Below are 112,465 nucleotides of genomic sequence, written 5' to 3' on the forward strand. Positions count from 1 at the left end.
ATGTTTTTTTTTAAAGGTGTATGCAAATGAGAGTTGTTGGTTGCCGTTGAGAGAGATGCCAATAACAAAAAATTTCCAATAGCTTGGGCTGTTGTCAAGGTAAAGAACAAGAACACTTTATCCTGGTTCTTAAAAAATTTAATGGCTAACCTTGAGATAACCAATGGAGATGTTGAGGATTTGTGAGCGACCAATAAACGGTAATGCCATTGTTAATTATTTATTTTTTGAATAATTTTGAGTACTTGTATTTGTTGGTTTGAATTATTGTGGGGATTAGTTCTTGCATTAGTTGAGTTGATGCCATATGCTGAATATAGAATGTGTGCGAGGCACATATACGCAAATTTGGCAAGAACTACAAAGGAGTCAAGCTGCAGAAGCAATTTTGGCAGATAGTAAAGAGCGCAAACATGACTGATTTTAAAATAGCCAAATAAAGGTTGTTTAGCTAACAAAGGAAAATTTTGAAGCATTATTCCAAACTGAAGCTAAGCATTGGTGTGGGGCCTTCTTTAGCAAAGAATTCAAATGCGATATCATTGACAACAATATCAGCAAAGCTTTCAATGGCAGAACAATAGAGGGCATGTGCAAATCAATCAAGACATACGATTTATGGTCATGACTAGGCTACACAGATAGAGAGATGAAGCTGCAAAGTGGACTAGAGAATGTAATCCTAGCATTGTGAAGAGATTGGATGAGAACATGGCTGCTAGTAGATTTTGTCATCCATTCTGGAATGGAGATGATAGACATGAGATCATGAATAATGTTAATGAGTATGTTGTCCATCTAGAAAGGAAAAAGTATTCATGTCGAGCTTGACAACCAAGTGGAATTCCTTATGCACATGCTAATTTTGCTATCCAAATGAAGCAACAAAACCCAAAGGATGACCTAGATGATTGGCACAAGAAAAACACATCTTATTTCGTACCAATTCATAATGCAGCCCATCAGAAGCAACAAATTCTAGGAGCCAACAAATCACGAAAGCCCTATACCTTTGCCACTGAAAAAGCAAATAGGAAGGCAAAAAATGAGACAAAGAATGCAAGAGGAAAGTCAGAGGATGAGCATGATTAGTGCAAAGATGAATTGCTCTGATTGATGTAAAGAAGGACATAATAAGAAAGGTTGTGAGTTGAAGAAGCAACATCACTAACAACAGCCAGCTGAAGGGCATGCTAGAGGAGCAGGCAGAAGGGCATGCTGCAAACAGAGATACAGGGCCAAGCACTAAGTCGACCGTTGAACAGACAAAAAGAAAATATCCAGTAAGTTATACAATTTGTGTTTGTGTTATTTTATATGTTAAAATTTAACTTTGGTAGAAAAATACTAACTATGCCGGTTGCTGAAAGTGTAGGCACCACATCGAACAAGAGGGGCTATTGGGAAAATGATAGGGCAATATGATTATAGCCTTTATATAGACAAATGTATTGAAATTACTATTTTGAATGTAAGTTTTGTAGAATTTGTGCATTTAATTTATGGTATTTCGTTTAGTTGACAATATGGTTTATATTATTGTAGCTTGGGAGAAGTTCGGATGTGCTTATCTCTCAAGGTAACTCAATTCAAGAGTCAAGGGCCGCACCGAAGAAGAGTACTCCAAAAAAGAAAATATCGGGTACAGCTCCAAACTAGACACCAACAAAGAACCCAGCACCAATTCCATCAATAATGACCCTACGAAGAGCAGTTCCCATCAAATGACACTTCCTAGCAAAAAAATGGCAACCGCTACTAAGAAGAATGTATATGGGATAGGACTGCCAGTTAAAAAACCTACATGTTCTCTTAGAAAGAGTGCAAGAATTATGAATCAAGTCAAATTTCCATCAAAAGGAAAAATGAGCTAGGGAGATTGTGCATATTAACTCATGGGAGGATGCTGAACACGGTATTTATTTTTGTTGGGATGAGAAGCTTGATTGATGGGAGTTGCTGTACATGTTTTTGTTTAGGTTGGTTTTGACATGTTTGGTGGAGAAAATATTCAGTGGTTCATAACCACCATGTCACCAGCCTGCGTGACGTGACTGAGCCCACATGACTCCACCCAAAATATGACACGTGTCCTCTGACTTGGAACAAGAAAAGCCAACTTCTCTCTCTCCGTAATAAAATTGATTTCCCTTTCATGTTTGAATGGCTTTCCCTTTCACATTTGGCCTCTCTTCCGTAGCAAGCTTCCATAATCCTTCTTCGCTTTCGTCCTCGTCGCCTCCAGAAACCGCCACTAAGTATTGGGAATCTGGTGAAAAGCGAAAGCGAAAAGAGGCCTCCGAGGCCCTTTCTATCCCAAGAGCCCATCGGTTCTAGTGGCTTGGTCCCAAGCCTCCTCCCCCTTCCCCTCCGCCTCCGCCTCCATCACATTGCGTCCGCCTCTAGCATCATACTCATTTATTTTCCTCTTTAGAGAGCTTGTCGTTCTAGCTTTGTTTTTGCTTGACCTTCATCTTCGCTCAACCTTTCATCTTTGCTCAACCGCCGCTTCAAAGACCTCTATCGTGAAGACTGCCGCTTTCACTTTGAAGACAGTCAGGCTATCACTTCAACGACCTCCATTTTTGTGCGGGCGGTGATTTGGAGACCTCCATTTTTGTGCGGGCGGCGCTTTGGAGACCTCCATTTTCCTTTGCAACGGTCCCCATTAGTCCCAAAATTGCCCAAAAAGAAGCAAGCTCACAATGTTGCTCACCATAGAAGAAGAGGAACTGAAGCAAGCAGATCAAGAGACACTACTTGGAGGGTTACAAATGCTCAACTCCTTGAAGACCCAAGCACCGCCCAAAAAGACTCCAAGCACATGTTTATTATTCGTGGAAGTCAAGGTATACAACTAGAAACACCATGCCTTGATTGACACGGACGCGTCAAACTTGTTTATGTCGAGCGAAGGGACTTCAAGTGGAGCCGTCCAAAAATCGTTTCAAGGCGGTTAACTCGGATGATGTACCAACCTTTGGCACTGCTCAAGATGTCAATATAAGCATCTACAATTGAAAAGGCAAACTCCCCATCCAGGTAATCCCTCTTGACAAGTACAATCTTGTTTTGGGCATGGATTTCTTTGATAGGGTGGATGCCATGATCGACTTGAGAACCGAATCGCTCATCATCGCCGACTTGAAATGCCAATCCGTGGTGCCATTGGTTCATCGATTGCCAAACACCAAGACCATCTCCGCGATACGACTCATGGAGGACCATCCAAGAGTCATCCGAGAGTTGAGGAAATTGAGGTCTTTCCGGAAGCAAAAGACTCGCCGAACAACATGGAGTTGGCCAAGCTAAAGGTAGATACACTTGCGGAACGAGTTGAGATTCAAGAGCCGTGCCACCGCAAAGTCAAGAAGAAGAAAACCAATCGGAATAGGAGATGGAAAAATCGCCTATGCCCAAAGAACTAACAATCCAAACAAAAGACCCCGAGTTGGGAGCGCCAAGGGCGTCGCTCGAATGGGGGAAATCAATCCGAAGAGGTAAAGCCAAGGTGCCTCGGAGCCGTTGGATTGGTAGGTTATTCAAACTCTACTATTAGATCAATATCAATTGATTCCCCACACCGTTAGATTGAATAGATCCTCGCCATCATATCCCTTAGACAATGGTTGATATCCCACGCGGTTGGATCAACTCAATCTCATTTATTGGATCAATGTGAAGAGGACCGAGCCTCTGCACCATCAGATGAAGATATAGATCAACGGTTGTAATTAGAGAGTCTAGAGTATAAATAGGGTGCCCCTCATTTGTATCACTCAAACCCTTCGGACACACAAGTCATCAGCTTTTGCGGAGTGAGGGGGAGAGAAAGGGAGGGATTGACCGAGGTGAGTTCAGTGACTCGTGGAAGGTTTCATGCAACCGCACAGCATACAAGCGATGCTCGAAGAGGGGCACAAGCATCTCTCCGTACTCGACGAGGCTGTCATCAAGAACATCGACGCACCGCAACTCTCTCGGCCCCAATCGTAGAGTCTCGATCTTTTTGGCTCTCCCTATTTCATTTTGGATCAGCAATTCAGTCGCGATTCTTGCTTCTCTCGTGAGATTGTGAAGGATATATGCACCTTTGCAGTTTTTTCTCAGATTTTGGTCACCAAGATTGTGCGGACACTACCGCCCGAATAATATCATCTCCAGCCAACCGTTTAGATCGCAAAACGCCATTTCATTCCAGAATCACACTTAAACAAATTACGAACTAATTAAACCAAGTTAGGGTGAGTTTATTTTATGAAATTGTAACATTTTTGGAAAATGATTGAGTTTTTCTTTGTTTGGTGGTATGTGATCGAAAATATTTTCTGGTGTTTAGATTTCATTTGGAAAATAATTTCCATTTCATGACTTTATCTCAGGCAAGAAAAAAATTGACTTTTCAATAATTTTTTATTTTTTTATTTTTTCTTCTTTCTTCACTAGTCGCCAAGCCTTGACGAGGGTTGACTTGGCCGGCCTAAGGCGATGTCGAGCTCACAAGATCTGGCGAGGCTGGCGAGCTTGAGCCTCGCCAGCTTGCCTATGGCTAGTCACTGAGGCTCGGCGACTGGCAAAGGAAGAAGGAAAAGAAGAAAGAAAAAGAAAAAAAAGAAAAGGAAAAAGAATAAAATATTAAAAAATTAAATATGTGCAATACCACAAAGTATTTTGATCTTTTTAGATTAGAGAATTCACTACATGAATATTTTTTTTGACCGGAAAGTATTTTGATTTACTTATTCTTTTCGACGAATCAAACTAATGAAACTTCATATAACTAATTTCGAAAAAACACTGACAAACACACTCTTGATTTGAAATCGCCTTCCGCCAACCAGTGAATCCGGGAAACGATCGAACATCATGGGATGCACGAAATCTGAGAAAAAACTACAAAGGTGCATATATCCTTCACAATCACACGAGAGAAGCAAGAATCGCGACTGAATTGCTGATCCAAAATGAAATAGGGAGAGCCAAAAAGATCGAGACTCTACGATTGGGGTCGAGAGAGTTGCGGGTAGCGGCGGAGAGCTGCTTGCATGCGTCGATGTTCTTGATGACGGCCTCGTCGAGTACGGAGAGATGCTTGTGCCCCTCGTCGAGCATCGCTTGTATGCCGTGCGATTGCATGGAACCTTCCACGAGTCACTGAACTCACCTCGGTCAATCCCTCCCTTTCTCTCCCCCTCACTCCGCAAAAGCTGATGACTTGTGTGTCCGAAAGGTTTGAGTGATACAAATGAGGAGCACCTTATTTATACTCGAGACTCTCTAATTATAACCGTTGATCTATATCTTCATCTAATGGTGCATAGGCTCAGTCCTCTTCACATTGATCCAATAAATGAGATTGAGTTGATCCAACCGCGTGGGATATCAACCATTGTCTAAGGGATCTGACGGCTAAGATCTATTCAATCTAACGGTGTGGGTAATCGATCGATATTGATCTAACAGTAGAATTTGAATAACCTACCAATCCAATGGCTCCGAGGCACCTTGGCTTTACCTCTTCGGATTGATCCGTGACATTATCCCCCATTCGAGCGACGCCCTTGGCGCTCCCAACTCGGGGTCTTTTGTTTGGATTGTTAATTCTTTGGGCGTAGGCGATTCTTCCGTCTCCTATTCCGATTGGTTTTCTTCTTCTTGACTATGCGGTGGCACGGCTCTTGAATCTCAACTCGTTCCGCAAGTGTATCTACCTTCGGCTTGGCCAACTCCATGTTGTTCGGCGAGTCTTTTGCTTCCGGAAAGATCTCCATTTCCTCAACTCTCGGACGACTCTTGGACGGTCCTCCATGAGTCGTATCACGGAGATGGTCTTGGTGTTTGGCAATCGATGAACCAATGGCACCACGGATTGGCATTTCAAGTCGGCGATGATGAGCGATTTAGTTCTCAAGTCGATCATGGCATCCACCCTAACAAATAAATCCATGCCCAAAACAAGATTGTACTTGTCAAGAGGGATTACCTGGATGGGGAGTTTGCCTTTTCAATTGTGGATGCTTATATTGACATCTTGAGCAATGTCAAAGGTTGGTACATCGTTCGAGTTAACCGCCTTGAAATGATTTTTGGACGGCTCCACGTGAAGTCCCTTCGCTCGATATGAACAAGTTTGACGTGTCCGTGTCAATCAAGGCATGGTGTTTTTAGTTGTATACCTTGACTTCTACGAATAGTAAACTTGTGCTTGGAGTCTTTTTGGGCGGTGCTTGGGTCTTCATGGAGTTGAGCATTTGTAATTCTCCAAGTTGTGTCTCTTGATCTGCTTGCTTCGGTTCCTCCTCTTCTATGGTGAGCAACGTCGTGAGCTTGCTTCTTTTTGCGCAATTTTGGGACCAATGGGGACCGTTGCAAAGGAAAATGGAGGTCTCCAAAGCGCCGCCCGCACAAAAATGGAGGTCTCCAAATCGCCGCCCGCACGAAAATGGAGGTATTTGAAGTGATAGCCTGACTGTCTTCAAAGTGAAAGCGGCAGTCTTCACGATAGAGGTCTTTGAAGCGGCGGTTGAGCAAAGATGAAAGGTTGAGCGAAGATGAAGGTCAAGCAAAAACAAAGCTAGAACGACAAGCTCTCTCTAAAGAGGAAAACAAAAGGGTCTGCTGCTAGAGGTGGAGGCGATGTGATGGAGGCGGAGGCGGAGGCGGAAGGGAAGGGGGAGGAGGCTTGGGACCAAGCCGCTACAACCGGTGGGCTCTTGGGAGAGAAAGGGCCTTGGAGGCCTCTTTTCGCTTCCACTTTTCACCAGATTCCCAAAACTTAGCGGCGTTTTCCGGAGGCGACGAAGACGAAAGCGAAGAAGGATTATGGAACCTTGCTACGGAAGAGAGGCCAAACGTGAAAGGGAAAGCCATTCAAACATGAAAGGGAAATCAATTTCGTTATAGAGAGAGAAGTAGGCTTTTCTTATTCCAAGTCAGAGGACATGTGCCACATTTTGGGTGGAGTCACGCGGGCTCAGTCACGTCACGTAGGCTGGTGACATGGTGGTTATGAACCGCTGAACATGTGCTGCAACTCCCATCAATCAAGTTTCTCATCCCAACAAAAATAAATATCATGTTCCGTACCCTCCCATCAGTCAATATGCACAACCTCCCTAGCTCCTTTTTCCTTTTGATGGACTTTTGACTTGATTCATAATTCTTGCACTCTTTCTAAGAGAACATGCAGATTCATTAACTGGCAATCCTATCCCATATACATTCTTCTTAGTAGCAACTGCCATTTTTTTGCTAGGATGTGTCATTTGATGGCAAATGCTCTTCGTAGGGTCATTGTTGATGGAACTGGTGCTGGGTTCTTTATTGGTGTCCAGTTTGGAGCTGTACCCGATATTTTCTTCTTTGGAGCACTCTTCTTCGACGCGGCCCTTGACTCTTGAGTTGAGTTACCTTGAGAGATAAGCACGTCCAAACTTCTCCCAAGCTACAATAATATAAACCATATTGTCAACCAAATGAAATACTATAAATTAAATGCACAAATTTTACAAAACTTACATTCAAAATAGTAATTCCAATGCATTTTTCTGTATAAAGGCCATAATCATATTGCCTTATCATTTTCCCAAAAGTCCCTCTTGTTAGCTGTGGTGCCTACACTTTCAGCAACCGGTGCAGTTAGTATTCTTCTCACCTGAGAAAGACATAACAAAGTTAAATTTTAACCCATAAAATAACACAAACATAAATTGTACAACTTACTGGATATTTTCTTCTCGTCTGTTTAACGGTCGACTTAGTGCTTGGCCCTGTATCTCTGTTTGCAGCAGGCCCTTCTGTTCACCCTTGAGTTGGCCCTGCATCTGCTCCTCTAGCATGCCTTTCAGCTGGCTGTTGTTGTTGATGTTGCTTCTTCAACTCACAACCTTTCTTATTGTGTCCTTCTTTACATCAATCAAAGCAATTCATCTTTGCACTAATCATGTTCATCCTCTAACTTTCCTCTTGCATTCTTTGTCTCATTTTTTGCCTTCCTATTTGCTTCTTCAGTGGCAAAGGTATAGGGCCTTCATGATTGGTTGGCTCCTGGAACTTGTTGTTTCTTATAGGCTGCATTATGAATTGGTATGAAGTAAGATATGTGTTTTTCTTGTACCAATCATCTAGGTCATCCTTTGGGTTTTGTTGCTTCATTTGGATAGCAAAAATAGCATATGCATAAGGAATTCCACTTAGTTGTCAAGCTCGACATGAACACTTTCTCTTCTCTAGATGGACAACATACTTATCAACATTGTTCATGATCTCATATCCATCATCTACATTCCAAATTGGATGACGAAACTTACTAGCAGCCATATTCTCATCCAATTTCTTCGCAATCCTAAGACTACATTCTCTAGTCCACTTTGCAGCTTCATCTCTTTGTCTGTGCAGCTTAGTCATGATCATAAATCGTATGTCTTGATTGATTTGCACATGCCCTATATTATTCTGCCATTGAAAGCTTCGCTAATATTGTTATCAATGATATCGCATTTGAATTCTTTGCTAAAGAAGGGCCCACACCAATACTTAGCTTCAGTTTGGAATAATGCTTCTAAATTTTCTTTTATTAGCTAAACAACCTCTATTTGGCTATTTTAAATTCAACCATATTTGTGCTCTTTACTATTTGCAAAAATTGCTTCTGCAGCTTAACTCATTTGTAGTTCTTGCCAAATTTGCGTATATGTGCCTCGCACACATTCTATATTCAGCATATGGCATCAACTCAACTAATGCAAGAACTAATCCCTGCAATAATTCAAACCAATAAATACAAGTACTCAACATTATTCAAAAAACCAATAATTGACAATGGCATTACCGTTTATCGGTCGCTCACGAATCCTCAACCTCCCCATTGGTTATCTCAAGGTTCGCCATTAAATTTTTTAAGAACCAAGACCAAATGACATTGTTCTCTACCTTGACAACAGCCCAAGCTATTGGAAACATTTTGTTATTAACATCTCTCCCAACGGCAACCAACAACTCTCCCTTGCATAAACCTTTCAAAAAATATCTATCCAATCCTACAACTCTTCTACAAACAGCAAATCCCCGTATGTATGCATTAAAGCAAACATAAAACCTATTAAACTTAGGCTCATAGTCAGGTAGTTGCATCTCCACAACCTCAACATATACTTTACTAGAAGAGTTTTGAAGCCAACATTCGCAAGCATAATCCAAACATGGGCATATTTTTCGTTGTACCGACCCATCAATGTACTCATCACCTTTTGCTTGACTCTTTTGCACCGATTTTTCGACACATTAACTCCTATTTACTCCTTCACTAACTGCCAAAACTAAAGACTCTTGATCTCCGGCATTACCTTGATAGTGTTGAAAAAGTGATTCGACAACCATACACTGGTTACCATTTTATTGTCATATATAATGGAACAAGTATGCTCCTCTCGGAAGGATCCAATCTGGAATAACCCCTTCCTACTCAGCGTGCCATAGATCTTCCATAAACAATTGAATTGTGAACACTTAATTGTCACAAATTTTTTCGTATTTCTAATAAATTCAATGCTCTTCTATTCAACAATAGAGTTCTTGACAATAGCTTATTTAAATTGTTTGGCATCATCAAATTTCATGCGTACAGACAAAACATGACATGCAATAGTCAAATTATAACAATATACTTACTTTTGGGGGAAGAACAGCAGAAGTGCCAAAAGTTGTGTACGGAGCTCACTTTGATGCCAAAAGTTTCAAACGGATCACTTAAGTGCAAAAAATTGTGAAAAACGATCACTTAAATGCCACATCGCCGGAAATCCGATGTGGCATTTTTTTTATTAATTTCTCAAGCTGATGTGGCTCGCCGGAGGCGAATGTGGCATTTCTTTTCTTTCTTTTTTCCTTTCTTTTCTTTTTTTCTTTTCTTTCTTCTACCATGGCCGGAGGCCAGCCACCGGCCATGGCCGGCCTCGCCGGGTGTCGCCTTCCTCCGGGCGAGGGCTGGCGAGGCCGCCGTGGCCTCGGCGACGGCCGGCCTCGCCCAGAGGAAGGCGACGCCTCGGCGAAGCCGCCGTGGCCTTGGCGAGGGTTCGCCTCGCCGGATCCGGCGAGGCCACGGCGGCCCTCGCCCGGGAGGAAGGCAACGCTCGGCGAGGCCGCCGCGGAGGAAGGCGATGCCTCGGTGAGGCCGCCGTGACCTTGGCGAGGGCTCGCCTCGCCGAGATCTGGCGAGGCCGGCCCTCGCCAAGGCCACGGCGGCCTCGCGGGCCTCGCCCGGAGGAAGGCGCGCCTCGGCGAGGCCGCCGTGGCCTTGGCGAGGGCTCGCCTCGGCGAGGCCGGCGTGGCCTTGGCGAGGGCTCGCCTCGCCGGATCCGGCGAGGCCGGCCTCGCCGAGGCCACGATCGCCTCGCCGGCCTCGCCCGTGGAAGGCAACGCCGGCGAGGCCGCCGTGGCCTTGGCGAGGGCTCGCCTCGCCGAACCGGCGAGGCCGGCCCTCGCCGAGGCCACGACTGCCTCGCCGGGCCTCGCCCGGTGGAAGGCAACGCCCGGCGAGGCCGGCCCTGGCCGGTGGCTGGCCTTCGGCCACCGGCCATGGTAGAAGAAGAAGAAGAAGAAAGAAAAGAAAAAGAAAAGAAAGAAAAGAAAAAAGAAAAAAGAAAAGAAAGAAAAAAAATCATAAAAAAATATTTAAAAAATTGAATTATACACGTGGAAATGCCACGTGTCATTAAATTTTAAATATAAAAGCCACTTATTAAATTTGGCCGGAATTTCTCGTCGTTGGCACTTAAGTGATCATTTTTTCTCCGATTTGGCACTTAAGTGATCGCCGGCGTAAACTTTTGGCACTTAAGTGATCCGTTTGAAACTTTTGGCACCAAAGTGAGCTCCGTACACAACTTTTGGCACTTCTGCTGTTCTTCGCCCCTTACTTTTCTTTCTACGCACAAGTACTTCATCATTCTCAAGTTCATTCTCGAAACTAGCACTCTCATCATCATCACCGCTACTTTCTTCATATTCATTTTAATTACTTGCAGCGAGAGCTCCTTCATCCCTATTTACAAGTTTGGATTCATGCGTTTCTCCATATGCTGCAAATTTATTTCTCACAAATTTCCTCTACTTTTGCCTTGATTGTGCAAGTTCATCGTCATTGTCAGTTGGGAAATTTACATTTACTAAAGCTTCATCATCGATTCATTGGATAGATCAACTTCGCAATCTAATTCAACCCATTTTTCATTACCTACGTCTTCATTAGAGACTTCGGGACATCTCCCCGTTTCCTGATCTCTTTCTATATGACTTGCCTCCCTCTCCCCTTTCACTTGCCTCTCGTGTTGTCTTTCGTCTAATGTAGATTCATCTCCAACCTGATTACTCCGTTAAATACCATCTTCTGCTTCTCCTATTTGAGAGCTCTCATCATTTTCATCATCTTCATCATCATTGTAATACTTAACATACACTTTAGCTTCCCGTCGTGAAGATAATGGTAAATAATATCCTTAATACCATTATCATCACTAAAACATGTTAAACCATCCTTCAAATCCTTCCCAAGAACACAATAATGCGATTTTTGTACTTTGCATCATAAATAATGCACTATATCCCTCACGAATTCAATATATAATGGCCTCCTAAGAGCGATGAAGATGGTACCTTCATTTCCACCGGCATATTCCTACTCCCCAATACTAATAACAAATTTCCACTCATACTAAACAATGATGGTCACAAGATTCTCCCTCGTGCCAATGGTGCACCCAAGGAAGAAAAAATTATTAGCTTTTGGGACCATAACACAGAAAGGACAACAATTTCGCATGGAGGTTCCCATAATCGCGACTAATTGATTAAAGAATTGACTTCGCGATTGTCGTTTTGTGCAAAGAAACCAACAAAGCTGAGTTAATCAATTCAGTCACCGATTAAACAAATTGAGGTCCCTACAATCACAACTTCACATGTAGGTGAAAATGGGTAGAAATCTTAGCCCCGCACTGCGTAGAGAATTGGCAAACCTGGATAAAGATGCTGACAGCCGTAAATCGGCGATGAAAGCTCTTAAAACATATGTGAAGGACCTGGACTCAAAGGCGATCCCTTTATTTCTGGAGCAAGTTTCTGAAACCAAGGAAACAGGCTCTTTATCCGGAGAATACACAATTTCGCTTTATGAAGTTCTTGCTCGTGTTCATGGCGTCAACATTGTTCCTCAGATAGATAGCATCCTGGCAACTATTGTGAAAACTTTGGCTTCAAGTGCAGGGTCTTTCCCTCTCCAACAAGCCTGCTCAAGGGTAGTTCCCGCTATTGCGAGATACGGGATAGATCCAACCACTCCAGAGAACAAGAAGAGGCATATCATTCACTCCTTGTGTAAGCCTCTTGCAGAGTCTCTTTTGGGTTCTCAAGAAAGCTTAACCTCAGGGGCTGCGCTTTGCTTAAAGGCTCTGGTGGATGCGGATAATTGGAGGTACGCTTCGGATGATATGGTCAACAAGGTTTGTCAGAATGTTGCTGTGGCTTTGGAGGAGAAGTCCACTCAGTCCAATTCACACATGGCTTTGGTTATGGCTTTAGCCAAGCACAATTCCTTAATAGTTGAAGCTTATGCAAGGCTCTTAGTACGATCAGCAATGAAGATCTTGCAAGCTGGACTATCAGAGGCAAATTCTCAGAAACGTTTATCAGCAATTCAAATGGTGAATTTCCTGATGAAGTGGTTGGATCCTAGGAGTATATTTTCAGAGCTGCAGTTGATAATTGAGGAGATGGAGAAGTGCCAGTCCGATCAGATGGCTTTTGTAAGGGGAGCAGCTTTTGAAACTCTACAAACTGCTAGGAGAATCGCCACAGAGAGAGGGTTAATATTTGAAAAACGTTCGAGTTCAGTGAATGAGTCCATTGGCAGGAGAGATGAAAATCAGGGGAGAAATTTATGGAGTTCAGGAGATGCTTCATCTGCTTCCACCCCAGAATCTCAGACGCTTGATTTTAATTTCGAATATGATTCTCTGCTTGAGTCACCTCTCTCTTCCCAGGTCTCGTCTGATTTGACCTACGATAGGCAGAGTGTCCATCGGAGACTATGGAGATATGAAAATGGAGGGGTGGATATTTCTCTCAAAGACGGCTTGTTCTCAGAGTTGTCTAACGGAAATGGCCTTTCCAGTAGAAGTGTCGAGGGAACTCCCACTAGGCAACAGGAGTACAATGCCAATGAAGGAGATGATGTAAATGATTTCATAGGATTCCAGCCAAGAAGTCCAAGATATGGAGTAGCACAACGAAGCCCTACTCCTAGTCCCCAGGTAAATAGTTCATTTCAAGTGCCATGGATGAGTTGAAAACTCTGTAGCAGTAACGAATCTAGACAGGCTGTGTTTAACTTGAACTTCCAGTAATGTGACGGCGCATATCATTTTATCATAGTAACACTTAAGCAGGGAATATTTGTTTCTTGCCTGTATTTAAGGATGGTGTACTTTTTTTTCTTGGTCGCAAGGATGACAAACACATGTACTGTAGTCCTAACCAAAAAAAACACATGTACTGTAGTATGAAAACAGCAGGAATTAGTTTGAAAGGGGATGCATATGCCGACTTTATGTTACTAGATGTTTCTGCTATTCTTCATGGACAAACATGAATTTCAGTCTCCCTGTTGAAGAAATAGATCTTCCTATCAAGATGAGCTGCCGTTCATTTCCTCATCAGAGCTTCTTCTGATTTTGTTTTCTAACTGCTTACATGTGTTCTTGCTTCTGCACCAGAGGCCAAGATCCCCCAACAATGTTGACAATATTAAAATCTTCACTACCCCGAGGAAGCTCATCCACTCTCTTCAGGATCCAAATGATGTGGAATCTGACATGACACGGAAAAGCCTCGGAAGGTTTAGAAGTCCATGTTCAAGCGTAGATGAGTGTAGTCCTGTGAGGAACTTTGACCAGGGTTGCTTGATAGATGATCCCCATGATGCCAAAGAGAAGGAAACCTCTGAAGATGGTGCTGAGCAGTTTCAGGGTGGATCTGAATCTCTCTCATCAGCGGAAAACATTGCTGCATATCTAGAAAAGTTGGTGCCAAACACGGACGCTGCTAGATGAAAGCAAAACTCCAACCCTCGGCACCAGAAAGGCTGGAAGAAGACCGGCCTTCAAACTGATTTGCAGCATACTCTTTGTTTTACTCGCGATATTCTGTTCTTTACAGTATAATGATCATGAATATCGCCATCTTGTTCCGACTTAGATGTCTTGTTAGATCTAGGATCTTGGGGTACAATTTTCATGTAGGGGAAACGTTGTATTGCTTGCTTTTCTAGTCACAGTATCCTTGGTGAAGCATTTCAATCACGAGTTTTAAGTATCTCGAACTTGGAGCTCAATCTGATTTTGGTTTCTTTATTTCTTCCACTTCTCTAGAAATTTGGAGCTCAATCCCAAAAGGTTTGTGCATCAATTAGTAGTGTCGTTTTGCAAATGTATCGTAACTGGTAGCATATATTCTGGTAACTATCGCACTGACACTTTCTTTTTCACGTATGCATATTATTCTGCCATATGTTAGTTAGGCACCTAAAATGAATTTATGTAGGCCATGCTATTCTATTACTTATATAGAACGTATAGAGCTCATATCTAGCTTGACTAGAACTTCCGTTCGCTACATTGGGGAGTCCCATCTGCTTTCACGACTTTTCTCGTAAGTCTTGAAAACCTTTCCAAGTTAGCAAGAGCACGACAGACCAAATCAAAGTGATAAGCAAGAACATCGAGCACAAATAAAAAAGATAAGCAAGAGCATCAAAATCACTCAATGACAACATAAACGACTCCGTCACAAGCAAGCACAAGGAACTTCCATGATTTGCATAGACAGAGGTCTGCCTACAGATGGCAAATTATCATGAGTTGGAAAGTCTACCATGATATAAGCTTCTTGCACTGTATCATCAACGAATTCTGACTTCCTTAATATGGAAAGGGAAAAAGTTGCTCAAAAGATGTTTTATCCCTTCCAACCAAAATTTAGGGGAAACTCCATCTTGCAACGGAGACTGATACTGTCCACGCACGTTTCTTTTCATCACAATTAGGCCAAGAAAAGCTAACAAGACCCTCCGAGCTCATGAAGAAATTTGTTCAAGATAAAATAAAAGGTAGATAAAAGGACCCCGCAATCAAGACTGATTTTGTGCAAAATTAGTCTTCGTCCATTCCAGCCGGCTGTTATCTCCTTGGGCCACCAGCAGGTTTTGCCGTGGTGATCTGCCAATGCACAAGTCAAATCAATGTCCACAAGCTAAAGGCACCCATCAAACTCAATAGACTGATAAATGATGACTCTTTCCTGCACACAAAATAGAAGGTGATAATGCAGATTTTGAAATTCAAGGAACTAAATTATGAAAGTATAACTTAAAGACACCGCTCCACCATATATAACCCGCTGCACATACAAAAACGTTCCTAGCAGATGAAATAGAACAAAAGTGGACCACTGCACTGTTGCTTCAGAGGACCATCAGCATCAGTCATCATCAGACTTTAAGGAAACCATTAGCTACCAATCCACTATTGCAAAATATAAGCTCCACAAACAAATTGAATTTGCTTTTATGAATCTAAAAACAACATGAAGGAATGGCAACATAACAGTACGTAAATGAGGTACCTGATCAACCCGAAGTACAGTGCAAGCAGCATCAGCAGCATACTTGAGAGCAAAAAACCTGGATAAAAGCCCAACGATGTAATCTAGCATCAGCAGCATACTTGAGAGCAAAAAAACCTGGATAAAAGCCCAACAATGTAATCCCCATATACCATCAACGAAACGACATGCCTACCTTTATCATAGCAATCGAATAAACCATAAGGCTGAACAAAATGCAGGTAGTATTGGGTTCACGCAACTGATTATAACCTTATACAAGGTAAATAAACACCCTACATCCTAACAAGTATAAATAGTAATTAGAAGAAAGGAAGGAGAAGTGTACTTTGTGATATAAAGGTCCCAGACTTTCATAACTGAGGCATCCTTGCTGACACCTTCCTCCAAGTCAATACCCACTTTGGCATTTCCGTTTGCATGTTCAGCATATAGAGAAGATATGATCTCCATAGCATTGAGCCCAGCATTCTCAGCTAGTGTCGTAGGTATCATCTCAAAGCTCTCTGCAAATTTTGCAATAGCATACCAATCCAACCTGCAAAAACCAACACAAATCCAATGAACAAGAATTAACTCCAACTATCATTAAGCATAACCACACCAAAAAAATCAAAGGTTTGGATTCCATTCGATGGCGTGATGAAAAACAGGAAATACGAGAAGTACCCGGTCTCTTTAAAAGAAAATTCCTTCACTCTTCTAGCCAGCTCAATCTCAATCTCCGTAGCAGCAGCACCAGGTACTATGCGACTATCCTTACACATAGCCTTAGTTAAGATAGGTTATTGTTAGAGACAAAACATTGCATTAAGGAATGATGGTGCATCAGTATCTCTACATAGTCAAAGAAGTTCGTAACACAAAATTAAAGCACGACAAACTCAAATTTCAGTGCATGGATCAAGAAATAACACAGTCAAAGGAGTCCCAGTTTCAGACAAAAGCTACCTTGTAAGTATTTAAACCGTAATCAACTGCTCTTTCGAGGTCATCTAATATGCTATCAGTACTTGCCAGCAGAATAACAGTTGAGACAGAGTTTCCACCTTCTTCATTTTGCACTACAGTTAGCTGCATAAAAATAAAGGAGGAATAGCTAAGATGAAGCTCTCAAAGTATGAAGGTAATAGCAGAAGCCTGACCAATTTAACCCCTTAATCATACCCTCACACCACAGATTTCCACAACAGCAACCAAATCTACATATCCCAAGTCATCAGGATTGGGTTGGCTCAGCTTCAGCTGTAACATTTACACATTAAAAAAAAAAAAAGCAAACTCTTTCAGCAATCCTCATGGGTCACAAGTTCAAAAAATAAAGTGACCCAATGCTTACAATAGAGTTGAGGAAATGGAGATCTTTCCGGAAGCAAAAGACTTGCCGAACAACATGGAGTTGGCCAAGCCGAAGGTAGATACACTTGCGGAACGAGTTGAGATTCAAGAGCCGTGCCACCGCATAGTCAAGAAGAAGAAAACCAATCGGAATAGGAGACGGAAGAATCGCCTACGCCCAAAGAACTAACAATCCAAACAAAAGATCCCGAGTTGGGAGCGCCAAGGGCGTCGCTCGAATGGGGGATAATGTCACGGATCAATCCAAAGAGGTAAAGCCAAGGTGCCTCGGAGCCATTGGATTGGTAGGTTATTCAAATTCTTCTGTTTGATCAATATCGATTGATTCCCCACACCGTTAGATTGAATAGATCTTAGCCGTCAGATCCCTTAGACAATGGTTGATATCCCACACGGTTGGATCAACTCAATCTCATTTATTGGATCAATGTGAAGAGGACTGAGCCTCTGCACCATTAGATGAAGATATAGATCAACGGTTGTAATTAGAGAGTCTCGAGTATAAATAAGGTGCCTATCATTTGTATCACTCAAACCCTTCGGACACACAAGTCATCAGCTTTTGCGGAGTGAGGGGGAGAGAAAGGGAGGGATTGACCTGCAACCGCACGGCGCACAAGCGATGCTCGAGGAGGGGCACAAGCATCTCTCCATACTTGACGAGGCCGTCATCAAGAACATCGACGCATGCAAGCAGCTCTCCGCCGCTACCCGCAACTCTCTCGGCCCCAATCGTAGAGTCTCGATCCTTTTTGCTCTCCCTATTTCATTTTGGATCAGCAATTCAGTCGCGATTCTTGCTTCTCTCGTGTGATTGTGAAGGATATATGCACCTTTGCAGTTTTTTCTCAGATTTCATGCATCCCATGATGTTCGATCTTTTCCCGGATTCACTGGTTGGCGGAAGGCGATTTCAAATCAAGAGTGTGTTTGTTAGTGTTTTTTCGAAATTAGTTATATGAAGTTTCATTAGTTTGATTCGTCAAAAAGAATAAGTAAATCAGAATACTTTCCGGTCAAAAAAAATATTCACGTAGTGAATTCTCTAATCTAAAAAGATCAAAATACTTTGTGGTATTGCACATATTTAATTTTTTAATATTTTATTCTTTTTCCTTTTTTTTTCTCTTTCTTCTTTTCCTTCTTCCTTCACCAGTCGCCGAGCCTCGGTGACTAGCCACAGGCAGGCTGGCGAGGCTCAAGCTCGCCAGCCTTGCCAGATCTTGTGAGCTCGACATCACCTTAGGCCGGTCAAGTCGACCCTCGTCAAGGCTTGGCGACTAGCGAAGAAAGAAGAAAAAAGAAAAAAATAAAAAATTATTGAAAAGTCAATTTAAAGTCATGAAATGGAAATTATTTTCCAAATGAAATCTAAACACTAGAAAATATTTTCGATCACATACCACCAAACAAAGAAAAACCCAATCATTTTCTAGAAATGTTACAATTTCATAAAATAAACTCACCCTAACTTGGTTTAATTAGTTCGTAATTTGTTTAAGTGTGATTCTGGAATGAAATGGCGTTTTGCGATCTAAACGGTTGGCTGGAGATGATATTATTCGGGCGGTAGTGTCTGCACAATCTTGGTGACTTATGCTACTTGTCCAGGCTCCTGGAACGTGCGATGCAATCTTTCTAAGTAGCCTCTTCCTGTGATGGCAAATTTTGTCAGGCATGAATAAGATCGTCATCAATAACTTGGACAAGCTCCTTGTGACGAATGATGCCTCCACGATCGTGAACGAGCTTGAGGTCCAACATCCCGCGGCGAAGATATTGGTTTCTGCAGCCAAGGCTCAACAAGAGGAGATCGGTGACGGTGCCAATTTGACGATCTCTTTTGCAGGAGAGCTCCTCCAAAATGCAGAGGAGCTTATTAGAATGGGCTTGCATCCTAGCGACATTATTAGTGGTTATTCTAAGGCCATCAACAAGGTCAATGCAATTTTCCTTAGTACTGTGCACAGGCAGTAAATTAATGGATGAGTCTGACTTTCCCTCTAAGTTTATTGTATTCACAGACATTAGAGATACTGGATGAACTGGTTGAGGCCGGTTCTGAGACCATGGATGTACAAAATAAGAAGCAAGTTGTTTCTCGAATGAGAGCTGCAATTGCTAGCAAGCAATCTGGAAAAGTAGACAGATTATGCTCACTTGTTGCCGATGTATGCACCAATTCTCAAACCTGCCTCTATATTATAGGATTCTTCACCTGTCTATTTCAAATGTGCTCATTATGTGCATTTTGTCTTTGATAAGGCTTGTTATTATGTGTCCCCCGAGAACCCAGCTACCTTCAATGCGGATAATGTCCAAGTTGCGAAGGTATTGGGTGGTGGCGGTCTGCGTGACAGTACAGTACTTCGAGGTATGGTCTTCAAAGGCGATGCTGTTGGGAGTATTAAGAGAATAGAGAATGCAAAGGTTAGCTCGTCTTTAAAAGGTTGTTTATTTACAGGTTGATGTTTATATTTCAATCTAAACCTTTGGTTTACTTATGCTGTGGCCTGAATTTCACAATTCCGACAATGTTGATGTATTTCTCAAAATGTTCGGCTCAACCGGACATTTTATATTAATTTGAGGAAACTGTTGCTTTAGATTAACTGCAGGTTGCTTGTGGTTTTTTGTTAACACATAGGAAAACTCATTTGCTTGATTCATTACCTCATCGTCCTGTTAGCTTTTCAGTTTAAAGGTTCTTTTGTACTATTTTGGTTCATGTGCTTGTGAATCTGGGTAGTTATTGCTTTGTTGTTCCATATGATTTCATGAATGGCTTATGGAGGTGTTATGATTTTGATTCGAGTATTTATACTTCATCTTCACTTAATGAATTTAGGTAGCGGTATTTGCTGGTGGTGTTGATACATCTGCTACCGATACGAAGGGAACTGTCCTTATACATAGTGCCGAGCAGGTAAGTTTATTAAACTTCTTTGGTTAGATCTTGAAGGAATAATTGAGATGGTTGCCTTTGAGTATTGCTTTTTTGAGCAGCTCTTCCAGTTTTTAACTGGATACCCTTTTTAGGCTTTGCATTGTAGAAGTATCTTAATGTATGTCTTCTTTCGTTCTTTCTTTCTTTCTTTCTTTCTTTTTTATACACAACTTTTGTCTTTTTAGTATGGTGATTTTGTGATTCAATCACTCTTTGAGGAGGATGGAGATTTCAACAAAAAATTACTGCTTCACTGCTGGTGATGTTAAAAGCTCAGATTGGGAAATGTTGCTTGACTAGTGAAACTGCTGGAAGAAAATAAATCACCTAAATACCTGAACATTGGAGTGTAATTGGTAAACTTGCTATTGGATATTTTCTGCATACTAATATGAGATCATTGGCTATATCACTATATGCGTGCCTGGCAACTTGATTTTAAGATTTCTGCATTAAAAATGTGGCATTGTCAAGAAGATGATCTGTTTGCAATTTTTTTTCTTAAGAATTTGTGCAGTGTCTATCTTGTCGGCACCGGAGAGTATAGCTTTTGTCTTTTCAATGAGATGAAAACCTCAAAATAACATGAATTTCTTCAAGTTCTATTGCCCTGGGTTCAAATTCCTTATTTTAACAACAAAATGTAAATGCACCAATCTATGGCATACTGTTTCTTGTAGCATGAGAATTATGCAAAATCTGAGGAAGCTAAACTGGAGGAGCTGATAAAATCAGTTGCCGATTCGGGTGCAAAAGTTATTGTTAGTGGTGCTGCAGTTGGAGAGATGGCGTTGCATTTTTGTGAGCGTTTTAAGTAAGTCTCTCTTCCATCTCCATTTTTTATTTTACTATGCTGCTCCTTGATGTTGTCATCTCAAAGTGCGCGAGAGAATCATAATTTGATATGGTGGCTAAAACAAGAGTCCAGTTGATTTCCTGTTATAATGCCATACTCTATGTTGTTTTGCTCGTCATTGGTTTCTTTTTGGGACTGATTCATTCTTTTGATATCACTGTTGTCACTTTCAGCCTTATGGTCTTGAAAATCAATTCGGAGTTTGAACTACAGAGATTTTGCCGCATGACTAATTCTGTGGCTATTGTAAGCATTGGGTCACTTTATTTTTTGAACTTATGACCCATGAGGATTGCTGAAAGAGTTTGCTTTTTTTTTTTTTTAATGTGTAAATGTGACAGCTGAAGCTGAGCCAACCCAATCCTGATGACTTGGGATATGTAGATTTGGTTGCTGTTGTGGAAATCTGTGGTGTGAGGGTATGATTAAGGGGTTAAATTGGTCAGGCTTCTGCTATTACCTTCATACTTTGAGAGCTTCATCTTAGCTATTCCTCCTTTATTTTTATGCAGCTAACTGTAGTGCAAAATGAAGAAGGTGGAAACTCTGTCTCAACTGTTATTCTGCTGGCAAGTACTGATAGCATATTAGATGACCTCGAAAGAGCAGTTGATTACGGTTTAAATACTTACAAGGTAGCTTTTGTCTGAAACTGGGACTCCTTTGACTGTGTTATTTCTTGATCCATGCACTGAAATTTGAGTTTGTCGTGCATTAATTTTGTGTTACGAACTTCTTTGATTATGTAGAGATACTGATGCACCATCATTCCTTAATGCAATGTTTTGTCTCTAACAATAACCTATCTTAACTAAGGCTATGTGTAAGGATAGTCGCATAGTACCTGGTGCTGCTGCTACGGAGATTGAGCTGGCTAGAAGAGTGAAGGAATTTTCTTTTAAAGAGACCGGGTTCTTCTCGTATTTCCTGTTTTTCATCACGCCATCGAATGGAATCCAAACCTTTGATTTTTTTGGTGTGGTTATGCTTAATGATAGTTGGAGTTAATTCTTGTTCATTGGATTTGTGTTGGTTTTTGCAGGTTGGATCGGTATGCTATTGCAAAATTTGCAGAGTGCTTTGAGATGATACCTACGACACTAGCTGAGAATGCTGGGCTCAATGCTATGGAAATCATATCTTCTCTATATGCTGAACATGCAAACGGAAATGCCAAAGTGGGTATTGACTTGGAGGAAGGTGTCAGCAAGGATGCCTCAGTTATGAAAGTCTGGGACCTTTATATCACAAAGTACACTTCTCCTTCCTTTCTTCTAATTACTATTTATACTTGTTAGGATGTAGGGTGTTTATTTACCTTGTATAAGGTTATAATCAGTTGCGTGAACCCAATACTACCTGCATTTTGTTCAGCCTTATGGTTTATTCGATTGCTATGATAAAGGTAGGCATGTCGTTTCGTTGATGGTATATGGGGATTACATTGTTGGGCTTTTATCCAGGTTTTTTTGCTCTCAAGTATGCTGCTGATGCTAGATTACATCGTTGGGCTTTTATCCAGGTTTTTTGCTCTCAAGTATGCTGCTGATGCTGCTTGCACTGTACTTCGGGTTGATCAGGTACCTCATTTACGTACTGTTATGTTGCCATTCCTTCATGTTGTTTTTAGATTCATAAAAGCAAATTCAATTTGTTTGTGGAGCTTATATTTTGCAATAGTGGATTGGTAGCTAATGGTTTCCTTAAAGTCTGATGATGACTGATGCTGATGGTCCTCTGAAGCAACAGTGCAGTGGTCCACTTTTGTTCTATTTCATCTGCTAGGAACGTTTTTGTATGTGCAGCGGGTTATATATGGTGGAGCGGTGTCTTTAAGTTATACTTTCATAATTTAGTTCCTTGAATTTCAAAATCTGCATTATCACCTTCTATTTTGTGTGCAGGAAAGAGTCATCATTTATCAGTCTATTGAGTTTGATGGGTGCCTTTAGCTTGTGGACATTGATTTGACTTGTGCATTGGCAGATCACCACGGCAAAACCTGCTGGTGGCCCAAGGAGATAACAGCCGGCTGGAATGGACGAAGACTAATTTTGCACAAAATCAGTCTTGATTGCGGGGTCCTTTTATCTACCTTTTATTTTATCTTGAACAAATTTCTTCATGAGCTCGGAGGGTCTTGTTAGCTTTTCTTGGCCTAATTGTGATGAAAAGAAACGTGCGTGGACAGTATCAGTCTCCGTTGCAAGATGGATTTTCCCCTAAATTTTGGTTGGAAGGGATAAAACATCTTTTGAGCAACTTTTTCCCTTTCCTTATTAAGGAAGTCAGAATTCGTTGATGATACAGTGCAAGAAGCTTATATCATGGTAGACTTTCCAACTCATGATAATTTGCCATCTGTTGGCAGACCTCTGTCTATGCAAATCATGGAAGTTCCTTGTGCTTGCTTGTGACGGAGTCGTTTATTGTCATTGAGTGATTTTGATGCTCTTGCTTATCTTTTTTATTTGTGCTCGATGTTCTTGCTTATCACTTTGATTTGGTCTGTCGTGCTCTTGCTAACTTGGAAAGGTTTTCAAGACTTACGAGAAAAGTCGTGAAAGCAGATGGGATTCCCCAATGTAGCGAACGGAAGTTCTAGTCAAGCTAGATATGAGCTCTATACGTTCTATATAAGTAATAGAATAGCATGGCCTACATAAATTCATTTTAGGTGCCTAACTAACATATGGCAGAATAATATGCATACGTGAAAAAGAAAGTGTCAGTGCGATAGTTACCAGAATATATGCTACCAGTTACGATACATTTGCAAAACGACACTACTAATTGATGCACAAACCTTTTGGGATTGAGCTCCAAATTTCTAGAGAAGTGGAAGAAATAAAGAAACCAAAATCAGATTGAGCTCCAAGTTCGAGATACTTAAAACTCGTGATTGAAATGCTTCACCAAGGATACTGTGACTAGAAAAGCAAGCAATACAACGTTTCCCCTACATGAAAATTGTACCCCAAGATCCTAGATCTAACAAGACATCTAAGTCGGAACAAGATGGCGATATTCATGATCATTATACTGTAAAGAACAGAATATCGCGAGTAAAACAAAGAGTATGCTGCAAATCAGTTTGAAGGCCGTTCTTCTTCCAGCCTTTCTGGTGCCGAGGGTCGGAGTTTTGGTTTCATCTAGCAGCGTCCCTGTGTTTGGCACCAACTTTTCTAGATATGCAGCAATGTTTTCCGCTGATGAGAGAGATTCAGATCCACCCTGAAACTGCTGCTCAGCACCATCTTCAGAGTTTTCCTTCTCTTTGGCATCATGGGGATCATCTATCAAGCAACCCTGGTCAAAGTTCCTCACAGGACTCCACTCATCTACGCTTGAACATGGACTTCTAAACCTTCCGAGGCTTTTCCGTGTCATGTCAGATTCCACATCACTTGGATCCTGAAGAGAGTGGATGAGCTTCCTCGGGGTAGTGAAGATTTTAATATTGTCAACATTGATGGGGGATCTTGACCTCTGGTGCAGAAGCAAGAACACATGTAAGCAGTTAGAAAACAAAATCAGAAGAAGCTCTGATGAGTAAATGAACGGCAGCTCATCTTGATAGGAAGATCTATTTCTTCAACAGGGAAACTGAAATTCATGTTTGTCCATGAAGAATAGCAGAAACATCTAGTAACATAAAGTCGGCATATGCATCCCCTTTCAAACTAATTCCTGCTGTTTTCATACTACAGTACATGTGTTTGTCATCCTTGCGACCAAGAAAAAAAAGTACACCATCCTTAAATACAGGCAAGAAACAAATATTCCCTGCTTAAGTGTTACTATGATAAAATGATATGCACCGTCACATTACTGGAAGTTCAAGTTAAACACAGCCTGTCTAGATTCGTTACTGCTACAGAGTTTTCAACTCATCCATGGCACTTGAAATGAACTATTTACCTGGGGACTAGGAGTAGGGCTTCGTTGTGCTACTCCATATCTTGGACTTCTTGGCTGGAATCCTATGAAATCATTTACATCATCTCCTTCATTGGCATTGTACTCCTGTTGCCTAGTGGGAGTTCCCTCGACACTTCTACTGGAAAGGCCATTTCCGTTAGACAACTCTGAGAACAAGCCGTCTTTGAGAGAAATATCCACCCCTCCATTTTCATATCTCCATAGTCTCCGATGGACACTCTGCCTATCGTAGGTCAAATCAGACGAGACCTGGGAAGAGAGAGGTGACTCAAGCAGAGAATCATATTCGAAATTAAAATCAAGCGTCTGAGATTCTGGGGTGGAAGCAGATGAAGCATCTCCTGAACTCCATAAATTTCTCCCCTGATTTTCATCTCTCCTGCCAATGGACTCATTCACTGAACTCGAACGTTTTTCAAATATTAACCCTCTCTCTGTGGCGATTCTCCTAGCAGTTTGTAGAGTTTCAAAAGCTGCTCCCCTTACAAAAGCCATCTGATCGGACTGGCACTTCTCCATCTCCTCAATTATCAACTGCAGCTCTGAAAATATACTCCTAGGATCCAACCACTTCATCAGGAAATTCACCATTTGAATTGCTGATAAACGTTTCTGAGAATTTGCCTCTGATAGTCCAGCTTGCAAGATCTTCATTGCTGATCGTACTAAGAGCCTTGCATAAGCTTCAACTATTAAGGAATTGTGCTTGGCTAAAGCCATAACCAAAGCCATGTGTGAATTGGACTGAGTGGACTTCTCCTCCAAAGCCACAGCAACATTCTGACAAACCTTGTTGACCATATCATCCGAAGCGTACCTCCAATTATCCGCATCCACCAGAGCCTTTAAGCAAAGCGCAGCCCCTGAGGTTAAGCTTTCTTGAGAACCCAAAAGAGACTCTGCAAGAGGCTTACACAAGGAGTGAATGATATGCCTCTTCTTGTTCTCTGGAGTGGTTGGATCTATCCCGTATCTCGCAATAGCGGGAACTACCCTTGAGCAGGCTTGTTGGAGAGGGAAAGACCCTGCACTTGAAGCCAAAGTTTTCACAATAGTTGCCAGGATGCTATCTATCTGAGGAACAATGTTGACGCCATGAACACGAGCAAGAACTTCATAAAGCGAAATTGTGTATTCTCCGGATAAAGAGCCTGTTTCCTTGGTTTCAGAAACTTGCTCCAGAAATAAAGGGATCGCCTTTGAGTCCAGGTCCTTCACATATGTTTTAAGCGCTTTCATCGCCGATTTACGGCTGTCAGCATCTTTATCCAGGTTTGCCAATTCTCTACGCAGTGCGGGGCTAAGATTTCTACCCATTTTCACCTATAAGCAATTGCAGTAGTTGCTCACAAATTAGAAGATGATTTATAACAAACTCGATAGAAAAGAAGAGCTTTGACCAACAGCATCTTGAAATTTCAAAATTTCTGTACTTCACAAAAACAACCCTTCTCTCCTTGCTTTGCATTAGCAAATGCACCAAGTTTCGAACTTCTCACAGAATAAGCAACACTAACAGCGATCCCTCCAATAAAACCAAATAGGTATAGATTAAAAAGACAAATCATCAACAACAGAACATATGTTGCGCCTTGCATCTATACCATTTCAATCCTGAAATGTAAATCTAGCACCGAAAGTTCTGTCCTTCATCACAGCCTTTACATTGACACAACTATTTCCGAGAACGGCACGTCATGTGAATGCATGAGCAAGTAAGCAATTCAGGTCAAAATCAAGAAACAGGACACAGGCTACAAGAACAAGAAAAGGTACGATTAGCAGCCAAAACCAGCAAAAAGACAAATCATCAACAACAGAACATATGTTGCGCCTTGCATCTATACCATTTCAATCCTAAAATGTAAATCTAGCACCGAAAGTTCTGTCCTTCAGCACAGCCTTCACATCGACAACTATTTCCGAGAACGGCACTTCATGTGAATGCATGAGCAAGCAAGCAATTCAGGTCGAAATCAAGAAACAGGACACGGTCTACAAGAACCAGAAAAGGCGCGATTACCAGCCAAAACCAGCCAAAAAGGTTCCTCCTTTCGCAGCTTCCTGGGGGCGACAACTCGGCTCCCTTGAGATCTAGGAAGCAATGGCTGCAGCAGCTTCTTTCCCACTCCGAGAGTTCGAAAGAAGACGGAGAAAAATGAAAACTTGAAAGAGAACAGAGCCCGCGACTTGGAAATTCTCTTCAAGAAAAGAGTGGCACAACCAAGATCCGGGAATGTTTGGTGGGCTTGGGGTTCTGCCAAAGAGATATTAAAGCACAAGATTGATAAGAAGCGAGATTTAAGAGACAATCGGATGAGTTTCCTTTTCTGGGTCAGTGAAATGAATGAATATGGGAATGTAGCAGCAGAATTGAGAGAGAGAGAGAGAGAGAGAGAGAGAGAGAGAGAGAGAGAGAGAGAGAGAGAGAGGGAAATGCTACTGTTGAAAAAATTCAAAACTTTCTCTGACCAAAATAAATAAATAAATAAATTCAAAACTTTCATTCAAATTGCACCGCCCTGCCTTTTGGGCTACTTGGTCCCACCTTCAGAGTAGATCCAATTTATGTTAATTTTTTCGGGTTATCCCCGACGAAAAAATAAGGGAAAATGGCACAAATAGCTTGTGAACTTTAACTGAATGTGCAATATGATTTTTGAACTTTTAATTTGTTCAATACGATCCCTGAACTTTAGCCCAATCCGCAATGTCGTCCACGAACTTTTAAATTGTTTAATGGGGTCCATGGACTTTTGGTACGCGTTCAATTTGATCATTGGACTATATGAAAATGTTCGATGTTGTTCCTAAACTTAAACTGATAGAATGACAATATTGAACATTTTCATATAATCCGTATATCAAATTTAACATGTACCAAAAGTTCAGATATCGCATTGAACAAATTAAAAGTTTAAGGACCATATTGCACATTAAGGTAAAGTTTTGGGAGCACATTGCATATTGTTACAAAGTTCGGGAACTATTTGTATCATTAACCCATAAAAGAAAGAGAGAATGATACACATGTTACTATTGAAACTTTTTGTTGTTGTTGTGAGGATCATAATGGCCTCATAAAAATTCTTCTATACACAAATTATACGTGAGGAATACATGCTGTTGGCTTATGGATAAGACTACGGACCAGAAGGGGGAAAAAAAGGGAGTTTTGCAATAAGAATCGAACATAAGGATGCAAGTGCAAAATAGGATTTAGGATCGTGGTCATCTTCGAAAAAAGGTCCAGATAATTGTCTTCGCCCTTAATTGAAGGGCTTTGTCTGAATTATTGAATGAGTTCGGTTTAACTTCAAAATAACTACTGGTTTCTACTTCTTTAGATTTGTGATGCTTGTTCGACTTTTGATGTGACGAGTAACGGAGAAATTATGCAGGTTTCTCCGGTTGGTTAAGGCTGCGAATGATAATTATTTTGTTTCTATTTTTCTGTTTCAAAAACAAGTTTGGAATAGAAATCTGTTTGCTATCGCAATTTCATTTTTCAATTTCTGGAACAAATTTTGATTTCAGAAATAGGTTTAGAATATAAATGAAAAGTAAAATTTTTTTACTTTTCTATTTTTGGAATAAAAATGAGAAATTCTTCTCATCGTTTGCCCTCCCTATTAGCCGATCGCCCACCCACCGCCCATTGCTGCCCACTTGCCTCTCGCCGTTTGTCGTCTCCTGCCTCCAACCGCTCTCCTCCCGCCGCCGCCCACCTCCCATTGTCTGTCTGCCACCGTCTTCCGCCGTCAGCCGGTCGCCTCCCGCCGCCCTCCTCTCGTTGCCGCCCTCCTTCCTCCGCCCTCCTCCCCCCGCCGCCCTCCTCCTGCCGCTGCTTAACGCCGGCCGCCTCCAGGCACCATCCTCCGCACTGGCCGCGTCGTCGTCCATCGTCGCCTCCCCCCACCGTCCACCGCCCGCCGTTCGCTGCCACCGTCCGCCCTCCTCTCGCCGTCACTCCCTTCCCGCCGCTGGCCGTCGCCCGCCTCCAGCCATTGCTTGACGCCGGCCGCCTCCAGCCGCCGTCCTCCGCACAAGCCGCGTCGCCGTCCGCTACCGCCTCCCTCGCCGCCCGCCATTCGCTGCCATCGTCCTTCTCCCGCCATCCGCCGCCGCCATCCGCCCACCTTCCACTCACCGGTCACTGAGAGGGAGAAATTTTGTGCCATTATCAAACAAATTTTTGTTTCGGGAACAGAAGTTTTATGTCATTATCAAACATATTTTTTTCTCAGAAACTCATCCAGGAATAGCTAAAAATTAATTTCTAAAACAGAATAATTGTCATTTGCAGCCTAAATATATCTATCCCATTTGACCAAATAAACAAGTACACCCTCTATGTTTTGAGAGGCGTCACAAATTGTGCCATTAGTCTTGATTCAATAACGCATAACATATGATGTACTTCAGGTAGTCATCTGATCAACAAAGTGCACCTAAATCATTAGGCTCATTATGTCTAACTTTGTGAGAAGTTCGGCATATATGGGGTTATGGGTAGACATTAGAAAGATACACCCAAGTGGATTTCGTTTTGGTAATTGACTGGGCATACCTTCATTGATAAACCGATCGATATTGCTGAGCTATTGATGGAGCTCTACTTTTGCCAATCATATAGATTAATATTGAATACACATGATCATCGTTCAGCCAAAGAAACATGAATAAAGTAACAACGGATAAGAAACAGCGAAGTTTTTCCAGAACTCGTTGTTGTTTCTTCCACTCCATTACACTGCCAAATATAAACTGTTACTTGCTAAATCCCCATCCATGGAAGGAGGAGGAGCAGAACAAGTGTTTTACAAACTCAACGGTTCTTCCGCTCAAGGGTTCTTTCTTCTCTTTACTTTGGGAAGAAAGAGACAGATACATAATCTTAAATAAACTCTAGAATAACCCAATCAAGGCAGAACAAAAAATCGTCCCTCCATGCCTCCTCCATCACATGTACTGAAGTGTATGCATGCCATCTTTGTCACTGAGGAAGTTGCCTGCAGGTTGGACAATACCACTTCCCCTTAAATCTTGTCTCTGGTGTCAGGCCAACACATGAGTAATGGAACCATTCACCTCCTTGGCACTGTCAATCACAGTTGGGACATTAGAGAAGAGTGTCCACCAATCGAAAAGAATAATTGACAAGAGAAATATTGAAAATGCTATAACTGTCACTGCTGAGAAACTAGTAAGGAAACACACAAAGGTGAGGCAGCTACTCAGTCTGTAACAGACAAAATATTTACGCAGTTCATGAATGTTTTATTGTGTAGTATGCAATAGGGCTTCTTTTCCTTTTGGCAATTTTTGCCACTTCACCTTCTCTATTCACTTGCTAACCAAAAAACGTTTTTACAGATGATATTTTTTTTGTTTAAATGTTTTGACAAATGACATTGAATGTGTCATAAGGAGTTCATGCATGTTCTTAGAGAAACATATACATATCGCTGCACCACTTCACCTTTGAACACCACAAGACTTGCCAGGTACAGTAACTCACATTCTACGGTTTATATCAACCGCAAGGATACTTCCCAAATGCACTATGTAAAAGAGATGTGGAAAGGAAAGTAAAACTTCAAGGAAAAAGAACTGTCTCGTAAAAAAGGTCTCACGTTTTCGTTGTCGCAGGCAATCATGTCTCCAAATGACACCTAGCAGTCACAATGATTCAATTGGTTATATACCAAAGCTATAAAAGCCATCACAGCATAGTGCAGTCGCACTTCAAATTAAAGGTAACTTCCACATTTTAGAGAAGGGTGAAAAACTCGAGGACCTGATGACAGACACAATAGGTGGGCTCATCTGGATCAATGGGTTGATCAACATCTGGGGCAGCAAAGTCCCTTCTATGACTTCCTGGAGGAGGCATGAGTTCAAAATCTCTGTCCCGCTCGCGGTCCCAGTCCCCCCTGTAATCAGGCCTCTTGAATGATTGAGGCGTTAAATATAGGGGCTTGCGCTTGTCACTTTTAGGAATTAAAGGCAATGGGGGAAGAACTGCTGGCTCATCTGGAGGTATTTTCCCTTCTGTTTGTGTCATAAAAGGGAAAAACAGAAGAAACAAACAAGCATAAGCAAATTAGCTACAAGAAGATGAAAACTTTATGATACAGAAATTTCAGGCACACACTTTTATCACCCATATCAAGCAGAGAACTGCAGTACCATTGACTAAGATCATACATGCGTTGCTTCTTTTCTTCTTCTTGATGCTATAGCACACAACGGGCACAAGTGCAAGCACATACTTACACATGCATGTCCTTCAAAATCCATGCCCCTCATCAAAATGGACTTTGTTTATGTAATAATGGACCACGAGGTAGTCGAGAATTGACATGACAACTGCCATGTAATGATCCACCACTCCATTAGCTCTCTCTCTCTCTCTCTCTCTCTCTCTCTCTCTCTCTCTCTCACACACACACACACACACACACACACAAACACAAACACAGCACCTGGGCACCTGCACAAAGTCACAAAAGAAAAAACAAAAAAATGTGATAGGGCCCTTCAAACATCATAAAAGCTGGAATTAACTAATTCCAAATGCTTTTAACCAATTTAAGCCAAAGCAAGGATTTTTTTCCTGCTTTTTCCAATCCTCCAAACACAAGATTTTGAGGATTAGTCTGGTCTCATAGATTGAGCTCCATTTGACAGGGTATATAAAAGTATTTATCAGTCCGTAACCAAAGTGCTCACAAATAAGTTGAACAAATCTACCAAATAAATCCACAGACAATAACAAATAAGGAACTAGCAAGCCAAAACTTGTTGGAGACAACACTGCCTAGTCCACATGCCTAACTCAAAGTAACGAGTATCAACCTTGCAGCGCTAGAGGAAATATCCTGTACCTTGCTTGAGATCTTCTGCAAAGTTCTTTAAATCCTCATCGAGTCGTTTAATGTGGCTATCTATCTGATAGAATGCCAAAAGGAAACCACATCAATATCCATCTCCTCAGCCTCGTTCGAGAACGAGACATCCACTGTAACTAATTTAAAGAACCCAAGATCATTCTTAAGCGGTTTTCCAATATTCTCTTACTTGAAGTTTACATCTAATAATTGATCCTAGATCAATGAAAGCTCATGCCATGCAATGAGTTCCTTGAGTTAGTTTACCTTTGCTTTGCAGATGAAGAATAGAGTTCAGCAGATACTCTATCCTCGTGAAAAGATATGTGGAAGCTGTTAAACAAAACATTTTTTTTTCCCAAGAGTTAGAGATGATGTCGATTTTGTCAGTTTTTGCTTCCACTTGCGATTCACTTCTCTATAAAACGATCCTTATCCTCATTTCCTATTAGGAAATTTTTGTCTTAGGTAGCTGTAAATAAGAGATTTTTTTCTCAAAATTTTGGAGCGTGAACTGAAAAATGAGATAAAAGAAAGTTTGCGAAAACAAGCCAGAACTAGAAATCTTAAAGGCACAATCTTATCATTTATATGACAACTCATGCGCAAATATCACGGAAGAAAGACGATTAAAGTCCGATTTGACGAATTGAGGTCAAAGCTTACGAGGTCATATGCTTGCCGCGCCAGCAACACCTTCTCGGTACACAAACTCAACGCGCTGTCCTGATTGGCCTCTATATCTTTACGCATTTTCTCGATTTCGGTCTCTTCATCGTCATTGTTGTAGCTACTGCTGTAAGCATTGTAGTTCCCTTTTCTAGAGCTCTGTTTCGATAACCCCACGCAGTACTTGGTCTGCTGGCCAGTCTGGTTTATCATGGCTTCACACCCAACAATTCAACAACCACGATCAACAAAACAAAAACAAAAAAGAAAAAACCCAACCTTTCCACCCTCAATCACGAATTCCAACATACCATCATACGATTTCGCAAGTATAAATCAAAGAATACCGAGAAAGGACACCTACATTGGGATCGATCATCGAGTTCTCTGATTGTATTGAGGAGCCTCTGGAGCTCGGCTGGCAATGTGCTCGCATCTATTTCAAATTCGAGGCAAAAGAGAAACCCCCACAAATTCAGGTCGAACGAAGACCGATCAAGAAAGGAGAATCGCGAAATTGGCGAAAGACGACGAGCTTACATTCGAAATAGTCGTCGATGTAGACTCCGGTTCTCGCGATTGCCATTGTTTTGTCCCTCGCTGCTTCGCGATCGAGAAATTGGGGATTCTAGGGTTTCTGGGTCGGCTCTCTACCTCTGTAGGATTGACACAGTTCCAAGCGAGGGAGAGGGAACGGGGCGAAACGACGTCGTTTTGATGGTTCCTGCACATCAACGACCGAGGTGGCAGTTATTCCTAAGATTTATTTCACGGAGTTCCATTAAAATGCCCTATTTTTCCTTTCCGACATAAAAATGTCACTATGAATTTTGGATAATTCCAACCTTTAAGATTAGAGCAATACGAGGTTTTACTAAAAAGCCCTATTAAATTTTATCTACTGAGTATTTTACAACTTATTCTATTAAGCACCTAACAAGCTAAAATTATCGAATATATAGGTCCTTTTTTTTACAACGTTCAATAAACTATTGCGGTATTTATCTAAAAGTGCGAGAGTTAAGAGAAGTTCCGGTCCTCTAAGTTTTAGCATTTGTGCCATTTGGTCTTTTAACTTTTATTTTGTTCGATCAAGTCTTTTTTCTTAATTTGCGCGACTTGGCCCTCTACAATTTTTTTTTCTTATTCAAGCTCACTAACATTCTTAATTTATGCAATCAAGTGCTTCGCTTACTGATTGCAACTAACGGTATCAAACCGTTTCGTTTTCCTTTTCATCCTAGCTTGTTTTTTCCCAGTTTGGCGTCACCTTAGCATTGGGTGACATTTCATGCCACAATGACAATACCGAGGTTTAATGAGAGTGAATTAATTGAAAGATTCGATAGTACAAATTGAGAAAGTTAGAGGACTTGACTGTATAAATTAAAACTTAGAGAACCAAAGTGCACAAATCAAGAAAGTTAGAGTGCTTAATTGAACAAAATAATGTTAGAGGGTCATATTGTACAAATGCAGAAACTTAGAGGGTTAAAACTATGCTTAACCCAAAAAGTATACATGTACCGGAGAAACCCATCAATTCTTTCAAGTGATTAGTAGATTTCAATCATGACTAAGGCGTCAAATGGGTAGATCGGATCGGGTTTAGATTAGGTTGAAAAATGATCCCACCCAAATCGACAAATTTATATGCAATGCAATGTAGTGACCTATACTCGTCTAACACTTACCCAACCCGCTTATTAAAATATTTATTTAATCCAATCTATGGAAATTTGTATTAACTTAGTTAACCCACTTTAAGCTCTCTATGTATATATTTTATTTGGACAAAATCGCTAGTTCAACTGTAAGATGCTAAATAATTGGCTTTCAACATTGCATAGAATTTTCAATTCTTATATTGATTCACAATGAAAAATAAGAGATAGTTAATACTTGATAGTGAATTTATAAAATTAAAGCTACAAATAATGTGGAGGAATTGAAATTTTAATTAAACGGAATGTAAGATATCGAAGAAGATGACTTATGCTGAACATGGATTGCAATGACAAGAACTAAAACTAGAATATTACCTAAAAATAACAGTGTCAAATGCAATAAAGGAAAGATATACTCCAATTACTAACAAACAAAACTTACAAGATTAATAATAAAAATAAAAAAAAAATAAAAATGGGAAAAAAGAAGCCGTCTTGATATTTTTAATAAAAGTGAAGTCGAACTCATCTTACGAGCCCACTAAGGGCCGTTTGCAAGTTCTTGCCAAACGGTGAAAATTTCTATTCTTTTGTTCTAGAATTAGTTTGAAGAAATTCGTTTGTTTAATTTTTTGTTCCGAGCACAAGTTTGGAAAAAATTGTTCCTAAAATCAGTTTGGAACAGAATCGAAGCAAAAAAGTAGCTTTTTTATTGGAACGATTTTTCCATTTCTGATTTTTCTTGATTTTTTTCTTCCTTCTTGGTTTGTTGTTCTTCTTCTACAAAATGCTTAAACCTAGGCCACCCACTTTGGCAAATTTAAGCCAAGGCCAAAGAGGATAAAATGATAAAAATGCTAAATTTGAGGCCTTGCCAGAATATCTTGGGCCATTTGAGTAATGGGATTTAGGGAAGAAAAAAAAAAAGAAAGAATAGAAATTTAAAATATTCAAAATATTATTAATAAAAAGAAATTTTGTGTAGTTACCAAACGCATTTCTGTTCTTTTTCTATTCTAAGAATAGAATTTTTGGGTAGTTGCTAAATGCCTTCAAATATTTAGAAATTGTTTTTTAGGACATAGATAAAATAAAAAATAAATAAACATTTCAAATTCACAAAATGGTTAAGAATAATGCCATCCACTTATGCGAACTTTAAGACTTCTTTGAATTTGAAACAGTCTGAGAAATTCATTATTTTTTCAGAGGATGAAGAGAGAGTCGCAAAAACGGGTTGAATTTATGGTAAATAGTAAACCCATTTAACACCCATATTTTTTTGGGCTCGGCCATTCTAAATCCTTTTTATAATCCATTTAATGAACCCATATAATAACTCAGTCCATCAAATATGAGTTATCAAATATGTGTTAAGAAATGGGTCTATAACCCATTTTGACAATTTATTCACCACAAATAGCCTTAACCGTATCATAAAGCTAGTAACCTCATTTTTGTAGTTAGTAGTTTTTCACCTATTGGCTGGCAAGTTTTTCACAGGATTAGTAAGTTTCTAATAGGACAGCACAGGTAATTTTCAACCCTCAACATAATCAATATCAACATACCAACTGATTATATGACATGTAACTTTAAAAGATGACCGTTAGATAGGCAACTTATTTCGTATTGAGAAGTACACGCGATCCTCTGAAAAATATATAATTTTTTTTCCATTACACGAGCAGAGTAGTTTCAACGAGGACAAGTACTTTTTATCATATTTACATGCTAAAGATTCGCAACATGGTTACTTTCAACTAATCAGTAGTTAAACAAAGAGTAAATTTCACCATGCGCGTAGTCACTAGTCACTAATCGTCATAGATAGTAGTTACTCGTAAGCCGGTAGATCAGACATGACATCATCATTTGAAGAACTTGCTTGCCGAAATACAAGTATGCATGATTGACGTAATGACGTGCGCACGATGCTTCTTCTTCTTCTTTGGACAAACAGAGAAGTTATGTACAAACATACAGGACTTTCGAAAGAAGAAGAAGAAGAAGAAGAAGAATTAAATAGTCTCCTTGGATGTCTCGTCCCGCCATCTGATCTGCAACGCTGCACACCGAGCTGGTCTTGTTAATCGGAGCCCATCACCACTCGCTTAATCTCTCTGTTCCCGTCTCTGTGCAATGGCCACAGGAAGCAACGCCGACACGGTCAGTCTGTTGGTTGTTTGTTTGTAAAACAAACAACGAGGTGTCTTGTCCCACGTCGAAAGGATGTGAGTGTGCACATGGACGAGATTTGGTACTAATCAACGATTATTTTTATTTATTTATTAAATTTCGAATTTATTATTATAAAATAACCGTTTTGTCATATTGAAACATGATGTGATTGTTCGCAATAGAGTGGCGGTTATATTTTAATAATTTAATTTCAATTTATTATATTTTGCCTAACGGTTATATGCGCTTTACAGCCTTCGGAAGGTTGTGTCTATTCGGACATAACTTCTTAACCTTTGGAAAGTCCTGTATGTTTGTACATAACTTCTCCACATTAAAAAGGTTGTGTTTGTCCAACGTATAAATTTTTTTCAACGTTTTGTTCATTAAGAACAACAATTTCTCATTTCTTCCTAGAGATGTACAGCCATTTTTATAATTGTTACATTGAGTAGACTCCTTAGAAAAAAACATGAGTAGATTTCACCATGGCGTAGTCACTAGTCACTAATCGTCACAGATAGTACTTACTGTAAGCTGTATCAGACTTGACATCATCATTTGAAGAACTTTTTGCCAATACAAGTATCATGATTGACGTTGTGGGGCACGAATAATTCTTAACAACGCTGCTTCTTCTTCTTCGAACCCTCTAAAAAGTCTCCTTGATGTCTCGTCCCGCATCTGATTCAACGTTGTTTACCGATGCTCGTTGATATTTCCATCACCACTCGTCCCCTTTGCTTCCCTTTCTGGCGGCCGCGGTCACGCCGACACCGTCGTCCTCCAGTGGATCCCGAGGCATCGGCCGCACGATCGCCTCACACCTCTGCTCCCTCGGCGCTCGGGTCGTCATCAACTACGCCTCCAGCTCGGCCCAAGCCGATGCCGTTGCGGCCGAGCTCAACTCGTCTGACTCCGATCCGTCTGTACCTCCACGCGCTACCGCCGTCAAAGCCGACATCTCCGAGCCTGATCAGGTCAAGCACCTCTTCGACGAGGCTGAGCGCGCATTCGGGTCACCGGCCCACATCTTTGTCAACTGTGCCGGTGTCGCGGACCCCAAATACCCCAGCCTCGCCGACACAACGGTGGAGGACTGGGACTCGACCTTCAAGGTCAACGCACGGGGTGCGTTCCTCAGGTGCCGGGAGGCTGCGAACCGGCTGAGGTGCGGCGGAGGGGGGAGGATCGTGATGGTGACAACATCGCTTGTCGGGGGCCTGCTCCCCGGGTACTCAGCCTACACGGCATCGAAGGCGGCGGTGGAGACGATGACGAAAATCGCGGCGAAGGAGCTGAAGGGGACAGGGATCACGGCCAACTGCGTCGCACCGGGACCCGTAGCGACAGAGCTGTTCTTCGCCGGGACGACGGAGGAGATGGTGAAGAGGGTGGTGGATGCGTGTCCGCTGGGGCGGCTCGGGGAGGGGAAGGACGTGGCGGAGGTGGTGGGGTTCTTGGCGAGCGATGCCGGAGAGTGGGTCAACGGTCAGGTGATTAGAGTCAACGGGGGATTCGTCATTTGATTCTGTTAAGGGCTAGGTGACCTTTTTGATGAAATGCGATTTTGCTCTGGCTGCGCAATCCCGCACCTTTCTCTCTTGTAATGTAACTAGGTTCCTTTTTTTGGCCGATTGTAACGTGGTTGTTAGGAAAGTGCAATTGAGTGCATCTAAAACTTTCAAAAATGCGATTAAGTCTAAAACTTGTCACGAAAGTACAATCAAATCTTAAAACTTTCAAAAAAGTGCAATCAAGTCCTAAAACTTATCACGAAGGTGCAATTAAGTCCTAAAACTTTCAAAAAGTGCAATCAATGAAAGGACTTGATTGAACTAATCTCGATAAGTTTTAGGACTTATTTGCACTTTCGTGACAAGTTTTAGGACTTGTTGCACTTTTTGAAAGTTTTAGGACTCAATTGCACTTTCCTACAAGTTTTAGGACTTAATTGCACATTATGAAAGTTTTAGGACTTAATTGCACTTTCGTGACAAGTTTTAGGACTTTGAATGCACTTATCCCTTTAATATTAAGTATATTTGATTGAATCGGAGAAATTACAACCCATTGACGCCACACACCTTGAGCATTAAGGTTGCTCATATTAAGCTTAAATATTAGCTTATCATAGATATATTGATCCATTTTTCTACAATATGATATGAACTCTTTTCGAATATTCTATGTGATGATCTTTGCATTAAGGGTGGTAGGCAATTGAAAATGGAAACCATGTTGTGAACGTCATATTGGAATGCGAATGGTGTGATTGAGAGATTACTCAATCTAGAAAGAGAATTAGAGCGCTAGACGTTGGCAAGCTTGATGTCGAACTAGACATTGATAAGGTTATGTTAAAATGAAAATACGTATGATGAATGCCTCTTGAATAACGAGTCGGTGATTCACACGCAGTAGCTAGAGACATGTTATTTGATTGTAAATCCATCGCAAGAATTAGCAAAATGTTAGGTTATGCATACTTCTACTAAGGAGAATGGTTTCCTTGTGTTGGCAAAATTAGCCTCATCTATGATCATTGTTTACCTTATCTTGTATCCTTGCCTCCAAATTAAGGCATTTTTCGGATTAATCGGGACTCGGGATCTTATTGGCAAGAATCATGTCATTGTGGTCCAATTCCTGTACTAAAGTAACCTCTTGAGACCAACTCAAGTAGGCCGTCGAGGAATATGCTATCATTACGATGTTGGGCCGTTTCTTGATACCTTGAGCTTTTTAAGAACACGGTTTGTCTAATGCGGTCTAAATGCACATCGCATTGCCAGGTTAATTGGTTCTGTCCACCGGCAATCTCGTTAATTGGTTATGTACCAAAACATGTATTGCGTGAGGGGGAGTGTTCAGAAATACGCCATAAACCCTTTATTGGAGAAGACGAACTTAATGAACTCAAAACGTCTCCGTATGCCATTGTCAGGGGTGGTGGGGCGAGTTATGACTCGATCACAAATAAGTTGTATAGCGTAGTTTTGGCAAGGACATGGATGTAACGGTATTTTTTAAGGTGATTGGGGAAAACACTACAAAGCTACATCGGCTCAAGTGTTGCAGTAGTGTCAAGGAAGTTACCTCACTCGGTTTTTTAAGGAAAATTTCAAATAAAATCCCGAAATGGAGCCATTTTCAAAAAAAAAAAAAAAAGGTTTGGAGTGGATATTATGCCGAATAAGGGCGTGAAGTTCCAAATCGTATCAAATAAAGGCCTTTGGCAATAGGTGAGCATATGACTATTAGGTTGTTGGAGAAGGGGTATTTTAGTAAAAAAAAAATTCAAAGTATATATATACTTTGAATTTTTTTGACTTTCCCTCCCTGTCACAAAAAAGAAAATGGAAAAATAAATAAAAATTAAAATAATAAATACCTAGAATTTTTTGACTAAAATACCCCTTCTCCAACGGCCAGAATAGTCACAAGCTCGCCGGCCGACCAAATTATTCGAGACAATTTGATCACTTTAGATCCCTATTTAAGATGATTTGGCTACTTCATATTCTTATTTGATAGAAGATTTACTCATAATCCTTTTTTTGAAAAAATGGCTTCATTTTATGCCCTTATTTGAAAATTTCCCTAGTTTTTATATGTTGCAATTAGAATATGTGCATTATCCATAAGTTACAATAGCTCACAACACAAATACATTGGAGAGACGTAGATTGCCCATCTTCTCATAAGCTAGAGAGCGACCATGTTGAGGCAAAAAAGTCAAAAGTAGATTTGAATTGGAGAAAATATTCAGTGGTTTGCAAGTACCATGTCACCAGCTGAGGTGGCATGTATTTATTTACTCCGAACCAATTAAAAATTGACAAATATATACTGACGTGGACTTAGATTAAAAAAATAATTAAAAATCTCGATCCACTTCTCTCTTCCTCCTCCATCCGCCACTGTAGCCACCTTGAGCCCGGCCGTGCGAAGTAACCGGCGCCTACCTCCGCTATTGCTACCGACGTGGACCTCACGGTCAAGGCTCACTACCATGACGAGCTCCAAATCTAGAATCTGTGAACAAGCAGTGTTGCTCGCAGCTATGGCTCCAAATCTGGGGCTCCTCTAGATCTGAAAGGAGCGCTTCCTCTGTTCGTGCTCGTCACAGATTTGAAGACGCATAGGGAGGGTGGCCATCGCTCCTTCACGTCTTCAGATCTGTGACGAGCCGCTGTCCAGATTTGTAGGCAACGTTGTGGATGAGCCACCGTCGTCAGTAGATGAGCTGCCATCCATGCCGACCGCTGCTGTCCATGCCTACGACCGTTGTCCACAGAAGCCCGGATTAAGGAGGAGTCCGCTGTTGAAGAAGGAAGATAAGAAGAATTCCACGTCATTTTTTAATACACATTAGTAGCCACGTGTCTATTTAGTATTTACAAATGGATGAGAATAAAACATGCTCGCCATGTCGGCTTTTGACGTGGCGCTTTGTAACCGCTTTATATTTTCTTTCTCTCACGCTCTGAAACACCCAAAAATTGTGTGACATTATCAGTTTACCGTTTCTTTTTTCTTTTCATCCTTGCTAGTTTTTCCCTAATTTGGCATCACCTTATCATTGTGCGAGATTTTATGCCACAATGACAATGCCGTGGTTTAGTGAGAGCGAATCGACAGAAAGATTCGATTGCACAAATCAAGACAGTTAGAGGAATTGATTGTATCAATTAAAACTTAGAGAACTAAATTGTATAAATCAAGAAAATTAAATGACTTAATTAAACAAAATATTATTAGAGGATCAATATTGTACGGACGCTGAAACTTAGAGGTTTAAAACTATACTTAACCAGAAAAATAAATATGTACCGGAAAAACCCATCAATTTTTTCAAGTGATCGGTAGGTGTAACCTTCATTGTACTAATAAAGCTAGTAACCTTATTTTGGTAGTTAGTAGTTTTTTCACATAATGGCTAGCAAGTTTTTCATAGGATTAGTAAAGTTTCAAATAGGACAGCACAAGTAATTTTCAATCCTCAACATAATCAATATCAACATAGCAACTGATTACATGACCAAAAAAAAAATATGCAACACATTTCATACTAACAAGTATACGCGAATCTCTGAAAAATGTATAATTTTTTTTTCTATTACATTAGCAGCAAAGTTTCAATGAGGACAAGTACTTTTTATCATATTTATCATACTATAGATTCGTAACATGATTGCTTAGTTTCGACTAATCAGTAATTAAATCGCGTTAACTCTTCACTATGGTTTGTAATTTAGCACCCATTTGGTGGTGTTCCGCATAAACAAAGAGTAAATTGCACCATGCCATCAGACATGACATCATCATCTGAACGATGAACTTAGGTTAATCCTTTTTTAAAGTACGCACTTAATAAAAGTATGAATGATTGACGTAATGACGTGCGCACGCTGCAGTTGTCGAATTCACACTTCGCTTCTTCATCTTCTTCTTCATCTTCTTCTTCTTCGACCCCTTTAAATAGTGTCCTTGGATGTCTCGTCCCGCCATCTGATCTGCAACGCTGCACACCGAGCTGATCTTGTTCATCGGAGCCCATCACCGCTCCCTCAATCTCTCTCTCTCTCTCTCTGTCTCTCCGTGCAATGGCCACAGGAATCAACGCCGACACGGCCAGCCCCCCTCCGCTTCCCCTCGACGGCCGCGTCGCCATCGTCACCGGCGGATCCCGCGGCATCGGCCGCGCGATCGCCTCCCACCTCCGCTCCCTCGGCGCTCTGCTCGTCATCAACTACGCCTCCAGCTCGGCCCAAGCCGACGCTGTCGCCGCCGAGCTCAGCTCGTCCGGCTCCGATCCGTCCGCCCCTCCGCGCGCCATCGCCGTCAAAGCCGACATCTCCGATCCCGATCAGGTCAAGCACCTCTTCGACGAGGCCGAGCGCGCGTTCAGGTGCCCTGCCCACGTCTTTGTCAACTGCGCCGGCGTCATGGACCCCAAGTACCCCAGCCTCGCCGACACGACGGTGGAGGACTGGGACTCGACCTTCAAGGTCAACGCGCGGGGCGCGTTCCTCGGGTGCCGGGAGGCTACGAACCGGCTGAGGCGCGGCGGTGGGGGGAGGATCGTGATGGTGACGACGTCGGTCGTCGGGGGCCTGTTCCCCGGGTACTCAGCCTACGCAGCGTCGAAGGCGGCGGTGGAGACGATGACGAAAATCGCGGCGAAGGAGCTGAAGGGGACAGGGATCACGGCCAACTGCGTCGCGCCGGGGCCCGTAGCGACGGAGCTGTTCTTCTCCGGGAAGACGGAGGAGATGGTGCAGAGGCTGGTGGACGCCTGTCCACTGGGGCGGCTCGGGGAGGGGAAGGACGTGGCGGAGGCGGTGGGGTTCTTGGCGAGTGATGCCGGAGAGTGGGTCAACGGTCAGGTGATGAGAGTCAACGGGGGATTCGTCATTTGATTCTGTAAGGGGCTAGGTTCGGGGTTGACCTGTTCAATGAAATGGGATTTTGCCCTGGCTGGGCAATCACACTCCTCCCTCTCTTGTAATGTAACTAGGTTCCGTTTTTTGGCCTTATGTAATGTACTTGCTTAATATTAAGCTTAAATGTTAGAATGAATTGGAGAAATCACAACCCATTTACTCAATACACACCTTGAGCATTAAGGTTGCTCATATTGAGCTTAAATATTACAATATGATATGAACTATTTGTGAGTAATTTATCTGAAGATATATGCGACAACCCGTAGGAATGTTAGGTGATTGAAAATGAAAAGCATGTTGTATAACTGGATTGGAATGCGAATGGTGCGATTGAGGAATTACTCAACCTAGAAAGTGAACCACAGCTAGATGATAGCAAGCTTGATGTTGAACTAGGCATTGATGTGGTTATGATCAAATGAAAATACGTATGATAGGTGCCTCTTGAATAATGAGTTGTTGATTCATAGTAGTGTCTGGAGACATGTTATTTGATCGTAATTCTATCGCAACATGTTTCCAAAAAGTTGGGTTATGCACACTTATAACAAATTTCGAATATGGTTAAGCTGTGATGGCTCACAACATAAAATACAAAACAACAGAAAGTTACAACTAGACTTTTCATCCAACTGAAAAAGAGAAGAGTACGCTGTAGAGACGTAGACTGCCCATCTTCTCGTGAGCTGTACAGAGCCCAGATGACCACGTTGAGGCCGAAAGGTCCAAAATGGGTTCGAATTGGGCTGGCAATGACTCCTTCCTTGGAGATGTGGAAGATGGGTTGGTCAATCCGACAAGGCAAGGACTCAGGGAGAAGGAGGAGGAAGAGATATTCGGAGGGGGACGAAGGAATCTGCGAACAATTTATGTGGCAACGGTTTCTTCCGTGAAAAAAAGTGTTCTTTTCTCATTTCTTTCTCTCACGCTCCGAAACACCCAGGACAAAAAATCAAGACTGTTGCTTCATAAGCTTCATCAAATGTTCCGTGCAGGCCCATAAGATCTCGCGTGGATAAATAGAGAAACGAATTACTCGCGAGTGCTAAAGAAAGTGTTGAATTGAATAAAGAGGAGAGTGTTGGCAGTTGGAAGTGAGAAGCAGTTGGAGTGGATGGCCCAGTTCACAGCTCAAGGAACCATGAAGCTGCTCTTCAATGGCGAAGGTCGCTCGTTTAGGCAAGGATCGAAGGACCCATGTCGTTTTAGGCTCGGATCAGTCCATGTGCGCAAGCGGAGGCTCGGATTTTTTGATTCCTCGGCCGAGCACGGTCCTTGGCGGCGAAACGCGAGAGCGCACGCGCGAAGTGCTAATAAACACAGCGAGGAAGGTGTGCATGGAGAGGACGACGAGTACGACGACGAGTTGGCGTGCTTCAGAGGTCTGGTCTTGGATCTTTCTTACAGGTTAGTTGGTTGATCTTGTCGTACTCGTCCTTTGCTTCATGTAGTGACCATAATTCTCTCTGTTCAAGCTTAAATAGCTTAGGCATTATCTTTATGAATCTATGCCTCCCCGTTCCAGTTTTCAGTGATTAGCATTTGGATCAAGGGAAAAAGCAACTGTTGCTATTTCCTTTGGTTTGCTGGCTTTCATATGTTAATGAATTCTTCAAGCAAACCTTGTTGGGCCATTGCATGGGTTGTCTACGTCGTAGTTAGTTTGGTTTTCTTGGGTTTCTTTCTACTTCTTTTTCTAGTCCTGGATGTTCTGGTTTTTCGTTTGATTGGTTTTCTGATTGTTGTTATCCTACTTCAGGCCAGTCAATGTCGTTTGCTGGAGGCGTGCGATTTGCTTGGAGTTCATGGAGAAGGTTGTAATAAAAATGACTTCTCTGAGAGTGATGTATAATTGCTAGGTTAAGGCCACAGTGGCTGATCACATACTTTTACTAGTTCATGGTAGTTATCTTCTTTGAACGATTAGGTCATTAGAGCATGCTTGTCTGCATTATTTGGAGATCGAAGTCTAATAGAAGCAGAAAATGGAAAATGGAATATCTCCCTTTGGAGGAAGTTAAAGAAGAGACCACCACTCCGCATTTCTTGAATGACAAGATCATATTTTGGAAAGATGGGCAGATGCAAATTAGCTTGGAATTGTATACAAATGTAGCTGTTGGAACATAAACATTTCCTTTCGAACACGACAACCCTGCTTTGAGTTTTGACATTAAAATATTGCCTTATGTCTTTTGCGGTCTTGACATATTGAAAGATTCAATTTAGTTATCTAATCACTAGATAATTAGGTAGAAATTCGAGAATGGAGACTCCTTTCAATTTTATATCCTTGGTTTCTATTTGTTCCAGGCTGATGTACTAGAATATTATGATCAGACAGTGAACTCTCCTAGTGGATCATTTTACATACCAGCAGTTTTAAGGGTATGCATTAGTGCTCTTAAAAATTTTCCGCTGCTTTCTCCTTTGTATGAATATTTCATGTTCTTCTTGCTCATTCCTGAGCCATTAATCAGGATTTTTATCTTATCAATTCTGTTTCAGTTTCTGCTTAACCGTCTATGCCCATCTGCTTCCCTCCAGGTGCCACATTTACTGCAGGTTGTTAAGAGGAGGAGAGTGAAAAGCAACCTTAGTCGTAAGAACATACTGTACAGAGACAGTTACACTTGCCAGTAAGTAATCAGCTGGTTAACAATTATCATCAAACTCTACTTGTCTAATTCATTAGCAGATATATTTTTTTTCGATGCTTAGTTTTGTTTGCCCTGTTAGACGGTATTTCCTCTAGAAAGCTCTGACGTCGTGTATCGTGTACGTATATACACTCCGTGGTTGAAGGTCTGTCTATTGTCTTTCTTTCTGCCTTTGTACAGGAGCAATGAGCCGTTGAGCCAACTCCTTTGGATATCCCATCCAGTAGATAAATGCTTATGTTTCTCAAATAATACTAGGCTTTGCTGGCTTTAAGAGTTTGGTACTATGCTGGCTTCTCAGCGAGATTTAGAGGCTTGTGAATGACTGTCCGACTTGTCTTCCGAGAACATTAATTTGTTTGTTACTTGAACGAATTGAAATGTTTGTCACCTGTCCTAAAAAACGGTGTGGTGACATTGACATTGAATGAATCACCAATGGAGGAGATTTTTATTACCTGCACAAGTATTTGTGAGCTAAACGGTGATATTTTGCTCATTCGTAGGTACTGCTCTTCAGGTGAGAATTTAACTATTGACCACGTTCTTCCAATTTCAGGAGGTGGAGAATGGACGTGGGAAAACCTGGTAAGATTTCCTCTTTGCATCCCCTAGAGCTGTGCAACTTTCTGTTTAATCTGTTGGTTAATGCGGCTTTCCATTGCCAGGATTTTGGTGGATTTAGGGTATTGCAACGTAAATAAGTCAGTTTCCTATTGCAGATTATTCCTTTTTTTATACCGATAATTTGGCGCTTTAGAGATGCATCTAATAATGATTTCTATGGTCCATTCACTTCAATTGCTTTTCTGCCAACCAGTCATCGCTACTTTTTACTTTTAGCATAGTAGCCTCAAGAGAGAATTTTATTCATATGCATGTCTTTGAAGATTGAGTGCTCCAACTTTGCTTCGTGGAGACCCTCGTACCTGATTGAGATGAATTATGTTCTTATTATTGGTTGTGTAGTTTTTAGCCCAACCTTGGACATGTAAAATATGTCAGCTTTCTGTCTGCAGGATAGTTTTTGTCTTCCATATGTTTTTTGTGAATGGAGGAAGCTAATAGAGAAATTGATTATGAGGAGATTGTGTCATCCTGCACTTGGTGGATGAATTGTGCAAGAATTCCAGGCTTCTGCTAAAATCACTTGCTAAACTTGCTGTGAAGTCAGGTTGCGCTTTTTACAATGTGTTACTGTATTGTTTTGGGGTTCAGCATCTCAAATCTTCCTTGTTCCTACACCAAATTTTTGTCTGGGAATTGTTTAGTAAGAAAGTAATAGCACAGGTGATGGCTCCAAGGAGATCTTACTTTCGTTGAGGTTGCATAGTAGCATTGTGAAGCACAAACACAATACAGATCAACAAACAAGACTCAATAACGGGATAAACTCGCTAGAAACTTAAGTAACGGTACTTCCCGGGAAAGAGCTCCTAGGAATCCCAGGACACTGCTGAAAAATGCTGCTTGTGTGACAGGTAACTGCCTGTTCCAAATGCAATTCCAAGAAAGGTCAAAAAACAATAGAAGAAGCAAATATGAAGCTGCTCAAGACCCCCAAGGTAATAACTACCGTTGAAATGTCTGATTAGCACCAAGAAGTCTCCGTTTCACTTGACCTCTATTAAGTAATAACAATTAGACGATAGCAATAACTGAATCAAGAAAAAAATATTCCATTTTCATTGTACCAGCATCCTTCCTCTCTCCCTCCTCCCTGCTGTTGTCTCATGGCGAAAAGAGAGAAGGAAAAAAAAATGATTTTTTCTGATGTTTCAGGCTCCGAAAGACTTTGACATACTCGCCATACCCTTGACGAGCGCAGCGGTGAAGATGTTGAGAGTAAGGAAAGGCACTCCAGAGGAGTGGCGCCAGTATCTTGGTAGACCATCTTTTGAGCCCTGACACAGTTTGCGGTGGCATTTGTACATTCTTTTGCTTCGTCCATACTAAAAATAAGCGTATATGCATTCCGTTCTTTCGCATAAATGTGGAACACCGTTTATGTATGTCTTACTCGTGGGCGATTGATGCATCATGTACGACAATCAGAAGAAGAAAAGGAAAGAACCAAAAAATCTAACATTACTAGACCATGGCAATGTATGTATATCGGTGGTCTACTATGCATTAACGTTCAATTCCCTTCGTTCCTTACAATGCTTTGAACTCAGACTACATTCTCGGGTTGGTTTAGTTTTTCTTTAACCCTTTGTCCCCGTGAGCTAAATCCATGTCAAGGTTAGATCAATCATGAGCGTGGTCCTAGATTGTTCATGTCTTGTCTTTGTATGGTCTGAGCTACACAATTATTTTGGCCAAAACACTATTTTAAGATATCTCAGACCTTAGAATGAGAAAGCAACATTGCATACTTCCTAAGAAACAGTGGTGAGAGTTCATTTCTTTCTTCTCAACTGGCATTAGAAAATGATTGAAGACATCTCTGACGTCGAGTGAATTTGAAATGGGTGTATATATGCACGCATATGCATGTGGGTGTGTGATTGATGGAGGGGTCTTTTTCCTGGTTCACTGCCAAAGGGTCTTCGTTAGTGATGTAATACTTGTCACGGGTTTACTTACCGCCACAGAACTGTCAATGCTGGTGAATAGTTTCCCTCAAAGAAAAATTGGATCCAACGTTAAAAAAAGAAAAGTACTGTCTCACATTCAATTCAATTCAATTCAATTCAATTCAGTCCTTTGAATTGCATGCATATGCAACAATGCATGCACCCCCTCCTGACCCCAATTCCAATCAAGTCAGACCCTCCATAACCTGGCCTCGCATGTGTTATGTCCCCTCTCTGGATAAGCCGACCGACACCTTCTTTTCCTCAGTCGCCTAATTTCGTCGGCGAAAATCTCTCAATAATCCATCGTGAAAGCTCGGGTTTTTTTTTTTTTTCATTTCGTCCATCCAAATCAATCATTAGAAGCACAAGATTTATTCGGATGCAGCCAATGGTCACTGGGTTTTTTTTTTTTTTGAAAGATGAGTGTGCCTGGACAGCACCGAAAGCTCCTGAGAAATGAAAACAACACAGAGCTTAGCTTGACATGCACATGCAAATTGCAAATATTTTATGTGCATTTTGAACTGAGCGATGTGGTGATTGCGATCATGAAAAAGAGAGCGAGTCTCATACCAAGCCAGTGGAATTTATCATGCGGGCTGATCAGTCCGTACTCGCCCCCTAAACCCTAACTTGTGACACGCCGGGTCAGGCGCGGCATTTACTATGATTGCAGGGTATTTGAAGCTCCTCTGTTTTTTATGAGAACTTCAAGAATCTTACAGGTCATTTCTCATCTCACTGCTCAAACCCTGGTCGGTTTGGCCCTGGTCCTAAAATCCATTCTCTCTTTCAATTAACTTTTATTTTTACAATGAATGGGTTTTCATCTTTTCTAATTTTTTTTTTGGCCCTTTTGCTTTATAGATTAGAGAGAGAGAGAGAGAGAGAGAGAGAGGAGCAGCAATGAAGATGCCCCGTTGCTCTGGGGCATGCTCAAAGCCCTTGTGGCCCCTAGTGATGGACACTGGCACAGCTGCCCCGAAAAAGTCTCTCGTCCATTATAGAAAGACAGAGAGAGAGAGAGAGAGACATTATTTTTGCAATTATTATTATAGTCACAAAAAATCAAAACTGTACATGCATATATCTCACTCACGCAACAAGTGTGTAATCATGTGCATGGGGAATGCAATTTCAGTATATAATAGGATTTTCATGCTCCTTGAATTATAACTGCAGGGAGTGCACCTGGTTGCAAACAAGTGATGTGCCTTGAATTATTGCACCTAGTTTTATGTGATGAGATGGATAAAATAAGATGAGGAGCTGATTAAATTTAAAAAAGGACCAAGAAAAGCAGCCATAGAATCCAACATGCAGATAAAATGAAGGGTATATGGTAGAAAGGTATTTCATAGCCAACATATGAATGTCATGAAGATTATTAACTTTTGAAAAAAATAAGAAGTTTCATCGTTTCTTTAACATTATCTATCTGCCGACAGATATCGAGGTCATAAAAGATTAAAAAGGGTCCCTCTCTCTCTCTCTCTCTCGCTTTGAAGGAGCTCATTAGAGCACTTGACTTGTCTTTCCTACCTGCTCTGTCTCTCTCCCTCTCCCTCTCTCTGCAAGTTCACGTACCTTTGCTCTGTTTTCTCTCGCCCATGGAGTTCTGCCGGAATGTGTCAGTTCCCGGAGACTCGCAGCCGAAGCTCGGTGGCTTCGCAAGCAACAGTCTTGACGAACTCTTCTCCATCCAGAAGCCGGTACACTCATTTTGCTCCGTCTCTCTCTGTTTCGCACCACAGTTTGTCACCTTTCAAGAACCATGGAGAGCTAAAAAAGAACGGCACAATCTTTGCTCTGCTTCAGATTATCTACTGTTTTTTTCTTTTCCGTTTTGGCCGTAATGCATGGACTCGGACCGTGTTGGGCTCACCTAAAACCCACTTACTCTGTTTCATCTTCTCTGTGCTCTCTAACCCTGTTTTTCAAGTAGCGACAGATGCAACACTTAAAAAGACAGCATTTTTAGACTCACCCTGGGTCTTTAGTCTTACTATTTCTGCTAATTTATGCAACGTTCAGGAAGCTGATGTTAGCATGGAGTGGCTGTCAGTTTTGGTGGAGGACTGCCTGTCCAGCAAAGGAAACACCCTCCAAGTCCAGACACTACCGCCTCCTTCCTCAGCATCAGTTCCCTCCAAAACGCCCAACAAGCCTTCCTCGACCAACTTGTCATCACTCCACAAGATTGTGGTCACAGGCAAGGCCAGGAGCAAGAGGAAGCGAATAGCAGCCGCCAAAACCAAGAACAACCCGTTCTTGATGATACCCACTTGGCCCAACCACTCCTCCGACCCGCTCTTGCTCCACCAGTCCCACTGGCTCGCCGACAGCGAGCTCATTCAGCCCAAGAAGCAAGAACTAGAACAGCCCAAGAAGCAGGAACAAGAACAGCCCAAGACAACCACCAACATGGCAAGTAGCCCCACACAATGCGACGCAGAGGAGGAAGCGGTGGAGAGCAAAGAAGACCAGTCGGAGGAGAGTGGCGGCGGCGGAGTGGGGCAGCAGGGGACGGGGAGGAGGTGCACCCACTGTCTGTCGCAGAGGACGCCGCAGTGGAGGGCGGGGCCAATGGGGCCGAAGACGCTGTGCAACGCGTGCGGGGTGAGGTACAAGTCGGGTCGGCTGCTGCCGGAGTACCGGCCGGCCAAGAGCCCCACCTTCGTGAGCTACTTGCACTCCAACTCCCACAAGAAGGTCCTGGAGATGAGGAATTCAAACATGTCCGTCCTCTCTCCTTCCGGCGAGAGAAGAAGGTGAAAACCCAGAGGAAGGTGAGGTTTTACTTTTTTCTTTAGTCAGGTTAGATTAGGTGATGATTAGGTAAACTCTTCTACGTTAAAAATAGGAAATATTTGTTGTCCTCTTTAATGTGGCAAAAGACCCTTCATTTAGTTATTAATTCTTAATGATGATTTGTTGAGGCTTTGGCTTAGGTTTCATTGCATTCCATTGTCAACAGTCTTTGTTTTTTTGGGGGTTTTGGGTGTGTGGCAAAAGAGTACATATGAGGTTGGAATCAATTAAGGTGCGATTGTTGCTGGGCAATTCCTGACCAAATGTCAAATGTGTGCCCCAGCAATTAATAATCTGGACATGCAAACCGAAGGACCTTTAATGCTCTCGCTCTCTCTCTCCCTCCTTCCTCCCACCTGCAACCGCAATTTCCATTCAAAATTTCACGGCCGGTCGCTTTAACGAGGACCTCATCTTCTCCATCAAGCTCCTCTCCAAGAGGGAGAAAACGTTGGGCGATCTTTACTGCAATTATTGCAAGGGCGCTAGACGGTTGATGATGATGATGATGATGTCCGGGTAACAGACACATGATGCTCTCCACACGCCGCAAGGACGAAAAGGAAAGCACTCAGAGAGTCGTAGCTGAGAAGTGGGAAACACAAATGGGGAATTTGAAAGAGACATTGGCCTCTCCTCTCCTCACTCTCTCGTCGTTTTGGGCCTTCCAGCCAGCTCCCTCAAAAAGAGTGAGGAGGGAGAAATACACGCGCGCAGACAGGGAGCGAGTCAGGGCATGCAGCCTTTTGAATTTAGAGAGAAAAGGTCAAGGGGAGGGGGTGACCAGCAAAGGGAAAAAGCAGAGAGGGGCCTCCTCCCCATGAGGGAAAAAGCCTTGATTGATGACGACGACGACCCGTAATTAGCGCAAATTATTCTAAAACTCACGTAACTCCGCTCTAATGATGGATTGATGGGCATCCAAGGGAGAGGACAGAGAGAGAGTAAGAGAGAATCTCTAATCCTTTTAAAATAAGGACGACGGAGGTCGCAGTGCGAACGAAGCATATGCACGTGAGCTTTCTCATCGTCTTCTCCTCCTCTGTTCTGAACCACCACCAATGACTTTTTGGACCTCCCCTGTTTTTGAAGAGATTCCTGTCCCCTGTCCCTCTCTCTCTCTCTCTCTCTCTCTCTATCTCTTTCTCGTACCGTAGGAACACTACCGTCTGATTTCTCCGTCCCTCCCCGAGAGCTCCAGAGGCTGCATCGGAATTTGCACGAGTTCTTGTGGGGTCGACACCGGTCCTCCCTTCTTGTCCCGACTCGATTTCGAATTTCAAAGTTCAGCTCGGAACTCTGTCGTGTTGTACTGTAGAGCGTTCGGAGGGTTTCGCGCACGAAAACCAGTTCGGGGGATCCTGTGTTCGGCATTCGGCTCGTCAAAAACACGTCGTGCATCAACGTTTTATCGACCGTAGTATATGCGTTAACAAGGCGCGATCGTGTGCCATTCGCCTGCGTTCGGTCCAGGTCATCCGTGTCGACATGCGATCCATGTCTATAGAGAGAGTTGTTGGGCGATCCTAGCCTCTCTCATCTCAAAAACTATCTCATAAACTAATTACATGCGGCCGCATGACTATTGGGTCCAAACTTGTCGACAACCGAGCTCTGATATGTGAGGTGTTCTTTAGCTTTTCTTACTCCATAAAAGATGAAACTTTCCCTTACATTTATAAAATGACCACCATCCCCTTCCACAACTGACGTGCGATAACCCCAACAAAAGCAAAAGATAACGAAGAACACAATAAGATGGTGTACTGATCGGTGATCTACAGGCGCATCAATCCCTCTTCACGGCTTTCCAAAACATATTTTCTATTTAACCGGAAACTTTTCATTTTTCTCGACGATAAAATAGGAAATGCATACTTGGACACGTCGCTTGCTTCAACTATATGTGCGCGTAGATTTAGCTCTGTTTTTTCCTGTTCAAATTGGTTGGGAGTTGGGCGCAAGTGGGCATTTTGACATAGTATTCAAACGCCAAACTCATCACATTCAACGGCGTAATTCCGTGCAAGCACGAGGCATGGGACACGGTCGTCCGTAGAAAACGTCAAGATGAGTTACATCGGAGCGTGTAATTTGGAAAAATCTGGTGATTTGACTATAGGAGTATTCACACCCGCCAGAGTGGAAAATCGCGGCTTACACGATTCAGGTTTCATTAGGAATTCGATTATGACCCGCCCCCCACGATTAATGCTTCGGATAACAAGTGCTCCCGTGACACTCGCCACTCATACTCGATGCAACCGGATGCCCCACGCGGTACGCGCGCATGTCGCCGACCGAAGAAAGTTGCATAAACAATACGTTTCATCATAAAAACGGTGATTAAAGAAACATGCAGAACAAACATTGAACATCGATCCCTTTCTTTAGCCGCCAACGTTGGCACATCCCGTTCGAACGTCGCATTTCGTGCAAGAGCGCGTAACGGGGACCAAGTCTCTGGCCGGGGAAGCAATTTTTTTTTCCAAAATTAAAAAAATCAGCATTATTATTTTTTTAATATCGGAAATTCCCACAAAACGATAACGATATACGATGATAATGACAATAACGAAAATAAAAAATAATAAAAATGAAGAATAAGATAAGCTAGGCGACGATGGACCGATTAAATTTGCATAAAGGGATTGGTCACTTCGAGTTGTTGGGGGGCTATTGACTTTAGGGGCAGGGCAGCACATGATAGCTGCCATCATACATATCCAATAATTTTTTTCTGAATTTTATGTGATATATACATATATATATATGTGTATATATAGGTCCCCATCGAGGTCGATTGGAGACAAGAAAAAATCATAACGAGCGGACAACATCGGATATGTCAAATTGTAGAAATAATTGCCCACTAATTCCGCGAACGGCTCGAGATTCCGAAATTTTTAACATAAATTTTTGTCGTTGTATCACCGAATTTCATTTGGCTCCGTTCGTTTCGCGAGAAATCAATAATTTGGATAAAAAAAATTCTAATTTCCGATCATATGTATCTCTTAGGAAGCGAGCCAACGAAAAATACTTTCATTATCGTCTAAATAGTTCGAGCACGGATAGTCGTTAATAATAGAAATGTTCTCGCAGGGCTAAAAATGATTAAAGTTGGGAAAGTCTTTTCCCCAATCGGTGATTTCTTGCGAAACAAACGGAGCCAATTGATTGAGACATTCGAAACCTCTCTCCCACACCATGCGCTCGAAAAGCTTGCCTATTCGGAACGTGATCTCTTCCTTACCGGTAAGTTGCTGGCTCGATTAATCAATTTCTCGAATTGGATGCCTTTTTTCTTTTTCGGAAAATGGGAATAAAGATGTTATTAAAGGAAAATCACATACCATGGTCAGGAAAAAAAAACTCTGAAAAAGAGAGTAGGGTTTTTGCTTTCCCAATTCCCGTAAATTCACACAACCTTTTTCTTCTTCATTCTTTCACAGTCCTTGAGTCCATCTCGTCTCGACTAAAGTTTGGACCGACATGTCCTCTGATTTTGGTGGTGGTGGTTATTTTCAATTAGGCCACTTCCATTGGTCCCCCCTTTCCTACCATTTATATCCCGGGCTAATTCCAAAAAAGAAAAAAAAAATCGGCTTTACCTTGAGTGACAATTGTGATCCGAACTTTTTTTTTATCTCGATAAAGAGCACCAACTTTTTACTCGAGTCCCAAATCTTACCCCCGTAATGTGAAATTTTCAAATTGTTCGGGCTAGATTTGGAATTTTAAGTGAAAGTTTGTGATTTTTAATGAGACGGAGAAAAGTTCGGGCCAGCATTGTCACTCGAGATAAAGTTTGTGCTTTTTTTGGGAATTAGCCATTTATATCCTCGTAAAATTCACCCCTTCAATACCACCCGCCTGGGTGGCGCTGCTGGAAAGGGCACTCTTCCTCTCGCAAAAGGTTGGGTGTTCGAACCCAAAAAAAAAAAAATTCACCCCTTCAAAATTTTCTTCTTCTTCTTTTTCTTATTTTGCTTAAATAAATGTCAAGAATTCAATTTGAAAAGGGTCGCCACAATTTTTGTTCTTTCCCAAACCAAGACACCAATGGGTTCTCATACGAATCGCCATTTCCCTTCATCTTCCTTAAATTCACGTTTGCACATTTTAATACTGGTTTAGTACCATCAACATCTCAAATTAGTACATCCATGTTGCATTTGTCCTGAACTAATTTTCCTGTCACCAAAAATTCTAAATTTGTACATCTTGCTACATTTACCCCAAACTATAAAAATCACAAAACGGTACGCCCGCAATAATTTTATTCTCAATTAGCTTCCGTTTAAAATCCTCCTTAAATTGCTTATATGGAAATTAGCATGTTACGTGGACCCAACGTGGAAATTTAAAATAAATGGGTTTGCTAGATAAGGTCGTTATGGGGAAGCCAGGTTTGAAGAAAAATGAACCGAGATTGGGAAATCTGCTAGTTTTCCCTTAAGAGCTCCCTCGCGTTTTGATAATCTCTTAAAATCCTTAATTTTTGCTCCAATTTTGCCTTAAAAGATTTTGGTAAATTTGCCACGAGAGTATTAATTTGGGTTTTTTTGCGACACAAACATTAGTTCGGGGTATATGCGGCACAGGGTACCGGTTTGTGAATTTTGATGGTATTTTCACCCTTTAATATTTCCTCTCTCAAAAGCGCAAGATACCACTGGGTTTAGACAATTCCAATTTCGGCACAAGTCGCCAGTCAACTATGAGCGAACCGATCTCACATACCAAGTATGGGAAGTCCATATCCGAACGGGGATAGAGCGACATCGAGCGGCCGGCGAGAAAACCGGCGATCTCGATCGGCCTCATTTTCCCCCCGAATCGATGAAAGTTAGATGGTGTGGAGCCAAAGGGGGTGTACCACTGCCTGTCCCTATACCCTATCTGTATCATGTATGTACCACCAAAGGACTGGTCGTGTCTCCATGCTCTGTAGGACATGCTCTTTAGGTAAGTTCCTTATCTCCACCCCCCCACTAAATGCTGTCTCGATGAGTTTTCTCACGAGGCACATGCAATGCTTCATCACACTTATTGTCACGAGTCACGCGAATGCTTCTTCGCACTCACTCAACACCAAGAGTCAAAGACCCCCTCATCAACATGGCTAAAGAAAAAGCGGTGAAAGGGAAAGGCGGAGGACATGCCGACATAAGACTTGGCCGGCCGATGAGCTCGGGCTCTTATTTGAGATTAAGTTGGCCATTTCATGTCCTTATTTGAAAAAATGTTCACTACGACTTCTATCCTTATTCGTTTTTTCTTCTCCTTTTTTGAATGTGCCTTTACAATTGTAAAGTTTGTGGGCGAAAATTGTGCCGTTGATGATGCAGTTGCCTTGTCACCACTCATATTTGGATTTGATCTGGTGATTAGTCAAAGATTATAGTATATATATATATACTATAATCCATATAAAGTGGCTTTGTTTAGATGGGAGTGAAAGGTTTACAGCTCACAACTTGTTCAATGGATGTGGGGAATATACACGACAAGAAAGGAAAAGGGGAAAGCTGGTCATTATTGGGCGTTGCATCCAAAGATGGAAACTTAGAGACGTGTGAAACCTCCATCAATCATTCATAAGTGCTCGAATCTTAGATCTCAAGCATGTAGGGAGTTGTTTTCTTCTTCAATTGAGAAGTCCTCACCACTCCAAATATTCACAATCAAGGCCACAGTTTGTCACACTGTCACTTAATTGCCACATTGAAGAATAAGGCAACCATTAATCTTTAGGCCAAACAAAAAAAAAACCCTTAAGTGGATCGTGTAAATTGCATTCAAAATCGGTGCATGTCCCTGCTCTTAAATCATGTTGATATGAGAGGCCTATCGAATACTTCGATATATCATTCCATGCTTCAGGATGGTGCAAGAATTTGCTCAAATACTCTAGCTATTGCGATCCATTGGATGGCAGTACACCCGGTGCATCCAAAAACTTCAAACCTCGCCCAATTCGTTTCGGTTTAAGGTTCCTAAAGCGAAAATGAATTTGAAAACAAGAGTTTGTATAGGTGTATTCATAACATAAAATTTCAGGCCCAAGGTCATTCTTGGCAAATTTCCTTTCACAAAGCGAAATTCAGAAACTGGAAAATTTTGCTGGCTTGCCGGTGATCTGATGCCTAACCACAGGTGAAACTCGAAACGAATTCGCGCATTGGAAAAGTTCGAGGCTTGCCAATAAGAACATGAAAGGGAAGTTCGATGTTTCTCCCGTTTCGGGTCCTCTTCCAATTCTCTTCTGGAGCATTATAGGCTACATGCAGTCCAAACACGTGTACGCGACCAAGGCTCTCTCACTTATAAATTAATGGGCCCTTGCTTCTGCGAAACGACCTAGTGGACATCGACGATAATGAAATTGGACTCAACTAATTGAGCCAGTCAGTCTAAGATATTACCTCGCTCGTTTTGTAAAATATGATGCATGGAATCAATCACAATGCAAGAAACTTTGTGCAAAAAGAGTAGAGTCCACTCTTCGCGAGTTGTGTTACTACCCTGTAGTTAATAGCCGCTCATCAAGCTATAGTTATTGTCTGTCGGCGGTTCACGACACAGCCGTTATCTAAATCTTCCTGATTTGGTTTCGATTCAACCTGATATTGAAATTGTGGATTGTTAACTTGCTTGTTAGCTGCTTCAGGCGGTACTGAAAGTGGCTCATAGACAAATGTTCTGGTTTTATTAAGTGGCGTGATTGGCTACTTAAGCTCGTGTTTGTCCAAGATATGCCTCTCTTTCGCTCCGAATAATTAAGCAGAAGTTGGCCGGGAAAAGTGTTGAAAAAGTCCTAAACCTTTTGCATTTGTGCCAATTTAGTCATAAATATTTTGTCTTTGTGCCAATTCAGTCCTTCCAGCAAATTTTGGCCAGATGTTGGTGGCATGGCGCCGCCGGCATTGATGTGGACGATTTTTAATAAAAATTAATTTTTTTGATTTTTTAATTATTTTTTTCTGATTTTTTTTCTTTTTTCCTTCTTTTCTTTTCTTTCTTCAACCTTTTTCCGGTGACCGGCCACCCCGGCCGTGGCGGGGTTGGATGGCCTCACCTGGGCGAGGCCGCCGTCGCCTGCCACAGGCGAGGCCCGGCCGACCCTCGCTTGGGCAAGGGCGTCCTGGCGCGGGGAGCCAGACTTGTACGTTCTGATCAGTGTGGGGGGCATTCCTTCAAAATGACAAGATATCCATCTTGTGGATTCTAGGATGATGCCAGGACTGCGGTTAAGCTTTCCGGTGGGTGAAGCTTTCCGAATACGACATTAAAGCCTCGATCCCGGTTTCGAATCCTGGCGATGCCTTCTCTGCTTGGTCTGCTTCCGTTTGTCCGGCAATGCTGTTCCTATTCTCCTGTGCTACGTTCTTTCAATGTGATTGCTTTGGCTTTGAGAGAGCACTGAATGGATGGCGGTCTAGAGAGGAGCCTCTGAGTTTGTAGCTCCGAACCACGGCTTCAGCTATCTAAACCAACTGTTTTCGAGACAAATCCATTTGAATTTTTCGCCTGTTCTCTACCTCGAACTTGGGATACTGCCGAATGAAATCACATATTACATTCGATAATTATCGGGCAGGTTCAACATTCGTATCGTCATGGTAATGAAGTTGACAATTCCCAGCCCTAACAAGCCTTGCTTTTACTCTGTTAGATCCTTAACACAATGGAGCTCAGGCATTTTCGGCTGATTGCGCCTGGTGAATCATGATGCTTCACTTGATTAATGAGCGAATATATACAAAATTTATGACCTACCGAGTTCATGTCAAACATATATGCACTGAAATAACTATACGAATTCAAAGTATGCACAATCCAATCATTGAACTATCGTCACATTGTTAATCTTAACTAAAAATGAACTCTCCGTAACTTTTTTAGGTTCAGCAATGGAAAAAAAAAAGAGGATACAAGAGAGTATCGAAAACCAAAAGATAAGAGATAATACATGGGAGTTATCTACAAGGACAAAAGGTTATAGGAAAAGGAATGCAAATACCATCGATAGCACTAGAGCAACCAAAGAAGGCCCCAATGAAGAGGAAGCAGCGATCTGGATGATAAAGTCGCACGTGCCTTGCGATATATTCTGCGTCGTGACAGTGGCCAAGCCTTCAAAGTTGCAGCTGAGAGGGTTCTGATTCTGAGCCTGGTAGTACATGTTGAACGCATATGACGCATTGCCATTGGCATCTAAGTTGTTGCACGACGATCCATATCCTAGAGCTGTGCAATCTGAAAAGGTGCAAGCGTAGTTTATGTTCGTCCCGAGTTTGCTCAGATCGTTCACATTAGGATTCAGCATGCACCACTGCTGAGGAAGATACTCCACATTCTTAGCGGCAACAAGGAACTTGTCCTGATTCTGGCCAGATAGATCTAATGGGAACTTGGGCTGCCCGTCGTAGCGGAATATTCCCCAATGCCGCTCGAAACTTCCTGGGGCAATGCTCTTCGCATCCTCATCAATAAGGCCGAAAAGGTATACTTCAATGTAACCAGGCCGAAGTGGGGTCCCCTTATTGGCTGCGAGCCTCGGCATAAGCCCGTTGTAGAATCTAACTGCATTAGCTATATTGGCATTCTTGTCACCATCTGTAGGCCATCCCACCTCACCCACCATGAGGGTCAAGTCCCCGAGGCCCACTGCTTTAAGGGCCGATACTAGAGTATCAAAGTTGGCATCGAACACGTTCGTGTATTGTATACCATTGTCCACGACTGGGGTGGCCCCATCGAAGAAGGCGTAGTTGATGGGGAAGTTGTCGTTACCGTAGAGACTGAGGAATGGATAAATGTTGACAGTGAGAGGCGCGCCGTTCTTGGCTAGGAACTCGACAATTTGGGTCATGAGATCGCTGATGTCGCTCCTAAACCTCCCGGCGGATGGTACGGGATTGCTGGCGGGGGAGTTGTACACATCAGCGTTCACCGGTACGGTGGCCTTAACAGTGTCCCCGACCCCTGCCTCATTTAGGGCATTTTGGATGTTCTGAAGTGCTGGGAGGGTGACATTTAGGAATGAGCCGTTGTAGGATGAGAGAAATGGCTCATTTCCAACTGCTACATATCTGTGACAAGAACAAAGTACTTCATCTTCTGTGAAACAGCAAGTTCCGAGTGAGATATTGACTAGACATAAATACATGCATTTGCGAGATTGTGACTCACATTCTCACCCTACTGAGAAATTTTCAGTCAATCTGTTCCATGTAATTTCACCGCAATACAACAATCTACCGCACAAAGCAAGAGCGTTCAGGAAGTTGTGAGAAGAACAGTTACCGCAGGAGACTAAGGAAATCACTTCATTTCTTTTTATAGTGTCAATTTTTCATCATAATCTTCTGCTTCAATCAATTCCGTCCTGTGTGGAGTATATCAAGGCACGAGTATGGGATGAAAAGAAAAGGCCTTTTCGCTCTGCGGTTGTTACAGCTCCCAAAAAGGTATCGCGGTTTAATCTAATCGACGGATGTTTCTAACCTACTAACGACATATCACCCAAGATCGTTGATTGCTACTTTCTACTGCGCACATCTCACCTGCCAAATCATGAAGGGAAGTTTCCTCTGGTCCGACTTACGAACAAATTCCACCTTTTATGAGATGGACATAGTAGTGACTTCTCAAGAGGCGAGTCACGAATCCACAACTTCTAGAGCAATGTGTTGCTTGCTTGTATTGGTTCTTAACTCCCGTTTGACTCCGTAGCTAACCATGGCGAAGAAATTTTGAGTTCCTAAAACTAAGTCACAATGCTATTAGAAGGCTGCAATTACGTGATCAAAGTACCGGTTTACTAGAAGAAAGATGTCACAGGGGGTTTATTTTGAAATGTTTCTATCTTCAGTCTGCCCGCATAGAAGGACTCAGGCAACTAAGAACAAACTGGTAATGTAGGACGGACACCGTCGAAACAGTAAATGCTGAATATTTGCAAATCAGCAAGAAATTACGACTTAAACATAGAGAACTAAACTCCAGAAGAAGATGCCGACGAGTTCCCTTAGAATCAAGTCTTACAGATTCTTCTTTTAATGACATCTTGGGACAACACAAGCATTGATTGAACATCAGATTTAGGCATTAACAAACTTTATACACAAGAAATAAACAACTCTATCTGCCAACTAATTTCAGACAGATTCAGAAAGTCAACAGACGAGCAGATCCCAACAACTACCAACTTTGATCATAAAGAACTGTCGAATAGGCTCTTTTCTTGTAAACTACTGCATTAGCTAAGCTAACAACGTATTCTTCCAATAATGCAAACCTTGCGACAGAGCAATTTTGAACAATTTGGTCTAAATCAAGAGGCACCAAGAAGCTCATTGGATCAATAACCCCTAGTAAAACCACACTCCATCAACCAAATTGACCAAGATTTTTGAAGACTATGCAATGAAAAAACCACACCAGCTCGTACACCAAACTTACTTGATGTTTACTCCTCCATTGAAGTTGTACCGGGTGACGTTGCGCTGCACCCACTGCTTCGCCCGGTCATAGCTGTTCATGGCGGCGAGCTGGTTGTTCGGAATCGCGACCATGACCTCAATGTTGGTTCCCGCGAGGGCGCCCAAGGTGGACTGATCGGCATCGAAAAGCTTCACCTTCTTGATCCCATTGTCCTGCAACATTTGCACTACTGTCTTCGGGGGCAACTCGTGAGTGGCCATCGTGCCCCAGTTCACACCAAGACCCTCCACGAGAACAACAAAAATGGAACAACCCAACAGCCCCAAACATAAAACCCACTTGGAAAAATCCATCCTTTTCCTTATTTTTCCCAAAATTATTTCTTTCTTTTCAATCCCCCTGAGTAAATAAGGGGTTCTCAATGAAAGAGTGAGGAATATGAAAAAGCTACACTCCTGCTGATTATATCTCTCCGTATCTCACTACTCTGAGAGAGAGAGAGAGAGAGAGGGAAGCAACGGTTTTTTGAAGGTGGGACGACTGATGACAGGGATTTCCACCCACAGGGGATTGAGGACGTGAAGATATTCGCTCTTTTAAAAGGTAAAACGCAAGATAATGTAAGAATTAGATCAGAAAGCAATACAAGGATAAAGGAAGAGAAAGAAAAAGAGGAAAAGGAATTCTCTGAATCTGAGGGAAAAAAGGTGGGCATCCGTGTTTATTGGCCAAAAGAAAATCCCACGGATAATCGGTGAATGAATGCAATAGGTGGATTAGCAATATTGGAACTTGATAAAACCTAGAGTGGGAAGATATCACCAGGGGAGACCCAGAAACAAAAAAATGAGAGCTTTGAGCATTATCAAGCGAAGAGAATGGTGATCAGACAGAGACGAAGGATGGGTATTGTAAAATTTAAAGTTCAAGTAGGTATTTCAAGTAGGTAAAGATTCAAACCGAGAAGGAAAAGCATGAACGAGCTGAAAAACAGAGGAGGTCCCAGAAACAGAGCAACGAGCTGGAAGAAAGCAGGGGCTGAGCATGAAGAGAAGCAGAAAGAAGAAGAAGAAGATGGGAGAGAGAGGAGAGAGAGAGAGAGAGAGAGAGGCGGTAATGAAGTTGGGAATGGTGAGAACTCTTACACTGCCGCAGTAGCAGAGAGATTAAGGCATAAAATTTGAGTATCCGTCGAATTAAATTAGCACGAATCCTTATCGTGTGGAGACAGAGAGACAGAGAGAGTGGGGGAGCAACTAACGCTAACAGTAAAAATAACTAAAAAAATTAATCTTTCAAAGTCGACAAGTTGAGGAATAATGTCAGATGGGATTTGTAAAGTTTTCTTTTGAGTAGATTTCCTTTGCGTGGACCCTTTTTCCTATTTCTTTTACAACCTCTCCATGAACAGAGTATCCAACTAACCTCCTCGATAGGGTAAGAGAAGGGCAAAAGGAAATCCGACGAATGATATTTGCACTTGATTTTCGTACACTTCTTTCTTCAAATACCTAGGCAACCTTCATTTTAATAACTTCATCTAATCTTCTTATCTCCAAATGGCTTAACATCTCACGTAATGCCTATACATCTTATGGATTCCGATGACTTAACGAGAATACGATAGTCAAGATACCGTATACGACTTGCTCCTATCAAAACACGATCCAATGGGTAAAGAAATAGATAACCTGAAACGGATGATAGCTCTATTTTAGACCGGTTATTGTTATATTTTCTGTAAGCATCTTTTCACTTTCATACGAAAATAAGAAAAAAACAGACGGTGCAAATCTATACTTTCACCTCTTCCCCCCCCCCCTCTCTCTCTCTCTCTCTCTGTTATGATCCATGATTCTGGAAGGTGTTAGGAACCGCTAAAATGAAGATAATAATGGGGTCATGGCCTTTTCAATGAATCAAATCACCACCAGCATAAACTCCAAGATCAGTATAGATTATATGGTTGACAATGTGATTCGAGGCTGCGAGGTGGTCCACTAATCTCTCCAGCTGCACTTTCCGCACAAGGCGAACCACCACCGCCCCCACCCCATGTTTTTGTCCAAACAAAGTGGGGCTCACTGTCTGTGGGATCGACCTTTTCTTCAGTACATGTGATTCGCATTATACTTTATCCTACTGGAAATGTTGGAGTTTTCGAAAATTCTGCTTGTTGGTCGGTGACCGACGCATTGCATAAGAGAAGAGTTTGCCACACGAGCACGCTTCCGCTGAGAGGTTAGGGCGCAAGAAACTGCTCTTCGTGATTAGGGAAAGGGCAACTGAGTCATCATGCATCACGGTGTTATCCGAGAGATTTTACACCATGTATGCCCTCATAAGAAGTGCGAGGTCTTCAGTTCGATTTTTGCTTCTTTAGGGTTCGGAAGGAATGTGCCACCGGAAAATGATGCCCCGACAAAGTTTAAGTTTCGAGACGGATTGACTTATCCGTTATTTGTATATTTAGATAGAGAAAGAGAGAGAGAACGAATTTGTTACCAAGAGCAAATAAACATAGGTTTGAATTTATCTTTGATTAAAAAAAAATCTTTGAAGAGTCCATTTGGTGGTAACAATATCAATAATGTCGTTATGTCGTGCTGTAATTATGATGTGGGCGAGACTCAAATATGCATGATGATATATGTTTTGAAGCAACAATGCGCTGAAGTATTTGGAAAGCGACTTCCCGCAAGGCGACGGAGAGGTACTTCGGTTATCGAGGTGCTTTCATCTTCTAAATATTTGTCAAACCGGGTAGTCGAAGCTGAAATACATCTTCTAAGAGTAACTATTGCTCTCGATAAATTTACTAATATACATCGTGATGCAGAAAATGATTCTACAACTACTTTATCAATTTGTCTATATATGATTTAGTTATTTTACCATTGCCTAGGATTTAGGATATAGATATATCTTAACCTATTTTTACTAAAGTTTTTATTTAAAGTTTGTCTATCTATTGTTTCATAAGCCTAAATGATGATTTGATTATTGTAAAGTATCTATTTGGCTACTCTACTGTCTGAATTGACTTTGCTCCCCTTTTTCAACGTTTGACTTTCTCTACTTTCTGTCCTCCCCTTCTTGCTGTATGATAGTTCTCCCCTCTTCGATGACTCTAATCTATCTTTAGTGCATGCTTCCACTCTTCATCAATTGGTATAAGAGCTTCATCGATTCTCGATATATTGGTATCAAAACTAGACCCGTTCTTCATCATATCATCCTGATTAAAGTAGAGAGATGGGAACATACATGGAAAAGGAATCGCTATTTTTCATTTCCATTCCGATGAGATGATTTACATTAAGCATTTAGACTTTATCTCGTTTTTCACTCACCTTAAGAGAAAGAGAGAGATTATGCTAGAAACTCAATTGCATTTTGAAAATGGCATTTTGGTAGGTAAAGTGACATGGCGACCACACCTAATAAACAAATGCAATAAAATTTCCTCCTTTTTTCGCTTATTTTTTTTTTATCGTATGCCTTAATTTGGCCAACGCAGTTGAACTTGCACCTGTCCAATTCACATTTAAATAAAACCAAATAAATTTATGAGTCAAAACCATTAAAAAAATGTTTTAGACTGTTTTAATACACGGAGCATTTTATCCCCTTGAAAACAATTCTTCATTTCTTTTGAATAAGTGTACTGGAAGTCCTAGAACTTGTCAAGAAAGTGTAATTGAGTCCCAAAACTTTCAGAAAATGCAATCAGGTCTTAAAATTTATCAAAAAAGTGCTATTGAGTCTTAAAACTTTCAAAAAGTGCAATCAAGTCTTAAAATTTATTAGCATTTTTCATTTGTCAAATTGGACGGAGTTAATAGAAGCTTGATTATACTTTTTGAAAGTTTTAGGACTCAATTGCACCTTAATGACAAGTTTTTAGGACTTTCGGTGCATTTATCCTTTTCTTTTTAATCTTTTCTCGAAACTTCTTCCTTTGGACTAATCCTTGAAAAGGTTTTAATGAAAAGAGAGAGAAAAAAAAAAAGGCATTCTATCTTATCAAGAAATATAAAAAAAAAAAACTTGGCAAAAAAAGAAGAAAAAAAAAGGGGGTGACTTTTCCTTTTTTCTTTTTTCCTTTGAGAAAACAAGTGGGGGTGTGGATTCATCATTTTCTAGTCCAAGAATATATGATGGATAAGGATGGGTACGTTCCTTCCGACGACAAAACCATCATGTTCAAACATTTCTCCTCCCCTTTTCCGAATCAACTCGATCACCCCCCCGTGTGAAAATAGCTAACTTTCCAAGAGGTAGATGCTCGCTCAGCTCATTTTTTGTTTGTTTCCCAAAATCCCAGAAAATGATGGGTTGAAACGGCGAGCCGTGTTTGCGACTAAAAAACGGGGAATTACTCGGGATGAGCAAAAGGAACCACGTGGACCGAACCGGAACGGCCAGTTCTAGGCGGTTCCTGGGTGCATGTTCCGGTTTCCGGTTTCATAAAATTAGAACCGGTGAATTTCGGTTCGGTTCCTAGTTTAAGGTCCCGGACCATCCAGATCGGACCGATTTTTTTTTTATTTTTTTTATCTTAAAAATCTATAAAAAAAGAAAAAGAAAAACTCTAATTTATCTCCCATTTTACAAAGGAAGGCCTTTCAAGGCTGAAACAACTGCGTTTACTTATATACGTGAGTAAGATGACAAGAACAAATCAAAACACAACAGTAATTGCTCATTCCAACCAAAATTTTCAATTCCATCTTGAACATTAACGACAAATTAAAGAAAAACTGAATATACCACCGGTTCCATTGACCCACTCGGGGAACCGGATTGGACCACTTGGTCCAATTCCAAGGGGCACCGGTTTGATTCTCTGTTCCAGAAAATGGGAACCGGTCCCTCTGGTCCGGTTCCTGGGCGAGAATCGGACCCCCCAGAAATCGATCACTCCTGGGAATTATTTTGATTATACAAAATGTTCATGAGTACTAGCTGAATGTAGTAAAATTTTGCATTCACGTACCATTCTTTCCGTACCCGAATCCAGCGATTGAATAATTAGAAACGCGGATGCGGATAGAACAAACTGCGGATGATTGTCCGGTCGAGCTTTGTCCTATATCGTTCCTCGAGAATATATCATGGCCGTATTATTTGGTTCATGACGATAGATTTGTGCGCACGAATTCAACGACACATTCTTTAAGGACGGCAAGACAATCTGAATCACGAGGTCAAACACAGATTAAACATTCGATCCCGTCAGCTGAAAAGCGGCTCGAGGAATGAACTTTCCAATGGGATTCAATAATGAGTCTGGGGAAACGCCGGCCGTCGGCGGCTTTTGTTGACACGTAACTTGTTTGCATTTCATACTGAAAAAATATGTCAGCGTTTGAACCTTGTAACTCCCATTCATACACACCGTGGATCGACATTATTCGGTGGACGGTGTCATTGGATTGCGACTTAAATCAATTTCCAATGCGTCTTGAGAAAGAAAAAATGGGGCAAAAAGATTGCTTTAACGAAGCTGACAAAGCTATAGTAAGCTAAAATTTCCGACGTGCTTTGTCATTTCGATTGTAACATAATCCTCGCCTGAATGTTGTTGTTTCTGTCATGTTGGCAACTCCTCCTCTTTCTGCTACACAAGACGTGGCAAAAGGCATGCATTCTGTTGTCTTTATTTTTTTGCCAATATTCCAATCGGTAGGTCATCAGCACCATGTTTCTAATAAAGAAAATTTAGGTCAAGTTCATAATAGAGGAGATTAATAATTGGCATGTAACAAAAGATAAGGGTGATGTTAATTAGGCGGGCAGAGCTCTTGAATAAGTGAAAAAATACATGTTTTCGGTATCGCCGTTAATGAGACGATAGACAAAGGTAGGAGCCGGCTGATTCTCGTAAGATATCTAAAACGAGATAGATGCGCACGGTGCAATCTTGTCCATGGAATGGAAAATTGGGCATGTGCACATGGCGATTTACGTTACTTTTCGATTTCAATTATCTTGGCCAATACTAAGATGGAAACATGCCCATTAATCAAAATTAATTTTAAACTATAAATGTGTACTAGTTCCTAAAAAAAAAATTAATTTTTAGGCACCCACTGTCAGTGGAAGCAGCGGGTGGGGGGATTATTTGAGATCGAAACCCTAGATTCTTGGAGATAAAAAAACCAGGGGTTTTTCAGATTCAAATCTTGGCAAGTGAGGAGTGTTTTCAAGGGTTGATAAGCTGTCATTTTTTCGTTTGTTAATAACCCTCGAAATAATATTAAAGAAAAACCGGGCATTCTAAAGAAGGTGCGGTAGCATTTGAACTCGTCTGGCTTCTCTGGCCTTGGGGAGGTTTTGGGCTGACAAAACAAATTGATTAATTAGGAGACACATTAATCTAATTAACAATTATCTAAATCATTTGATCTGATCAACTGCCACTGCCTGGAGTCGCACCGTATACTGAACTTGAATATATAGAATTATTCAAAGCATGTGACAGCTGGATCTGTCCTCCTATGGAGATTAGGTTTGGCTTCTATTTTGTGAAAATTGACCAGATTGGTGGGGCTTGCCCTCTGATGTCTTGCCCTCTAGGAACGTTCTCGTTTAGAGATCAGGGTTAGGCTCCCTGTTGGAAAAAGTTATAAGCCTCGGCGAAACCCTAACATCGAGCGAGCGCGGTTATCGGGTACGTGTAGGCACGCGATGATTACGTATCATGAGGAGTGACGGAGCAAATTGGATAGTATTTTCGAACTTGATATCCCTGAGCGAATGATCTACATTCACATCTTGGGACATTCGCGGCGACGATGCATATGAAGGGACGAAGAAATTAAAAAGCGTACGACGCGCATCGTCGGCCAAGCATAACGATTTTTTTGTGGGGTTTTTATGCTGTGTCTTTGCTAGAAGTTTTCTTGTGTGATGAAAAAATGGAGCTGCGAATATAAAGAGAGAGAGAGAGAGAGAAGAGGGAAGGAGTGGAAGTCACTTCCAATAGTCACTTTTGAAGAGTACACACGGGCTTCTGAAACGAGACTCATCAAAAGAATCGAACTCTTCAGTTCTAAGGAACAATTGCAACTTTTTGGTCAATGGTGAAATCTTTTCGTTCGTTTCATTCAGAATAATTTCCTTCTCACATGTTATAACTTCGATCAAGAAACCGAACCGGCGAATTGTCCGCCAATGGTCCATAGAAAAGCCCGTTTTAATGTGAGGTATAGAATCTCAAAATCCCGCGTTATGTTATGCTTAAAATGATGTTTGATCCCCGAACTCTAGTCAATTTGGCACACTGTTCTTGGTTTGGGAGCAGCAGACGATACGAAGACTGAAGATGCAGCCAATTTCTCTGTTAATGTAACAATGGAATCGCTTCTCCGCCCTTACCAGCCATCCATTTGAACAGCCATCCATTCTCTCATCAACATTTCTCTCCTCCATTTCAAAACCAACCGAAGCACGAAGCCCTCCCTGACCGATCATATGGCTATGAGGTTGCTATTTGCCAATGTAGATTACTGTTAGATCCTTGAATCGGTGTCTCAGCTTGGCAGGAGCTATGGCTAGCGCTGCAGCCCTGAACTCGGAGAAAAGTGTCAAAAAAGTCCTAAACCTTTTGCATTGGTGCCAATTTAGTCCTAAACCTTTGTTGGTGCCAATTCATTCCTAAACCTTTTGCATTTGTGCCAATTTTAGTCATAAACATTTTGCATTTGTGCCAATTCAGTCCTAAACCTTTTGCATTTGTGCCAATTCAGTCATTCCGGCTAATAGCTATTCACGTGTCGAATGACTGAATTGGCACAAATGCAAAAGGTTTAGGACTAAATTGGTACCAATGCAAAAAGTTTAGGACTGAATTGGCGCCAAAAAAAAGTTTAAGACTGAATTGGCACTAATGCAAAAGGTTTATGACTAAATTGGCACAAAAAAAATTGCAAAAGATTTAGGACTGAATTGGCACCAAAAAATGGTTTATGACTAAATTGGCACCAATGCAAAAGATTTAGGATTTTTTTGGCACTTTCCCCTGAACTCGTGCTAAGCATGGATCACAAGCACAAGCTGAGCGTGCTCGAGCAAGGCAATGGCCGATCATGAGCCACGCACATGAGCCAATCGGTGCCTGTGATTTGGCCCAGCACATGAGCCACGCCGTGGCTGTGACTCGAGCCATCTGCCAACAAGTAAGCACGTGATCAAGCATGTGCTCCAACCACAAGGATGGCTTCGGATGGAGCAGCGAATAAGATCGAGATATTCTTGTAGGATATCTCGGAACTGCTTGTAACTGTCGTACACTCATAAATGTTTGGATGGGCTCATGCAACTGCTTTCTGTGTATATACGAATCTGGGGCGTGTCAAGACCAGTGTACGCATGTTTCTATCATTGTGATAAAGGTTCAAACAAGTGTTAGCATTCATGTTTGAATAAGACAAAAAACCGTTGGTCGTGCTCCAGCATCTTGTGCATTTCATCGAACATTTGGTGTGCCTTAGCGTCTGGGCATTTCCCACCCCTATATTCAGTCCTGATGTGTTTTTTATATAAACCTAGGTACTTTTGAATCATCTACAACCTCGCAAACTGGCCAGGACGAGTAGTGATTAATCCAGTGTTCGTGAACCGGTCATAAGTGTGATTGGGTGTGCCGGCCAATGCGTGCATCATATGCCTAATTTTAGTGCAAGGGTGCTGTGAAAGTGACCAAAGGGCAGGCTCAGATTGTACATGCCCACGTTACATCATCGTGCTGTGTGTGGTCTGACCCGTGGAGTGTGTTCATTATCGTGTGTGCTTCCACTCAATTGGGTGCGGCCTGGTCACGGTGTGGTGTGCTTCACAGCAACATAGGCCCGAGAAATCCATGGTGGAACATCGACCCGTGACATTTACCATGGCCGATCCTATAATAATAACTCATAATTTTCTAAAAATACACATGTAATAAACCAAAGCTACAAGTACGATTGTGTGTATGCAAACAAATGATGCTAATTGCCATTTCTGTAAACACGGTACGTACTGCATAGTTATCCCCATTCTACACAATAAAAAATGTGATTGTCCCTACATCCCACGCCGCTGCATTAAGATTAATATGGTCTTCAATGAGAATGAACTGTCTGTCCCTGGTTAGACAGGGATGGACCCAACATAAATTTGGGCGACTAAGCTGAACTTTTCGACCAACCATGTGTCAGTAACTTGGGAATAAAAAACAGATCAAAGGCTCAAATCCATGAGGACAAGCCGATAGATATGCAAAGTGCTTCCACTGATAAAACTGTTCTAGCAAATGAGACATACTCCAAAAACTGGTATATCGAAAGAAAGAGGAATTCATAGAGCATATAAAACTAAGAGGTGCATTATACAAGAGAGCTGTCACGAAATGGATATTTACCAAGGGAATTGGATAATAAACCATAACTATGGATTGCATTAGCGGTAGGGCAACATCTTATACATGTCTGTTTATGGCATCAGTTCATCTTCAAGGTAGTTATACTCGAATCTGAACTCGGTCTTGATTCTCTGACACCTGAGACCCAATCGAATAGAGCAAGGTCACAATAAAAGACAGACGTACCTTTCCCAAGATGAAGAAACCACAAAAGACCTTGTCCTAACTTACAGGAAACAAATGTAAATGCATTAACTAATTAACAATTCAAACATGCAAACTACCTATGCATTAAAGCAGTCCACCTTTTTTTTTCTATTTTTGAAAGCAAGGAATTTTCAGCAAGACCATGAAATAGCATACTTCCAGAATCTCAGCCATCAATAGAACCAAGAATCAAGTAACTTTTGATGAAACACATACTAAATCAACAACACGAAGAACTGTCATAAAGATCATCCTTCGATGAGCTGTGAAATAATAAAAGAACTGATTAAAACAGAGGAAAAGGGTCATCAAAAAAAAAAAAAAAAAGATTTCAGAGGGAAAAATGTCATTTTGAGCGGAGAAATTGTTAAACATACTACTCATATTCAGTTTGTGCTTGTAAAGAAATCACACCAAATCAGTTAGCGAGAAGAATTACTTTGGGTCCTACGGTCTAAGAGGAAGGAAGCATGGAAAATTTCTAGAAGAGAAGATTCTTTTAAATTGGAGGATTTCCTTCTGGAATGTCTTGCTTGAGAGGCCATGTGATACAGTCAGTGGTAGTTTGTGTTTCTTCAGCTCCATTCTATGGGTATATAGTTTCATTCTAATTGTTTCTATCAAAAACTAATCTACACCTTCCCCAAACTAGAGTTTATGCTGCTGGAGTGTAAGTGTAAGTGTGTTTCTCAACCTGTCCTCCAATGAACCACCATTTTGAATAAGAAAAACTCATAATGGTTCAGGAAATAAGTCAGGCAAGTATTCCCTCCCCTCATAATTCAGAGTTCTATACATTGGATAAAATTCAGACACATCAAAATAGCAACTCTTAAATGAGATAGAGCACAGATTATGAAGGGGAAGTTGATCAAACATACCATCCATGTTTTAGGTCATCATTTGAAACATGGAAATCAAAATAGACATAAGTTCCTTGTTCGTATTCATCAGTCGCAATCTGTGGCTCCTCATGCCGCTGAAACCATGTATTGTATTTCTTGTGGTATCTCCACGATTGCTTTTTCAACTCTTTTGCAGCTAAATATTGTTGATAGGTGTTCTGCAGATGATTATTTGTATATGTCATGCCCTAGGAGTGACTATATCATAGTAAAAGGAAAAAATCCTTAAAATTATATAGAGGTGAATCACCTGCTGATAGTAAAATGCAAAGAAGAGCGTATCAGGACCTAATCTTTCCCAAAAGAGAGGGTTATTGACAATTGGTGCCTGTACTTGAGGAAAGCTAGGAGGCGTGATAGCAGGGTGCCTCTGAAAGAAAGAAACATTTGAAATAGGACGAAACAAATGGCAAACCTGTCTAAGATGCTGTAGTACTAGATGTTGAGCAAAAGTAAAAAAATTAGAAGGGATCATACCGGAACATAGCTCCTCAGCCGTTCAGAGTCCTTCGGTTGAGGAAGTCTGTGATATGCAGCCTCAAGCATCTGGAGATTGTATAACTGATCTTGCATTCCTCCGCTATTGGTACTAATAGTTGATCCACTGAGATAATCTCCTATAGCACCAAGATCAGAAACACTCTTCCGCCCAATGACACCAAGGCTTGCAGAAGGTTGAGCGGACAGCAGAGGTTGTCCAGGAGATAGGTCAGTATCCCTAGGCACTTGAGAAGGCTCAGTGAAAGAAGCAGCTGCTCCAGCCTGTATAATAGTAAACAGTAACAATAAGAACTATTCTCTTTCTATCGTTTCATCACTGTCTCGTAGAAATCAATTGCTTTTGCTCCATCTTGAATCCCAAACTAGTTAAATGATATCAGAATAAGATATTGCAACCAACCTCATGAGGCTCACTGAGGGTCGATCCTCTACATTTTTCTCTTTGGTTATCAATCATCTAAATACAATCTTTTTTCAGCCACCCTTGTAGAGCTCCACTTAAATTTAATTATATTCAAACTAGATCAATCATCAGACTAAGCGAGGATGGGCCCATCAAAAGCATGTAAACTAGCAAATTGTGTTGAAAAAAACCCCACTCCACTCCTGCCATATATAAATTAATGAATCACATCCAGATTCGTGATGTAAATTTAGACCCAATCCACATAAAGCAGACCTAGTGATGGTACACCGAATCCTTATATTAGTTATGCACTTCAACCGAAACTTCTCTGATATTATATGAACCCTAACGCGGACCCGTGCCACGTGGTAGCTTCATGCATAGGCTGCCCTTTTTATCAACCAACATCCCCATCAAACAGTTGATATTTTCTTCTATAGGAGAATTTTTTCACCGAACAAATCCATGTGATCTTGTTTCGTAGTTCCTAAAAAGACAATTATGGCACTAGATGATTCTCTCACAAATAGCCCACAAGCCATTACTTCTAGGATTTGGTGAATATAAGTAAAAGTATCCTCAAAAATGAAAAAGATAAACTGGAAAGAGCTTATTGCGAAGTCAAGCCAGTGTCCCCATATAAACCCTGAATGGGTTATCTGATATAGCACTGTATAGAAGCTTTATATCCAAGAAAGGGCCAAGAAGAAGAGTGGAAAAGCAAAGCAAAGGCCATCAGCTTGCATGGTACATAGGAAATGGTTCACTGATATTAAAACGAAGACAATAATCTAAACTACCTGGGTTATCTTAAAATCTAAATGATTACCCATCTTACGCAACAAACACATATAATGATACCTCTAACCTATCGAGTTAAGTTTCCATCCCACCGTGAAATCTATATAATAAAAATGGTGATGAAGATGGCTTTAAAATTGACCACTGACATTTATCCATTAAATTAAAATCAGCGCAAATTAGTCATATGTGTAAAAAATTATTAATTAATTGCACCTTACAGTATATAAACAGAACAAAAGAGATAATGAAAGACTATTTGATACTTTAATTAAGTGAATAATAATCTCACGTACAGAAGCATCTAATGGGCGTGGAGATTTCAAATCATCATCATTTGTGCTCTTGCCAATTCCAGTAACAGCAGCAGACTCGGCAATTGAATCATCGGGCATATTCTGCTGTTGCTGCTGCTCCTCCAATTTAGCAAGGCCAGTTCCTGCAAATAAACAGTTCGGTCCAACATGCAGTCACGATAGAGTCAAAGCTATGAATGACTGTAAATTTTTATGGAGATATCTTCACCATCCATTGTTGCATCTACCATAATACGAAAAAATAAAAAACAATCCACCAATTTAAATGCTAAAAGATAAAACTCAATCCTTGTTCTAAAATCTTATCTTTATGAGAACATCACAAATTTAGGAACATTAGAAGAACAACAACATTCTAGCCATACAGTAACCTACAGAAGCACAAAAGAGATATCATAAATGAGCGCCAACAGAATGAAAGGATTAACTCTCTTCCTCCTGTGGAAAAGAAAATAGTTGCTCAGTGATATCCAATAAACACCCCTAGCAGAAATAAAATAATCCAAAGCCACACCCACTGAAATGCCTCCCCCCAATTTCAACAATATACATCACAATCATAAAATCACCAATGCAGAATGCAACTCCGAAATCAAAAATGATCTGTTGGATTAGTCAATGTCAAACCTTGTGGACTAGACTGTTGGATGGGACTTGGTTGTTGAATAGTGGCAGCCACTACACCATTAACACCCGGTGTCTGTAATCCTAATCCAAGACCACCTTGAGGAGCAACCGATGCGGTTGGAGCATTGAACTACAAAAACGACGTGTCTCAGTTGAATAACTAACTACATAAAACAAGATGAAAAGATCATTAAAAAAAAAAAAAAATCGAAGCTGAAATCAGATGTTATATAAACCATGTGACAGTTCTCGAGAAATGGTTCCAGCTACAAAGCGCGAAAACTATCACCCTAGCATATAAAAGCATTCTTAAATGTTATAACAGATTAGTCTGATTATGTAAGGACGGTCTCAAATTCATTGTAAATGACTAGATGCACATTCTTCAATAATCTGGCTAGTGCCAAAACTTTTGGTCCATTGCTGTTCACATTACATCAGGAATCAATTCAAGCTTATAGGCATGACGCACCAAAGCAAACTTACACCAGAATCTCAACCGAAACAATCAGCTTGAAGTTAGTCTCAAGAAGTACAAGATGCTCTTCAAAATTCTAAAAAGTGTTTGTGGATCGACTCAACCAAAATTAAGGAATGGTTCAAGCTACCGGGCCAGCTGTTTGAGTTCAACTCTGTATGTCTAAATTGGGCTCTTCCAAAGAGTACCTTCATAAATGAAAGGTGAGGAGGAACTCTTTATCTTCACCCCCAGCACAGAGACTTTATCTTAGAAAGTGACAATGCAATGATATAAATGTATGGGGCATAGCAGAGAAAACATAACAAGAATGCAGCAGATAGAAGCTATTGGGGCAGGGGTTTTGGACAGCAGATGCCGTGATAGCATTACAGCAGGCAAGGATAAGACAATCTATTAGCACATCTTAGCATGTAGTAATAAAAATTCTTTTAGGCCAACATGATGTTATGTATTGCCAAAAATGCCAATCTATCTATATCTGTGTACTGAATTGAGAGCCGTGTCATGCACAGAACAGTGATGAAAAGATATGACCATACCAGTTAGATCCACTTGCCAAAATTTCAATTACCATTTGACATCCTAAGTTTTGGTGTGCCACGTCATGCACAGAACATGCAGAACAGTTGTGATGGTATCAACTAGATAAAATTCTTAAATTGAATGTAACATCTGACATCCTAAATTTTTGTGTTGACCACAGACATGCCACCTAAACAGTAGTCATGGTTCATCCGGTGTATGACACATCATCAACTTATTTTTCTTCTTCATCCCAAGTTGCAAGAAATCCTAATGCCATCTCCAAGAGTTCAGCAAAATATACAAGTAAAATAGAATTGGATGTCACTGCACCCCCCCCCCCCCCCCCCCAACCATATGCTCTAGCACTGCTTCTTAAGAGCAGCATGTCCACCTAATTCAGCATAGCAGCGTGCTCAACACCTCCCCACGCCCCAACCCACAACCACTACACACTCACACATAGAGAACCTGTGGCAAGAGTGGGTTTTGCTGCTGTGGAGAGAACTGCTTATGGTTTCCTCCTGCCAGCGGAGGCATGCCCAGAAGGTTGCTGTGTCCCTGCTGTTGCACTTGTTGGAGCCGTTGCAAAAATTTCTCCCTCTGGTCAGGTGCTATTTCAGTTCTCCCTCGCAACTGCACCTGGGAGATGACACACATAAAGTATATCCAATAAGGGAGTATGATACTGATCTAAACAACACAATAACAAAGCATTACATGCAGAACAAAGCAAACATTATGATTCTGGAAATACTACAAGTATAACCTGGATGTAGAAACATCTAAAGAAGATACTGCTAAAGAAAAAGCCAAACTTAATAACGTGGGAAATAAATTAAAAATCCAAAAGAACACGGCTGCCTCCAAATAGAAGCTTAAACAGAATAAAATCCTAGAAAGCACATGATAGAAAGCAAATAACACTCGTACAAATGTGCAAATTACCCAACTCTAAGACGACATCAACTTTGCACTAAGGTTCCAGAAGGACCAACAACTATGTGGCCTTTACAGAAATATATTGGCTATCGCATAAGACTGGCATTGTATTGGAGGCTCAATGTGGACCCCACTAAAACAAAAGAGACTGTGTTCAAACACCTACACTTGATGCTTCTTTATGCAGCTTTCACCCGCTACTGAAATAGCATCCAAGAAAGACTCAAAGCAAAAGACAGAAGGAGAAAATTGAACTGTCACTAAACCAGAGTAACAATAGTGATATACCGCTTCATTCTGGGGAAAGGAACTTCCAGGCCTCCACGGCATATTGGACACTACAGGAGGCGAAAATACTCGGCCAGCTATTGCCGTGTTATCAACAGCACTAGCAGGATCAACCAAGGCACTTCCATCATTAGCCTTCGTGCTTTGTGGCAAAACCTGTCTATTACCAAATGGGGATACTGGAGGCTGCACCAAGCCACTGCTACCGAGTCTATCATCAACTCCTAAAATATTCCTCTTTGCTATGTCAGAAGCAGAAGGAACTGCACCAAGGGCTCCATTGCTAGATACAGAACTACTTGAAAGAGGAAGATTGGATAACGTTGGGCTGGATAGAGCACCCTTTCCTATTCCTCTAACAAGTCCAGCATCAGCTAAAGCCGGAGATGATCGACGAGCTGGATGGCTCCCATTTTCCTCTTCTTTGATAGGACTAGCAAGGCTTCCAGTTGATGAACTAGGAGTGCCTGCAATTTCGGAAGCACCTCGAACAGAAGTTACACCTGCTGACACAGTTGATGCCCCCGCCATGCTATGAGAAGGAATATTGGATGCAACAGGTATGGCATGACTGGCAGCTGCTGCTGATGGAGAGACCACTACATTAATTTTGGCAGGTGGCATTTTTGTAGGAACATCAGAACTGCCATCATTAGAGCTCGCCTCCTCAACTTGTTCCGGGGCTGGTGTAACTTGTTGTTGACTAGCAGTGGCAGTGGCCTAGTAAAAATTTTCTTTATAAATATTTACCGAATGTTTCTATGACTATTCTTGCAATGAAGTATATGTAATGACATAAAACAACCTAACCCTACCGTTGGTTGAGATGCTATTGCACTCAGAGAAGTCTTTAAGCCTAGGGGTGTGCCCTGCCAACGGACGTGAAAATATTTTTTCAGTCATGTTAAGGGCAGTAGCCAGAAACTCGAATTACTCGGGATTTAGGGATCAGACAAAAGAGAGTAGAAAATTCAGCTTAACCGTTTTGCAAATGTCTCAACAGAAGCCAAATAGTATCGATGCCACAACTAAACCATAAGCTAACAACCCAAAATATATTGTGGGCATATGGACACCAAGAAAATAGGTACCTTCAGAGCAATCATCACAAAAAGGGTATTGATGCTTCCTCAGCAACCAAAGTTTTCAAGATAAGCTTGATCAATTCCGCAATTTGGAAAAGAAGGCTTGAGAAACGAAGCTACAAGTCCTAATGCACTCCACCATCCCCATTTCCCAAATAAATGATTGAATGAAATATTTTATCAAAGAAAGTAGAGGTAAGGCAGTTGGAACTGTTAAACAAAATCTAAAGTGATCCAATGTTCTTCTAAAGTTCTCAGAATGACAAAACCATAATGTCTACACGACATAGGACAAAGCTACCTTCGGAAATACCAAAAGAAGGGCAGGTTTGATGCCACCAATCTGTACTTTACTGCCATTCTCACCAGGCAACCCACAAGAGAATGGGGAACAAAAGATCACTCAAAACGGAGATTGTTCTCTGCATCCGATAAATTACAAGAAGCAAGACGCGTTTCTTTTTAAAAGAATTACCTTGATGAGACCAGGAGGACCAATGGTTACCAATTCTTCAAGAGATTCAACCTTATCTAATGGTAATGTGCTATAGAGATCGTCAACATCACTGAATTCCTCAAAATCTTCCTGCAGATATCATAGTTTGAATAAAGATCAGCATACACAATGAAATGATCTAGAGGCATGCGGTACAAAAGACAAATCAGAAAACCAACACTAAGAGGGCCAAATACTTCGATTGCCTTCTGTGCGTAAATTTTACAACCCACATGCAAGGGGACAAAAAAGGAATAGCAATTTGATTTTTATTGAGATCAACCTGATTACGTTCAACATAATCGTCCAAGAACTCCTTAACATCATTGACCTGCTCAGGACTCAATTCATCATTATCCAAAAGTCTCAAAATCAGTTCCAACTTTATTATATGAGCCTTGTGCCGGACAATAGATGTCTCTAAATGTGTCTGCAAAATAAAACCAAAGTCAATATAAAGACCATTGGACAAGCAAACTAACATGTCAAATGAAGCGCCTTTTCACACTAGATACCAATCTGGGAGGCTTTGTCTTTCCTTTCTTAACAGATAGCCCCTCAATCTCAGCTTCAAAGACATCAATCTGGGTTTCCAACTCCCCAACCTACTCATTCCGCACAAGGTCAAATCAGTCAAACAAATGTTTTGACAACAGGCATTCTATGAAAAATAAGATAGATGAGCAAAAGATCCATTTTCATACCACGGTGTTCAACCAGTCCCTAGTCTCTGATTTAGCCTTCTCTTTTGGATCCTGAACGAGAAGACACATTATGGGTTTATACATAAACCACAAACAGGAAAAGTAGTCACAAAAATATGCCACTACTTGAGTGATAGAGCTGATTTCATGAAAGGATGCACGGGAAATGTGTACGATGTCACTAAAAGATGCACATGTGATACATACGTCAAACAAGGCACAGAACAGCAGCTTTCCTTAACCAAAAATGCAGAAAGCCAAATCTTAAAATGACAGCATGGGAAACTGAAAGCAATGACAAGTACACACAAACTAAAAGAAGAAAAGGTGTTCTCAAATCAATCACTCCATTGACCACAGTGTTCGATTTGAATTCATCTAATCCTACTTTCCGCCTACTGACATAACCTGTCAAGAGAACAAGGCCGGCAAGGTTGCATGTCTTACAGTTTTTGGTTGTTGACCCAGCCCTTCCTTAGAAAATGCTTTTGTTTTAGTCTCCTTTTCGCAGATCTTAAATCTCTCCATTTCACGCTCAATAAGCTTGCGTGCATCCACCAGAGCCTGCTCATAAGAGGCACTAACCTATGTCAACATATAAGCAAAAGAAGACATATTAATTGTCATCTCCAGATCCAGAAACAAACAATCAAAAGATGAAACTGACACGAAGAAAATATCAGGAAACAACACGAGATGAACTCAATATTATACGCAGAGAGAGAGAGAGAGAGCGCCCTAGTGACATGTGTGACCAACAACACTCAGAGTGCTCTACCAGAAAACAGAGTTCAGGGAGAATCGAATACACAAAGCATTGCAAACTGCAAGGATATACGGATCATTACCTACACCATAATAACAAAAACACATTTATACATGCCACATCAGAGAGAACACATGCATTTACACACATAAACCAAGAACCACTATGTCAACAAGAGTTATCATGAGTAACAAGAGGAAAAGAAAAGGGAAAGAGAAAAAGAAAACAAAGGTTATCTTGTCTCCACAATCCATTTCAATGAAACAAGAGAGACGTTATCTTTTACAACACTACATTATTTTCACATGCTTGATCCGCAAATGGACATAGAGTTGATTACAAATATTACAAATACATAAGCCAGTTTAGCAGTCCTAATATCTGCTGCCAGACTAGCTATTATCCCTTTTATCTTACCAATGCCCTCCCTGAAATGTCCCTTACGGAAGAGAATATAATTTTAGTTGTCACACACACCACAGACTGATATGGCGCATGCTAATCAACCTCAGAGTGCCAGCAAAGCAACGAACCCTTGCCACTTCTAATTTGGAACACAGGCTGCAATAGACTTTCAGATGGTATGGTTTTATAGGTCATCACACACCGCATTTCTCAATGACTGGGTGTGTGACAACATCTAATTTCTGTTCTTTTCCTTTTCCCACCAGTAGAAGGGAAACTACAACTACACTAGAAAGGTAAAGGACATTTCCTCCAAATATAGATGCTAATGACTTCTTCTTAACAGCAGATGAAGCAATAATTCATCCATGATATCCAATTATGTGTGAGCATGCACCACCTAAAGAACAGATAGAAAAGGACTTATTGAAGTACCTAGTGGTTTGGCAGTCATCAATAAACATGACTGGCTATCTGTTCTATCTGTTCAAAAGGACTTATTGAGCTTAGAATCAATAAGCATGTTTTTTAATGTTTAGACTATCACAGTGTTACAGCAACTTAGGAGTTCAATATAACCTGATTCCCAAAAGTAGTGCATATTAAAAGAACATGAATCGTGCCAGTTTTTAGGGTCTCTCAGGTAACATATTTTTGCATGACAGTTGGAAAATCGAGTAAAACGCCAATTCGCAAGAGATTAATTTGTGGTTGAATACAATCATCAACTCATTACATGGAAAGAGTTAATTTAACCACCATGGCATGGCTAACTCCAGGACTAGGTATATTTGCCCCTTCTGCTATGGCTTACCCAAAAAAGGGGGAAAAACCACCTGTCATAATCCATGGATAAGTGAAACTTCAAAACAGGTGCCTATCAAAAGGTTGATAATGAAGTCATGGTCTTGATTCCATCAACAGTGGACCGGCAAAAACTAAACTACTGGTGCAATGAAATACGATTGATTTCACATGCACTGAGCATAGAATCTACCCACACATTACTTAACCATCAATGTTAAAGGATGAAATTCAAACTTCAATATCATAGATGCTAATAGATGATCTGTCACCATGCATGTCACGCCACTGTGGTCAGACCAACAACTTTTTCCATTGCTAAAATATCTCATGTATAACTAATATCCAAAGTACGTTTTCCAACACAAAGGGAGTCAAAACATGCTAACTCATGTCACTTTAACTTTTGAGTCGACTTATGGGTATTTACTATTCGGTCTAGGTTGCTGTGGCCACTAACTTCATTCCAACTAATAATTTTGGTCTGAAAGTTTCAACAAAACCAAAACAAACCACAGACATGAAACCCAAACCAGACAAAATTTACACAAAACTATAACTACATTTAACGATTGGAAGTGTTGAACCCCATCAGATTAAACATTTGGACCAATTTAATTTCTCAGAACTGAAAGTTCTTTTCAGCTCCAACTTGAGCAAACCTTTAAATTCTCATTCTAATATCTACTGATCATTCAAGCTAAAACAAGAACCAACCAATTATGATGCAGCCCGGGACATCGGTTCTCCAAACTGATAGACTGAAAAAAACAACTGATAACCCAATTTTTACTCAATCCAATATTAGAAATTAAACTGATAAATCGAAATCATCATTATCGACCCCTTTTTTCTTTTTTTTAGAATAATTTTAGTCAAGTGTGTCGTTCGTGCTGTCTTACACTCGTGTGTCTATCTATTGAACCTTCTGATGCCCGTGCCCAGGAGGACTATCTCTCTAACCGGGCCATGTAATCGAACCGTATTCACAGTTGCCAACCCTACATTGACACCGACAACATTCTAACAACACTGTGAACTGCAGATGATTAAACGAAGCAATAACCAGAAAAACCGCAACTTCATGGAACCCCCATGCACGACACGAGCAGTCGAAGAACTGATTATACAGAGAACATAACGGCAGACAAAAGAAACGATCAGCGGACGAGAAAAACTTCCGGCAAACTCCGAACCGCACACTACGCCGAGAGAGCGAAACGGAGGAACCACCTTCTTGTCCTTGATTTCGCTGGACTGTATCCACGTCTTGATCTGGTCCCTGTACCTCTGCAGCTTCTTAATCTCCTTCTTCAATTCGGCCTCGAACTTCTCCTTCTGGTTCGCATTGTCCGTATCGTAGACCTGGAAAGCGACAGAGACAGACAGACAGACACGGCGATCGATCAGAACAGAGCCCGCATCCATCCCTCAGCGTCAGGGGGAACTCGGCGCGGAAAAGAAAAATAAACCCCCAGCTCACCTTGTTCCAGATGCTGTCGAAGACGTCGACGCCCTCCTGGACCTTCTTCAGCACCCGGTCGATCTCTCCCTGAAGCTTTCGGCTCGCCCCCATGGCGTGAGTTCGTCGCGCGAGCGCAGAGAGATACCAGCTAAGGAGATCGTTCGTGATGGCGACGGTGATGGCGATGGGTTTCGGTAGAGATTATTGTGTCTGTGCCTAGGGTCGTCTTCTTTGCGCTCTGCAACTGCAATGAAGAAGAGAGAGAGAGAGTGACTGAGTCTGGCGTTCGGGCTCGAACCCAACCGAGTCAACGGGCTGGGCTTGTACTTGAAGAAGGTTGGCTTCTGCCTACCATGGAGCTGGGGCAAGTTTGTGAAAAGCTTGAACTTATTGGCCTTTTTTCCAGTAATATCACAGTAAACTACTATTTTTAGAACTCATGAAAGAATTTTTCATTGTTTTAAAGCTCCGTTTGTCTAGCGGAAAATGTGACGTTCTTGAAAAATATCTTTTGGAAAGTCATTTTACAGGAAAATGATAATTTTTTTTTCCGGCGTTTGGCTAAGACCTGAAAATGAACTGCAAAATATTTTCCGTCGTTTGGTAAGGAAAATCTCATTTACTCGGGAATTACTCACGTGAACGCGCAACCGTCTTGCATGGTACAATCCCACAGATGTGGACAATTTCTATAATTTTCCTTAACAATTGATTTTTAAATCATTTTTTTTTCTTTTTAATCTTTTCTTTCCTTCTTCCTGGTCGGTCGTCGGACCTCCGGCGAGGTCAAGTCTCGCCGGAGGCTCGAGCTCGCCTGATTGGGCGAAGTGGAGCCTCGTTTGAGGTTGGCCCTTGTCGGCCCACGCCTATGGTCGATTGCTAGCCGTCACCAAGGCCTAGTGATCAGTAGAGGAATGAGGAAAAAGAAAAGGAAGTAAAAAAGAAAAGAAATTTTTTTTAAACAAATTGACCTCAATGGACCCGGGCACGGTGTCAAGGACCTAGGCTCGACCTTGATATTCTTGGACCCTAGGCTCAACCTTGATATTCTTGGACCCTGTGTCCCGAGCATGAGCATCGGTGTTATGGGGCCGGCCTCGATGGACTTAGGCGCGGTGGCCGGGGTATTGGGCACGGCCTAAATGGACGCAGGCCAGGGCATTAGAGTCCTAGGCCAAGGAGACGGGGACCCGACCCCACTGCCAAGGGTCAAAAAACGAGCATTGGGGTTCCCATACCCAAGCGTAAAGTTTTTAATCCAAGCGTCAATACCTAGTCGTATATTTGGAAAATGATTTCTGATTTATTTACAAGAAATTTTTTTCCCTGAATTTAAGTTTTGGTAAAGAAAACCATTTCCGTTGACTCATTTTTCAAAGGCGCGAATGATAACCATTTTGTTTTTCTGTTTTTCTATTTTTTTGTACCTGGGAACAGGTTTGAAACAGAAATCCGTTTGGTAAAATAATTTCATTTTTTTATTTCTGGGATAAATTTTGGCTCAGAAATAGATTTGAAATATAAATGAAAAGTTAAAATTTTATACTTTTCAATTTCTGGAACAGAAACAGAAATAACAACTTTCTCTTATTACTCACCCTTGCCGCCCATTGCCGCCCACTCGCCGCCCACCGCCGGCCGTCCGCCGCCACTCGTCGCCGGCCGTCTGCCGCCTTTCGCCGACCGTCTGCCGCCGCCGCTCATTGGCTGACGGGAATAGAAATTTTGCGTCATTATCAAACAAATTTCTATTCCGAGAACAGAAATTTTGTGTCATTATCAAACATTACTTTCTACTCTAAAACTCGTCCGAGAAAGAGAAATGGGGCCGGGGAAGAGAAATGTTGTTATTCGTGCCCTAAGCGATCCAAACTCTGGAAAATGAAGAAAATGCTTATCACGAAACAAATTAAGCCTTTGGAATATTAATGATTTAGAAAATATTTTCCCGAAAAACGATCGCTTGTATTGCTTACGAATGAAAATGAATGAACCGGTTTTGGGCTAGTTTAGTCCGGTTTCGAGCAATTCCTAATTCTTTTGCACAACCCCCAACGGGCATCAAGGCTTTGGGCTCAACCTTAATGGACACAAGTGTGGGCACTAGGGCACTGGGTCCAAGGCTCGACCTTGATGGACCCAAGCCCGAGCGTCGGAGACCTGATCTTGTACGTCGGGATTTGAGAACTAGCATTCTATGCTCAAGTATAAAGTTTTGGGTTCAAGTACCAATACCTAGTAATATATTTGGAAAATATTTTTCCTGACTCTTTTCCTAAACAAACGAAACGCCGAAATGAAGGAAATACTTTCTAGAAATATGTTTTTCACGAAACAAACGGATCGTTGTTTGGCGGAAAATATTCTCCTTTGGAAAATATTTTCCTGGAAGTCTTTTCTGGAAAATGTTTTCGAACATAATTTTCCGTGTTCGACGACCAATATGAAAAGTTTCGAAAATATTTTTCCTAGACTCTTTTTCCTAAACGAACGAAACGCCAGCAAATGAAGGAAATGCTTTTTAGAAATGATTTTCGTTTTGAAGAAGCGGAAGTCATTTCTTCAAATGAAATAAAGCATTTTGTGAACGAAGGAAAATATTTTCTCACGGAAAACGTTTTCAAGCCCCGATTTCTCGGAAAACAGGAAAATATTTTCCTGAAGAATATTTTCCGTAGCCAAGCAGAATGGAGCACAAGTTCCTTTGATTTTTTGGCTTAATATATTAACCTAGTTTGCGATGAAACCTTCGCAACATATTCAAATTATGTAGTGTTATATCTGTATTTTTCCCTTAAAAACTCTACGAGATTATCGAATTACGAGGTGGACATAATTATCTCTGTTCCTTATATATATATATTTCAAGAAGTGCATATTTCAAAGAGTGTACATTTTGATTTTGAATATTTCACTGGAGAAATTTCGGATGAAATAACTTTTGTACTTTTTTATTTATTTTCCAAATTACAAAACACATGGTTTATTGTTTTGCAATTATTTTTCTTTTGCGTCAAGTTACACCATAGTTTTTTTTCGTTCGTTTACGTCCCACATAAAACATCTCCCCGCTTATCAAAACCTTATTATCCGAACAAAAAAAAAACCTCATGATAAAAAAAAAGAACCAAAAAAAAACCTTGCTAAAAATATTAATTGAAAAGAAAATGGGAAAAAAATCTCTTTTTTTTCTCACTTTCCCGCTACAGACCGTGTGCTACGAAGTCGACAGATGTCCCCCGGCGCTCGAACTCCGGACCGGAGGCAGCTCCGGCGGAACTCGGCGGTGCGAACTCTCGTCGTCCTCGTCGCGTAAGCTCGCCGTTGAGCGCCCGCCTCTCAGCTCCAGCTGGAACCGTTCAGATCGAGCGGCTCGCGGCGGCTCGAAGCGTCTCTGCCTTCATCGCGAGCGTTCAGGTCCAGCTCCGATCGAAGGCGAGAACGTCCGCAGTCGACCGACGGTCCCTCGCGCTGTTCCCCCTCGGTCGAGTCCGTCTCGCCGTCGCCGGTTCGTCTGGGACTCGTGAGCTTGATTTCCTCGTCGATCCGTCCGTTCGTCCCCTCGGAGGAGCTCCGGCGACCGCAATTCATGGATAAATCACAAATCGCCCTCTTCACTCTCGCTTCCGCGTCTTCGCGAGCAGTCTGCCCGCTTCTGCGATCGTCTGCGATGTCCGACGAGAGCAGAAACGGGTTAGGATGATGGTCCCTCGATCGCGATCCGTCGACGACCACCTTCCGGTCCTTTTGAGGCCGTTCGCACGTCAGGCAACTGTCGAGCGAACAATCGGTGTTCTGGTTCGTTTGCAGCTGGTGAAGATGGAGATCGATCGAGTCGGGAAATGCGGAGCTCAGGCTATCGGCGGACACTTTAGAGACCAGCTCGGAGAGTTGATTTTTGGCTGCCTCGAGTCCGACGGAGCCTAAGTCGTGTCTTCCGAGAGTCTCCTGAGCTTTCTCCAGCACAGCCTGGAGATATTTTCCCTGTGCTTCTATATGCAGCTGCATGTGTCTCTGCACCTGCTTAAGTTTGGCGCACAGATTCTCAGTTTGTTCTTCAGATTCACCAATTTTTGAATGATGCAGAAGTAACGAGCTAGGAAAATCGACGTACTCAACATCGAATCGGAGGCTTATAGTCAGTCGAAAAAGTTTCGGGGTTGGTGGATGTTATGTTCAGAATAAGTTGTTTTTGGCCTCAATTGTTAAGAAAAAGCTTCATAAGCGTCTTCATTTTCATGCTTTCGGCATTGGACTTCTTATTATTAACATATCTGAATGCTCGGAGCAGTTTTGTATATGAATATGATTGTAAATTCCCTTTTCAGAGATGTGTATCAACAGATGAAATCTTTTCTATAAATCATTTCGTGTTTCTCTTTTCTATGGGATCGCAGTATGTCATGGTTTAGTCGATTTTCGAATGTTTCTAATTAGTGTGTATATTGGTCTTACTTCTACACTTAAGCACACGAGAGATCCTTCTTTAGCATCATTTGAATGTTTTTTCCCAACATATTCATATGCACATCGTCTCAGTTGAGTAGTTCTCGATCTTGTTGGGTAATGGTCCATTCATTTTGTCTCTACATGAATTTTGAACAAATAATGTACCTCCATTTGCTCATGAAGCCGTCTCTGCACTTCAATTTGGACCTGAAATGCTTCGCTTATATGTAAGTTTCTGCATTCAAGAAGTTCACTTTCAGAGTCTGAATTGCTCTGCAAATATTGCACATGCCAACTTAGGCAGACGAGTGAAAATAGAAATTCTTTTGTGTTCTTACTTGTTCACTTGTATTGCAATGCTTGAATTGTTCATATGAGGTCCATTTGCTTCTGACGCTTTTACTTCTGCCACTGGTTATATACATTAAGAAAATTGGTTTCTTAATTGTTAGGTGCTGAGTGCTCAGTGAATTAGGTATAAAAAAAGAAAAATTAAAGAGAACAGAGTTTGTTTTACCAGCTCTGTTTGTCCCATTAGTTGCTTGTCCATGCAGATTCTTGCTAAGCCTGTATTTCTGCCACAAAGGTATGATGCTAGGATTTATTATACAAGTTTATGCTCATGGCTGTCAAGTCAGAGACAAAATAGCGATTTGTGCAGCCTGTTGCCATAACCTGATTTGTGTCTCTCCAAATCTCGTGTTGAAAAATTATAAGCTCTGCGGGACTATGAGGCAAGTTTACCTGAAGATGGCTCTTTAAATGGTATAAGGTAAGTCCTGGAATCCCCATAACTTTCAAAATTGATTTCGGAGTAGCCTCTGAAAATTACATCATGAAATTAGCATACTTTGGCAATGTACTTATGAAAAACTTTAAATTTATCTCGTCTTCCATACTCACTATCTGCTCCTCCAAGCTGATTGACTGCTTCCACAAACCTTTTATGGAGGTCTGCGGTCCATTTTAGCCTGGGCTTAGCATCGGTTGAGAGTATAAGTGCTGAATCTCCAGGGCCATTTGCAGCTTGCAGAAGCAGATGCCTTTGTGAAAGAATGGACATCCTTGAAGAAGGGTGGAAGTTCTTTCCTCCGTATAGACTATAATTTTGCATTATCTATGACGAAGAGAACGTAACCAATATGAAACTTAACCAGAAGAGCTGTTCAAAACCAAATCTGGCTTGAGGTCAGTTATATACGATTACCTTTTCTCTGTCCAAATATGCCGCTTCTGATATCTGGAAGTCGGTGCAGTTACGTTGTTGCTGAAGAGCTCTTGGTCTGGTTCACTGCATTAAGGAGACTTTCTTTCAAGTGCTCTTTCTTATATTGTCTTGTAGGTCTCTCTTGAATGAAAGGCATGCTTGTGCATTGATTTATAGGGCTTCTAATTTCCCTGTTTTGAGAGGTTGTGAAGGTATTGTGGTCATTGAGGCATAGAATATTTGTCACAGCAAAAGCAGTGGACCCGATCCAATATCTATGGTGACTGGAAAGAAAAATTGTTTGTTCTGCTTTGCTAACTACAATCCCTAAAATCCATCTTCAGTTTCCTATCTCAGATAATCTTACTCATTTGGCAAGAGGCATAAACTAATCTACACGTGCAAATATGTTCATTGTGCTTCCGTGATTGATGCGTTTCTTCCTTATTCGTCTGCTTGGCAAAGGTTGGAATCATATTCCCATTCATGGAGGTATTCTCTGACTCGGATTAAAAGAGTCCACTGGTTTTGTTGTCTTGACAACTTCAAAATCATAGCACATTTTTGTTCTAAGAGTGGATTTTCAGGATCTCGAAGCCTCTTCCTGAACTTAGAGTAGTAGGAATTTTGTTTTTCCAAGACATTACCTTAACTAATAGTAAAAATGAAGAAAAATGGATTGGTTCATTTCTGCCTGGCAATTCATATTAAAGGTTGTAGATGTAGACACCAAAGAATGTCTTTGTTAGTTACATTTGGAGTATGTAGGAGACGATTCTATTGTCTGGGTCATTCGAGGCCTTTGTATAAGACACACTACAAAAAGGCAAAGGGGGCTCCTCCTCCTTGGAGTTTAGAAGGCAAGGAATAAATTCCACTTTCTCTCCATCAGAAGTTTAGTACTTATTCAGCTGTTGGGGAATAAACAAAAAGTGGTTCCAGATTTCTTTTAGTTTTTTAGTTGGCATAAGACAGCTGGTCTAGCCCCAGCGAATCTATGCATCCTAAGCCGCAGGAACCAGTGAGAAAACAAAAGAAGGACTGTACTTGCTTCCAGACTTTTATTGGTAAATTAAGGGACAATAGTGCCTAGAGTGGACCACCTACCTTGCCCTTGACTCATCCTGCTTTAAATATCTAATTCGCTTGCCCCAATTTGCAGTTTCCTTCTTTCAAATTGTTTTCTTGTTTTCTATATGCAAGATGCTTCTTGGAAGATTCACAAACATAAAAAGAGTTTGTTGCTGGATGCAGTTAAAGAAAACTTTTGTGTGCAATTATTCACACTGATATGTTCATAATTAAAGAGAGAAATAATGCTAGAATTGGCATCTGCGGTTAAGTACATTATACATACTAATGCTGGTTATTGTACTTTCCATCCAGGTATTTTCTGTGGGCACTGACAGTTTGACACCCATCTATGACTGAATAGTATGTACATTAAGCCTTTAGGTCAAAGCAGTTTCAATTTGTAAATGGCAGTGTGTATTGTAATGACAACTGTGGTTTATGGTGATAAGTATTATAGTGGAACTATACCTGTCTGATATATAAAGTGATGAATCCACAAACGAGGGTGATGGATGCTATAGCAGAAAGACAGTTCATTGGTATCAGTGTAACTGTAGTCATGTCTGAAAGATTAATTTGTTTAATTTGCAAATCCAGTGGAGCCATGGTTGCGTAGTGAGACTAATTAATTGTACCTACCTTAGTACCTATAGGATAATTGGAAAGAATATCATCTATGCTTCTATACGATCAACATCTAATGTGGAATAAATTTGTATACCCGTGTGATATAGAGTGAATAAAATCTGCAATATAGAATGATGAATGCTATAACAGAAATGTACATCAAAACCAGTGCAAAGCAGTTAAGACCACTATACATTAATTTGCTTAATGTGCATCAGTGCGAGAGCAGTGGTTGTCTGGTCATGTTATGCAACCATACCTACCTATATTATATTCAGAAAGAATAATATCTATGATGCTGTAAAATCCGCAGCTAATGCAGAATAAATTCGTACGTGGGTCCAGAAAGACACAAGCTGCTAGTTCACTATCTAATTACCCTTACGGCAGTGATCTATAATTTATCGATCGGTGAAGACATGGTCAATCAACAGAACCATTTAGTGCATTTTGGTGATGTCAGAACAAACACTGCGAACTGTAGATCAGAGTGGAGCTCCAGAATCATGGATGCATTCCTTGTAATGGTGAAATTACATTAGTTCTGCAGCAGAGATCAATCAATTTGGTAGGAGAATATGTTATGCTATCTCGAATACTTGATGAAGTGGAGGCTGCTACCAAAATGACAAAGTAAGAATGCCTTAATAGTTTGTTGGCATGTTGATGGAATAAATAACTCAAACGTCATTTGGTCTTCACAAGAAAACAGAACAAATGCTCATGCCCTCTATAGTCAATTTCAGCACACACTGATTTTCTTTTGTTGTGGTTTATTATCGGCACCAGAGAGTTTTGAGTCAAGTCAAAGGACATTTGAAGCATATCTCACACTGAACAGTTAAATGCCGAGAGTTAACGATGGTACTTCACCAAAGTGTAGTCTATTACTTGCGGATATTTTCTTTTTGCTTCTTTCCGCTCTAGTTTTTTCTTGCTGATTAAAAAGGTCCGCTGATAACTTATGCTTCTGCAGAGGGATCAGGCTTCTGTAGCTTCACACTTGCATGATTATGCCGAACTAATATTAAAGAAAATCATATGAAGTTGATATAGGTGCATGATAGTGTCATATTTTATTTTCTTTTGGTAAGAATGGCTAGTGCTATTACTTTCTTCTGCTCACATATCTGATTGGTGACAGGTACTTGGAAAGTATTTGCTTTTACTTGATGTTGTCGTAAAGGCCTTATTTTGGTCTCTTCCACCTGGATGAAGGCATTTTCATCTTGCGCAGAGTAAAGGAGGGAGCATTCTCGAATTATTATTACCATTTGTAGAAGCTTATCCTCTAGGTTTTCTTATGCATTATAGAGGAAATGTTCTTTGTACTTGGATTTGCTTTTGTAGATATTTTATCATTGGAAAACTTATTCTGCAGGTATGGCCTGGTTCTGAAAAGTGAGGCATCATCATCGGCTCTCAGAATCAGTCTATCATAAGCAATGATATCGCAAAATTGTTATTGGTGCTTATCCGTTTTGTGAAACGCCAATGCATTAGCCAAAAAGGAAAGTGAGAAATGGCCACAGGAAAGCAACTCCCAGTGGAGAAAAAGTTGGAGGAGGGGAAGGAAGATAAAAGCATACAGATTCCGTTAAAATCGAATGTAAGAATCTTAACTCAAACCGAAATGCATGAGCCATATTCTCAAGTTAAGAATATGATTATTCGTTTCTTCCAAAAGCTACTAAGAATGGATGCTTACATATATGCTCCTTTTAGCTAATCAGTCTGATGCTGTTCAAAAATTACGATTGCTATTTTGTCATTATATTTCCACATTACTGGAATATCACCGCAAAAAGAGATTTGATATTTGATAAGCCCAATGTGACGTACAGGGATCCCCGAGTACACATCTCTCACCCATTCTCTTGAGCAACTTGCTTGTTGAATTCAACTTGCAGGAATATATAGGTGTGCTTGTCCGCAAAGTCTCTCGGAAATTAGGTTTGGCACTTGCTTGCATCCTTGCATCTGTTGTGGTCAAGCGGCGAGAGCGCCAGCATGTCGAACTATCCATATTTCATGCCTCAAAACTGTTCAGTGTGATTATTCTTCTTGTGATCGATCCCACTGAGACAAACGAGAATTTACAGAGCTCCACACGTTAGCTTCAAAAGAGTAATCGACTTTTAGAGTTGCGATGTGGGGTTATTACACTTAAAGTTGACGTGCTTAGCTCCGTGTATTCTTCTAGATGAACACATCACAAGGGGAAGTGCAACTGTGTTCCGTTTTTCTGCATTTGGTAATTTAATCGGTTTTCCTCTAGTCAAAGACAGTAAGCCAAACCTAAAGACTTCTACTTGCCAAAACCTCTGGTGTCTAACGATTCTTCTAGTCCAATGATTTTCATTTCTCTGTAAGTGGAAACAAGCAAATCTCGGATGCCATGTTAAACTATAGAAATCTGACAATCGTGTCTAAGCACTACGCGCTTATAAAGACGGAAAAAGTGCCTCGTCTGCTTTTGTGCCTAGAATGAAGAATGCCCTTTGCAAAGCAATCCCTTCCAACCGTGCCTTTTATCCCTTTTCCATTCTCGAATCAATCCAAATTTTAAAGTACAAGACGAGGTCATGATAGTTTTGCTTCCTTTACAGGATTCATTCTGGAGCGAAGTGTCCATTTCATGCATATATTCCCCCCTCCCCCACCATTCATTTGTTTGTTAGCCGAGATCTAATCCAAGAATACCGAGTACGCCGCACCTGTGCTGTATGGTCCCACTGCATCTTGCCTTTCTTATCGGCCTCTATATCCATTCTTTCAGGTTTAAGGAACATATGCACTTGACTTTTCAGTTCTGTGCGGAAAGCTGATCCAAAAGTTCCCTTTTTTTTTTGGTTTTTGTATGCGCATATGATCAGGTACCGGTTCATCTGCATACTTGAGCATCACCCACAGAAACGAGGACCATGTCTTCAAAAGGGATCCTGAAATCCTTAAGAGGCGGGCACCGAGGATCTGCGGTCGTGAAGACGAGTAGAGATGTGTTGCGACGTTGATTGAATGCGTCGCGATGAAATCGGAACGGGTCGATTGGATTTCGTAGTTCAGGTTGATCTGCTGAAGAGGTCACAGGATTATAGAAGCCGGGTTCATGAGTTCTACGCTTTCTTTTACGTTTAGTCCTATATGTTTGAATGACAGAATGATCTGACTTAACTCGTCGAGAATTAGGCAATGTGAATTGGGAGAGAAAAGAAGTGCAGCGCAGGACTTGGCCTGCCTTGATATTGTCCAAGGTTGATTACATTATCAAACACTTCAAAGGCTTAAACCTCTTCGATTAGATCCAAGTCCAACGCGTTAGCTTTTAAACTCGAGCCCATGGATTTTTGGTTGTTTTTGGGACAAACATTCGTGAGTAGACAAAGTCAAGAAGCACGCACACTCACGACTCAATCCCAAACAACACATTCGATATTGATTTCCCACTATTCAATCGTTCCTATCCTGTTCTCTCAAACTTAATCAATGAAATGCTAAGATGGATCGTTGACTCTCGGGCTTGAGAAGCGTCAAATCCACCGTTTCATCCATTCGTTTGTAACTTCAATAGTAAAAGTAATGCAAGTCGCAACATTACTCGTGATATGATATGGCATAGCGGATTGTAACCGGGTATTTAGAAATATAAATTGAACACAATTTATAATAAAAAAATCCGCAACATCACTTAATATGTCAGTAGTAAGGGGAAAAGTGTCAAAAAAAGTCCTAAACCTTTTGCATTTGTGCCAATTTAGTTCTAAATCTTTTTTTTGTGCCAATTCAGTCCTAAACATTTTGCATTGGTGTCAATTTAGTCCTAAACTTTTTTTTGTACAAATTCAGTCCTAAACCTTTTGCATTGGTGCCAATTCAGTCCTAAACCTTTTGTCTTTGTGCCAATTCAGTCCTTTCGATCAATTTTGATTGGATTTTGCTAACGTGGATGCTGGCCGGCTGGTGGCCAGTCATCGGCGTTGACGTGGACAACTTAAATAATATTTTAATATATTTTTTGAATTTTTATTAATTTTTTTCTTTTCTATTTTTTCCCCCTCCCCTCCCTCCTTCCTCCAGCCGGTCACCGGACTGGCGACCGGCCAGAGGCCGGCGCCGGCGAGGCTCGCCCTCGCTAGCAAAGGCGAGCCTCGCCCAGCCGCTCGGCGAGGGCGAGCTTCATCGGCGTCGGCCTCTGGCCGGTCGCCGGTCCGACGACTAGCTGGAGGAAGGAGGGAGGGGAGGGGGAAAAAAAAAAGAAAAGAAAAAAAAATTAATAAAATTTCAAAAAATATATTAAATTATTATTAAAGTTGTCCACGCCAGCGCAGGTGACCGGCCGCTGGCCGGCCGGCGTCCACGTCAGCAAAATCCGATCAAAATTGGTCGGAAGGACTAAATTGACACAAAAACAAAAGGTTTAGGACTGAATTAGCACAAATATAAAAAGTTTAAGACTGAATTGGCACCAATGCAAAAGGTTTAGGACTGAATTGGCACTAATGCAAAAGGTTTAAGACTTTTTTGGCACTTTTTCTCAGTAGTAAGTATTGTGAGGAGTTTGTTAATCGCGTGGTATAAGAAGGATATATCTTTAATTTTTTTTAATGTACATTGAAATTATTCTTTTCATGTTTGTTATAGTTTACAAGATCCAAATCATTTATTCAGGATCGTTCTCCTAGGTAGGGGTGTGCAAAACAGACCATCTAAACCGGGAACCGCCCGGACTGGTCGGTTTGATCTGATTATGGGAGTGTCAGTCTGGTTCCTGATTCCTAAAAGTGAAATCGGTGTCCAGGCGGTCCAGTTCCCAATTACAAGGTGAACCAGACCGATTACATATACTTTTTTTTTTTGTGATTATGTGTAGTCGACATGGGGAATACAATTCTAATTTTAGAACATATGTGTAGTCGACATAGGGAACACAATTCGTCATCTTGTTTTTGTGATTACGTGTATTCGGCATGGGGAGCACAATTCTAATTTCAAAATATATGGTATCAAGTCATGGGAAAAAAAAAAAGTGAACGGTTCCATTAGACCGGACCGGAGTTCCCGATCCTAGGATCAATCGGTCCGGTCCCCGATTCCCAATTTTGGGAAACAGGATCAGGAACCTATCACCCCCTGCTCCTAAACAACTAGTCACTGCTTTAATGAAAAAAAAAATAGATGAAAAGAAGTAGAAGAAAAAAAAACAGTTCCGCCGTAATAAAAATTTAAAAAGAGAAAAAGGAAAACCAGTAAGACGCAGCGAGATCGCTTGCTCTGTGGCGGGGGAGGGCTTTAGAGAGGGTTTTTACGAAGGACGGCGGCAATGGCGGATCCGAGCCCTCGAGGCGGCTTCACATGTCATCACTGCGCAGGTCCTCTTTCCAAGGCCATGGTATCTCCCTCCTCCTCTCCCTCTCTCTCTCTCTCTCTCTCTCTATGGTTTTGGAAGTTCTAATGGTCGCTCGATGTGCGCTCGATGGTCTCAGGAGACCAGCGATTGGAACGTGTCTCCCCTCATCAGAGACAGCTTCTCCATGGTGATCCCTCTATCCCCGCTTCTTCTTTGTTTTCACATCTCGCTCGCTTCGCGATTCGCTCTCAGATTCCGTCTGCTCGTAGTCTCGACTCTCGAGGTGGTCGTCTTAGGTAGCGGGTTTGTTTCCTCCGCACGACGCGATCGTGTCCTGCGATCCCGTTGTCGCTCTTTGATTTTGTTTTCGGGCGTTGCTTGGTTTTCAGATCGGTTCAGCTGTGGGTGGTACGGCCAGCGCTTTCTATGGATTCAACCACGGTATGGATGCGCATGGCCCCTGTTTCTCTCTCTTGTTTCCGTGCTTCCTCGTCCGATTAGGTCCGCGACGTGGATTCGATCGATTTTTACGGCAATTGATGTGATTCCATACGTGGCGTGAAATTCGCATGCTCATGTGCTTCAGGCTGACTTGGGCTTGTGTGAATTCAGGGAGCCGTGTGTCCTAGATTTTATCGGCGTGGTCGGTTTGGCTTTGGGAACACGGTTTCTTTAACTTTCCGTTTGTCATCGGCGGTAACCGATATCCACGTGCTAATTGGAGTCACTCCGGCCAGGCCATTTTTGCCCTTTCGATTGTTTACCTGTATTGGGGAAGGACATGTTTATAGCACTCTTGTTATGGTAGTTTTGATTTCTCGCGAATTATTTGTAACGAGAGGGTAGTTTTGTTTAAACAAAATTGGAAAAAGTTGCCTCTTTATGACTTAAGGGGAAATCCCCCAACCTGTTTTGTGGTGTTCTGAAATTTGCAGAAAGTCAAGTGCTGCATAATTTTTGTAGTATCTACCGAGAGAAGCTTTCTCATTGTCTCCGCGGCCTTTCCCTCTTGTAACAACCTTGATTCCTGAATTTTGATCTTCCAGTGGATGCTCCTTATTGCAATTTCATAACATCTTTCACTCGATGAAGTCTGAATTTGAAAGATGAAAGCTTCAATCGAACGTCTGAATCAGATCGACTTTGCTCCAAGTTATCTTCCTAATAAGGAGATGGCAAATTGTGCGGTTGACTTGTGATGTTGAATGTTGACTAGTGATGTTGAATGTACAGTAAGGCAAGCGTCATGTCTTACCTTTTGTTTCCTAATCGTTTATTTGTCTATTTGTTGGCCGTTGTAGTGATGCCAATTGTCCGGAGATGGGTAAAAGGGCCGATGTGGTTGCATTTCCTTATTGGCGTAAGTTTCTTATGCTTCTTGTTTCTCTATTAGTTTCTTAGCTATAGCTGTTTATGTTCAGCTGATACGACATTTTGCCTTTTCTGGTACTCTACGTTGTTCTGTATTCTTACCATTATTGACTTTTCATTTTTAGACCATAGTACTTAAGATTCTGCTGTTTAATGAGTGATTGCATGGATATGTGCTTTTTGAAATGCTTGTTCCTGCTAGTGACTCCATCTGTAGAACACTTGAGAGCATAATTTCTAGGATGAAATGCTTATTCCTCCTCTTTCTGGAAAGGCATTGGATTATTGAAGATTCTACTTTTAGAATCAATCCAGCGGGCGATTTGATCTCTCAGACAGACATAACTGATTTTTATTCTAATTATAATATGTATTACAAATTTATAAGTTTCTTTCGCATGGAAATGCTCTCTTTTTTTTTTTATTGCTCAGTTCAGTCTGGTGACTGAAACTTTTGCAATGCAGGCACCTCCCGTGATAGTATTCTCTTCAGCCTGTGCAGGATTGGCAGGTTTCTTCTCTTCTTTACTTTCTCCGTTTCCTGAATTCATTGTCAGTTCATATTTATTTCTTTTTCACGGATGACTAATGGTATGCTTTCGTATTTCTTCCCCAAGTCCATTAAGGAAAGTCAGGTTTCTGTGATTATGATGTGATGAACAGAAGTCTAATGACTATGGCTAGCAATTGAAATGACCTTTTCTTACAAAAATCACGTGTTTAGGGCCTCCATGATCGATCTTATATAAACCTCTATCGTTATTCAATTACCTTAATAAGCAAGGAAATCAATTTGTCTTTTGGTCTGTGCTCAGTGGCCAAGATGGCACATTAAGCAATCACTATGATTCCCTTGATGTTTAAATCTAAACAGTTCTTGAACCTTGAAATGAGAACATCGAGGGTCTAATTTCATATTCGACCCAATTTAAGGGGATAGTACAGTATTGATTTCTGTTTATTCAACTTCCAAAAGATTTTCAATTCAAATATTATCAAGAGGAGAAAATAAAGTTGAGGAACTGAGCGTATTTTTTTGTTATGTTGCTATATTGAGTGTGCAAGCATCTTAAAGTGAATGGTTTTATGGGGAACATGCAGGTGGTGCAGTGCCTGCTCTAGCCCAACTTGCGTCTTCATCTTATCATGCGGCTGTCTCCTCTCCATTGCCTCCTTCAGCTTCTCAAGATGATAAAATGCACAAGTCAAGAACTTCATCTACCCTGTAAATATTACACCAGCTCTTTCTCTACTGCATGGGGGTGCTTGGGACAGAGGAAGAGAGTTAGTTTGCCTGTGCAGGTTTGATAGGCTTTCGGGAAATTGTTCCATCAATTTTGTATTTATTGATCAACTCAAATGTTAAATTACATGCCAAAGCTTCATCTTTTGCATTTTGATCACTTTGGGTATGATGTCCTTTGCACCTCATTCCATATGCTGGAAGCAAATTGGATCTCTTCCTCGCTGTTTTACCATCACTGACTCACTTGGCTTGATACCTGAATAAACACACCGGTTACAATCGTCTAACGTTTATGCTTACATCTCCCTTCGTTGTACGGCTTGTCAGTAAGAGCATTGGGATTGAAGGATGAATCAATGACATAAAAATTGAACTGCCCAATTCTACTTTCAAATGCTTCATCGTGTATGAGCCATTCATATTTGTTTCTGGGGAACTCAAGGGCAACTATGAAGTAGATTGTTGCGGCTCCATCTTTCACTCGGTGTATTAAGTCTAGTCATGGTGAGAACTGGTTTTAACTGAGCTACTCTGTTTATATTAGGCCACTGCTTCGTATGCAGTCTTGTGTTTTGGCGCCTTGGAGATTTCAAGTGTTGAATGAAGCAGATGAATTACTAAATCATCTATATAATAAGTCTGCGTCTATAAGGATCTCGGATGTGAAGAGTTCTTTAGATGAATGTGCACGTCCCGTTAGGAAGATGTCAGGTTGTCTGGTCTAACATGTATATCCATCGTTTCACTAACTCTGGTGCTCACCGCTCGAATGTCGCAACTATGATAGGAGAACTTATTGATTCCTGACTTGTATTTTTACACCATAATACAAAATTCCACACTTTCTAGTTCTTCTTTTGTTATGCTTTCGGACAAACGTGGTGTTCGATACAGGAAAAACATAGATACATATAGTAGTAGACTGGACTTAACAATGTGCATATCATGGTATTTTTGTTTGGCCTTTCAGAACTCTGAGTACAGTCACAGGGCAAATTTGTCATGACTATCCTATAAGAGGCAAACGCCTCGAGGCATTCCGTGTTCGCTGCTCTCCTCCTCGAGTTCCACCTCTACCATCCATAATCCCAAGTTTTTCGATTTTTGCATAGTCGGGAGGTATTCTGCATCTGCAAAGTGGGCAAGAACCATGCAGCTCCAACCACGGAAAGATACACCACCCATGGAATCTATGCTTACATCCCGTCTCCTTCGCTTCTTCTCCCATCTCGAAATCCTCCAAACAGATTGAGCATTGCGTAATCTCCTTGATGGTTACCATTGGCATGGCCTCAACCGCCTTTCGAGCCTGCATGCTGTCGTAGAAGCGAGAATGTCGGTCCACTCCCAGTAAATGCTGTTGAAGTACATCCAAGTCGGTTCCTAGGAAATAGTCGGCCAAGGGGCTGCGAGCCTCTTCATGTGCGGTGCGACTCTGACCTTGGAAGACCGAGCCGCTGTACAGTAGGTCCTCGAGCAAAATCCCTTCGCTGCTGCTCTCCCAGTCGTCTTCCGAGTCCATTGACTCACTCTCGGAAGAAAGATCACCATGTGAGTTCCTTTGAAACGTGAGCTCAATGAACCCTTCCGCAGCATGTTCCTCAGCTTGATCCACATCCAAACCGATGTGCGCCGCCGCTGAGGTGATCGAATTGGGAGAAGAGTCCTCATCTCCGGCTGGACCTATCAAGCCCAAAAGTACGGGAGACCAAATTGGAACTCTGTCCTCCGGATTTGGCATAGTATTGTGGCTGTTGGTTCTGGGGCCGCGCATTTCTTGCAAGAACTTGCTCTCACATTGAGGGCATTTGATCTCAGCTTCAGTCAATGGGTTTACTGTCTGAGAGCAGACGTAACACCAGTGACTGATCACCCCAGAATCTTCCATTTTAGCAATATCTCTGTCTAACAACCTGACCAGCAAAGAAGAACTAAAGCAAATGAGGAAGAGAAGGCCAAGGCTACAAGGTTGAGACTATGAGGTTGTCTCCGACCACGGTCTGTTCGGATAGCTATATATATATATATATGCTTACGAAGGCTGCCCAAGAAAAGGAATAAAACCAATGGGGACAAACTAGTTGTCAAAGTATGACCCAAATAGCCCAATAAAAACATGCAGAATATAGTAAGATGTGATCTATTCTAACACGATGCCATGGCCAATAAAAAATGATACTTATGGGATAGACTCCATGCTTAACTGATAGAGGGAGGGGAAATTGTCAAATCAGTCCTAAACCTATTGTACGGCGACCAATTCAATCCTAAACCTTTTAATTTTGCCAATTCAGTCCTAAACCTTTCTAAATCTTGCCAATTTAGTCCTTCCAGCCAATTTTAGCCGGCCGGCGCTGACGTGGCAAATTTTTTTTTTATTTTTTTAATCTTTTTTTTTTTATGATTTCTTCCTATGGCCGGTCCGGCTACCGGCGGCCGGCCAGAGGGGAGGGCCGGCGAGGTCGACCTTGCCGGCCTCGCCACTGCTGGGCGAGGCGAGGCCCAGCAGCGGCGAGGCCGACCTCGCCGTCGCGAACTAGGCGACGGCGAGGTCGGCCTCGCCTCAAGCGGGGCGAGGCCGGCGAGGTCGACCTCGACTACGGCCCTCCTCCGGCCGGCCACGGTCGCCGGTCACCGGACCGGCCAGAGGAAGAAATCAGAAAAAAAAAGAAAAAAAAAGATTAAAAAAGAATAAAAAATTGCCACGTCAGTGTTGGCCGGATGGCCGGCGCCGGCCGGCGGCCACGTCAGCGCCAGCCGGCGGCCACGTCAGCACCGGCCGGCTAAAATTGGCCGGAAGGACTGAATTGGCAAGAATTAGAAAGTTTTAGGACTGAATTGGCAAAATTAAAAGGTTTAGGACTGAATTGGCCGCCGTACAATAGGTTTAGGACTGATTTGACAATTTTCCCGATAGAGGGATTAGCCGGGTCACGAACGCTTTGTATAAGAACTTACCAACTTTGATGTGATGTTTGAATGCAATCTTGATTTAATTGGGTCGAAGTAGACTCTTAATATTAAATTGTAAGTAAGTGCCGGTAAATTTTACAACAGATCGGTTTTGTTTCTCTTGCATTCTTCTACATTTATTCCATTAGAAGGTTACCATCTCTATTGTTTACTCTCGAATGTGCTAAACTCATTTTCCCCCCCTAATATTTAGCTATCCATCTATCTTCTTCTTCTTTTTTTAATTTCATTTTCCCTAATCTCCAATTTCTCTTGTACTGTTTTATTTATATTTCTTAATTAAATATTTTTACGAAGGGATTGTATCCTATGAAGCACAAAGGGTTTTATTTGATAAAGGTTATTTCCCACTCCAAATTTGTTTTATTGGATTTTTTCTTCTTTTGTGAAAGTTTGAGATTAAAAAGATGTCTTGGATTTGATTTATAATATAGAGAGATTCACTACATCCTAAAACTTATGTACTTTGTAGTTATTTCGCTCAAATTTACAAAATTTTATTTTATTTTGCATTGCAATTGTCTATTTTTGTGATTAATTATCGTTGGTGTTTTTTTTTTTTTGCCTAAAATAATCATCCTTGGTGTTGTTTCCCATGAAGGAGTGATATAAAGGGGGAAGAACCCTAGCTAGAGAAGGCACACTACTTGATCTTATCCGAGCAGGGGAGCGAGGACTCTCGGACGGCGGATGAGCCGCCCTCCCTCCGCCGCCGCCGCCGCCGCCGCGTTGGGCTGCCGGCGGCTCTCCGTCGCTTCTGTCTGTCCCGTCCTGCGATGAAGACAGCCCGCGGTCAGAGCCTCTCTCCTATATATTGGATTGGGCAGTGATGGCCGCGCGGGCTCTCCCACATGATCAATCTGTACGATTTCATTTCTTCATTTGCACGTATGTTTGCATATATGTATGTATGTATGATGTACTAGTCAACTGCAAAATGTCGCGTTGTTTCTGCTTGTGGGTTTCGAGAGTGATTCCGTGCGTAAAGATTGAGACTTTAGGCGAGCACTCTAGGTGTTTGTGAAAATGTCATCGGTTGGACATGAATGCGAAACGCTTCACTCAGTTCTTTTTTTCTCAGAACCAACGTTACGCTTCTCATAAAGCTATTTCCCCCGGTAATTTTCTTGCTGAATGCGGGTGAAATGAATCGAGTTTGGTAACTCAAGGAGCAACTCAAGCAAACAGATGTAATTGTGTTTGGAGCTAGTATTTTTGGAGGAGCTGCAATATTTTTATCATTGGACTTGTGCAGGAACACTAGCTTGGCATTGAACTTGTGCAGGAACGCTAGCTTGGAAACTATATAGTAATGTATTGTAGTAGGTGAACTCTTAAGGGCTATATGAACATGGGGATAATGCGAGTGTTATGTAAGCGGAAACCTTGGTTTACAGGTGCTGGAATGATCAAGTACTCATGCATTTGAGCTAGTTGACTCGTTGATTTGTCTTGTTTGTCTCGTAGATTTGTCTTGAAATAGGTGGTTGCTGATCGCATTGGAGCTTGGTATGTCGGCCCACGCCGCTAGTGTCGAGAAGGCATCTTTGCCGCGTTAAGGCTGAGGCTGAAGGAAGTTGGATTTGATGCAGAAGCAGCTGCTCGAGCTGATGAGCTGCTGAGGGCTATGTGTTGCATAATGGCCTCCTGGCGAATGTGCGCATGAATGGAACATACTTAAGCAAGGGTTGCCCAGAGTGATGAGAAGGTGATTCTGGCTTAATGGGAAACTGGAGTTGTATCGTGTGGAGTTTGGCTCTCTCGTCGTTGGAAACGTTCATAGTTATGACCATCAAGATCAGTACGGCTTTCCCTGTTTGACAAATTTGTAATAAAACAATCTTGTGGCTGAGTAGTTACCTAATTTCATGTTCTTGTATGGGGTTCTATTTTCATATTATGACTTTAATCTGAAAACCTTGGTGACTTGGATAAGTATACTAAGAGTGCAGCATCAATAAGTGAGTAAGGATCTACATGCTGACATTGAATATGGAAAGCTGGACAATAGAGAAAATCTCTGATTTGCAACGGTGGTTTATCCATAAAGAAGCGATTCCTCTAATGTTACAATCACTCGAGGGGCGCAATAACCGAAAAAGGTACCCGACCTTGTACATGGGCATACTCATGGCACAAGGTAGGATTGAACGGCGAAAGCTTCCCTCTCCTTTGCTTATCAGCCACTGAGAATCGAAAGCTGCAGCTCCATTTGGTGAAGAACAGGTACCCAATTTCAGTCCAGATGAGTGTACCTTCCTTCACCCAAATCACAAAAGTTGTATGGAACAAAATGCGTTAACGCGTGTCGACAAAATGCACGAGCAATAGCTAAATGCTCAGGCTCTCAGAACCTCTGCCATTAGCCATTGCAAGTGCAGCAACTGCTAAGTACCACCTATCCACACAATCATGTGAGAACTGCTCAGGTGGCAACCAAGCGACCAGCATGAGCTGCTATATGCGGTGGTCTTAGTTCCACCGTAAAGAATATGTGAACTTGAAACCATATCCACCTTGGTTTCTCAAATTGAGAGCCTTTTGTAAGGACAGAGAACAAATTAATGCAGCACAAAGTGGATTGAATTAGCAAGACATCAGTAATTTCATGAAAATCTCCACTGGCAATATTCCAAAACACCAACTTCTTTCCTTTTATCAAGTCTCAGCATATGAAGTCTCAGAACTTCCAATATTTATACTTTTGAGGACCCGGTCTTTCACTAAGCGATTTTGTTCATGTCAAGCACAAAAAACCTTCTGAGTGAATGTATGCAAAAAAATGTGCCTGACCAAATCTACCTCCAAGTTTGTTCAGATGGACTTTTCAATCCTTTGTGTACAATTATAGCTCTCCAACTCATCTCACTTGAGAAATTGCAAAGGTCCAGGAAAACGTGTGACAACAATGCATCCGACCCGGGGCTATTATACAAGAATGCCTACCTGAAAGTCGAAGCAAGTCAACCAGGATCAGAATATGAGAAGAATCTGTGGATAATTAGAATCTTGATCAAGTATGAAGGCACATGCTACATCACCTTAACTAGAAGAAACAGGACTACCGGAAGATACATGGTCCACGACTGGCAGCTTGCTAGAGGATGAACTGGCCTTGTCGGAGACTCTTTTGTGGCAAAGATCTTTACTGCCGCTCCCCTTAAACAGTAGATGCCTTTTTAGCCGATTCCCAAAAGAAGAACCACCAATATTCCAACGCTGAACAACCCGAGGCCACTTTCTCTTTAATCTATCCTTAGTGTGTGCTGAGGCTTTGTCATTTTGATCAAGTGGGCCCTCATCTATCACAACCCCTCGACTCCTCCTTAAAGATCTTAATGCCATCTGCAACGACTCTTTCACAAATGGAGATTCCGAGGTAGGTCCAAGATACTTCAGGCACAAAGGACATGGAGGGTCATGAATTTGGGTTTTGGGGGTCATGTGCTCCAAGCAATCTGCATGAAAGACGTGGCTGCAGGGAAGTACCCCGGCAATCGGCATGTCATTGCCACGTAAAATCCGATGGGAACTCCACGGTGACTTCTGCTGTAGCAATTTTCCACAAATCCCACATTTCTGATCCATTCCAGGGCCATAAGGTGATGTAATTTCCTCCCTGTCCGTGTTTTCTGCAATAGCACACCTTTCTACATCAAACCCTAGATCGTAACTACTGGCATTACTCCACCTAAATCCTTCTCTTCTTGAGCTTGTGTTGAGATCTGGAGATGCCTCTAACTTTCGAAGCTCAGCAAGAGCTCTGTAAAATTTGTCCTCTCTAGACAGACCATCTTCGTGCCAGTAAGATGGCGAGATACGATCCTCACCAGGAGTCAACCTGCCGAGGCTGCTAGCCTTGGCATCATCAAAGGTCTCGAAGTCAGACACTGGATTGTGAAACAACATTGGGTAAACAGCTTTTGACACGTGAGAGCGTCTAGAATGACGGCCAGGAAGAAAGTACGGTTGCTGTCGTGTTGACTCCCAGGTGTCAAACTCTGAGAATGATGATGGGGAGCCAAAACTGGGGGACGCTGCAGCTGCTTTCACAGCAAGATACCTCTGAACAGAAATGCACATAGGATTCAGTACTAATTCACAATGAAGGTAACATAGTTCAGAAGGTGAAAGTATCAGTCACCTCAGCGCAAGGGGGATATGGGGATGTTTCAGACCTTGATCCTGATCAAGGAAAATACAGCAATGATCATTAAGAACACCAAACTCAATCAGAAGAACAAATGGAAGTAACAAGTAATAACATCTTTCCATCTAATCCAGCAGAAGAGAAAGTTGGCACAGTTCTTCAAACCAACACACGAATTAAGACTGTCTTGTCGATTACACATGCTAATGATGATGATGATGATGATAGAGAGAATGACATGGATCTAAGGAAAATGTATGCACGATAGAATTGATAAGAAGAGTGCACGAAACATAATTGATTCTGAAGTCAACTTTCCATGCAAACCTCATATACTGATTTATAATCCTAGGGATACGTACACTTAACATACATGTCTTATCTGCTTTAATTAACAGTATCTGTATTGTCATTTCAGGTTCTCCTCAAGCTTGGGGTGCTCAAAATACAGCTTCAATCACGGACCTGTTTATCACTTGGCCAAAAGAAAAAAGTGCCTCTACAAGGTACATAAGAAAGACATGTTTCATATCCTTAAGTCTCAGTTCATCAAATTAAATTTAAGCAATTCCACATCACCAGCACATATGCACTATGCATTGTTGAGACCTCCTACGGCGCATCTGTGGTCAAGATTCATACTATATGCAGCAAAGGAAAAGACAACGAATTTTTACAATTGTGTACAAGCAAGAAGAAGAATAATAAGAAAACTGTCTGTTGAAATTGAAAGGACATCCAAATTTTTATACAGTCTAACCTAAGCGAAAATAGTTGTTTAATCATTCACATAGCAACCAAAAAAATAAAAACCACTTGTAAGAAATTAGAGTAACTGCTAAAGAACATATAAAAGATTACCTCTTACTGAAGGGCCAGCCATCTCGCCCACTTTGAATTTTTGTACTGGTGAAGTCCACCGCCTAGATGCCTGAGCACTATTTGGAGGGCTATCGTTATAAGAAAGTGCACCATCAGACACCGAATGGTGATGGCTTGTAATCCTATTACTACCCAACCTGCTTCTGCGTTTCTTGCGGTTTGAGGAAAATGATAACCTGTTAGTTCCATAACCTCGAGGTAGCACATCTGATTGCAATCTACAATCCCATATCCTTGACGGAGGAGGTGAGAAGCTAGAATTTGTCCGCCAATATGGTTCAACTCTATCTGTGGAGTTATCACCAACTCCTGATTCTGTGCCTGGTTTTGATCCATGTGGCCCAGCGGCCACACAACAAAGCGCACCCGTCTTGGTTATACTTTGCACTGCCTAAAAGGATAGGCAGCATTCACGTCAATGGCCAAGAATGAAGAAAGGAAGTCAGATTGCAAATTTTTCAGATGCTAAGTGGGACTAAACGGTGCCACGGTTAAGCAGAAGCATAGGCAACTCTCATTTCAAAGTATCAATATAGTGTTTAACATGTGCCTCGTAGGAGTTGAAGCAAGATTCAACAGAGAATCCTCCAATGAAATTCTGGCTTTACACTTAAGCTGGTTGACCATGCTTCTCACTTGTTTAAATCTATGTCCTCCTCTCTTGAGCTGCACCAGGTATTGTAGAAAAGATGAGAATCTCATAGGAGTTTAATTAGGTTAGCAGCACAGAAGAGCCCCTCTCTCAGAAGTTAACGCAATATAGAAGTATATCAAGTGAAAAGACACTTCCAGACGACAGAGTTCGCATGATATCAAACATGAGGTAAGGAAAGGATGGCTAAACCTTGCTATTCTAATATTAAACGTAAAAATTTGATGCTCAGTCAGAAGATGCAGCTCTTTAGTTGCAGATGCTGGACAAGAGCCAAGAGGAGACAGTGCTATCATTACAAGACTGTTATGCCAGCTAGTCAGCTCGTAGTGAACGTGTTCCTTAATTTGCTTGCCTCCTAGAGTGACATGGGTAGATATTTGGAAATTGGAAGAACGACCTTGATTAGTTAGACACAGCTTGGTACAAAATGGAGCACAATGGTCCACACTGATGCAAGTAGCCAGCCTCACTTAGTATGTAAAAGCCTTACTCTCGTTGTTGCTTTAAATTAGAATGTATACCAGATATACCAACCACCCCTGTTAGAATCGTTAAATAGCTAAATCATACTACTTTTAAGAAAACATTGATCAAATGAAGAGTAGTTCCGCTTCATCTTAGATGGCCTCACTTAGTATGTAAAAGCCTCATTCTCGTTGTTGCTTTAAATTAGAATGTATACCAGATATACCAACCAACCCTGTTAGAATCGTTAAATGGCTAAATCATACTACTTTTAGGAAAACATTGATCAAATGAAGAGTAGTTCCGCTTCATATAGATGGATTTGGATAGATCAAATAGCTCTACAAGTATGAATGTATAATATCCAAGCTTTAAGGGAAAGGTGCAAATCTTGGAAATATGGATATCCATGAAAATGATAGTATACTAGCAGGGCCACCGTAGATTCCCCTAGCTGATAAGATGACATGCTCCCTTATGAGATTCAAGAGTAGTAATATCTTTAGCCATTTCTGAGACTCACTTCTACCCAACCACAGTTGACAAACAACTACTTGGACCAGTCACCCCCAAAAAGACATTCAAGTGAACATTTTCACATATCAGAAATGCGTATACCACCATTCGTTAAGCTTAAGATAGCTTAGATTAGTTACCAGATCAACTTGTCTCAAGAAACATATTTTCACAACACCAAAATTTACAGCTCCTGTCCAACCTGACCACACGCAGCATTTTCCTTCAGAACTTGGGCTGACTACTAACTGAAAACAACGAAAGATGCACCGACTATAATTAAGAAAAAGGTAAGGTAAGGTGAGTTTAGATGAATTAGCATTAAAAGAAAATCTTCATACAAAAGGTAAAAAGACGAAAGTCCCAGAAGGGAGTATCTAAACCGAATGCCACTGGATTCTTTCTTGCCCCTATTCAACCTTCTTCAGCTCGTACGATTGTAATCTTCTGAAAATAACACCCCACCACATTCATTTGAGCTCCCCCACGTTCACAACATGGAACAAGGACTTGCTAGAATTGCTAAAAGCTCAGGCTTTCAGACAAACTGACAGGTCAATTGACGCACACCCGCAACAACTACCCCAAAGTGACAAAATAATTCATCAACGAAGCCCGAAAACATCAGCAGCAAAACCAACAGCCAACAATTTTCAAGAATGGACAGGCACATACCAGAATCCACTTAAAAAAAAAACACACAAATCCGTGAACAATCGACAACATCACAAAAAAGCCCACGAAAGCCATGTCCAGCTGAAGGAATGACAAACCACTCCATGAAAAAAAAAAAAAAAAAAACCCAGAAAGCCTCAGACTGGAAGAAGGAAAACGAGTGCAGCCCGAACAAAAACAAGAAAATCTGCAGAGAGCATACCTCTGAATCCGAACACGACAAAACCAGCAACCACCCCTGAAAACCGGAGGAGAAAAGGCAGAGAAACGAGAACCCTAAAAAGGGTCCCCTGATTCGGCTGCCATTGACATCTACTTGCAAAAAAGATATTCCCTTTTCCTCGTTTTTTTTTTTCCTTTCCTCCTCCTCCTCTCCCTTCTGCTTTTCCTCGGCGTGGAAAATGAGACAAAAGGAGGAACATGGGGTGCCAAAAGCAGAGCCGGTGATGGCGACGGCCCCGAATGCACCACTCAATCAGATCAAATTATTTATACATTATGATTGCCAAATTATCGTCGCCAATCAACAAGGTATGTATGCGTAGGTATACCCGAAAAGTGGTTTGATTAGAACAATAATAGTATAACCTGCAAAGGGTCGAGGAGTTCTTTAAAATTTGAGGGGAATTGGAGTCTATCATTGCTGGAATCTTGCCCCGTGTAACGATCAACAGCACTTTAATTATTGAACCTCCCCCGCTAATGCTGCCAAGGAAACCTGTTCGTTGTGTCGTACTGGATAGGGATGTCACGGGGACGCTTTCTCGGTAATGCCCCTCCCCCCACCCGACAGCATTTTTTTCTTAATCCCTCCTAATTTCGTTCGTTTTTGTTCTTTCTATTTATTTTTTTTCATTTGTGATGAAAGACATCGTCGATCAATTCCCGTGACGGGTCGAGACATTCTTGAAGGGTCGATGCACTTGTGATTCGATGGATGCAAGGACCTTGTCTTGATCATTCACATACAAGCATTTTCAGCAACGAAAGTTCATGCTCTTTTTAAGTCGCATGTGATGATCCAATTAAAGATTACATGAAAGAAAATACGTAGAGATATTATGGAAAAACTGTCGGGGGATTCGATCTCCATTCATACTGTGCGGAGGCATAAGTGGTAAATCAAGTATGGTGCACCGTATGAAGATCGTGCCTTCAAATGTGATTAGAGCTCTGAAATGAGAAACAATTTGGTTGCAGTTGTCAGATGATTCGGTTGCAATTCAAGAATTCTCCTAAAAAAAAAAAAGTACCTTTTTAAAGAGACCGTAAATTGCATAAGGTAGATTTGATACGTCAGGCAATGAGATCAAGTACTCCTTTCGAGCGCAAAGTCTCGTAAATTTTGGGCTCGAAGGTGTCTTTCTTCTCCACGCATTGGAAAGACACTAAGATGCTCCAAATCAATACATACATATTCAATCCCTCTGAATCAATTATAAATTGAGAAATATATTTTTGAAACCAAGTGTCCATATCCTTAAAGGAAAACGACACAAATGATTTGTAACGATCGAATTTTCGATCCTTTTCGGGATTTAGGAAATGAGTTTGACCAATCTGTATAGTGAGATCTCACGGGACCGCGCGCATTCTCGGGATGCTAACTTAGGGGTAAGGCTATTACGGGATTGAGTTCGCGCGACCAAAGAATCGACCTGGGTTTGATCTTCGACCAGTATGGGTTGACGAGGGAATGTTTTGAGCGGCCAGAGGCAGTCTATTTGATTGATCGTGTCAGAAGAGCACTAGTAATGGACCTCGCAATTATATGACAATCGAGGTCGTCTGGGAAGAGTAAACTTAAACGTGATTTGACTTAGTGTCGGTCACGGGTCGAGCGCGTAATTCCGGGGAGCCACCCGTTACGAGATAAGCTAAAATCGCGATTGTTCAATTTTAGGCATTTCTTGGAATTCGGGCAGGAATCGAGAATTTTGAAAGTAACAATTTTGAGCGGCGAGATGACGTTTTGGCTTGCCAGCCTTGGCCACCATTTACGCAAAAAAATGGATTTCGATCAGGGGAAAAAATTACGGTTTGCCCATGGGTACACCAATGTTGGATTTTGAGGTCGTTTGAGGTTATTTTTCGAGGCTAGCGTCATTTTGGGGTGGCCACGCACATTTGGAGTAGTTACGGTAAAAATTGGAATTTTGGCTCGGAAGTGAAAAATAATATTATTTTAATCCCAGGACTTCGCGATCGATTTTCGAGGGCTTAGAGGCTATTTTCACGAATCCGACGCCATATTATGTTGGCCACTCACATTTTTGGTTAGTACGGTCGAAAAATGGAATTTGCCGGCGAAAAAATTCTTGTTTTGCCCGGACCTGTATTGGAATTCGAATTTTGGACAATTTTGGGCAATAATTGAGTACTAAAATAAGTGAAAAAGAAATTGAAATTATTGAATTACCACCTTGCCCTTGAATTATTGGATAAAGACAAACGAGGGACCGTTGGATCAAGGGTATTTTGGGAAAAATTGCGGATCGCCAGACACGTGTCCCCCACCAGTCCACTATTTCGACCCCTCTCTCTCTCTCCTCCCTCTTCTGGCCAGAACCCCCTTCCACGATCACTCTCTCTCTCTCTCTCTCTCTCTCTCTCTCTCTCTCTCTCTCTCTCTCTCTCTCTCTCTCTCTCTCTTCATCTTTGTTCCTCCCACGGTGGTGTGTGTTGGCTGATTTCCAGTTAGGTTGCTGCTGCGTCGCTGGTTTTTGTTATTTTTACTGTGACTTATGTGGTCCGAATTTGAGGAAGTGTTCCTCATGAAAGTTGTTCCCAGAATCTTGAAATATAACATATTTTAATTTGGGAATTTTTGGAAATCATTTGAGGCTATTCGGAAGCCCATCTTTGGACCGAAATAAAACTGCCCGATTTACTGTTCATCCGACCTTCGGGTCTGTTCGAATTTTTATAAATTTTTCCAGGCCTATTTTCAAAATACTTCCTTCACAAAAGTTGTTGGGATCATTTGTGGCTATAACATATAAAAATTTCAAAGCTTTTCAAGGTGATATGGATGTTGAAATAAATGTATTTTGAGGACAAAACGGTCTGTTTGAGCGAACTGATTTTGGTCTGACTTCGAGGGACAAAAAGGCATGGTTGCAGATTGAACCGGATTTCGTGTTCTTCATAAGAAATGTTGATCAAGATGTTTTTATGACATATCCAAAATTTAGAATTTTTGGAGTTCGTTTACTATTTATTTTATTGGGATTTCGGTCACTGTGTAAACTGCCCAGTTTTAACCCGATTTTATATATTCTCGGTTTTTCTCTCTCTCGAGAATTATTCGGTGTTATCATGGCATTTTGACGGGTAGTTTGATGCTTGAATGAGCTCGTATGTGTGATTGTGTGGCTGTGAGGTGTGGTGGCGTGATTGCGCATTGAGTTCGCGTGCCAAGCTTGGGTGTTTGTGTGGTGTTCGCGTGACGAGGTTGTGTAAATGTGAAATGCGTGTGAAGTGTGTATGTTTGGCAGTGTGTTTGTGTGGTGGCATGGTACGTGTAGAGAGTGTGGAACGAAGGTTAAGGTTGAGAATGAGCAAGAATTGGTGGGACGAGTGAAATTAAGAAAGTGACGCGTGGTGTGAGTTGGTGTGCGAGTGTGTTTGTATCGCGTGATGTGATGCTTAATTATGGGGTAGAAACTGCTAGGCACGGTATGGGACATGCCCAAGTGGTTTCTGTCTTATAATTAAGGCGCGCGCGTCTGTGATGTGCTGGCTGTATTGTGGTTGACTAACGTGCAGGAACGTGCATGATGGGTTCCAGGTAGGTTCGTGTGTGATTGTTAGATTGATTGATCGTTGTGTGAGATGCGTGATCGTGCGGCGGTGCGTGAGTGTCTACGTGGGGTTTGGGGTTATACACTTATTGAGATTCGTCTCACGGTTGTATACCGCCACTTCGAACCGTGCCTTAGACCCGGGAGGCCCGCCTCCTCTTTTGGAGTTTCGAGGAGCCGTCCGGGTTGTCCGGTGGAGTTGCGGGCGATGCCTAAGAAGTCTTCGGAGGATCGAACCAAGTGAAGTAGGAGCATGAAGAAAGGAGGATGAGCCCTAGGTTTTCCTAGGGTATTATAGGGGTTGTTCGACTAGTTTGACCGGTAGTGAAGTTAAGTTAACCGGGCACGATATTTCGTTATGACGGTGATTTCGGATGCTGGTTTGCTGTATATGTTTGTAATATAATGTTTGTATATTTGATGTTGTATGAATATGTGGTTGCTGGATTGTTCTGTTGTTCTACCCCATTGTCGTCATCTTTGTCAGATGGTTTTTATATCCGCTTCCGCATGTGGCTCGATGTTTGGGTTGGGCGGCGACGCGTCACGGGGCGTCGCAACCATTCGGCCGGAGGGGGGGGATGTCGCGAGCTCGATGGGGGTTGGGCGTGACATCCCGTTTTGAAACGGGGATGTCACGCCAGCTGAACCCCATCGCTCGACATGATTCATGAACCTTAACCCAATGTATATTGTGGTTCCTGAACCTTCAATTTGTTCAATGTGGTTCCCAAAATTTTTCCTAATA

General features: G+C 41.6%; 15 protein-coding genes, 2 long non-coding RNA genes and 1 pseudogene across 29 annotated transcripts; 10 read left to right on the forward strand and 8 right to left on the reverse strand.

The window, feature by feature from the left end:
- The first annotated feature begins 11,969 nt into the window (after window positions 1-11,969).
- Window positions 11,970-14,364, forward strand: LOC130134703 (protein SINE1-like; annotated as a pseudogene).
- A 503-nt stretch (window positions 14,365-14,867) lies between these two features.
- Window positions 14,868-17,490, reverse strand: LOC130134758 (T-complex protein 1 subunit theta-like). The gene is made up of 8 exons (XM_056302418.1): window positions 17,410-17,490; window positions 17,015-17,185; window positions 16,843-16,920; window positions 16,627-16,749; window positions 16,345-16,445; window positions 16,004-16,213; window positions 15,676-15,733; window positions 14,868-15,269 (listed from the first exon to the last, which is right to left on the reverse strand). The coding sequence occupies exons 1-8, from the start codon at window positions 17,488-17,490 to the stop codon at window positions 15,231-15,233; spliced, it is 861 nt and encodes a 286-aa protein (XP_056158393.1). The 3' UTR covers window positions 14,868-15,230.
- A 91-nt stretch (window positions 17,491-17,581) lies between these two features.
- Window positions 17,582-23,225, forward strand: LOC115668430 (T-complex protein 1 subunit theta-like; the record flags this gene model as incomplete). Its single annotated transcript, XM_056302420.1, has 13 exons — window positions 17,582-17,768; window positions 18,710-18,972; window positions 19,059-19,205; window positions 19,300-19,464; window positions 19,883-19,960; window positions 20,662-20,795; window positions 21,011-21,083; window positions 21,179-21,256; window positions 21,350-21,472; window positions 21,654-21,748; window positions 21,880-22,089; window positions 22,360-22,417; window positions 22,824-23,225. Coding segments are annotated over 13 exons (1,650 nt in total), but the record flags the coding sequence as incomplete, so codon positions are not given.
- Window positions 23,226-23,739: 514 nt separating this feature from the next.
- On the reverse strand, window positions 23,740-27,166 carry LOC115674582 (protein SINE1-like). The gene is made up of 3 exons (XM_030597001.2): window positions 26,803-27,166; window positions 24,759-26,102; window positions 23,740-24,326 (listed from the first exon to the last, which is right to left on the reverse strand). The coding sequence occupies exons 2-3, from the start codon at window positions 26,094-26,096 to the stop codon at window positions 23,841-23,843; spliced, it is 1,824 nt and encodes a 607-aa protein (XP_030452861.2). The 5' UTR covers window positions 26,097-26,102; window positions 26,803-27,166; the 3' UTR covers window positions 23,740-23,840.
- Window positions 27,167-28,378: 1,212 nt separating this feature from the next.
- Window positions 28,379-28,939, forward strand: LOC115674793 (extensin-like). The gene has a single exon (XM_030597307.2). The coding sequence runs from the start codon at window positions 28,379-28,381 to the stop codon at window positions 28,937-28,939; it is 561 nt and encodes a 186-aa protein (XP_030453167.2).
- Window positions 28,940-29,354: 415 nt separating this feature from the next.
- Window positions 29,355-33,042, reverse strand: LOC115674709 (PHD finger protein ING2). 2 transcript variants are annotated; one of them, XM_030597193.2, is made up of 7 exons: window positions 32,882-33,042; window positions 32,706-32,777; window positions 32,339-32,556; window positions 31,670-31,733; window positions 30,580-30,833; window positions 30,416-30,454; window positions 29,355-29,880 (listed from the first exon to the last, which is right to left on the reverse strand). In XM_030597193.2, the coding sequence occupies exons 1-7, from the start codon at window positions 32,925-32,927 to the stop codon at window positions 29,776-29,778; spliced, it is 798 nt and encodes a 265-aa protein (XP_030453053.1). In that variant the 5' UTR covers window positions 32,928-33,042; the 3' UTR covers window positions 29,355-29,775. The 2 variants fall into 2 exon arrangements, with proteins under 2 accessions (XP_030453053.1, XP_056158454.1); XM_056302479.1 differs by lacking the exon at window positions 32,706-32,777 and having other exon boundaries at window positions 32,882-33,037.
- A 3,108-nt stretch (window positions 33,043-36,150) lies between these two features.
- On the forward strand, window positions 36,151-37,765 carry LOC130134759 (NADPH-dependent aldehyde reductase-like protein, chloroplastic). The gene is made up of 2 exons (XM_056302421.1): window positions 36,151-36,185; window positions 36,980-37,765. The coding sequence occupies exons 1-2, from the start codon at window positions 36,151-36,153 to the stop codon at window positions 37,716-37,718; spliced, it is 774 nt and encodes a 257-aa protein (XP_056158396.1). The 3' UTR covers window positions 37,719-37,765.
- Window positions 37,766-41,639: 3,874 nt separating this feature from the next.
- On the forward strand, window positions 41,640-42,871 carry LOC115674706 (NADPH-dependent aldehyde reductase-like protein, chloroplastic). The gene has a single exon (XM_030597191.2). It carries the CDS (start codon window positions 41,799-41,801, stop codon window positions 42,612-42,614), a length of 816 nt encoding a protein of 271 aa, XP_030453051.2. The 5' UTR covers window positions 41,640-41,798; the 3' UTR covers window positions 42,615-42,871.
- A 487-nt stretch (window positions 42,872-43,358) lies between these two features.
- Window positions 43,359-47,464, forward strand: LOC115674707 (uncharacterized). Of its 4 annotated transcripts, XM_056321596.1 has the most exons (8): window positions 43,359-43,515; window positions 43,637-44,048; window positions 44,401-44,455; window positions 44,955-45,029; window positions 45,150-45,280; window positions 45,808-45,889; window positions 46,783-46,866; window positions 47,084-47,464. In XM_056321596.1, exons 2-8 carry the CDS (start codon window positions 43,756-43,758, stop codon window positions 47,207-47,209), a joined length of 846 nt encoding a protein of 281 aa, XP_056177571.1. In that variant the 5' UTR covers window positions 43,359-43,515; window positions 43,637-43,755; the 3' UTR covers window positions 47,210-47,464. The 4 variants fall into 4 exon arrangements, with proteins under 4 accessions (XP_056177571.1, XP_056177572.1, XP_056177570.1 ...); XM_056321595.1 differs by lacking the exon at window positions 43,359-43,515 and having other exon boundaries at window positions 43,538-44,048; XM_030597192.2 differs by lacking the exon at window positions 43,359-43,515 and having other exon boundaries at window positions 43,541-44,048; window positions 45,189-45,280.
- A 1,910-nt stretch (window positions 47,465-49,374) lies between these two features.
- LOC115674849 (GATA transcription factor 12-like) lies at window positions 49,375-50,833 on the forward strand. Its single transcript, XM_030597366.2, has 2 exons — window positions 49,375-49,595; window positions 49,918-50,833. The coding sequence occupies exons 1-2, from the start codon at window positions 49,494-49,496 to the stop codon at window positions 50,656-50,658; spliced, it is 843 nt and encodes a 280-aa protein (XP_030453226.1). The 5' UTR covers window positions 49,375-49,493; the 3' UTR covers window positions 50,659-50,833.
- Window positions 50,834-58,522: 7,689 nt separating this feature from the next.
- LOC115674862 (glucan endo-1,3-beta-glucosidase 8) lies at window positions 58,523-62,106 on the reverse strand. Its single transcript, XM_030597378.2, has 2 exons — window positions 61,168-62,106; window positions 58,523-59,795 (listed from the first exon to the last, which is right to left on the reverse strand). Exons 1-2 carry the CDS (start codon window positions 61,500-61,502, stop codon window positions 58,700-58,702), a joined length of 1,431 nt encoding a protein of 476 aa, XP_030453238.2. The 5' UTR covers window positions 61,503-62,106; the 3' UTR covers window positions 58,523-58,699.
- An 8,366-nt stretch (window positions 62,107-70,472) lies between these two features.
- Window positions 70,473-82,517, reverse strand: LOC115674860 (general negative regulator of transcription subunit 3). 4 transcript variants are annotated; one of them, XM_030597376.2, is made up of 16 exons: window positions 82,296-82,517; window positions 82,046-82,177; window positions 79,285-79,422; window positions 78,838-78,888; window positions 78,649-78,738; window positions 78,417-78,563; window positions 78,113-78,223; window positions 77,368-77,421; window positions 76,553-77,272; window positions 75,794-75,958; window positions 74,320-74,449; window positions 73,672-73,814; window positions 72,145-72,429; window positions 71,918-72,037; window positions 71,644-71,825; window positions 70,473-70,693 (listed from the first exon to the last, which is right to left on the reverse strand). In XM_030597376.2, exons 1-16 carry the CDS (start codon window positions 82,386-82,388, stop codon window positions 70,627-70,629), a joined length of 2,628 nt encoding a protein of 875 aa, XP_030453236.1. In that variant the 5' UTR covers window positions 82,389-82,517; the 3' UTR covers window positions 70,473-70,626. The 4 variants fall into 4 exon arrangements, with proteins under 4 accessions (XP_030453236.1, XP_030453237.1, XP_030453235.1 ...); XM_030597377.2 differs by having other exon boundaries at window positions 75,794-75,964; window positions 79,285-79,401; window positions 82,296-82,516; XM_030597375.2 differs by having other exon boundaries at window positions 75,794-75,964; window positions 82,296-82,515.
- A 2,689-nt stretch (window positions 82,518-85,206) lies between these two features.
- LOC115674738 (myb-related protein 2) lies at window positions 85,207-88,069 on the reverse strand. Of its 2 annotated transcripts, XR_008814281.1 has the most exons (8): window positions 87,934-88,069; window positions 87,630-87,843; window positions 87,471-87,547; window positions 87,244-87,301; window positions 87,065-87,137; window positions 86,892-86,961; window positions 85,417-86,297; window positions 85,207-85,384 (listed from the first exon to the last, which is right to left on the reverse strand). XR_008814281.1 is itself a non-coding variant. In XM_030597234.2 (7 exons), exons 2-7 carry the CDS (start codon window positions 87,838-87,840, stop codon window positions 85,617-85,619), a joined length of 1,170 nt encoding a protein of 389 aa, XP_030453094.2. In that variant the 5' UTR covers window positions 87,841-87,843; window positions 87,934-88,069; the 3' UTR covers window positions 85,207-85,616. The 2 variants fall into 2 exon arrangements, 1 of the variants encoding a protein (XP_030453094.2); XM_030597234.2 differs by having other exon boundaries at window positions 85,207-86,297.
- On the forward strand, window positions 87,778-92,906 carry LOC115674739 (uncharacterized). 5 transcript variants are annotated; one of them, XR_008814284.1, is made up of 3 exons: window positions 87,778-87,914; window positions 89,320-91,243; window positions 91,545-92,906. It is a non-coding gene; the product is annotated as an uncharacterized LOC115674739 (long non-coding RNA). The 5 variants fall into 5 exon arrangements; XR_008814283.1 differs by lacking the exon at window positions 87,778-87,914 and having other exon boundaries at window positions 88,453-91,243; window positions 91,545-92,413; window positions 92,511-92,906; XR_008814286.1 differs by lacking the exon at window positions 87,778-87,914 and having other exon boundaries at window positions 88,453-91,243; window positions 91,545-92,002; window positions 92,244-92,906.
- A 1,956-nt stretch (window positions 92,907-94,862) lies between these two features.
- On the forward strand, window positions 94,863-97,755 carry LOC115666985 (uncharacterized). The gene is made up of 6 exons (XM_030588626.2): window positions 94,863-95,023; window positions 95,118-95,168; window positions 95,371-95,422; window positions 96,283-96,341; window positions 96,818-96,863; window positions 97,454-97,755. The coding sequence occupies exons 1-6, from the start codon at window positions 94,955-94,957 to the stop codon at window positions 97,579-97,581; spliced, it is 405 nt and encodes a 134-aa protein (XP_030444486.1). The 5' UTR covers window positions 94,863-94,954; the 3' UTR covers window positions 97,582-97,755.
- Window positions 97,756-98,399: 644 nt separating this feature from the next.
- Window positions 98,400-99,578, reverse strand: LOC115666984 (E3 ubiquitin-protein ligase SIRP1-like). Its single transcript, XM_030588625.2, has one exon. The coding sequence runs from the start codon at window positions 99,484-99,486 to the stop codon at window positions 98,605-98,607; it is 882 nt and encodes a 293-aa protein (XP_030444485.1). The 5' UTR covers window positions 99,487-99,578; the 3' UTR covers window positions 98,400-98,604.
- Window positions 99,579-101,105: 1,527 nt separating this feature from the next.
- Window positions 101,106-102,450, forward strand: LOC115674653 (uncharacterized). The gene is made up of 2 exons (XR_008818946.1): window positions 101,106-101,459; window positions 102,055-102,450. It is a non-coding gene; the product is annotated as an uncharacterized LOC115674653 (long non-coding RNA).
- Window positions 102,451-103,715: 1,265 nt separating this feature from the next.
- Window positions 103,716-108,345, reverse strand: LOC115674791 (uncharacterized). The gene is given in 5 exon segments (XM_030597306.2): window positions 103,716-103,810; window positions 103,812-104,636; window positions 104,716-104,756; window positions 105,583-105,994; window positions 108,117-108,345. Coding segments are annotated over 4 exon segments (948 nt in total). The 5' UTR covers window positions 105,605-105,994; window positions 108,117-108,345; the 3' UTR covers window positions 103,716-103,750.
- Window positions 108,346-112,465: the final 4,120 nt, after the last annotated feature.

This window comes from Syzygium oleosum, unplaced genomic scaffold, assembly GCF_021117445.2.
Source record: "Syzygium oleosum isolate NSW1041296 unplaced genomic scaffold, Sole_v2.1 Sole_v2.23, whole genome shotgun sequence".
Classification (NCBI taxonomy): Eukaryota; Viridiplantae; Streptophyta; class Magnoliopsida; order Myrtales; family Myrtaceae; genus Syzygium; species Syzygium oleosum.

Excerpts from the sequence above, each read along its gene's own strand:
- LOC115666984 (XM_030588625.2), bottom strand. The coding sequence starts at position 99,486 with ATGGAAGATTCTGGGGTGATCAGTCACTGGTGTTACGTCTGCTCTCAG.
- LOC115674707 (XM_056321596.1), top strand. The coding sequence starts at position 43,756 with ATGGCCCAGTTCACAGCTCAAGGAACCATGAAGCTGCTCTTCAATGGC. Across the intron at positions 44,049-44,400 it reads GTCTTGGATCTTTCTTACAG|GCCAGTCAATGTCGTTTGCT; the intron begins GTTAGTTGGTTG and ends ATCCTACTTCAG. Across the intron at positions 46,867-47,083 it reads AGCTGCTCAAGACCCCCAAG|GCTCCGAAAGACTTTGACAT; the intron begins GTAATAACTACC and ends CTGATGTTTCAG.
- LOC130134759 (XM_056302421.1), top strand. The coding sequence starts at position 36,151 with ATGGCCACAGGAAGCAACGCCGACACGGTCAGTCT. Across the intron at positions 36,186-36,979 it reads AACGCCGACACGGTCAGTCT|TGGATCCCGAGGCATCGGCC; the intron begins GTTGGTTGTTTG and ends GTCGTCCTCCAG.
- LOC130134758 (XM_056302418.1), bottom strand. The coding sequence starts at position 17,490 with ATGGTGCAGAGGCTCAGTCCTCTTCACATTGATCCAATAAATGAGATT. Across the intron at positions 17,186-17,409 it reads CGTGTGGGATATCAACCATT|GCGATTCTTCCGTCTCCTAT; the intron begins GTCTAAGGGATC and ends CTTTGGGCGTAG. Across the intron at positions 15,270-15,675 it reads CTGTACTTCGGGTTGATCAG|ATCACCACGGCAAAACCTGC; the intron begins GTACCTCATTTA and ends GTGCATTGGCAG.
- LOC115674862 (XM_030597378.2), bottom strand. The coding sequence starts at position 61,502 with ATGGATTTTTCCAAGTGGGTTTTATGTTTGGGGCTGTTGGGTTGTTCC. Across the intron at positions 59,796-61,167 it reads AATGGAGGAGTAAACATCAA|ATATGTAGCAGTTGGAAATG; the intron begins GTAAGTTTGGTG and ends TTCTTGTCACAG.
- LOC115674706 (XM_030597191.2), top strand. The coding sequence starts at position 41,799 with ATGGCCACAGGAATCAACGCCGACACGGCCAGCCCCCCTCCGCTTCCC.
- LOC115674709 (XM_030597193.2), bottom strand. The coding sequence starts at position 32,927 with ATGGCAATCGCGAGAACCGGAGTCTACATCGACGACTATTTCGAAT. Across the intron at positions 32,778-32,881 it reads CATCGACGACTATTTCGAAT|ATGCGAGCACATTGCCAGCC; the intron begins GTAAGCTCGTCG and ends AATTTGAAATAG. Across the intron at positions 31,734-32,338 it reads CGCGGCAAGCATATGACCTC|ATAGATAGCCACATTAAACG; the intron begins GTAAGCTTTGAC and ends GCATTCTATCAG.
- LOC115674849 (XM_030597366.2), top strand. The coding sequence starts at position 49,494 with ATGGAGTTCTGCCGGAATGTGTCAGTTCCCGGAGACTCGCAGCCGAAG. Across the intron at positions 49,596-49,917 it reads TCTTCTCCATCCAGAAGCCG|GAAGCTGATGTTAGCATGGA; the intron begins GTACACTCATTT and ends TGCAACGTTCAG.
- LOC115674738 (XM_030597234.2), bottom strand. The coding sequence starts at position 87,840 with ATGCAAAATTATAGTCTATACGGAGGAAAGAACTTCCACCCTTCTTCA. Across the intron at positions 87,302-87,470 it reads ATTTAAAGAGCCATCTTCAG|AAATACAGGCTTAGCAAGAA; the intron begins GTAAACTTGCCT and ends CCTTTGTGGCAG. Across the intron at positions 86,298-86,891 it reads GGCTTCATGAGCAAATGGAG|GTGCAGAGACACATGCAGCT; the intron begins GTACATTATTTG and ends AAACTTAAGCAG.
- LOC115674860 (XM_030597375.2), bottom strand. The coding sequence starts at position 82,388 with ATGGGGGCGAGCCGAAAGCTTCAGGGAGAGATCGACCGGGTGCTGAAG. Across the intron at positions 77,273-77,367 it reads CAATAGCATCTCAACCAACG|GCCACTGCCACTGCTAGTCA; the intron begins GTAGGGTTAGGT and ends AATTTTTACTAG. Across the intron at positions 72,430-73,671 it reads CACGCCCATTAGATGCTTCT|GCTGGAGCAGCTGCTTCTTT; the intron begins GTACGTGAGATT and ends ACTATTATACAG.
- LOC115666985 (XM_030588626.2), top strand. The coding sequence starts at position 94,955 with ATGGCGGATCCGAGCCCTCGAGGCGGCTTCACATGTCATCACTGCGCA. Across the intron at positions 95,169-95,370 it reads TCAGAGACAGCTTCTCCATG|ATCGGTTCAGCTGTGGGTGG; the intron begins GTGATCCCTCTA and ends CTTGGTTTTCAG. Across the intron at positions 96,864-97,453 it reads AGCCTGTGCAGGATTGGCAG|GTGGTGCAGTGCCTGCTCTA; the intron begins GTTTCTTCTCTT and ends GGGAACATGCAG.
- LOC115674793 (XM_030597307.2), top strand. The coding sequence starts at position 28,379 with ATGAGAAATTCTTCTCATCGTTTGCCCTCCCTATTAGCCGATCGCCCA.
- LOC115674582 (XM_030597001.2), bottom strand. The coding sequence starts at position 26,096 with ATGGGTAGAAATCTTAGCCCCGCACTGCGTAGAGAATTGGCAAACCTG. Across the intron at positions 24,327-24,758 it reads GCCCTACTCCTAGTCCCCAG|AGGTCAAGATCCCCCATCAA; the intron begins GTAAATAGTTCA and ends CTTCTGCACCAG.